Source organism: Apostichopus japonicus, chromosome 11 (assembly GCF_037975245.1).
Source record: "Apostichopus japonicus isolate 1M-3 chromosome 11, ASM3797524v1, whole genome shotgun sequence".
NCBI lineage: Eukaryota > Metazoa > Echinodermata > Holothuroidea > Aspidochirotida > Stichopodidae > Apostichopus > Apostichopus japonicus.
Window position 1 is genome coordinate 10,907,359 of NC_092571.1, and position 144,179 is coordinate 11,051,537.

At 37.2% G+C, this 144,179-nt stretch overlaps 6 protein-coding genes and 1 long non-coding RNA gene across 11 annotated transcripts; 2 read left to right on the forward strand and 5 right to left on the reverse strand.

Annotated features, from left to right (window-relative positions):
* Positions 1-13,038: 13,038 nt before the first annotated feature.
* LOC139975863 (uncharacterized) lies at positions 13,039-18,877 on the reverse strand. 2 transcript variants are annotated; one of them, XM_071984125.1, is made up of 4 exons: positions 18,736-18,877; positions 17,574-17,632; positions 16,574-16,631; positions 13,039-13,286 (listed from the first exon to the last, which is right to left on the reverse strand). In XM_071984125.1, exons 1-4 carry the CDS (start codon positions 18,762-18,764, stop codon positions 13,112-13,114), a joined length of 321 nt encoding a protein of 106 aa, XP_071840226.1. In that variant the 5' UTR covers positions 18,765-18,877; the 3' UTR covers positions 13,039-13,111. The 2 variants fall into 2 exon arrangements, 1 of the variants encoding a protein (XP_071840226.1); XR_011795931.1 differs by lacking the exon at positions 13,039-13,286 and adding an exon at positions 15,999-16,169.
* A 4,736-nt stretch (positions 18,878-23,613) lies between these two features.
* Positions 23,614-28,476, reverse strand: LOC139976098 (uncharacterized). Its single transcript, XM_071984538.1, has 3 exons — positions 28,018-28,476; positions 27,375-27,626; positions 23,614-25,547 (listed from the first exon to the last, which is right to left on the reverse strand). The coding sequence occupies exons 1-3, from the start codon at positions 28,298-28,300 to the stop codon at positions 24,064-24,066; spliced, it is 2,019 nt and encodes a 672-aa protein (XP_071840639.1). The 5' UTR covers positions 28,301-28,476; the 3' UTR covers positions 23,614-24,063.
* A 4,721-nt stretch (positions 28,477-33,197) lies between these two features.
* On the reverse strand, positions 33,198-38,825 carry LOC139976099 (uncharacterized). Of its 2 annotated transcripts, none has more exons than XM_071984540.1 (2): positions 38,573-38,825; positions 33,198-37,707 (listed from the first exon to the last, which is right to left on the reverse strand). In XM_071984540.1, exon 2 carries the CDS (start codon positions 37,558-37,560, stop codon positions 36,631-36,633), a length of 930 nt encoding a protein of 309 aa, XP_071840641.1. In that variant the 5' UTR covers positions 37,561-37,707; positions 38,573-38,825; the 3' UTR covers positions 33,198-36,630. The 2 variants fall into 2 exon arrangements, with proteins under 2 accessions (XP_071840641.1, XP_071840640.1); XM_071984539.1 differs by having other exon boundaries at positions 38,527-38,825.
* A 2,805-nt stretch (positions 38,826-41,630) lies between these two features.
* Positions 41,631-42,512, forward strand: LOC139976389 (uncharacterized). The gene has a single exon (XM_071985095.1). It carries the CDS (start codon positions 41,631-41,633, stop codon positions 42,510-42,512), a length of 882 nt encoding a protein of 293 aa, XP_071841196.1.
* Positions 42,513-43,350: 838 nt separating this feature from the next.
* On the forward strand, positions 43,351-61,485 carry LOC139976111 (monocarboxylate transporter 2-like). The gene is made up of 4 exons (XM_071984551.1): positions 43,351-43,591; positions 45,623-45,766; positions 55,091-55,906; positions 56,670-61,485. The coding sequence occupies exons 1-4, from the start codon at positions 43,423-43,425 to the stop codon at positions 56,810-56,812; spliced, it is 1,272 nt and encodes a 423-aa protein (XP_071840652.1). The 5' UTR covers positions 43,351-43,422; the 3' UTR covers positions 56,813-61,485.
* Positions 61,486-65,813: 4,328 nt separating this feature from the next.
* LOC139976112 (uncharacterized) lies at positions 65,814-98,039 on the reverse strand. The gene is made up of 2 exons (XM_071984552.1): positions 96,268-98,039; positions 65,814-65,831 (listed from the first exon to the last, which is right to left on the reverse strand). Exon 1 carries the CDS (start codon positions 97,787-97,789, stop codon positions 96,614-96,616), a length of 1,176 nt encoding a protein of 391 aa, XP_071840653.1. The 5' UTR covers positions 97,790-98,039; the 3' UTR covers positions 65,814-65,831; positions 96,268-96,613.
* Positions 98,040-113,610: 15,571 nt separating this feature from the next.
* Positions 113,611-117,371, reverse strand: LOC139976300 (uncharacterized). Of its 3 annotated transcripts, none has more exons than XR_011796078.1 (3): positions 116,937-117,371; positions 115,269-115,483; positions 113,611-113,953 (listed from the first exon to the last, which is right to left on the reverse strand). It is a non-coding gene; the product is annotated as an uncharacterized lncRNA (long non-coding RNA). The 3 variants fall into 3 exon arrangements; XR_011796080.1 differs by lacking the exon at positions 116,937-117,371 and adding an exon at positions 116,285-116,920; XR_011796079.1 differs by lacking the exon at positions 116,937-117,371 and adding an exon at positions 116,285-116,918 and having other exon boundaries at positions 115,269-115,480.
* Positions 117,372-144,179: the final 26,808 nt, after the last annotated feature.

Sequence of the window (144,179 nt, forward strand, 5' to 3'; positions counted from 1 at the left end):
AATCAAATCCTATCTCGTCAAATTGTTTTTCTGTGAACTCATTGTTTTCTTCCGTTCGAGACATCTCCTGAAGAAGCATAAATACGGCATCAAGATATCCCAGTACCTTTCTATCGCGAGTCCCGATATAGTTTTACTATCGGAGGAAGCGGGCTCGTCACAATATTACAGTAGTAACCACCATCACGAAGGCGAACTTGTCCAACAGCTGAGAACAGATGGTACGTATGAAAATTCACTTATTCTTCGTTACTCAAATAACACAAATTGTAATTAGATGTTGCATAGAACGCTTTATACTATTGGTGAAATGACTTGCTGATATTACCATGTTTTATTCTGTTCAGTATTTCGTATCTTAGTCGTATCTAGGAGTGTACATAAGAGATCGCATGCTTAATCCATTTTGTCACTATCCCTTCCAGACCCATGAATTAAGACTCATAACAACTGTAGTTGAATAACGTATGTGATCCCTTTAGTTGCTGATACAATAGAATTATACTTTTGGTAGCAGTAACATTATACACACCAATTGTGTTTTCTATACATCTATTGCTATACTAGTGCCATCAAGTTATTACTTATCTTGTTCTTACCCTTCCTCTTCTCATATGAATTATTGTATGAATTACTAAGTGGGCGGACAGCTTGACATGTTATTCATGTTTGTAGTGAAACAAAACTCGGGGAGAGACGTGATACCAGCACGAGCAAGCAATGACTAGTGCTTGTTTTTAGAGACAGATAATAAAAGTTTGATTAACGCTGCAACATTACTTTTGATGACACCATTTGATTTCGAACGTTAGGGTGAGACAGGTCCGTTCTGGGGAGGGGTATTGCGTCCATGGTCTAGTGGTTAGGGTGTCCACATATAAAGCGTGTCTGTATGTGCGCGTGCCCTTGCGCATGCGTACTTGTGTGTGCGTGTTGAAATCAGTTTTCTCTTGTTCTCGTTATAGTTTCCCGAATAACATACATCAGCACAAACGCCAATTATCCATCTTCATGGAGACAACTAACAGGTGATATATATTTTACGTAGTTATTCTCCTACCATACCCGTGTGGACGATACGATCACCTTCATTGTAAGATTTGAATGGTCAATACATTTTTCTCTCAGAATAGTATTTGCATGTGCATATGGTCTGAAAGTGATTCTGTGCGTTTCGTAAAAGGAAATGCATATACTATTTATTTATATAAAAAAATAGAACATATTTTAAGCTGCTTATATGACGAAGCGTGAAAAATGAGGTTTCACCAAGCTAAGTTTGCCCAAAAAAGTTTAATTAATTAAGACAGTAGTGATCAGAAGTATCAATAAATGTATCCGCTGAAGACAAATTTCATTCCCATATTCTGTTACGCCATGCCTAGTGGTTTAAACAAGCGAATGGGAAACGCATTGTAATGCATATTTAGAACCTACGAAGCTCTCCTATAAAAACAAAATGTCTCTAACTAGGCTACTAATAGTACACTATAAGACTTGCACTTCTTCCTCTAGTCCTTGTACGCCTACCAACAGTAACAGATCAATTTCTAACTGACGGTCGACGAAACTGATCGAAGGTACAATTTCTCATCTTTATAAGGAAATAATTTGTAAGGAAATAATAGCTAGTTACTGACTAAAACTAAATTATACCTGTATGTAATTACTATATATATATTGAACATTTAATTTGTACTTATATCTATGTATGCATTCATACACATAAATATATATTTTGTTTTTTCTTTTCTTTTCTTTCTTCAGGGAGTCTTCCACATTGTTAAGCTTTTAAGCTTTATGGAAGACTTCCGCCCACTTTGTACCTTTGTGGCAAACAAATAAACAAATATTTACTATTTACTATTTATTGTATATTCACTTCAGCAATAATCTCGCTTCTAAAGTCATATGATATAAAAATAGTTGTCCTGTGATAAAACCTAACGCAGAGTAAGAATTGAGTCGAGGAGAATACAACAGCCTCCCACTATCTAACCAGTGGCGGAGCTAGGAGTATTGGTCAGGGGGACGAGAATGGTCTGTAGGGGCGCTTTCGACCCTATCTTAGCGGAGCGCCAGCACAGGTTGGCGCGGAGCGTACAGAAATGTTTACATACTCCCTAGATCGCCGGAAATGGCCCTTGCTAAATTGCAGATAATGTGACAAATGTCAATAGGTAGATGAGAGCGCAATAAAAATTCAATAATCGCGAATAAGTAAAAAGTGGTATTTTCACCACTGAAAAGGGCGCCAGCAGTCCATTTGAGTCCGTCAGGGGGGGGGGGGGCATCCGCCCCTGACTGTATGGACGCTCCGTCACTGTATCTAACAGGATTAGCGTATTTGCAGTATGCAGTATACAGAACGGAATATTGCTGACGGAGATAAATAAAAACACGAGGCAGTTAGTTTTATGACCATGAATGTGGGAGAAGCCGACAAAGGCGTATAGATTACAACATGTCAGGTGGCTATCAAGTGTACATATTAAGTCGAATGTGGAATATGAAACTAAAACATGAATATTTTGCATGTGATATACCGGTGACACCGACGCTGTTTCGTGTTACATAATTCATTACTAACTTCACATCTTGCTATTATAATGCGAACCGTTTTTACGCCTTTTCCGTTAGTTTTAACAACTATCACTGACACTTTCCAGTCATTAAATGACACATTTCATTCACAAATAACACCCTTGGTACATTGAAACATAAAGAAAAACACTAATAACTAAATTAACTGTAATGTGGCTATTTGGTGTCGTTTGTAGCCAAACTGAACACGCAGACAATCGTTTTGTAATGTTGGTGCCTTAATGTGTCAGTGAAATGAATACGCATAATGAACGAAAAAGATAACACAAAATATAAAACACTATATACCTTCCTATATCAAGGTACCAAAGCACATCTCACTTCATAAAGATTACTGGAGGATCATATAGCCTACATTGTGAGCATGGCAGGTTTGGTACTAAAGCCAACAAATTATATACAGTAAAACGTCTTTGGTGGTTCAACACTGAGACACACCAGAATATATTCCATGCCTTAACGGCCGGACAACGAGGATTCCACTTACTACACTTTATCATAACGCATGCACTAGATTAGCCTAAGCTCTTTGATATTCGATCTGCTTTTGAGAATAGGCTAAATCATACACTTAGTAACCAGACGGTATTGATCGAGAAACTGGTGGAAAGTGATATATGATTATACAAAGCTGCGATTTCCCTTAGGGCTATTACTTTTCATATTAATGTGGTGAAACCTTTCCAAACACTCTCCGTAAGCTAGAAAGCAAAAAATAATCATTTAAAAATTAAGGAAGTATGTGTCACCTTGGTCAGATACGACATCACCACTCAATATAAGTATTCCACATAATATAAACGATACACTTCTCATGATATCCATGATGACGGAATAAATATAACGTTTTTATATGTATATATATATATATATATATATATATAATTTTTGTCATGAATATGCGTATTGTGTAAAGTTCGCTTCCCATTTGCGCGTGAACCTTTCGTCGACAATTAAGGTGCGACTAGTGCATTTTGTATTATTCTATAGAACTTTAACCTACACTCCCTATTGCACGGCGGAATCGATCAATGGTCTTGTATATGCCGTGAAAAGATTGAATTTTGTATAAAGACAAAAGTATGACGTGTTTGAACTGCGTTAGCAATTAAGTCCCACTATACTTTCAAAACATAATCAGAAATCCAGGGTAGCTTGCATTATAATAGCTGTTAATGTTCTTCATACGTGCATGAACGATGAAAGGTGAGAATAGATATATACGGTCATATACATAAATAAATACATTGAAAGACCAACAACACTGCTAAGGTTAGAAATGTGTGATCCAATCAAGTGTGCAGCCTTCCCTTTAAGCAGTAATAATATAATAAATGTTAGTTGGAAATTTAGCATTATGATTAGCACCGCATATGGATTTAGAGATAAAGTTATCCACTATATATATATATATATATATATATATATATATATGTATGTGTGTGTGTTCATATATATATATTTATAAATTAAAACGTGATATTCATTTATATATATATATATATATATAGAGAGAGAGAGAGAGAGAGAGAGAGAGAGGTGGAGGTGGAGAGAGGTGGAGAGAGAGGTGGGTGGGGAGATGGAGAGAGAGGTGCATGGATATAGATATAGATATAGATATAGATATATATATATATATATATATATATATATATATATATATATATATATATATATATATATATATATATATATATATAACATATATAACACTTTCACAAAAATAGACCCTAAATGTATTCTCAAGCTCAAACTTATTAACAATAACTCAATCGTTAAGGCTAGACGAAAGTTTTGGTCGAATAGTAAGGATTTTGTTATATATAACTCTCTTAAGTTGTAAAAAATGTCTCCTTAACGTTTTTTTTTACTAGGGACTACGTACTGTACATACGTAAACTGTTATGGATGTACACACGTTATTTACATAAATACATACTGAAAAAAGTGTATTGTACTGTACATACGGTTCAATACACTATATACACTAAGATTGTATCCTCGTACTCGACGATTTTTTCCACGGAGACGGAACACGTCTTTCAAAGAGAGGAACAATATTTTAAGCAGGGGTGGTGAAAATGGGAATATATGGGGTCGTGGTTTAGTTGTGTATGACGGAGGGGTATACTAAGTCACTTCGCGATTTCCTTTCGAAGAAAGGTGTATATTAAGCTCAATTACGAAAGGTAACAATATAATATAATATAATATATACAATATAAAATAATAATAATAACAAAACTTAAAAAGAGTAAAATTATATAAGGAATACCCGCCTTCCTATGCAGACGCCCTTTCATATGCCTTACAAAAGGCCCATCTGCAGTCTAGAATCAACCTGTATCGTTTCTCACAATGCATTAGTACTTGCACAAGGTTATTAAATTGTGTGTAAGATTGGCACACCCCTTCCTCTTAACCCCCCCCCCCCCCCACCCACACACCTATTGAGGTGAATCGCACACACAAATTTGGCGGCAATGTGCGGATATTTTGAAAGGTAGTTATAATTATTCATGTAACAAAGCAAGAAATATGTACCAATATAAACTCACACGTCAAGTGTCACTGGGGCTAGTGACTGAGAAGATTTAATGCTATAAAAATCGATTTGAAAATAATGGCCTAATGGGAAACTTACGACATGTAGTATGGAAATATAGCATATCTTGAAACAAGTACATATAAAAATTACTAACACAAGATAGGGGTTGAAAACGGCAGTTCTGACTGATTGGTCAATAATGAAGCAATGTCACAAATTGAGTAGAAGATTCATATCAACATTAGGTTCAGAATGTAATAAACCTATACGAAAAAAAGGAGAACAAATCAAACAACGAAGAACACATCTGTCACTTACAAGAGCAGGGTACAATTTCGCGAGTTCGAATGTAGGCTATCCTACCAATATGAAGACACAGTACAAGAACTTCAACAACACATTCAAGTATAAGCTTGATAATAAATGTAATTCTTCAAAGTTACACAAAGTTTCGTCTTCCTTTAATTAATAAGTGGATATAATGCTAAACTATCAATATTAACCAGGTAAAAGCATTTAGCTCAGGTACTACGCAACGTTGAAACCATTTGCGCGAGATTAACAAATGTTGGGTGTGTTTCTATGTTGATTTGTTAGTATTTTGATAGTAAGATCACCTAGACATTGAGCAATTCTATGGCATGCTGAATCTACATGTATACCTGTCTATGAAGGGCTGGCACATCCCTACTACATAGCCACCATCACTGTACTAGATCTGAATAGTTCCCTGGATAACAAAGGCTCGTTTACTCACACAAAAGATGGCCCAGGTAACTATCACCATAGTAAAATACAATGGCCTATCAACTCTTATGTGACAACATCTCTGCTCCTCTTCCAATGGCACACAAACACTCTACACTGAGAAATAAGAAAGTGCCTATTCAAACAATAATACATATCTAGATTTGTCTTGAGAATATTATGTTCACACGCCCCCTCAATGTCTTCAAGAAATGAATAAACTGATTCAAGCAATTTAACTTCATGTGTCATGTTGCAACTTTCATTTGTTCTATTAGCACTCATTGCTCATCGTTCATTAACTTCATCCTTCCTGTGCACCCTTTCTTCCGCTACTCTCGTTCATTACATTGGTGTGCACATACAGATTAATAAACATTATTATGTAGCTTTTAAACCTTTTAAACTGTTCTCTGTATTTCCCAAACTTCTTCTGAGAGAGAAGTCTTCGTTCCTTTCCAGATACTTAACGAATTATCTAGTAGATATAATCTTGTGTGGGAAGCATTAGGTCTTCTTTCTTATTGCATGATAATAACCCATTTACATGCTGGCAGCTTTTGTGGTTTGTTTAAGGCATTTATTCAAATATTGCCAAGTATGAATCAAATAACATAACAATTTCTATGAGAGTCAGAGAGTTTTCAAGCAGTGATGAAGTTTCATATCGACCTATATTGTCTATGAAGGGACATACAAGAAGCAAATTTAACTATGCATGGCATTTAATTTAACTGAACAGTTTTCAACACATCACCTAACACTTACTGTAACACTTACTTGGAATACTCTTTGTTGTCTGGTCAGTTATCATACTGTGAAATTGTTTCTCCACTAAGTTTTCGTCACTTTTTGTCCACTTGGTATATGTTCACACTAACCCCCCCCCCCCCCCAAATAAAAGACAATATAAAAAACTTATCTAGCCTGTTTTATCTGTACTAAAATGAATTGGTTGGAAACAATGATTAATTGAGAGAAGAGAATGAACTCTGGAAGCAGTTTGGCGAAGTAAACCTTGTGAAGAACCAGGTAGAGCTAATGTTGAAAGTGAATTAATATTTTTGTTTGTTTGTAGCAATCCATTGATAAATACACTAACTGGATAGGAGAGTAAAAGTAGTGGAATGCTTTAAGCTACAGAGATGCCTAGATCCAAGTTAGTAGGCTAGCCTTTGTTTGACCAAACAGAACAGCGTAAGTGCTTAAACTTTAACTGTTATGCCAATAACCCTAGTTCTTATATATTACATCAACAGTTAAGTTAGGCCTAAGTGAGGTAAGACCTCAACTTAACAAGCTGATGATCTTACAATGCAACTACGGTTTGGTGTTCAGGACTATTGGTTTACTTTCCCGATTACTTTGCGCTCAATGAAGTAGGCTAGCAACTACAAGAGCTTACTAAAGTTCTGAGTGCACTGTGTATCTGTCGATAATCTTGTAATGTAGTACTGAAATAACATTTGGAATACTTCAATTCATGATATAAACTGCAAGACAAATGTAGGTTTCATGCAATGTTACCGACCATGAAAGTGAAAGATGGATGTTCCTATCTGCAAAATGAGTTGTTGAAAAAGGTAACTGCTGTTTACTGTTTATCTTTTAGGCTTCAATCGTCGACAAAAATAGATGGGACACCCCACTCCCCGTATCAATGTTGCAGTTTCTGAGCGCTTTTGGCTAAAACATTGAACGGGGGGAAGGGGGTGCGCTTAAGCCAATATCGCTCGTTGCTGCTCATACTGTCCCATCATTTTTGTCGAGGATTGTCTGAATGGCTGTACATTGGGGTATATATCGAGGTCTAAGCTGCCCCAAGCGTTGCGCGATAGCAATAGTTGTTAATATTTCCTCGTAAAATTATTATAACTCGCAATTGCTGATTTATTCGAGGAATTAGGTCGAACCGAATATTCAATAGGCATGCATCTTTCAGCGAATAAAGCGAATAACTTCACAAGAAAAACATAATATTTTCGATCCGTTTCTTTCATTTATTTCGTATGTATCTTATATTGGTTTCTTACTGATGTATCACATTATATGTCATAATATATACATATTACACTTAATTCCGTGTGAGAGGAAAATAGTAAATAAATGATAGCATGATTTTAACAGAAATTCTTGAGTTTTTCTTTATAAACTCTCAGGATAAGAACAAGAATAATGTTAATTAGTGTCCGGTGTAAATGTTATTGTGGGGTGTGGGCTGGGTGGGTGGGGGGGGGGGGCGCTTCAGGCAAGAAGGGTTTCACAATTTCAATGTGCTGCAATACAATAGCCCCAGAAAATTATGTCACAAAGTTTAGTTGTATATATAGGTTGTCAGGGCAACCCTGGGCAGGAAGCAACTTGTGGATGTACAATGACGGATTTCTAAATTGAGGTGTCAATAGTATTGTTTAGCTCCTAAACAACGGAAAGCCGCCCATTGTATGATGCATGTAAGCCTTTAATACATCGTTTAGTGGTGTAAGAATTCTCCAAAGTGTTAGTTTATAGACATACAGCCTCATTGCTACACACGAAACATCTACAACAACGACACCATTTCACGAATGGCTTCTTATTCTCTCATTTCACCGGAGAGTAAGGCATATGCGCGCCTATTGCGCGAAAGAGAAAACCTTTCAGTTCGTCAAGTTGCCAAGTTAACAGGAATTTTGAAGACTTCGGTATCAAGGATTTGCAGTAAACGTTTATTGCGGGGCGAGGCTCGACCAAGTACTCATGGAGAGGGACCGGTTCGAAAGAGGGGGCGGCCACCCAAGTTGAGCGTTCGTCAAAAGCGTGCTATTTTGAAGGAACTTAGAAAAAACAAGGAGTGAGGGACAGTTTTCTGTGAGAACTCTCAGGACAAAGTGTGAGTTACATACAGTGTCGGAGAGAACAATATCTCGATTTCTCAACAAGAGTGGTTATAAGTACTATCAAGCCAGAAAGAAGGGTCTCCTATTTCCCAAGGACCTGCATCAACGTTGGAAATTCGCCAGAGGAATTAAACGGTCTCGAGGTGAGGCATTCTGGACTAAAGATATATCTTTTTATTTTGATGCCACCGCATTTCATTATAAGAGCCACCCACGACAGCACGCAAACACTTTAAGTAGGCGTGTTTGGCGTAAGAAAAGTGAGGGGTTATCATTCGGTTGCACGGCCAAAGGGAGTAAGGTCGGGAGTGGCGGAAAAGTTGTAAGGGTGTATGCCGCCATCTCATATGGAAACGCGTGGTGTTAGCTAAACCTACCGCAAGTTAGCTGGCAAGCGTTTTTCGAAATTTATGAAAAAGGAATTCCCGGCAGTCTTCCAAAAATGTGAAGCAACCCATAACACTCCACGGGTTTTTCTTCAAGATGGCGACCCTTCTCAGAACTCAAAGAAAGCTATCAAAACACTAAGTCGCATGGATGCAACCATTTTTAAGATCCCTCCTAGGAGCCCCGACTTAAATCCAATAGAAAATATCTTCAAACTTTTGGGGCATCAACTGAAGTACAATGCCATCGAGAACAATATTGAATTTGAGACATTACGAGCTTTCAGAAGTCGAGTTGTTACAACTCTCCTCCAGATGCCGCGTGCTATCATTGACAAAACAATCGCTTCAATGGGTAAACGAATTGATGAAATCATTCGAAGAAAAGGAGAGAGACTGAAATATTAGTATTTTGACTGTAATGTGCTATCCATGCTATGCTTTCCAGGCGCGTATCCAGGATATTCAAACCCGGGGGGCGCGAATTACTATCTAAGCGGAGCGCCACCATCGGTTGGCGCGCAGCGTACAAGAAAATTTCTGGTTTTGATACCCCCCAGATCACCGGAAACGGCACTTCTGAGGGCTTGAAATGACCAACCAGATGTACACTTTTTGCCTGAGAACCAAGTATATCCTAATAGTTTTTTTTTCCATCCATAACCTTTTTGAAGATTGTCAACCCGGCACACATCATGTTCGACCTGATCGCATCTCCTGTGGGTCTTTGCTTTTGTAGGTGATTCTACGTCGCGGCCCACAATACCCGTCAGCCCCACTTTTCAAGGTTTTAAGCCCCATATTTGTTCAGAATTTGAAAATTTACATTTCTCGTGAATAAACTCACTTGAAAACATACCCGTAATGTTGTACAAAATTTCATCTATGGACAACCAATATAGAAAAACTTCCTTGAACCCCTAACAGACCGGTCAAAATTGCACGAGTAGAGGGAAGTGTGATGCAGAATGTTGGTGAGAAATTTTCTAAAATTCAGACACAGTTAATTTATTGGTGTAGAAATATTAAAACCTCTTATAACGGCTATTATAAAACTTGGTTGAAGGAAATGAAAAAATAGTAGATATTTCCGAAACCGAACACTATACACATAGGCGTAGGAGGCGCGGCGGAAGTGGCGGAGCTAGGGGTATTGGTCAGGAGGGGCGAGAATGGTCTGTAGGGGCGCTTTCAACACTATCTAAGCGGAGCGCCACCACTGGTTGGCGCGTAGCGTACAGAAAATTTTTGAGTAAAGATACTCCCTAGATCGCCGGAAATGAGCCTTCCGGGCCTGGCTAATTTGCAGATAAACGAAGAATAAATAGGTGTCATCTCCAAATTACACAAACAAAATGTGACAAATGTCAATAAGTAGATGAGAGCGCAATAAAAAAAGTCAATAATCACGAATAAGTAAAAAGTGGTAAAGAGCTGAAAAAGTCCATTTGAGTCCGTCAGGGGGGGGGGACATGCGCCCCCTGACCGTATGGACGCTCCGCCACTGCGCGGCGGGGGTGCAGCCCCTAATTCGCCATTACTATGTAAAAAAGAGTTTTGACATAATTGGACCTCCATGCTTTGTATACATCTACATGAGACATGTCGTTGTTTACATTAGCATCCCGCGGTATACTGCGCAATTTGAACGGACCGTACGGTACATGATGGCATGCGATGTAATAACCGTTCAATGCTTATATGATATCGACATTGACACGTTGAACGTGAAAATTTTTGGTTATTTTTTCAGGCAAGTTGGACAGTTTTGAGGCTTTTCATCCTGGAACGCCATTTTCATGCTCACTGACATGATGTGATATCTGCTGTTTGCGTTACAAATTCGAACAGGCGCGTAGCGAGGAATTTGCCAAGGGAGGGGCGAAGCCTGTAGGCAAATTATCTCAGAGTAGCGCCACCATGAGTTGGCGCGAAGCGTACAAGCAAATTTTGGCCGAAAATGTCTCCCAGATCGCTGGAAATGACACTTCCCAGGCCTTGTAAGTTTCATCTAAGCACTTTCTATTTTGAAATTACTTAGCGATATCATTTAAAACAATGCTGAATGTGGGTGGGCGGGCGGTCGCCCCCATCCCAAAAATCGTCATGTTCCCCGACGACACGGTCGAGTTCGAGACCAGCCACAGTTAGTTTCATAGCACAATTCTACACACGCTTTATGATAGACCATATATAGTATATATTTAGATCATTAGTGAGAGAGGAAAATGGAAACGTCAAAAAATGGAGTTGTCGGTGTAAGGGGTAGGGTGAGTCACACTTTTACGAAATCATTGATCCGTCACTGGCTACCCTTCAGCGCTGTAATGATGTCACTGTTCCTCTTTCTCTTCCCGTTGTCTTCGCGTTTTTCTTTTACTCCCTCCTTTTCTCCCTTTTCTCTCTTTCTTCTTTTTCTTTTCTCTTCCTTCCTCTCCTCCTCTTCTTTTTTCCCCTCTTTTTTCCTTTTTTCTTCTCTTTTTTTCTCTCCTCTTTTTCTTACCCGGGGGGCGCGCGCCCCCAACGCCCCCCCCCTGGATACGCACCTGCTTTCATATTATGATCTGCCACATGAGGGCGGTAATCTCCCGAACTGTTGGTGAACATTGTACGATTTACCAACGATGGACCCCATATTTTTCGCAAATTTCAGCTCCAGAATACCAATATTCCGATGTTGGAGCACACTCAGTTACAGTTCAAGTTTCTTTAAATCATCACGTTCGTGAAAATTGGACAAACATATACAAAATCGCCGATATACGACGGTTAACCATTTATTGACGATAAAAGGCTTTGGTGAACTTATGCTTTTTTACTATTTCAACGGTTGACCATCCATCCACATTGAAATACTGTGTAGGTCAATGGTATACCGTGCTCGGGTCAAGTGTGTATCGTGGCGGTCTTTCACTAGGATGTCAGTCGAACTTAATATTCAATAGGCACGCAATAGTTGTTAATATTTCCTCGTAAAATTATTATAACTCGCAATTGCTGATTCATTCGAGGAATTAGGTCGAACCGAATATTCAATAGGCACGCATCTTTCAGCGAATAAAGCGAATAATTTCACAAGAAAAACATAATATTTTCGATCCGTTTCTTTCATTTATTTCGTATGTATCTTATACTGTTTTCTTACTGATGTATCACATTATATGTCCTAATATATATACATATTACACTTAATTCCGTGTGAGAGGAAATTAGTAATAAATGATAGCATGATTTTAACAGAAATTCTTGAGTTTTTCTTTATAAACTCTCAGTTTAGTGATGGTGGAACCCCTCCCCCTCCCCTCCCCTCCCGGAACCCCTCCCCCTCCCCTCCCCTCCCCTTCCTATCCCCATCCCTTTCCCTCTCCCACCCCTCCCTCAACTCATTCCCCTCCCACACCTCTCACTCCCTGTCACTACCACACCCCTCCCAACGCTACTCGACGACGTAGTTTGAATAATAGTGTAACCAAATATGGAGGGTTGGATTAAGTTAGAATAAACTTGGCAAAACATGGTCCACATGGGGGACATCAACCTGTTCGTTGGCTTGGATTTGCGAGCGGAAGGTAAATTATCGCCATCGAATCGTCATCATCTCCGTTTCTCTTTCTTCAATTTGGGCCCCCTTTATGTATATCAGTGGATTCTTGCCAGTTGCGAACACTGGTGTTGAACCACTAAGGACAAAATCTTGGGAGAAGTGTGTTTTTGGATCGGGTAGATGTACCATTTGACCTTCTAATAGAAGCAGGAGATCATGCCACGGCATGATCTGCGGACTCCATCTGAAGTCATTTAGGAAAATGACTTCAGCTTTCTTAGCACCAACCCACGCGAAGCTCGTTGAAGCGGGATTGGAAAATACTTTAAAGATTTGGGCCAGAGGCGCCAGAATAAACGTTTTGCCGCAATTCGCGGGACCAGTTATAAAAAATTATAAAAATTTACCCGGCCCTTCTCGAGGACGTCGACAACAGCCCGTTGAAATGTACTGGCGGGAATATCATTCCGACGCAAAATGTCTTCCGCGATTTTGGACCATAGCCCGTTGCAGCTTTCGGGACGAGATTTCTTTCCTCGCTCCAGCTTACTCTCGGCGTCGTGTAGTTCCCACGCGACCTATCGAAAAAGACCTTTATATAGTGACAAATATAGTGAATTCGAGGAATTAGGTCGAACCTAATATTCAATAGGCACGCAATAGTTGCGTGCCCTCCCCCTCCCCTTCCCCTCCCCCTCCCCTCCCCTCCCCTTCCTATCCCCACCGGTTTCCCTCTCCCACCCCTCCCTCAACTCATTCCTCTCCCACACCTCCCACTCCCTGTCACTACCACACCCCTCCAAACGCTACTCTACCACGATCCTAACCCACAACTTCATCACGCACGACCCCCCACCACCAGACCATGGCATGGTGAATGATTTATACCGTATATTCAAAATGTTGGGAAAATGTACTTATGAATTATTGGAAAATGGATTGGCGTACCTCGATCGCTTTCGCGACACACTTTTGTCCCCGATTCACCACAAATTCAGCCAAGTCGGTATTCCCCTCTCGTTTCTGCATTTCGGCCAAAGCCAGCAGTTCTGTCCGGGTCTTTATGTTCCGCTTAACTACCATCTGGGACACATCGAACGCGCTAAGCCGTTTGCGCTTTTTTTTTAGTGGCGCACGTGCTGATTGTTCCCCTGATGCCTGCAGGACCCTAGAGGTACTGGCCGATGTTGTGGCTGGTGGGCTGGCCCCCAGGTCCGGGTGACCTGGGCTTTGCAGGACGCCAGCGTCCTCTTTAACGACATACTGCCATGCCGTGTAATAATTAGCATGGGTTGAGGAGAAAAGCACCACATTTCCATGCTGGTTTTCTAACAGGCTCTTAACTGTTAACCATCGACGTGGCCGATCAAGCTTTACCGCCATGTGATAGTGTTTGCCGCCATCTTGGTGGGTTTCTTGACCACATACCCATTGGATGATATGTGCCCCTACCGACTCGAACGAACCTCGTACCTGTTCTGCGAAATTTTCACGCGAAGCGCATAGAGTTTCATCGGCTGGGCTATATGTTATCAAATATACCATCCGAACTTGACGTACTCCTATTTTATGAGTTCTATATTAGCCTATATCTATACATATATATGTGTGTATATAAGACTTGCTGATATCATGTGGTGATCTGTATATGTCTGGTTGGATTTACACATGACGTGTTAATCTGTCTAATAGCTAACAATTGGCCCTGAAACACATTTACCAAATTTGGGTAATTACTGACGTGTTATACTGTCAGTGGCTGGATTATAGGTTTGAAGGTGTAAGATCTTCCTGTTGTGATGAAACGGCTGATGATGCAAGCTTATAAAAGCATTCTATGAACCCTATATAACAATGTAAATGTCCAATTCATTGCTATGATATATATATTTAAAACCATGTGTACTATTCCTACAATGTCTAATGCCCAGTAGTAAATCCTTATGCTACTATACTTATATACTACTTTTTTTTTTTTTAAAAACGTCATTTAAAAAGGCTTCATGTTGAACTCACACTGTCTACAAGATGATTCAAACAAGATGATTGCTTAAGAAAATGCATAACGCCCGCCAGCCAGCCAGCCAGCCAGCCAGCCGTCTATCTATCTATCTATCTATCTATCTATCTATCTATCTATCTATCTATCTATCTATCTATCTATCTATCTATCTATCTATCTATCTATCTATCTATCTATCTATCTATCTATCTATCTATCTATCTATCTATCTATCTATCTATCTATCTATCTATCTATCTATCTATCTATCTATCTATCTATCTATCTATCTATCTATCTATCTATCTATCTATCTATCTATCTATCTATCTATCTATCTATCTATCTATCTATCTATCTATCTATCTATCTATCTATCTATCTATCTATCTATCTATCTATCTATCTATCTATCTATCTATCTATCTATCTATCTATCTATCTATCTATCTATCTATCTATCTATCTATCTATCTATCTATCTATCTATCTATCTATCTATCTATCTATCTATCTATCTATCTATCTATCTATCTATCTATCTATCTATCTATCTATCTATCTATCTATCTATCTATCTATCTATCTATCTATCTATCTATCTATCTATCTATCTATCTATCTATCTATCTATCTATCTATCTATCTATCTATCTATCTATCTATCTATCTATCTATCTATCTATCTATCTATCTATCTATCTATCTATCTATCTATCTATCTATCTATCTATCTATCTATCTATCTATCTATCTATCTATCTATCTATCTATCTATCTATCTATCTATCTATCTATCTATCTATCTATCTATCTATCTATCTATCTATCTATCTATCTATCTATCTATCTATCTATCTATCTATCTATCTATCTATCTATCTATCTATCTATCTATCTATCTATCTATCTATCTATCTATCTATCTATCTATCTATCTATCTATCTATCTATCTATCTATCTATCTATCTATCTATCTATCTATCTATCTATCTATCTATCTATCTATCTATCTATCTATCTATCTATCTATCTATCTATCTATCTATCTATCTATCTATCTATCTATCTATCTATCTATCTATCTATCTATCTATCTATCTATCTATCTATCTATCTATCTATCTATCTATCTATCTATCTATCTATCTATCTATCTATCTATCTATCTATCTATCTATCTATCTATCTATCTATCTATCTATCTATCTATCTATCTATCTATCTATCTATCTATCTATCTATCTATCTATCTATCTATCTATCTATCTATCTATCTATCTATCTATCTATCTATCTATCTATACCACTTGTGAATATAGTAAGCACACTGTAGCCACAAATCATTGCAGTACGCTGGGAAGTTCTTTGATGGAAAACTGAGTCAGCTCCAATTTCTACAGCTTACCTCAAATGCAAATGCAAGCAGCTCTGGTGCTGAAAACAACAACCTTCTCACTAACACAAGTGAGTGAGAAGAAAACTGGCATTAAAATTCAATTTCAGTTAGCCAACATGGCCCTTCTAACGACTATATTATGACAATGTAGCGTAAAGTAGCAACTAAGTTATCAACAACAGTTAGCCAGATACCATACCTAGTTCTTATTTTAGAAAGAGCACTGTACATTAGCCTTAAGTTAAATTCATGCTATCCTGCCCCCACTCCACTCCCTCCTCAGCTGGTATTGCATTTACTAACCATTATTCACCTATTGTCTTCCTATCACAGAAACCATGGTCTTTCAAAGACGAGTACTGCTGGTCACATGAATTTATGGTCTTTAATTTGTAACATGCTCACATGTCATGATAATCTTCTGTGTACTGTAAAGTGTCCTTAAAAATAATTTCATACAAACCGACTGTTCTGTGGAAGCTTCTTGACGAACTTAAGTTTCTTTCCATCTGTATGTGCTCCTGGAAAGAGATGCAGAGTTTTATAGTAAATTCTGGTCTAATTTGTGAGATAAAAACATAGTATTTGAATACACCATTACAAAAAAAGTGCAGTTTTACCCTACAGATATCAGTGCACAGTACAAAAAGTTTCATAGCATGTTTCATTTTATGTACATGTATATCTATTTCCAATATAAGTGTCATTTCCTACTTTAAATTAACAACTTTTCCAAAATAGCAACTAGGTTATGCAAGCAGCAATTCTGAAAACCAGTTCGATTCTATGTCTCCCTTATTTACCTAGCCTAATTTTCTTACATATACTGGGATTTGTACAGCACCAGTACAATATATTCCTATGTCTCTCAAATATATCAAGTTATCGCATACATATGTTACATGTGCTATATAGAAAATGCCAAATGTAAGCAATGTTCCAAAAGAAATTGAAATCAGGTTGATGAAGTGTGCAGCAAGTGTAATCTGCCAAAGTTTCCAGACATACAGTAACGAAACTGTTAGAGAAATCTGACTATATCTACATGACAGCTAACTTCCACTAGATATTGAACATCTCAATATACTGCTTTGATTGCATGTCTACAAATTTTGACTTTTGGAAGTGAGTGTACATTAATATTGCAGATTGTACAGTAAGATGACATAGTTCAGGTTAAGCAATCTGGCCAGATACCTTGACTAGAACTAAGTTAGCAAGAGCATTGAACAGTAGCCATAATTTTAATTGATGCTTCCCCTCCCACCAGCCCCCCCCCCCTCCCCCCCGCTATTAATCATTAATGACCTATTGTCCTCCTACCACAGAAGCCGTGGTCTTTTCAAAGAAGATAACTGCTGGTCACACTGATTGACGGTCTTTAATTTGTAACATACTTACATGTCATGAATATCTTCTGTACATTTTAAAGTGTCCTTACAAATAATGTATTTCATACATACCGACTGTTCCGTGGAAGCTTCTTGACGAACTTAAGTTTCTTTCCATCTGTGTCATGCTCCTGGAAAGGGATGCAGAGTTTGAGATAAAAACTTAGTATTTGAATACACCATTACAAAATAGTGCAGTTTTACCTTACAGATATCAGTGCACAGTACACAAAGTTCCATAACAATGTTTCATTTAAATGAACCTGTAGATATATATTCCACTAGATATGTGAACATCTCAAAATATCGGTGTGATTGCATGTCTACAAAATGTGCCTTTTGGAAGTGAGTGTACATAAATACTGTAGGTTGTACAGTCAAACGACACAGTTCAGTTTGGACAATCTGGCCAGAAACCTTAACTACTACTCAGTTTAGCAAGAGCACTGCACAGTAGTCCTGTATATACATTAATGTACACTATGGTTAATTTCACTCCTTCATATGTATATATCTATGTTTAATACTTACATTCGAAATGTATGCTGATATCAGTGCAGTTTCATTACAATGGTCCATTTCAATGAATATCAAAAGCTCCACTATAAGTATTATTGTCTAGCTAAATGATCTCCCAAGTATATGTAATTATCACAGACATATAAATGCATTAATGTTATATATAAATTCCAGACAAACAGTAAAGAAACGGATTCAGCTTTGTCACTATATTAAATGTGGCAGGAAAATTTCACTAGCTATTGAACATCTCAATATTTTGCGTCGATTTCACGTCTACCAAATGTACCTCACAATAATTGTCTGTCCCAATGAAACATCTCTGTTAAGGAGCTTCATTCTGCCATTGTTTATTAATATAGCTTGGAGCTCCAGAATTTCTTTGGAGACTGTTAACATTCGCAGTTAGTCCATACGTAAACGTGAAACTATGTGGCTTTTGTTAACCTAATTACCCTCTACATTCCTGTTCTGTTATACCTCTGCATCGTCTTAGAATGGACTCTTCTTTCAATGTATTCATTAACTATGAAACAATTGTACATGTTTGCATACCATTTCGTATGCAATGTAATGTCTTCTACTATAGTATAGGCTTCGATGCCTTTCCGTTGGTTCTGTGTTACCTGAGTGCAGAACGTGTACACGACAGTCAGTGCAGACAACAAGAAAGAAACAAAAACCTCAGACATAACAAAAGAGTTTTATAGCTCACCCATTCTTTAATATCCCAAACGAAAGCATGGCCAGGTTAGTGAAACAACATCATGCGGTCAAGCGTCACCGAATTAAAAATACTCAAACACAAAAACGAGTAAAACAACACGAGCTATATAAATATACAGGCTTCTCGAATCAAGCGCCCTCAGTTAAAGTTATTTTAGAATGGTAACAATTGCCCAAAATTAATAATGACATGTCACTTCGCAGTAGTTGAAATTTACTTGTTTCTCGCGGTTTTTAATAGAAAGTTAAGTATTGTGTTTCATGATATATGAGAGATTTCACGTGAAAATACATGCTGTGTAAACCCCGTTTAATTAATGAACGCGCCGAATGTAGTATGAATTGTGATGTAACCCGAATCGCTTTTTAAGTGAGTTAAACATATTATATGCCGGATAATCTGTTATTTGTTAATGTGTGTCATCTAAGATTTCAAAAATTTCTAGAAAATGTAGTGAAGAAACCTTTGCATATAATCTAATTAACCATGATGCTAAAAGTTTTATTTATGAAGCTACTTTTGTGGTAACTACGAACAGTAATTTGTTACGTGACTAAAGTATAAAGGTACTGGTAGGTTACGGTTTGTATGCTAATGGGTGTATGGTCATAGAGAGGGAGGAAATGGCGGAGAATGGGGGTGAACCCTGACCTTCGCCATGACTCTCGCCATGACCCTCGAAGACGAGAGGAGGACGACGACGAGAGGGCGACGACGACGAGAGGAGGACGACGACGAGAGGACGACGACGAGAGGGACGACGATGAGAGGACGATGAGAGGACGACGATGACAATAAGGAGAGGGACAAAGACGAGGACGCCGATAACGAGACGACGACGTCGAGAGAACGACGAGGACAACGACGAGAGGACGACGGGATGAGAGGGACAAAGGCGAGAAGACGAAGACCACGACGAGAGGACGCCGACGATGAGAGGACGTCGACACCAAGGACGCCGACACCGAGGACGCCGACAACAAGAGAGGACAAAGACGACGACGACGAGAGGGCTACGACGACGAGAGGGACGACGATGAGATGACAACGATGACGACAAGGAGAGGGACAAAGACGACGACGACGAGAGGGCTACGACGACGACGAGCGGACTCAAGCTTGTTTCGTGAATTTTCAATCGTCAGGTGCTAGTGTGCGACTGTTTCAAAGTGTGTTATTTGTATTTTTTGTGTTAGTGCGTTTGGTATGCAGCAAGTATTTTCTTGAATGACTGGAATGCGACACCAATTCAGAGGGGTTGTTTAAAGCTGATTGAAAGGGTCTATAGATGAGGAAATATTTTCGCCGTAGGCATAGATTGCAACGTTTTGTGGTGTTGCTGTATATATATATATATGGTTTGGCGTGCTTCACTAGTTTCCATTAAATATCAAAATTGATTTGTCTGTCCTTGAGTAACCAGATCTGTTTGCTAAGTTCAGTTTCGTTCCTTTTGTGGTGTGTGAATGAGCTTTTGTGGTTGTTTTTTACCGTCTCGTTAATTCAGTAGCACAAAGCCCAACGTATATGTTTGTGTATCACCGATGTCTTGTGCTGTGATACTTGCCCATGTATATAGTAACGGTAATGAGTTCAAAATCCAGAACAGTGAAAAACGTTCAGCCTCCACCGGAATTGGAAACCGGCCTCCCGATTTTATATGCTGGCACCCTAACCAACTAGCACATGGAACTGATTGTATGGCCAGTGGTTTCAAATCAGTGAAGGACGTAGTCATTCCATTGTACGCTTTTATATACACATAGGAAACACATTTGTATATACTTATACATATATATGTGTAAATTAAAGTCAAAGATGTCAAGAATTTGATTCACTTCGTCCACAAAACGTCGTCTCTCTATATCAATAGGGTTGTGACCTTTAATGAGATTTAACAGGGTTTATCAAACATCACAAAACTCGGACCTTCCTTTATGTCCACGGAACGTCTGGTCATATTAGTATTCATGAGTAAGGGTTTGGGGAGAACCTTCACACTGGTATTGGACTTTATGTAAACAATTAGCAACTTACGAAGACGAACCATATCTTGCAATCTTCACGGAATTAATATTAAAGTAAATTTCATCATCCGTTATATTGTTGGCTAACCTTTCTTCCAGACAGATTGGTGGGTCATTGTGTATCCCTAGATTAGCAATCAATATCCCTTCGTCCACTTCCCAAGCTCTAGGTTTCTATTTTGAGAGAATCACACTCAAAGAATGGTAATTTATATGTGATGTGTTTGCTTAAGTATTTTTTACTTCACATTTCGACCGTGACATCGGGCAGATTTACTCGGCACAAATGTTGCGACATTGACCTAAAATAAAAACTCCCACATTGAACTTAAAAGTTAAACCAAGGAGTTGTTATGGATCCATGACATCTACCTGGTTACATCGAGGTACATAGAGACCTCAATAGCACCAACTTAGAATGATTGTAACTCTTTCTTACTAAAAATGCATGGTGACATCTTTGCCCCAAGTACAAAGATGGTTAGACCACTGTAAATTGCCACATGAAATTTGTTTAATATTCCTTTGCTAGGTTAGTTAGTTAGTTAGGTAAGAATACATTTGCAAATCACACGTAGTACTCATGTACTCCGCATTGCGTCGGCGATTCTCGTCGATCAATAAATTAGCTTTATTTGCGGTTAAGTATAATCTGTAAACTCCAACGGTCAAAGTACCGTTACAAAATGATTTATCGCATTCATACAAATCGCCAATGGCAAAATAGAAAAGCCGTAGTTCATTCTGCAAATTCAGTTGTTAAGGCAAGACGTATATACCAATAGCACAAGAGGAGAGAAATATCGGGGACTCAGAGAAGGCAAAAAAAAAATTATGTTTATTGTATTGGCCCCGACTATATGAATACATTGAGTCCCATGCACAAGTATCATATTTAGTTTTTATTCTGATTTAATTTTAGTGTCAATTGAAATTGAAAAAGTTTGTAGATCATGATGTCGATGTTTTATACAGTGTTGTGAAGACGGTTAAGCGTCTCGGGTGGACATCTAACTTCACGGCAGGGGGGTAAGGGCCGAGGGGGGGGGGGGGGACGTGTTTCCCCCACACTTTTTTTCAAAATAGCAAATATGCCCTCATGGCAAATAAAATGTGCCCCTTCAATGAAGAACTTTTGGATATCTTAAGCCTTTGTTAATTCTAAATAGAGTCACGTGCACCATAATAGTATTGATAGCATACTAACACATATATATATATTTAAGTGATATGGCTGGCGTGTATCGGTTTATAGCATAACGAGTGGTGTTTGTGGAATGATAAAGTGCCCTTCTGTTGTTCTACCCTCCCCCCCCCCCATTTTTGGAAGCTTCCTACCACCCTGCTTCACGGACAGTGATTATAATTTTCCCACGTCTCCAGCAGCATATACTATATTTCGAAAGGCAGTCGCTTCTTTCAGATATTTTCTCCTACATGTTGCCTTACAGTTTTAATTAGTTATGGAATCAATAGTACTACGCAGTATCAATGCACTGCTCAGCTGTTTCAATCGTCTCCGAAAGACCGTGCAATAAAAGCTAGTCAACGTTTTTGTGTTACATTTGTACAGCACTTTGTAGAATAAATTATATATAAAGTTATTTAAAAACTGGCTGCATTTTTCACAAAAATATTTGGTACTTTGAATAATTGTATAGCCAAAAATTCACCCAACTGATTATACGCATTCAAGCAGAACGTTACACCTCAATAGTCTCAAAAACAAAACCGCCAACGTAAGCATTTTGTAATTCTGTAAAGGAAAATCGTAAATATAGTTAAACTTGAGGATAACAAACAGGTTTTGATCGCAGATTGAACACTGCGACTCGATTTTGAGGAAACAAACAAAATACCTTTAACGTTTTGGCGAAGTTTCGATTAACCCCCACTATGGATTATAATTGGGTAGCAACACGTATTTTGCTTGTGACAACTTCAACCATTCCCATTTGTTTTGTAAAAAAACATTGCGGATAGACTCATTCATTTCTCCCCCACACACTATCGTATTGAGTTGTAAGTTGCAAAAAGCTGTTAGGATTAGATGTTTCTCTTCAAAATGAATGCGTTTCTTTCACGTCAGAAAGAAGAAAGTCTCTTGTTACTTTTAGTTGACAAAAGGTCACAAATTGTTGGTTGTCTTTACATTGGTTTTAATGTCTTAAGTAGAAACTAATTAGTTACGTCTGATAGCATTACAGTTTGTTAATCAGCTTTATGCGACCACGGTAATTGACTCCATCGTTATTTTGCCTACACTTTGAAGCTTTGATACTACTAATTAAGTGTAAGTAACCCGGATAAGGTAGGACACATATGGTTCTGGTCAATAAAAGGACTTGTTAGAGCGAAATCGTTCGAAATATAACTGCTATTAAACTGATAACAGAGAAAATATTACTTGGCATGGTTTTCTATTAAAGTAAGCTATATTTATTAATAGTGACCCAACCGGACACTAAATCCTTAGATTTAGAGTCTACAGTCTCAATTCCGCAATAATCGAACTGGAATAAAACTAACATTTGCATAATCCTTCAACACACCTATCTGTCATCGTCTTCTGGAATGGGGGGGGGGGGCGTATTAGTAAATTGAAAGAGGAGGGATTGAAACTGGTTTTCAAATGGAGAGAAACAGAGGGCGCATATGATAATGTCGTGTGTCTTGTGTCAATGAAAGTGAAAGTGAAACGCAAGTATACAATGATTGATAACAGGATGTCAAACTTTCGGTGATTTATTCAATCTTCCTCAACCAAAATAAATTTGGACTCAAGATAAATAACTTGCATGTGGTGATAAGTAACAGTTATTCTATTGTACGTTGTATATATATATATATATATATATATATATATATATATATATATATATGTGTGTGTGTGTGTATATATTTAAATATATACCTATTTCTGAGTGAGGGAAGTTAAATTAATGAAAAGATACATACGGAAAACTCTAACACTCTTTTATATATTGTACCAATGAAAATGGCGTACTTTGAAAGAAATTAACTTATGCAACGGATCGTAAGTAATAGGTTATATGCAAATGGTTGCAATCTTTACTAGGGATTAATTAAGCCTAAAGTAGTACGCCAATCTTGAGGTGGTAATTTCCCTGGCAGGGAGAAAAAGCAAAGTTTATGTCACACGCTTAACCAATTGAAAGTAAAAAAACCCATGTTGAAGAGTATTGTTTCCAGCATTTTGTCTATACTGTGTTGTGTTGGACAATGATCAGTATTTCGAACATCATCTGTTGGATATCATGAACTTTCTTTACGGTGGAAGTCTGAAGTTGACTACGTCACCATTAGAAAAGCAAATAAGCGCCTTTTCTCGATATCGGCATACTCCAACAGGTACACTACCAGAAGGACACTGCCCTTCCCAACACGAAGTGAAAGTTCCTTCTTCATCCATATCGAACGTACCGACGTTGAGAGAGATAGGTTGGTCTGTTGCAGCGATGGTTTGCCATATTAGCAACCACTTCTTACTGCTCGAGTAAACGACAAGGGGCTGCATACCTTTGGGATGAATTAAGCTCTTCACTTTCTTCAAACGAATCGGATTTGGAGAAAAAATCCTGCTGGCTTGATCATTTTTAAGCAGCGTCACTGTTTGGGTTTGAGAATCGATCACTATAAACATTGCTTCTCTGTAGGCAATGTCAAGAAAGCCGCTTACACAATTGCCAAGCTCACCACCACAGTCCAATGTGCGACGGGGCTTAGTTTCATCAATCTGGTATTCATACAGCATGTGGCAGTTACTAAACGAGACCAGGTATTCACTGCAACATTCATCGTATGGCCGATGGGCATTAATTCCTATGATATGTGAGTCATCTCGTGGACATTCAATATTGATTGTTTTGTGCGATTTGACTCCTTCTTGAGGTTGTCCAGCACAGTTCATTTTGCTCATTATCAACTCAATCATGATTATCTTCTTTCCCGACGCCATTAGCATATACTTGCGTCCGTCTATGGGTATGCATCGGTGCGACATGACCAGCTTGGTGGAGGAACTGTCCGTTATTGAATAGTCCCAAAAAAATGTGTCCAATTGTTTGGGATCAGTGCAAATCAAGCGGATACGGCCATAACTTTGTCTTTCGTCGAATACACGAACAAATTGGTCAGGAGCTTGTCGTATCCAGTTAGCACCCACAGCCCAACCTTTTATCATTCTACCAATGGTGAAAGATGATGCTTCCGATGTCGAAATGAATAATAGTTTCTTGTATTCTGCAGAAACTGTGGGTTCTTCGGTCAAACTGTTAATTCTTTGTTTTAAACTGTTCAAAGTATTCCATACCTCGGAGCTTTTTCCGGCATAAACATAAATCGAATCAAGTTTTTCCTTGAGATCGACTGCCTTGCCTTTCAAAACGTTGCTGGTGCGATCCATTTTGTCTTTCTCTGCCAACCGATGTTGGTCTATCACCCTTAAATTCGCCAACAGATCGTTTGTTATCTTCCCACATATCTTGTTGTAACTTTGGACTACTTCCTCCTGTAGTTTATTGTAATAGTTGTCCATGTCTTTACACCTATCGCTTTCTGCCACGATGTTGTCGATTTGTTTTCCCAATTCTTTTGCGTGACTCTTGTATTCGGAACATTCGATGGTACCATGTCCTTTGTGAGCGTCCGCAAGACATCTTAGGCATATGCATTCAGCACAGTCTTTACAGAAAAATTCAATTTGATGTGCTTCATGTCTCTTACATACTTCTGTGTAGTCACATGGACCATCTGTCAAAGATAAATCAATGTATGAATCTTAAGCCATTTCATAATTCCATGGATGACTAAAGATTGTGAAATATAACTGCAGACGATAGTATCATAGTAACCATCGAAAAAAAAGCAACTGCTGGAACAGACTGCAAGGTACGCTTACTAAAACACCAAACTGGGATGATCCCAAAAGGGTGGTTGCTCCCAAGCAAGATTGAACTAAAGAGGTGCCATTGAAAAGCCATTGAATACCCCTGTATAATAGATTACAGCTATCCCGAATGAAATATAGTAGTGTAAAAGATTCTTTCACTGTTATTTGCAAAATGAATGGCATATTGATTGTTCAGTTGCATGCCCTGTGGGATATCATGATTAGGCAATCTTGTGTTTGTTTGAAATTCAGGTATTCTTTCATGCTCGTATCAAAGCAGGAGCCTTTTCCCTTCGTAGGTTTTAATTTTTGTTGAATTTTGTCTGTTATGACCGGGTCAAGCTTCGCCTTCTACGTTAATTTTATTTTTACTCAGTTTTCTTATTTTTCATTGTGTCTGTCCTTACGTCAAATTAAAGCCAGATACGGGGCTTACAGAATCACTTATAAGTGAGGGCATGTATATGGAGATTCTTGTTTTGATACATAGCTCCACTCTTATACAACAGTACAGTTATGGGAGTTTTATTTCATTCTCATCATAACATGGGAGGATCAAGTTCATGTCATAAAAATCGCAAATGACTCTTTTATTTAATGGGTATTCACATGGCGTTTCCTAGAAAAGCAATACGTCCAATTTGTATCCGTGTATAACGTAACATTCACTGCCAACTTGCAAATTGTTACTCTGCAAATCCCGTGCAATTATCACAAAACTATTTGTCATTAGGTAAGATATTCAAAGGCAAAACACATAGGCGGGATGAACTATAGCAGTTATTAATTTTAAAACAAGAGGAAATGTATAGAGACTTGCTATGGACAGATGCCATCCAAAACTAATGTCTTGAGTTATATTTGCATTATTAATGCTGGGGTGTTTGGCTTGATAATTACATATGTGCTAACAAGATCGACGAAAATATAACTTAGTGATAATGAATCTTTCTGTGTTAGGAATATTGAGTCTTGGTTAAGACATTAGCAATGTACAATACAAACGGTTTCGGGACGTATCGGCAAAAAACAGTAAACAACTATTGCAGGACAACACCATTCTCTTAAGACCTGTTGATGATGTTTGTTTAAGACTTATTAAAGAAACTTTAAGCTATGAAGTAATAAATTATTAAGATTTGCAATTTTCACTTCGCAATGTAATACCTCATTTATCTCATGTAACATGCAGCGGGCTTTCGTTGATTTGTTATTGCCAACCGCTTGTCTTACCAACAAAATCACCTCGACTTTTGAAACTCTTATGATAAAACTTGATAACATTATGCCAGAAATTAAGGTTACTAAGTCTGCAAAAAAGTCCCAATTGTGTTAATTGTATGCACATGCCATGGCTTTCACATAAATCACATGAAACTTCGGTTCAATACTCGAGTAATAACACTAGTTTACCAACACTATTTGCGGATTCTTATGAAATTCATAATGTATAAGAGAATCGGTTTAAGATTTAATCGATGTCCCATTTTTGTCTTGTTTGTGAAACTTGCAGAACATTGTCTGATCAAGGTTGAACAATTTCGGTCAAGTAGGTCATCGGAAGCAGCATCTTCTATTCAGAGACAAACTTCCAACTTTGAAGACTACATTTATTTCATATGTTTACACAAAACTATATACAAACAATTCATCAGCCAATAAGGAACAAAAAACAAATTCATGGTTACCTGGTTTCGTTGATGTCGAATCATTATCTACACACGGAAAGTTTTTCGCCGCCGCGATGTTCTTGGTATCGTCGATATTTTTGCGCAATGCTTTGACGTGACTCGGATGTCTGGAACATTCGATGGTGTCATGTCCTTTGTGAACCTCTGCAAGACATTGTAGACATATGCATTCAGCACAAACTTTACAGAAGAGGTCGATGGGATTTGTTTCATGTGTCTTACATACTTCTGTGTAGTCACATGCACCATCTGTCAAAGAGAAATCAATGTATGAATCTTAAGCCATTTCATAGTTCCACTAAAATACTAAACTGTTTGGTTGGTTGGTTGCTCCAAAGCAAGATTTCAACTAAAGTATAGTGCCTATGCAAACGCTATTGACTACCCCGTTTAACAGGGAACAGCTATCCCGAAAGTAAAATAGTAGGGTCAAAGATTGTTTTACTTTTATTATGCAAGTGAATTGCATATTGAGTGTTCAGTTGCATGCTCTGAGGGATATCATGGCTAAGCAATCTTGTATTTGTTTGATATGCTGCAGGCATTCTTGCTTTCTTTATTTATTCCATGTGTGTACACAAAAAAAGAGACAAACACTTCATCAACGAATAAGAAACAAAATAAATTTATGTCAGGTTACCTGTTTTTGTTGATGTCGAATAATTATCTCGATAGGCGATCAATAGGTTAGCAGGTTTCGTCCATTTATGGTCTGTTAGCAAATCGATCAACAGTTTCATGGTTTGTTTTTCCTGTTTCATTATAGTGTCGTGTCCAGTCTTTACACCTTTTTCAGTAAATCTCTCGATTCTCCGAACCAATTGCTCAACATCTGCATTCGAAAGTTCCTCGTTCTTCTGTACAAGAGACTGAATATACTCATAGATGGCACGAAGCTCACTATAGTTAGATGACGTGGCCATTTTCTGGAAGGAAAATTAATATTTATTAACTAGAGTATGAATACAGTGCCCATATTTTCCAAAAAAAATCATTAAACAAGTAGTAGAGACCGATGTCGATTCTGATTGGCTACTTGCGACGATCTAACTATAGTTAAGACCGACTGTAGTGAACTACGGGTTCCCTGTTATTATCATTCCTGAGTTGAAAGTCACCCCCCCCCCCCCCCACCGCGCCCTCCTGCCACCCTGGCGATGACCAGGCACGGAAACATGTTTGCAAATAACTGCATTATTTTCATATATATCGTCTAGATTTCAGAAAGGGGAAGTTAGGCAACTTGGAAGGTTCTAGCAAGTTATTGGGCAATCAACTTGATGTTATAGCGCAATAGGCTGAGTAAGCAGTTCATTTTACTGTAAGTAACACGTAAAATGAAAATGTACCTATCCAAGCCGAAAACCTAACTAAAAAATGCTTCCATGTGTCCCTGGATACTTGTATTGCTACTGTTTTACATGGAATGCTATGGGAGTTTGTACATAAAGTTACAGTATGCACAAGTATTGTTGAATAAAATGTAAGACACTTTAAACTTAACTAATTTTGACATAACCGAACCCTGTAGTTGTTGCAACTAAAACTCTGGTGGGACAGAATGTTGCATGCAATCATGTGAATCTTTTGCCTTTATCGGACCTAACCACATATAGTCAAATAAAATTCTATTTCAGCTACATATAGTCAAAGTATGACTCTGTTCTTATTACTGTATACTGGTTTATTTGGATAACACACTGTTTATATGCACGCAAAAAAATGGAGTGTTGAATTTTAACACTTTCCAGGTGTAACCGTTCACCCTACACCTGAAGGGTTACTCTGACCCTGAGTAGGGTTACATAATTTATGTAGCGTGGATTTTTTAACACCTGCAGAAGTGTACTTTCAGTTCGAGCATTCTGATTGGTCAAACCTCCCGTCAGCTGGATTCTTAGTACCGTGAACACCCATTTACCGTACCTAGCAATACCTGTACCAGTTTGTCGACATTTATCGTTACTAAATGTACTATAGTAACCACAGCCATATATACGTTCAAGCCACAAAACGTTACGTACTCAGTGTGCGATAACGAGCTACAATGGCATGAAAATGACGTTATAGGAGACTGGGGCCTGGAAGAATTGATTGAAAAATTCGAAGGTATGTTTTGATATTATGTAAGTGTACGTGACAATTACGAGATATGCTTAGAGACCCACGACTAAGCTGGGTAGACGAATGCATTTGAATCGCTTGCGTTACGTAGACCTAACGTTAAAGTCATACTATAAGTTAATATAATAGGCTAGCTGCTGTTTGTCATAGTCAACTCATAATTGTCAACGAATCAGTGTAGCCTACATACAAGTAAACATTAAACGGAATTGCCTTCGGACGGACGGAGGACTTTGGTCTAGGCCTTTATTGTAATCTAGTGCATTCTATTCCTTTTTGTGCGTTAACCGTAACTTCGTATACCCTGCGAGTCACTTTTTTAAGTAGTACTACTACTAGGCCTAGGCCTAGTACTAGTAGTAGGGTATACTTAGGCTATTTCAAGACAATGCATTTTAAATAGCATCAGGCATGGGCCTATAGTTACGCTGGTACTATGTTCAATAAGGGATAAACATATATTCATGTAATGCAATATATAATTACCACTAATTGCCATTTTAGCTTGTAAGTTGTAGCAAGTAGGCCGAAGCTGATGTGGATTGGTGATACTTTTAGACCTAGGCCTAGGCCCAACTATAATTTAGATATCTTATGGAAGTGATCTAGCTGTTATAATTCATTATCAATCTACACAATTGCATACAGTGGGAGTGAGCATTGTTTTAAGCATTGTTAACATGATGCATTTGTTATAAAAGTTGCCTACCTTGTCTGATGAAAGTTTAATGCAAGTTCCTGTTTTGACAAGTAATCACTATAGGCCATCTGGCTTTCTAGATTCAAACGTACTTGAAGAAGTTAGAATCACAACTGATTAAATTGTGTGCATTTTCTTTAGGAATGTTCATGTTTTGTGAGGGGTACATGTAAAAAACTGCTTATGCTCCAAGGTTTTAACACAACTTCATTATGATGGGAATTTTCTTTTCTTTTCTTTGTTGTTACTTAGGAAGCATCAACTTGGAATTCTATTTGCAAAAGATTTCAGAAAGACCTCAGCAATATGTGTTACTTCTTGGAGGAAGCAAAATACACCCAAGCAGTCATTTGTGATCATCCAGAGACATGCCCTACCCCAGAGGACATTTATGAAGCCATTGATGTTTGCTTCAAATTATTCTACGTGTTAAATCTGAATTATACCAAATTGCAAGTCTCGGTGCCTGGGAATTTTTCCAAAAAGTTGTCTACAAGTTGCCTGGTGGTGTGAAACGCAACCAGATTCGAGATTTTTATGCTCACCGTGCCGACAAAAAAAAACAACGTTACTGCAGTTTAGCAGTTGTCATAGACAGAATTCCATGTTTCCTCATCTCACGGATCAGAATGTATGTAAAGTTGATGCTTATTTGGAATTGTCTTTGGGAAGAGTTGTTTCTTTGTCTTTAATCTAGAAACCAAAAGGCATGTGCAAAAAAATAATGTCGAGAACAAACTTAAAGACTATATATATAACCATGAACAATCTACATATCTCAACTATCTATTTCTATAACCATGAACAATCTATATATCGCAACTTTCTATTTCTATAATATACCTCTTTAACTATACTTTGTAAATATTATTGCTATGGAGATGGAATTCTTGGGCGTGAGCCAGTGAAAGTCCGAAAGTTGGTGCTTATGTAGGTCAGGCAGGATGAAGGAGAGATAAGGGGAGATGGGGGTCAAGAGGGGTTAGAGATGTGTGTGTGTGTGTGTTTCTACAGTGTATGCTATGTACAGACTACTTATGATATTGTGTGAGAGGAAGGGAGTTCACTGTTCACTTTGACTTTGACTTGGAATATTGGCCTTGTGTGTTGTTGTGCTGGCTGTTGGGAAAATGAAGGGTGTGGCTGAGTGAAGTGACTGCAAACTGATGAAGACCTGAGAGATTGAGTGAAGGAGTAGTGAAGGAATAAAAGTCACAGAACATTATAAATATTCTCTATTCTTATCTTTGGAATTCCACGCTTCCGCATGAAACTTTGCAGCTTTGTCGGGACTAAACTAACATCGATCCTCTACTCGACAAATAAAGACCAAGTAACTGCACTGTAGCATTTGAAAATGTTGGCACTTTTAAGTTGACTTAATTCCACAAGACAATACTTTTATAGCCTAAATTGTTCGTTTTACATTTAATGGGATATAATAAATGGACCTCTGGAATAGGAAGGTAGTAGGGTGTTTAATTGCTGAAAATCCCACATTCTGAATTGTTTGTGTTGTCATTGCTTTTTGCTCTCTCTTAAATGTAACTTTCTGCTGTGAGCGATTCAAACATGCATCCATATTGTTTACCTAATTACTAGGTAATAATTAACCTAAAACCTGTATAAAATATTTACTAAAAGGGTGCGATGTAAACTTTTCTGGCAAAATTTTACATAACAGTATTGTATTTGCGTTACATAATAAACATGTAAAACTTTACAAACCAGCAGTTAAATATACATCCAGAAGTATAAACGAGAGAGCACTATTGTGTGTTGAGAGTCCATTAAGTATCATCTTGACACAGATGACAAATGAATACTATATGGTGGTAATTCTACTCACTGAAGCAGAACTTTGACACCCAGAAGGCCAAAAAATGTGCACTAGAGTGTTAATTATACTCCCAGAAGTGCAATTTTGACACCCAGAAGTGCTAACAAATGAACACTTTATGGTGTTAATTTTACTTCCTGAAGTGTCATGTTGACACCCAGAAGTTTTAACAAATGAACACTTTATTGTGTTAATTTTACTCCCTGTAGTGTACCTTCAACACCAGGAAGTGTTATTTTGACACTTGTATGGGTGTTGTTAAGGCAACACTCGCAAAGTGTTATATTATGTTACACTTCTGAAGTGTTAATTTAACCCGGTGGGTGTTGTCCCTAATCCAAACAGGGTGGGGTGTTAAATTCAACACTTTACGATTCAAATTTAACACTTCATTTTTTTGAGTGTGATCACGTTACACTTTGTGTTCAAAGTATTCCATATAACTGTTAGTGAATATTATCACTCACCTCTTACGACTCACGTAGTGGATTGATGTCGAATTACCTCTTTCCAACTCTGAGCCAGTCACCTGGAATTGGCATCAAATATATCTGAATATAGTGTAAAAAGATTCTCGTAATCCTTTGACACTACGAAGAGCTTTGGTTGTTTTCGTGCACTGTACAACGTAATCTGATGGCAAAAGTTGTATGTTCCTGTTCTTATATGCTGGTGGTTTGTTGTAGTAATATGGAGGGTATTGTAGTATGGGGAATACTGTTGATATCGTAATATTTCGGGATTTTCTTTAGACGCATAGCGTTACTCTATATATATATATATATATATATATATATATAAGGAAATTCTTTGTTCCTGTGTTGAAACCTATCGAACCGTGTTCGCCAATGCAAGCACTCAATGAAATCGTATAACCGCTAACAAATCCGTTCATATCGGTCTACAAGTGCAAGTTCAAATAGTGTTTCCCATATGATGTATGGTGTAATTAATAAAACTGAGGAATGATGGCATATGTTGGACACTAGGGAAAATAATGCTGTATAACCAGGGTGATGTTATGGAACATAACAACTCTATGGTTTAACACAACAAGTGACCAGTTAGTGTGAAAAGAAGAGAAAAAATAGTGACTTTATTCACGATAACACACTAGAAAAAGATGCTGTTTAATAAAGTAAGCGACCAGTTGATGTTAAAAGAAGAGAAAAAATGGGTTCACTTTATTCACGATAACACACACAAATATAAGTATATACACATCATATGTTTATATAACAGGTATTGGTATTGCTATACTGTCGAATTATGAATCAGCATAGTGGTTAGTCTTTTGTGAAAAGCTTGCAAACGATTATTTGATTTAAAATGTGGAAGGACGTTTGTGCCAGATGTTAAAACAAATTGTTATTAAAGCTGTGATTTACCATGTACAGTTTAATGGCGGGTAAACATGGAAAATAACGTGATTTGTTGTTACACAAATGGATAGCATCAGCTAACACACTAGGTAGCATTGTCATTACAATACTTGAATACAATCCCAGCAATGTTGTACTAGTGAATATCTGTAATCTTTAACAGGTTATATTGCAGGTTTAACTGATTTGTTGAAAACCTTCTAGGTTTCATTGAAATTAGTTTGATCAATACATTCTGTAAAATTTGAAGAGGATTTAAGAAACTTTGCATGATGTACCATCAATTTCAATTGCAGATAAGATAGTTGAGAATAAACAAATGAAATTTAGAGTAAATTTGAATTGCTTTTTTCATTTGGAAGGGTGTGTCTAATATGATCGTAGAGAAAATCAATGTACTTAAATTAACGTTGACATAGATCATTAATACGTTGCTTCGATGATAAATTTTCATCAATAATCAATCCTAAGTATTTTGTCAAATGTAATTTAAAAATTACAATACCGTCAAATTAAAAACTATAGTAACATGAATGACATCTTAAGCGCATGAACAATTGTCTAGCTAGTTTTGCTAATGTGTAAAGTTAATTAGCTTGCATCAAACCAATCCTTAAGTTGCCTCAGAGCCAAGTTGACCTTCTTAATTCAACCGGCACAACATATTTGTATCATCAGCAAAATGGCGAGTGGAACATGTGATATAATAAAAGTACATAAAGTCTCATGTGAATAATAATAATAATAATTATAACCAGCAGTTATTTTTACGACGTTAAATTAAGGGACCATAAATGGCTTATGGATTACAACTTACTCGTCGGGTGGTTTCCAATTCAATATTTTATCCCAAATTTGGAATCTTTCCAATTTACGAAGTCATTTCAGAAGGGAAAACCTTATTGAATGTTCACTGTATCAAAGGCTTTGAATTCTTTCAATTCCAGGTATAATCATAAAACACTATTACCCTTCTCCAACGTATACTGTAAATTTTAATAATTTATAATAAAGCAAGGCTGGTTGAGTGACCCTCCCTAAATCCAGACAAAACACTTAGAAATACAAAACATCATTTGTGTTTAAAAAAATGTTTACAACCTTTTCTCTATGTCACTTTCAAGAAGCTTATGAATGAAAGGAAGCCCACTTGTAAATTTGAAACTTTCCGGCAAAGTTGTTTAACCCCTTCTGAACAAATGGAATAACTTTTGATAATGTGAGAACATTATGATTAATCTAAGATAAAAAGAATCTTTGAAGATATGGACCAATACAGGGGCTATAGCACATGGGAGACGGAATTGTAATAAACTTAACAGGAATACCGTCAAAACCTGGAGCCTTTCCACGTTTTAATCCATCAATAAGCTTGATTATTTTTTGTATGGGTGATGATAACTTTAAACTGTTGCCTTGTCCATTGTACTGTTTTAGGATTGTTTGTGAATATCTTTATAATTTTACATTTTTAACTATTTTGTATACAGTTTACTGTTTGCGAAAATTCAAACATTATCCTTAAATAAACTTTTTAACAGCTCAAATCAACAAATAAATATTCTTGCTTGTGGTCAATGTTGTCTTCTAATTGCTCTATATTATATTTATATACTTATATAAGTACTTAAGCAAATCATTAACATCATTACAAACAAAATGTTTAATGCGCCTATAAGTCGCATTAAAACAACAGAAAATCCATGGTTTTAAACAGCAGCTGTTAATACTGGACTTGCAGGGCAAGGCTGTCATTGCGCACGAATGTGATTTGGCTTGTGATCGAATAACGTCACGCTGCGCGCGCGTGTCTAAAAGTTTCCGCTGCGATATGATTATGACTGTTGTGTTAATGTTGTAGAAATACACTAAATTTATTAGTTACCTATATCGTATGCATGTACACGTATATAGCTTGATATGGACACATACAAGTCTGGAATGCCTGGTCATACTATTATTACGACAAGGAAACAATCACTCGTTTACTCGTGATGTCAATAACCAAAAGGATAGCTGCCTTTGGCGCTCATGATTGTTCAAATCCGGTAGGTTATGGCTTGTGTTAGTTTAACATTGTCATTTTGGGTTGGTGGTTTCACTAGTCACATTACATATTTCAATCATTTTGAGGAATGTCAGTGCGTTATGAAGTGTACATAATTATACTTATAAATCGAAGAATCGTTGTGTATTAATGATAAAGATAAAATAGTAGCTTCAGAGAGTTTAACAAGTCCCTATGTAAATTTGTTCAAATTTGACCACCCCCCTCCCCCAAATATCCAAAAATATCGAAGAAGGCATATTCACACACCCCTTTTATTGGTTAAACTTTATTTCGCTTTCCTTGCACAGTGCGTTAAGTTAAGACCAGTTTAAGCATTGGTTACTACACAGTTCATGCACGGAGATTAATTCACACATAACTATAATCTACAATAAATATCTTGTTTGCATAGTTTGTGAATGTGAACTCATTATAGGTTATTTGTATTAAAGTAAATTTAAATACCTATTTATTGTTTTGAATCACGTTCCATCTCATCGTATTTATGATATTACTACTTCACATTCTATCTCATCATGTTTATGATATTACTACCTATTATGATGATTTTACACCAAAGACAGAAGTAATAATAAGAGTATAGTAAAACGATGATCGTTTCTAGTTAGAACGAATGCAGGGGATCATGTATAAAAAACATAAGGATGACTAACAACCCAATCAATTCATATTTATAATAACGTTGGAAGTTTACTGTCATTGGTATATCAGTATGTGTATTTATGTTCTGTTTTGTATAATTCTAAATGTTTTTATTACAAGAAGAAAAAATAATCCGCGTTCAAGGAAACGTTTATTAAGATGCCTTTTCTTAATCGTCTATTAAGATCTCGATTCTAACATGCACACGTGAGTTCAACCAAGCATAACCCAAGACGATTGCCTCGATTGCCTTGATCTTCCAAGCTATGCTCATGGTAAAAGAACAATCCTACATATTGGAAGTCAATGGCATATATATATAGCCGTGTATCATTTTCAGTCCAGACATTTCCGAGTTTTGCCTATATATTGAAATCGAAGGTTGTATCAAAGTTGTTCTTCTTCGGACGTTGTCATACTCGATAAATTTTAAAAACCGAATCTCTTAAGTGACACATGAAAGCACATCACTGCCAAAATATTCACATAGATCTCTAAAACTGAAACAATTTGATTGAATGGTTTTTGAAGCTGACAAAACCAGTGTTACCGAATCGTGCAAGACTTATTGGCTCGTCGCCATCACTGAATTGAAAAGAAGATACGGATAATTTAATAAGTTCCCCTGTCTGTTTGTACGTAGAAATCATCCAAGCTTTTGATCTTTCCTGACCAACCCATAGAACCATCCACATCGATCCTGTCCAAATCACTGAAACAGGGCGTTGACGGGACTTATGTTTAACAGGTTTGAGCGATCCACATGCTTTGGTGGTGATATCGGATACCAACAGTCTGACGTGATCAAATTCGCGGTGGATAATGGCAATGACATCGCCGGACGATGCAATGGACGTGACGAGTGATAGTTCCTCCCGCGGTTTGATTTCCTTGACCACTTCTCCCGTTACCAAGCAACCTCTTATTTCATTCTGAACGCCGATAGAAATCAACAGGTCAAATTTTAACTTGCTGCCGGAAGAGTAATGCGCGTTGATACAAGAAATCCAAGAACCTGTAATAACGTCGTCGACCTTCAAGGAGGAAATTGACTCAACGGAGTCATACATATGACCCCGAAAATGGAACCTCACCAAGAAGACTCTCCTTCCGACGGCAAATGCTACAACGTTGGTCTCCTTGTCTCGTATTGTCACATTTGCCATAACCACGGGAGCCGTTTTATCGTAGGTTCTCACCAGGTATTGCCAAAGCATTCCATTCAAGTCTTGAGGGTCCTTACAAACAAGACGAACACATCCGTTCTCGATCCTTTCGTCATAAATATGGATCAACTGATTCGGCAGGATCATGACACTGCCAATCAGTTTGTTTATATTAACAGGTTGTCCTTTACTTTGGACAGAATGCGTAAGACCCGGGTTCTTTCTCTGTACGACTGGTTCAGATGTCTGTTTTTCCATGTTGGAATAATAATCTATGTTGATTGTTGGGCGTCAGTTCTAATCTTTGTTGGAAACTCTCTCTCTTGTAGTCCGAATAATCGTATTGCTGATACAGTGCAGGCGCATCTGGCGTCATATAGAACATATGTTCATGCATTAACGACTCTATATAAAACAGAATAGAACGCAAAAGAAACGATCAAGCGTATCAATGCAACCCTACGATTTACAGAGGTAAAATATTCGTGATTTGATAATTATTCCCCTGAGAGATTGTAGGATAAAATCATTTGAAAAAAATAAACACTTAAGATTTCACTTGCATGAAACCACGTTTTCAAAATACAGTTTGGAACTTGCTCTTAATTTAAGGACAAATATTAGGTAATGAAAGAATCCCAAAATTAAAGAAATCGTGTGGTTTAGAAAGAATGATTAATGAAAAGTTAACATGTTTACTCTATGTAATATTATTCAATACTTTATGATTAATTTTAGCTAGGATATTAAAATATTGGAGTTTAAGTTAATACTACAAAAATATGTTATAATTACTCCAGGGAACACTATAGAGTGAGAGGGTCTAGCACAGGGTTTCCCTAACTTTATCCCCCCACGAACCCCCTGTGGATGTCAGAGTTGTCCACGAACCCCCAACTTTTCGAGACACGATATGAGCCAGTATAATTCTATGATACGTATAACAGTGCTTCGTAAAAGATCAAGTTCATAGTGTAATATTGCAATGGAAAATACAAAGAGAGTTTGTCCATATAAGTACGACTTTTGTACATCACTAAATTAAATGATATGTCATATTTAAGTACAAAAAGTTTGTTTTGACTTTCAGAAACGTCTCAAGAACCCACTGGGATGGACTCGTGCACCCCCTGGGGGTTAATGCACCCCAGTTAGGGAACCCCTGGTCTAGAGTAGAACGTTTTACATACAACACTGCATTATATTCTACTTTGGTTACATTACCTCAGAAAATACTTTCACTTAACGTGCAAATGTCACCACTGCTCACCATGCATCTGTGTGTGGTGTCCTAAGAAGCTGTAACGGTACATCTCGTCCATTACTTCTTCGACACGAAAACGAAACAACCGATATTTGTCCAGTTATCGAGCTGGTTACACAATGTTCCAACCACAACACACAATGCTTTAATGTATATCGTGATAATATGCCGTCTTTGCACACCAGAAGCAAAACTGTTTACGTTGATTTTCCATTCAACATCGCAGAGGCAAAGGGCAATGACAAATATATGGTGTGTGCTTAACACTCCATCACTCGCTTTGCTTTACGGGTTATGGCGTTGTATCAACAAAGTGCTTCAGTTATGATAAAATTGCTCCGTGTCATAAAGATGTACGAATGCAGACATCAAAACAGAAGAAAATTTATGATTCTGCGTTAAAGGAGAATGTACACATTTTGATATGTCAATATCAACCGGTTTCGGAAAACAATTTTTATGTTAACTCCCTCATCGGAAAACGTTGCATTTGCTATTCCGTACTATCAGGCGGGCGTTTAAGTACGTGATACAATGTGTGATTTCAATTAAATTTAATAAACATTGTATGTGATTATTGCACAAAATGAATTATCTTAATAACATAAAACTTAAAACGGCTACCCCCCCCAAAAAAAAAAAAACTGCTTATGAACATGGCACTTAACACTACCTTTAATTGTTGCAACGCTACATGTATATTTCTAGGACCAGTTGTGCTGTGTTCAACGCGGGAATTTTGGATAGTTCACATAATTTACCGTAAAATATAACTAGAGTGGAGGTGCAATAACTATGAGACGATTGTCGGATGCAATGCATAGACCGAGATGAATTTCTCTTTCGTTTATTCAAGAAGTTAGGACATACACACAGGATCAACCATATTGTTGGCCTTACTCTTTCTCGAGAGTTGTTGGGACGAACAAGTGTTAGTATGTAAAAGTCCTTTAAAATTCCCAAACTTTTCATTATCAAGCAATCGAAAAAGTGATAAGCTTCATTTCCTCCTAAGATTATGTGTAACCTCTGAGAGAATTAGTCAGATCAGCATCAGTGGGGTTACGAAATTGGTTGAACTTTAGGACGTAGCAACGTAACTCCGTATAGAATATGAGCAGTGGCGTAACCAGGGGCGGGATCCTCCATTCAAATATCTTGCCCCATCCTGCTCCCCTCCCCTCTCACAGTGACATTGGTAGACGAAAAATAATAACTGTTATATAGGGCGTTTTACCCAAGTATTATTATTGTACAGAGTGCACCCCTGGTGCTTTGAATCTGACAATTTACACATAATAACCACTCTTTATAGTCAATCATAACATTTGGGTAATATGCCCTCAATAACAGTTATTGAAAGCCAATTTATACGCATTCACACACCAGTAGAATCAACGAGGTCGAGTGGTACGGACTTTGGTTCGTGACACAAGATCCGGGGTTTGATTCCTACTTTTGCCCGATGAGTCCAAAGAGGACGAAACCGGGCGTGAAGTGGAATTTTTCTGGTGTGTTGTTCTTTATTTTATTATTATTATTTTGTGTGCACTACCCCTCAGTGGACTAATTCCTGCTAAAGGACCATTAAGCCTTGTGTGGTTTGGGTCACACTTAGGTTACTCTTAGGTTACGCTTAGTAAGTGATAATTAATATGTTATTCCCAATACTAACATACCAGGCTTTGTTTTATTCTCCCTTAAGTGTAGTGAGTTATGTCACACTCTCTGTAATCTCTGGTGGAATAAGTTAAAGATGTGGGAAGACAGTTTGTCTACCTCCTGGAGGATTGGTATCCTAGTCTAGTTGTACTTAGTTTTCCTTATTAGAGCTATGTTTAGATCACATGATGCAATGCTACACTATTACTAGTTGCCATGGTTATAGGATTAGCCGAATTTCTGCAAACCTTTATGTTTGAAGAGAGTTGTAGCAATATGTTAGTATTCATATTGACTATTTTGTGAATCCAGACACTATTGTTGTTGTTTTCTTAGAATATTTGGGTAGTACCATGTATTTAGCCCTATGAGTCACCCTTCACTGGTACAGACTCCATCTGACCAGATATATACAGCAGATGGGCTAGGTTACATAGTCTCCGTTTTATAGCCTGCTCTTAGTCCCAAGGGACGCTTAGGTACCTGCAGCCTAACAAGAGGTGTCAGTTCCCATAGCAACCTGTGGTCTAAGTCAGTAGGGATTCATGGGTTGAATTACATAGTTAGTATGCTACTGTTGTTACTATTATTACTAGCTGAGGGATTTTCCCAGTAGTACATTATTTATACTTGTAGACTCCATGTAAGTCATAGAGGGTGTACAGATTTTAGAGTTTATCACTCGCCTCTATTAGGATATGTTCGTAGTGGAAATAGTGCAACCAGTTTCTAGTTAAATATATATTAGACTACGACACATAAGATTACACTGCTATGCCAGATAGGGATAGGCAGTTTCACTTACTTTTGGAGCACTGTGTCATTGCTGTATGAGTAATATAGGCAGGTAGATGTATATTTAGCATCCAGTTGTTGTCTCGGAAGGTTCACTTGATTTTAATACTTAATAGTTTACTTGTTGTCATGCCAACCCGGTATGATGAGATACACCATATGTTTTACTTTGTATGAGATGATCAGGTTGACATTTGTTTATAATATTTTACTATTGTTGTTTCACCCTTACTGATTATCTTTGTTGTATATTATTGCATATTTTCATGCTTATTTTAATTCCTTATTAATTTGTTGATTACTGTGAGAGATCGTGAACCCCTTGCCCCTTGTTTAGCTCATTTGTAATGTGTTGGCAATGCATGGTGACAATTCACCAAGACACTCCAAGCTGCCATACACAGTCAACCACCAGCTGTTATTGGACATTCTCGAGAAGTGCTTTGGAGTTCACGGGTAAGCTAGAAAATGGGTATCGTCGTATTTATCTGAGAGACAATTCGCTGTTTGTATCAACAAATCACTTTCTACGCCGATGTAGGTCAATTTCTCCGTACTACAGGGTAGTATAAATAGACCAGTATATTTCACCTGCTATACTAGCAAAATGAACACGTGTTTCAGTGATGACCAATTCCTCATTGGCTACGACGATGACCACAGTATCTACTCCAGTTTTAAACCCGGAGATGTTTCTTCGGAATTGGAGTCAATCAGGGGTCTTTCATCAACTCTAGAAAATGTGAAACTCTGGATGCAATTTAACCGTCTTAAGATGAATGATGAAAAATCGGAGTTTATCGTTTTCGGAAGCAATCGCCAAAGTGCAATACAGACGTTTTATCCATTGTGGACACTCCCGTCTGTCACTGATAGTGTGAAGCTACTAGATGTTTACATGGATGAAACCCTCAATCTCAAACATCATATTTCCTTGAAAGTTCGTGCATCAGCCCTCGCCATGTTTAATCTGAAGAAGATCCGGGAATATTTGGACAAGTCGACATGTCGCAAAATTGCAAATGCCATGATTTTCTCCCATATGGATTTTTGCAATGGTCTTTTTATCAACCTCCCGGGCTCCACACTTCATCCTCTACAAAGGATCCAAAATTACACGGCTAAAATTATTCTCGGCAGATCAAAATATGACAGTGCCTCCGCAGCATTGAAGGAGCTGCATATCCTCCTCGTCAATGGCCGTGTCGAGTACAAGATCCTCCTCCTCGTTTATAAGTGTATACATAATTCAGCACCAGCTTATCTGTCTGAGTTGCTGGATATTAAGACACCCGTTCGTTCAACACGCTCGTCAAAGGGCATCCTTCTCAAGGTTCCTTTCACACGCCGCCAATGTTTCGCAGGCCGCTCTTTTAGCGTCGCTGGCCCCAGACTTTGGAACGCTCTCCCCGTCGACACAAGAAATTCGAAGACCAGAACTTTTAAAGTTGCTTTGAAGACTCACTTATGTAAGAAATCGTTTTTATAATTGTATTGTTGTTCAGCGCCATTGAGTGTTTTGTCAGTAATGTGCGCTTTACCAAGAGTTACCACCTTAACATTAACCTTAACACCTGCAGTGGAAACAGACTGTGCCAGTTTCATTAATTATATTAATTTCTACACAGTATGTACAGATATTGATGTAGTTTTCAACCTATCGAGAGACCGTACGTGCCTATAGATGTTCCTCATAGATGTTCCTTAGACGGTAGTTTAGACGCCGGAACCCCTCACTCCTAGTCCGGATAACCAAGGAATGCATGATGTACCCCCACTAGCGACGCCATTTGTGGACCGAGGGACCAATCATTGTATTAGACGAGATGGGCGTGACTCCCGAGTTATTAGATTAGAAGGCCATTAGTGTTAGGCCATGATGACTGTCATGTGTTAATTATGTTTTAACTTTATTAGTATTTTATATATTTTCAATAATTTTGCATATCGTAATTCACTTTTACCGTTATGGTGAATAAATAACATTTACCCTGCGGATTACGATAGAACATGGTGTTTGTACTCATTTAAATATACTGTGTCATATATCTTCACAAAGTCAGGCGACTCGCAGAATTGAAACCCGCTTCCCTTGATCTAACAGTATGTCTCTCGTGGTTGCGTTACCAGCACATACTTAGTCCTAACGCTAACTGTTACAAATGCTAATACTTTCTCATTTCTATTGTTCACTATATAGTGACAAGCCACGCATCAGTGCATTCTTGATCTTTATCAAGCATAAATTTAACTAAAAATTATCAACAAGGCTATATCAAAGTGGCAGGTACAGTGAACATATGTAAAAGTATGTTGTTATGTTCACTCTAATACAAAACGAGCATCACACAAATAGGGGACTTCGTCTTCGTAGATTTGGACTTTTCGAAGACCGCAAAATGGATAAATATATCTACCTTGTAACCATGTGCATCAAGATGTTAATTTTCAGTGGTTCATTGAAAGCCAATGGCATTTTACTCGACGAGATAGTCATCTTCCTGAATACCACACACTCGAGGGTAGCCTGGGCTATGTCGTTCCAGAATGGCTTGGCATATATGATTGGTAAATACAGCAGCCGTCTATAATTTTAATTTTTTTTTTTAAATAAAACAAATTTTGAATATTCTCTGTTAGTTAAATCAAACAACTAATCTCAATTATTTAGGCCTTAAGGTAATATACGGTGGGAAAACGTTATTTTTTTGTTGTAAAAATATTCGCATTTTGATAACTCCTTTGCACGTGGTTAACAGAGATGTTACGAGTCGTCGAGTCAAGTCGTTGCTAGTGATTATCCTGACAAGGGTCCCTATAATATCTCTATATGTGGAACACAATTGACGTCGTGTGGGATTAAGTAATGGAGTCACGCCTAAGAATAATACGGCGAATAACTCTATACTGAAACGTATAACTTATCTTAACATCTTTCGAACAATTGAAGAGGATGCAGCAGTACAGAGATGAAGTTTCATGTGAGAAATCCACACTGATAAGCTGTTTACTACTCGTTAGAAGAAATTTCTTTGTCTCTGCCGAAGAGTGGGCTAAGATATTCATGTAGACTGATTTTCAACTAAGCTTATCCCTAGAGTTTAATACGAGATAAAAAATATTGAGAGGATCAATACATCGGCAATCGAAATTCTTAACGTATTCCTTCAAAGAGGATTAAATTGAATTGATAAGCCCGTAATAACCTACTCTAAAATGTAGTAGTAGAAAATGTGAACGTACATCATAATTGAAAAATAATAAACTGAAAAGTAATCATCATTCAAAAATTAAGTCATTAATTCAATAAATGCTTTTCCTTCATCCAATGTCGGTAAAACACAGGATTTGTTTTTGTTTTATATCAATCGTCATCACACTATTGTTTCAAATACTTAAAGAAGAGTTAAAAGTATCGTTCATTTTCAGACCGCTATCTACACTCTAAAAAATATTTGTTTCAACATTTTCCTGATTAACTATATTATTGACACTATAGTCAGATTATTTTGTACGAGTCCTGCATGGTTAGCGAAGCCATAGCCGATAACAACTAGCTCCAGGTATACCTTCATCTATTGTATCAATGATACACTTTTGCTATAGTAACTTCGTATCCTTGTAAATTCTAGTATTGGCCCAAATATACTATGGACTATTTTGTGTCAGAGAAACTCGAAGAACGGAACCTTTCTTCATTGAAAAATATATTTATAGGTAATCCCTTGGATTCCATTCTTTGTCCAAAACTCGAGTTGGCCCACTTACACGGGAAAAGACAACTGGGCCTCACGTTAGACTAGTAACGTTAGGAAAATCGCCTTGCACGAAATAACGCTCAACGTCTATAAATATTGTTTACAAAAATTCAGTAAGGCCATGGCAGTTGTATGAATGAACCAACCATCGTCTTGTTTCTATGTACTGTTAAATTGAAGTTTGCTAAATATGCTAGATACGTACAAAAGGAGTACATGTCATTACTATTACTTATATAGGATAAACTCAGCTAAAATACGTAGCAGAATAATGTATACAGCTTTCCGAACGAACAGTCATCAACAAATATCGCCATCATCATGTTAAAATTTTATATAGGCCTACATCATAGAAAATTACTCGCATGTGTGATATGCATGTACCATGAAACAACACAGTATACTGTAGATACATAAGGTTATAACCTACCTGCTGGATTCTAACAATATACCAACATTAGGCCTACTTAGTTTCCAATATGGCCAGTTATGAATGATGAAAACTACGGAAATAACTATAGTGGCTTTCTTGTGTGTGTAATATAGTTGGGTTTTTGTCTCTAAGGATATTTGGAGATTGCTTCCGACGTTTTCACATTTCACTGAATTTGTAGAAATTTCTGACAAGAAATTATATGGAGGGCTTCAAATAGGCCTATATACCGAAATCCGTGCACACTCATTTATGCCGTAATATTGCACAACTTGCCGTGCAATGCAGAGTTGCACGGCTGGCTGGCTACTAAATACCTGGATCCGCGTGACTTATTGTTTTTCATGTTTTTTACAGCAGATAATATTGGTCCTATGTCTTATTATTGTATCTTGTTGCATTTCCCAGCACCTTTCACGATACCATTACTGGACGTCTACAGCAGTAGGTCGTTGTGTATTGTCGGGGGCGTGTTGAGCGGATTAGGTTATATTTACTGTGGACTGAGATTACAGTCAATTTGGCATTTGTTCATCGGTTACGGCATATCAGGTAAGTGATATTATAAAACAACAGTACATTTCGTCTGTTAGATGTACACAATTAGAAATGGAGCAAATGTATAAAAACATAGATTTAACTTGTTCTAATTATCTGAACAATATGCAATGGTTTATGCTTCTTTACAATACATAAGTTTTAAATTGGGCGTGACATTTCACATACAGCCACTCCAGAATGCTATTCCATTAAGAAAGAAAGGTTTTCGAATGGTGTCAAATAGTTTTGGTCAGTTTGAATGGAAATTTGAAATGGTTTCAAATTGAATTCGTCTGTATTGAAAATATGATTCTTTCATGAAACTAAATGGTTAATCAACAGAAATACATGGCAATTGTCGCTAAATACGCATGGGAAAAGAAGCATCAAGATTTACAAAGTGCGGGTGGATGATGGGTGTCAAGTGGGCAAGTGGAAGACAAGTAAACAGTTTAAAGGGCAATGCTTTGAATGCCTTAAGTAGGTAGTTTTGTTTACTGCCCCGACTGGGGGAGTGGGCGAGGGGAAAGTGTTATGAATGGAAACAAAATTGCCCCGTGTGGTCCAAACTTCCCAAAGAGAACATTGGAATATCATAGTATAGTAGTTAGGAAGTAAAAGCAGTGATACGATGTAAGGAAGAAGGTTTCCCCAGCACCCCCCCCCCATCCTCCCCTCACCCCCCTCTACACCAAAAATACATGTACGTGCAATACTGCAGTGATGCTTCACCACTACACTAACATTGTACACTTGTGTAAGTACATGTATTCACTGTGCATAGTTGCCCTTGAGTATGAGGAAAATCTCAGTGACAAAAACAAAACAAAAACGGAACACTTTTGTTTTCGATCTCTACATTTTATTGAACTTCATCCTCTTTACTCTGTAAGCATGGTGATATATAAAGCAAACAGAACATTGTCTCTAAAACGGATATATTTAATGAAGCATTTCATATGTAATATTTACTGCTTGATTGAGCTTGAACTTGATTATAAAATATATAAGAAACTGAATCATTCCACCTTGTTTAATACAGCAGAACTAAACATCTGAACAGTGGTGTATTTTGCCAATAACTGATCCTACGGATGTTTAATTTCAAAAATTGCTTCAGTGTGTTAACTTACATAGCCCAAGTTATAAGCGTTTAGGATTTGCCCTGTGAGGCTGTACTCCAAATCGCTTTGTACAGTAACTTTGATTTTGGACTGATTTAAACCTTTACAATGTTCGCATTTTTGCTTGTGGAATACAGTAATTTGATCGTGTATCGTGCACTATAACATCTGGACATTATTCTTGAAATAAGTAAAATTTTCCGCAACGGTACTGGCCTATATCGGTTATGATAGGCTAGCCTATCGCCTGACTGTATGTGTATAATGCGGGCACCGTATTGTAACACTACATATTGAAGCAAACAAGGAGAAGCAGTTTGTGATCGGTCAACCCAATTGGCTAAAGCCAACGTACAGTAATTGGCTCCATTGTATCCAGTATGGCAGCCATTAACAATGACACTAGCGTATTGCCGGTTGTTTCTGCTTTCCTTAGAGCCTTTCAGGAAAAAGAAACTTAGCAAAGGCTCTCAGAAAAACTTAAAATCAACCGTTCTCGAGATGTGCCAAGCACCAGGAAGGAACAAAAGTGGGTAGAAATTTAATCCAGACTATATCATCCATTGTCACCAGTGACCGCCACAAAGCAACCTCCGTATCTACGCAGACTGGTGTAAATAATAACAATCTGATCCCCTGATCTCTGGTCGGGGCAAATTTGCATATATCGCCAGCGAATCCAGCCAGCCGATTACCGAACTCGATTCCACAACTGGTGTAAGGTGTTTATGCTGTTTCCACGTGCATCCGTTCACGATACCACAAAGTCATACCAACTGCAAAAAACAGTTTAAGACATGATAACTTGTAAGAGATTAGGCGTGTATCTGGGTAATATGTCATTCTCATCAAACGACCTCTCCAAGTATGTTGCTTGAATCCCCAGGTCAGTTAAGAACAAAAAGCCTGTCTCTTGGGGAATACATTAGGACAAATTACTATGATTTGGTTGCACTTACAGAAAACTGGCTCGGTTCAACAGTCGACAAGAAATGCATTAGTGAATTCGTGCCCGCCAGCTACTCAATAAAACATGTCCCTCCTCCTGAAGGGAGACGCGGTGGAGGTTTGGCGCTGCTCTATAAATCAGCACTAGATGTCCGTCTGCTGAGCTCCAGTACCGGTGTGCACTATAAACTTGTAAAATGTGAACATAGCATCGAAAACCAAAGGGTTCGACTGGCTGTGGTGTACCGACCTCCACCATCTCAACAACATGGTCTGACAACGTCTGCGTTCCTAGACGAATGGTCTACATTCCTCACAGACTACGCCATTGACAGGAGAGAAGTCCTCGTCGTTGGTGATTTCAACTTTAACTTGGATGTAGATACTGACAGCCACGCCCAATGTTTTCTGGATGCACTGAAAGCATGCGGCTTTCAACAGCATGTTCGCGAACCCACTCATATCCATGGCCATACACTGGCCGTTGTCATCAGCAGGGACACGAATGATGTTGTATCGGATGCGACATTTACAGACCCTGTACTCTGTGATCAACTGGGGAAAGCATCACGTGACCATTTTGATGTTAGCTTCACCACTAACCTGCCAAAGCCTGTCCCTATTCGAAAACTGGTTTCTTATCGAAAGTTCAGCAAAATCGACATGGAGGCTTTCAGACAGGATATTACCAATTCACCACTGCTAGGTAGTACCTCTGGCTCCATGGACACACTTTTCAACGCATACAATGATGGAATATACAATGATGGAACTTCTTGACTAACACGCGCCGATCTGCGCCAAAACCATAACGATGAGGCCGACTTGTCTATGGTATTGCTACGTACTGCACGAAGCCAAACACACACGGCGCAAATTGGAACGAAAATGGCGGATAAGTCGTTCGATAATTGACCACCAGATTCATCGGGATTACTGTGTTAAAATGAATAAATTACTCACGCATGGCAAGGTGACTTATTACTCAGAGAAGATCGTTGCATGCGGACGTGACCAAAAAGGAACTTTAAATGTGGCCTGTTAGGCCACAACACAGAATCATGCATTCCGCAAAACTACTCCTCCAGTAAAGTCCCCTGTGTATTCAGAAGGTTCTTCACCAACAAGATCGACAAAATCCGCGATAATTTTGAGAACGACAGGCAATTAAGCACCAACCAGAGTGTTAATAGTGCAACAGGGTTAGTACCTCTTGATCAGCTTAAGCCAGCGAGTGAAGCGAGTGATCACCAAGTCACCTTAAAAGTCATGTAGACTCGACCCTTTACTAACCTGGTTGTTAAAGTCGTGCGTGGATCAGCTACTTCCTCTGATAACCGCCATTGTTAACGCCTCCCTCTCCAGCAGCTGCGTTCCTAATAATTTCTAATGTGCGCAGATCACGCCTCTTTTGAAAGAAATCAGGACTTGACCAGAACACCCTCAACAACTACAGGCCAACATCCACCATTCCATAATTCTCTAAATTAATGAAAAAAAAGTAGTAGATGCCCGTTTGGAACACCATCTTACGGACAACAACCTAACGAGACGATGCAGTCTGCATATCGTATATCACATTCAACAGAGACTACACTACTTAAAGTAAAGAGCGACCTCCTATCATTCCTGGACAAAGGATATGTAGCCGCGTTAATTATGCTCGATTTATCGGCAGCCTTTGACACTCTCGATCAAAAAACCATGCTGCAACGTTTCGAGAACATATTTGGTGTTACTGGAGATGCCTTGTCCTGATGTCATCATACCTCTGCGATCGCAAAAAAGTTGTGACTACCGGTGACCATCATTCTGAACCTGTCATCTTGAAGCAAGGCGTGCCTCAAGGTTCAGTTTTAGGTCATAAGATGTACAAAATGTATAGGGCACCGTTGGGCGAACTTATTCGACGTCATCGATTAAACTACCACTTTTATGCTGACGACACACACTTGTATGTGTCGTTTAAACCTAACGATGAGGATGCACAGAAGGAAATAATGAATCCAGTATCCGAATGCTTAGCTGATTTCGAGAATTGGATGCACAATAATAAGCTAAAGCTGAACCCTGCCAAAACGGAAGTGATGTATTTTCCACTAAGCGCAACAAAAAATGTGTCAAAAACATTTCATTAAATATCGGCGATTCTGTTATCACACCAACGCCAACGGTAAGAAATCTTGTTGTAATGTTTGACTCTCATCTGAACATGTCCCAACAAGTTAATAGTGTTTGTAGGTCTGGATAAGCGAGTCTTCAAAATATCGGTCACATGAGGGGTTTTTAAACTGACGATGCAACCAAATCACTCGTGACTGGCCTAGTAACCTCGCGTCTTGATTACTGCAACTCGATGCTTTTTGGTGCACCACAATCGACTTTGAATAGGCTGCAACGTGTCCAAAACACCGCGGCACGTATAATCACCAGAACTTCGCCTTTCTCACACGTCACACCTGTCTTAAGAGACCTTCACAAGCTGCCTGTTCGCCGTCGTGGTGGTGGTGAGTTCAAACTATTAGTACATGCATATAAATCAATTAAATTTCAAACACCTCAATATTTAAGTGATTCTAACTGTGTACACGCCTAACAGAACATTGAGATCGGCTAACTACTTTACACTAGTGGTCCCCAGAGAAAAGACTGCTACATACGGCGACCGACAATTTAACTTTGCTGCTAGCAAGCTATGAAATGCACTGCCAAATAATATCCGTGATGCCAAAACATTTAGCCTCTTTTAAGATATTACTTAAAACTCACTTTTTCTTTTTAGGATATTCACTGTAAATCTGTACTGCTTTTTAAATTTCATATATATATATATATATATATATATATATATATATATATATATATATATATATATATATTTATACACCCTCCCACCCGAATAAAAACTAATATTATCAGATAATTTCGAAAACCCCTTATCCAACTCCACTTGTATTGACCCCCTATGAAGGAACTTCACAAGCCAAGGAATCAGCAATGATTCATTGATAAAGTGAGATATTGACACAATGTCATTGACTAATGACTGCACACACACTTTTCAAGACACATCCTTATTGTACGCATATACATATATATATATATGTATATATATATATATGTATATACATATATATATTTATATGTATATATATATATATTTATATATATATATATATATATATATATATATATATATATATATATATATATATATATATATATATATATATATATATACATCACATATTATAGCGGCCAATATTCACAAAAAGTTCTCTATACCAAGGCAGAGCTAGAATATCACCAAGTATACTTAACTAAAATACCATCATAATGCTACTCGGAGTTTCACGGGTACGGCTTGCGCATCGATCATCAGGCAACTGAACTGATCAACACGGATTATCTCTGCTTCAGGCGTGTGTTTTTACTGTTGCCATGGCGACAGCGCGATAACAGCTCTGATCTTTTGTTAATGCATCTGTCCATCGACTGTATTATTGCTAGCTTCTCTTCCATGCATAGATTCCATGCTCCTGATTCGCGTTGGTGTGTGTCGGATTGCTTCATTATGTTCCATTCAATTAAATAATCGCTACCCTTATACTTTTCACTGCCCAGATATGCTTAGATAGTTCTGTCTCCTTTCCATATTTCCTGTTGCGAAACGACTTTGTGTGGTTGCGGTACCTAGATTTAAAATTGCCCGCGGTGAGCCATCCCGGAGAATATAACCCAGAAATACAAGATCGCGGACAGCAAAACAGTCCGAGATATTGAAAAAGAGGCTCAAAGGGGCTCATGATGGTGCAGAAATATTTAATGATAGGCCTCTACATATACTACACCAACTAGAAGCGGAGCTAGAGGTGGCCAGCGTTAGTCTTTACAGAGATGACGGCCTTGCCGTCATGCGAGGCTACTCTGGAAGACAGGCAGACCGCACCCGCAAAGAGCTGGTCAAGATTTTTCAGACGCATGGACTTAACATCACGGCCCAGACGAACCTAAAGTCGACCAACTTCCTTGAAACAACCCTGGACCTAGAATCTGGAACTCACAAACCATACAAGAAGCGCAACGATAGGCCGCTCTATACACGTCAAATCTTACCACCCACCCACCATCACCAAACACATTCCTACGGCAATTGAAAAGAGGATTTGGGAACTCTCGTCGAACGAGGGAGTCTAAAGCATAGCAGCATCGCCCTACAACGCAGCGCTAAAGAAAAGCAGGTACGAACGTACCATCTCATACGACAACGAGGTCGACGGGGGCGCATCAACAACATCCAAGAAAAAACGAAAGAACCGCCTGAGGAAAATCACGTGGTTCAACCCACCATATATAGTAGGAACGTGGAAACCAACGTGGGTTTCTCAAACTCATAGATAAGCACTTTCCACGTTGGAGCAAGCTGTGGAAAATCTTCAACAGAAACATAATAAAAGTGAGCTGCAGTTGTATGAAAAACATGGATTCTATCATTAAGTCCCACAATGCCAGAAAAATGCGGGCAAACAACCCAACAGCAAATGCCACGAAAACTTGCAACTATAGAGATAAAAGAGCCTGCCCTCTGCTTGGAGAGTGCTTAGCCGATTCAATTTTATATAAAGCCATCGTCACATCCGGTCCCGATTCGTGGTCATACGTTGGGATCACCGGGACTATTTTAAATCTAGGTACCGCAACCACCATATAGTATATATATATATATATATATATATATATATATATTGATATATATAGGCCTATATATATATATATATATATATATATATATTACTATTTACACTGCGGCCATTTTAATTTTCATATTCATATTTTAAGGGTTTTGTAATTTTGTTGTCATTGTAAAGCACTCTTGAACATGCTTAAGCATGACAAGAGCGCTATATAAGTCTGGCAAATAAATAAAATCCTTTAAATTTAAACAAGTCTATCCAGTGGACCACAACGTAGCACAAAAGGCAATAATAAAGACATAATTAAATAGCGAAGAAGCGAAACAATATATTAAAAATACGCAAAAGTAAAAGTAAGAGCACCCTACTTGGTAGTATTAAAATGCTCCTGTAACAAACAAAACAGACAGCAGTCATATGCCCCTTATGAACAACAACAAACAAGTTACGATCAACTTTACCCACCTAAACGTTAGCCTAAAAAGGCAGCTTTTACCCCAGTGCTCAGACTAAGCTATCTCTTCATCCCCGACAAAAACTGAAATAGCGCCGACGATTTTTAAAAGTATACTTATGCAGGCGCTACTAAACGAGCAGTTAATCCCATGGCCTTCATCCACCGCCCTGCAGAATCTGATTGTGAGTTGATGACAAACCTAACTAACATGCACTGTAGCTAGTTCTTGCTCTACCCCTACACCAACCATCTGTACATTAAACACATCCTAGGTTTAATTATATACCACTTTACTAATAACCAATAGGAAGACTCACCGTTCACGGCAGCTTCACTCGGTGGGCTTTTCGCTGTGTGCAGGCCGACAGTACACGAGGAAACAGAACATTCTCGTCTTGCATTAACCTTGTAACATTCAAAAGGCACGGCAAATCAATAACAACGTTTACTCCGGAAATCATTATCTGAAACTCCCAACAACACACACTAAATGAACATTCGAGCATTCGAGACTTAAAGAGTCGACAGCCGACATAATCCCTATGTTACATCATATATCATATTCACAGAATAAGCCTGTCGGTGTACAATGATCTAGAGAGGAAAACCCACAGAACTATAATCTGCTACCATGTTTGGCCTTCTTATAACCCCAAGTTGCAATCCTGTGTTACAATTTGATATGACAAACATTTTCTTAGTTTTCTGGTGGTATAACTATGTCTCATTCATTCTCATTCACACCGGTGGCCAGTTTGGATATTTCCCCCAAGAAGATGTTAACTTATATAGGTACTACAGTGTTTCAAATTGAATAGAGAAAATAAAATCTCAACAACTTCATATCAATCTTCGTTTTTTTAACTCCACATTTTTTCGACTATTTGTTTGAATACTTTCCATATGAAAAGTGGACACTTCGATAATAAAGAGTCGATATTTGACTTGTTATAACATTTTTATAGTGTTCATATGAAAATTTGACTATAACTTTTCTAAATACCGTTTAAGATATTTGTTTGTATTGAAATATCAACTGCCGTGTATGTGAACAATTTGCCGTCTCTCATCACACTCGACAATTTCATCTCAAAACGTCCGCTATATTCACACCTATTTAACTTTTCTGGCCCTTAAGGATCAGATTCGTAACAAATATGGTGGGGTTGGTAATACAAATGGGCAGGGGGGGGGGCGCGTTCTTCTTCGCCAGAATAACATGAAATGTGCGTCAGCAGTCCCCCGACAGACACGATACTTTAAGAAATCTTAATGTATGTAAATAAACGTGTTTAACCGGTACAATCTAAAAACATGTTTTTAAACATTTTAACGTTGCTTACCACTATTTCACAAAGAGGAGGGCACTGATTAGTAATATGTTCACAATGAAAATTTGTCTGGAATATATGGCATATTTTGATAATGATAATAAAATGTGTCAAAGCGTAAAATATACCTTTCATGTTAAAATGTATCAAACATCATCAATGGAGCTAAAAGAACTTGATTCAAACGGTGATAGCTTTACAGGTACAGAATATGATGAACTTCGTTACACAGAAGATCGATTTGAAGTCTTCGTTCAGCTTATTTCTGATGATCTTGGCGATATTGTTAGCTTCAGGGTTTGTTTCTGTTATCTCTGAGCAAAACAATTACAGGATAATAAGTAAATCAATCTTGACAAGTTTTAAACTAACCTGTCACATGTAGGACTTTTAAGACAAAATCTTCCTCATGGTGCGTTTAAAAACATGTTCGCAAGGAACATGAACATTTTGAACTTTTCCTCTGTTTATGGCAAACACAGTATTTATATATATATATATATATATATATATATATATATATATATATATATATTATATACATACATATATATATATATATATATATATGTTTATGTTTATGTATATATATATATATATATGTTTATGTTTATGTATATATATATATATATATCTTCTATATATATCTTCTCTGGAATGTCCTTCGTCTTACCTTGGCGAACCGGCACATTTCAACTATTATAGTTATATTTTACTGAAATTACAATTGTTATTCTTTTCTTTTAAATCCGAGATTCTTTTATTTTATCGTTTATACACAGGAATTGGGCTTGGTATATCTGTTCTGCCTTCGGTGATGTTGCTGCTAAAGTTTTTTGGGCCGAACGAATTTCCAATTGCTATGTCAGTATTCGTAATGTTTGAAAACGTAGGAATCTCAATTCTACCAGCAGTGTTGCAAATCTTACGAAACCAATACGGTCTACAAAACTCTCTGATTGTTTTTGGGGCTGTTGTGTGGAACACAGTGGTCATGGGAGTAGCTGCTAAAGAGCCGCACATTGCTACTAACTACGTTACCGATGAAGCCGTCTCAGATGCAGAGGGAGAGGATACTCCGTCTTCAAAGAAAAATCAAGAAGCAGAGAACATGTTTCAGAAAGTGAGATTAGAGATGTCTTCCTTTCTCAAACATAAACATGCCCTAATAATAATTGTGATTGAGAGTGTTAGTCTTTATCTATTTGTTTCCTGGGCTCTTTTTCTTGTCCCAGTTGGTAAAACGTTTGGCTTTTCCGATTTTGAAGCTGTCAGCCTCTCTTCGTTTGGTGGTATCGGTGGGTTGATTGGCAGAGTAGTGGCGACATTAATGTTTTACTTCCAAAAAATGAATGCTGTTACATCGAGTTTCGTCCCTCTCCTCGCTACTGGAGTGACTCTCCTTTTGACCGTGATGTTTCGCAGTTATTACCTCGTCTCGGGTGTTGTCTTTATATGTGGTATGAGTCAAGCGGTGGTTTCCTCCGGTATGTACGGATTGATAAGCACTATGGTTTGTCCTCGACATTATAAAGCCGCTCTGGCTGCGGAATGTTTCCTTGGTGGTTTTGCCATGCAACTATCTGGTCTGATTTCAGGTATGTAACAAAGTAAAAAAATATGAGATCAATAGAGCTTCACATCAATATTTAACCATATGTATATATTCATTAGATTTTTGTTTGTCTATTTGAAATATTCTCGGCGTAAAGATTGAAATTGCAATCTTTAAATTCGAATTATTTTGATGAATATGATCATGCAGTTCATCTAGTGGTAACACTCCTGTACCAATGAATCCTATTCAAGAAATGTATATCGTGTTACTTGTAAAAAAAATTGCTAATGAAGGAACTTAGTTCGTTTGTGATTAAACTTACTGTATGTTAGAGTTGATGGGTTACTGTAGTTAAATGACTCTTTTGAAATGAACTGTGTAGTTGGTTGTCAATTATGGAGGGATAGATTATGGGAAATGGTTTATTCGGCCACATCATAGTGAGGAATATTTCATATCTCTGTGCTTTTCGGTGCAGTAGTCATGAAAGCCTCCTTGAAACAGCTGTTTCATCTAATTATATTTCCTTTGGAGCTATGTCAGATACATCCCTTTAGCTCATGCACGATGTTTGAAGTATGACTTTAATGGTTGCATGCGTGACCAATTAACTGACAACTGTCTCAATTTGCTGGTAAACTTGTTTTACTGTCGTTTACAAGGTTTTTTTATTGTTTAAGTTTGATAAGTATACCTTGGAAAGCTTGTTTCCTGTAAGCTGTTTGGCGCTCCAATTATCAGCATTGCATTTATTTATTTTATCCAAAGGCTAAACTCAGTCTTATACCTTTTCCTCTTCATAGGATATATTCGAGACCTCACGGGATCAGGAATATACGTCTTCGTAGTGAATGGTGCCATTAGTGTGTCGTTAACTCCTGTTGCAATATTATGGGCATTCAACAGCAACCCTAACTTGAACTGTGAAATACCTAACCGACAGTGATAACTGCCATGATCATTTCCATCTCACCAAAGCAAAGCTAAATATCAAAAGATCACTGGTCATCACTCTCCGTATGTCCTTCCGCAACTTAAGCATGCATGTTACAAGACATTCTTACCGTTACCATGGAGATATGACACGGTTATTACTCCGATATATTATCGATATTAAGTGAATGTGCGTTTCGTCAAATGAATAATAGAGAACTATTGCACCAGTGACGTGCACATGATTTAGGTATAGGGGCATGAACATTTATGTTAAGTGCAGCGGTTTGTTAAGGATTTAATAAATGAAGTGGTTAGGCCTTGGTGTCGTTGAAGTTAGCAAGTAAGGTTGAAAGGGGCGGATAAATTGTCTAAGTCTTCCCTACTGAATGTAAAATACCCCTCCCCGACCGATACTAATCACGATAGCCTAAAGACGCCAAAGCAATAAAAGAAGTGCACCAACTTTTCGGCAGATATTATGCTGCAAAAAAGGCTTCAATAAAATTTCTATTTCTATATTGGCTTTATTAAAATATTTCCCAATGATTCAGTCAAAATCTTCATTGAGTATTCGCACTGGGCCGCTAAAATACTCATCCTCGTACTCGATTGAAAGGATTTGGTAATCGATCAAGGCGAGTATTTTATGTAAAAAAGAAAAACAATTGACTTTAAATCCGGGTGCTTTATTGTTTTTCGATCCTATTCGCATTCCACTGTACTCTATAATAGTCATGTTTTCTACTTCAGCGGTATATATCAGTACCATGTACATATAGGCAGTTCGAAGATGAAGAAGGTATGCATGCATGCATGTGAATAGATATCATAAATAACAACTCGCAGCCTTATTTCATTACCACTGTTAGTCGGTGTGCACACCAGAAAGTTGTTTGCAACTGTCACATCGTCATTTCGATATTTGACACATTTTATTTGCTTTCTATGATCATCAGGTAGCAGTTGTAAGCATCAGGTTCTAGTAAATGTAATAAATCAAAAGTATTTGGATGGACAAGTACCCATGATCGGTTCTCGGAATGCCACTGTGAAGAGCTGTATACTTATAGACAGTGGTACTCGGAACTCGGATCCTAGAAAGCAGTACTCGGACTATGGCTCTTGATACTCAGAACCTCAAGTACTCAGGAGATCTTGGTACTCAAATAAAAATACTTGACTGCAACACTGTTAATAAATTCGTCTAAACTAACTACATTTCATCGTGTCCTTCCAATCTGATTGTTGGACTCGCCAGGTGCAGATTTTCTAAGACATAAGAGGTAAATTTCTGTACCCATTTTAACTACCAAATTGTGCCAGAACGGTACCTATATCTTGTATTGGCCTATTCTATGCAATAGTATGTTGTGGTGACTTTATTATTCCTACTGTCATACGAAGTCACTTTTTGAGAATGGTGAATCTTTCTTAATTCTGTGTTAAATAACCTTTGAACAAGAGCTATTGCTTTAATTTTTCCCTACAGGATATAGTTAAGTATTTCTTTGCCAAGATTGACTGAAGGAAAGATCTAATTTAGTATGTTGTAATTAAATATTGACATACTGATGTGGTAATTTGGCAGTGTGACAGTTTACATTAAGTGAGCGTCGGCCTGAAAAGTTAACTGTCTGGAAATAGTCCAAATTTACCTACTGAAGTGACTTTTATGAGTCATAATCATGTTTATGTTTGGTTGTTGAAGAGTATTAAATCAATTACTGATGGTCTAAAATCTGGAGGATTGAAGCATTATAGACAGGAAACGAAAATGTTTAGTGGTTATGCTGCCTATGCATATTCATGGTGTGGTAAGCCATACATGTTAATTTACATGAACGTGCACTTGTGCACACCAAAATAAAGAGGAATATCTACTGACTAATGCAGCAACATTTAAAGAAAGGTATCAGAAATCAGCTACCATGCTGACAAAGCATCAACCGTTTAATTCACGCGTAAAAAATTTAATGTATAGAATTGTTATATTAATTCCTATGTGAAATATACTGTAGATACATATTATGTGACTAAAAGGAAATTTTCTGTTACCAATTTTGAGTATGCAAATCCCTTTAAGATTGTTATTCTAAACTGAGAGCTCTACACGACATTGTTTATAATGCACTGGGAAATACTTTGACTATCTTAAAGTCATCTGGTATAAATATGGTACAGGCCTGAAGTTCTCGTCACTTCTTCTCTTCAACCTCTTTACAGAATACAGTTTTCGTATGCTGCTCATGGGAAGCCTAAATTGGTCTCAAATTAACCATATGATCATGCTCTTCAACATAAAAGCCACAAAATACCAGATCCTGATTGATAACGTGTTAAAAAAGTTGTTCTCCTGCTGCTCTTTAAAACTTTTCCTGAACACACGAGAGAATAATCGAGCGGCTTGATATAGAATATCATAGGAGTATGCTACCCTATCACGAGTTTAGATAGAATAACAATAACGCAGAGAGCTCGCTCCTATAGGATTCAAACGACGTGTAGCAGTCTAATGTGAAACTACGGTTACCGTTCATAAATATATGTGTTTTATATACGCTAACAGTTTCATTGTTAGCCCATATATGAGTGCCCCAAATGTCAAATCCCAAACTCAGATCTCCCCCCTACCCCCCCCCCCCCCCCAGTAGGTCATTTTTGGCATGTAAGACAAGTAATGATAACAAAAACCTCACAATTATTATACACCTTAATTCCTCATATGGCTTCCATATTTATAGGCAACGTCCACCATCATAATGCTCTACCGTGCTTGCGTATCTTCAATAACCTATGTAATATAATGTTTAATCAGAGCTTATCAAGTAACGTAAATTCCTAGTTTTTCCATAGAAAGAGATTTTACCATATTGTTGTTTTCTAATTTCTTAGTGTAAATTCTTAAACATGAGAGCTCAAACTTAAGAATGTTTTTAAGAATGCAACTTACAAGGCCTGGGAAGTGTCGTTTCCGGTATTCTGAGAGGCATTTTTTGGCGAAACAATTCTTGCTGTTATACTCGTCAAGTGATGGTGGCGCTCCGCTTAGATAGTGTCATGATGCTTTCTATATAATATCTCTCGATGCTCCTCAACTGCTTTCTAGATATTCTACCTAGGTTACGACCCTGAAGTATCTTTAGTTTTTATGATTCCGATAAAGTGAATATGCCCAGTCTATCTTAATTTAAGTCAAACATTTGTCAGATTTGACTTATGTGAAAATATATTTATGACCGACATATCAATTCAGGGACTGAACAGAAGCAAACTTGAAGATTTCTAGATTTGAGTCCGCCCAGCCGGGCCTTCGCCCGAGCCCCCCTTCTCCCCTTCAGGGGCTCTAAGGCGAGCTCCTGGACCCATCGCGATAAATGCTTTGCGCCAAGAAACTTGCGAACTCCTTCAGCTTATCGCTCAGTCGTTAATGTCCCCCACATTTCAATTCTGATGGACGCCCCGGATTATGTTCTTTAGTTTCATTTTATTTATATAGGTTTACTATTTTCGAGGGAGAAACATGGGGAAAAAACACTCTAATTGATAACAGAATACAAAATGACGGAACGGTATTACTATCCGGATAACAATTAAAAGTTGACCTTTTATTTGCAATGAGTCCGTAATGACATTCCTGACCTGCGTAGAGTACTTTATGCTTACAAGTTGAATATTAAGATATCTCCGGTCTCCCTTGCTATATTGTAATTAAGGGTTATTATTAATTAACTAATGTAAGTAATAATTTACCCGGTGTTTGCCATCAACTATCTCCAATTATTTGCTGACATCAACGTATTAGAAGGAACTAAGTCACATTTGGACTCAAAAAAAAAATACACACATACACATCTACACATCTACACACAAACTGTTGGATTAGGCTAAAAACTATACATGATGGAAAATATCAATACATGATCTCACAAGAATTTACAAGATACGTCCAAATGTGACCCATTTCCTTAGTTTAACAAGTAATTGACAATACATTTATTTACATGCCACTTTCTATAATGCTATTCAAATTGCTTGTTACATTTAATACTGAACCGATACAGTGATCAGCTTGCGCTACATTCCCACGAGTTCGGGCATTCACTATCGATCACAGTGTTTCATTTAACTAAGGGAGGTTAACTTGCAAACTGGAAAGTGAAATCTTCGAAAGTATGATCAATACCTGTTTTAAAGCAATCAAGTTATTCTAATGAACTAAAACAAAATGGTTGATCATGAATCAAATTTAACGAGATCTTATATTACCCTAGGCTACTCCTTTAGAGTGATCAGACATATATGGAATATCGCAAGACATTCCCATAATATACTCTCCTTGCACATCTATTTGTTTTTGTTGTTGTTGTTTTGGGTGGGGATAAATTTCAGAAAACTGTAATCTATTGATCAACGTAGATTCTCCTATCATAGATGTCCTTCTCGTCGACGTATATTCTTTTGTCGTATGTGTTAACAACTTTGATGTGTTCTTTCGACTCCTTTTGGCCTTTCTGTTTTCAAATTTACACCAATCTAATTGTAATAAAGCGGCTGATTGAATGTATTCTGTATTTTCCTATTTCAAACATCATCGGACTAAATCAAATGAAATTCAATGAACTTTGCACTTATTGTCAAGTATGTCAATCGAAACCTCAACCATCCAACAGAAACTCTGAAAATGACAAATACAATACAAAATTATAGGTATATTATTCTATCTGACATCAACATTTGTTACTTACACGTTTCCTAATATTCACGATCTTATACCTTTCACTTTGGTGTTATAAAATATGTTTGCCCTCAAAAAGTTCTACGACTGAGTCTCGTACACTGAATTGTGTACGAGTACAGAATCATTTTCTGAGAGTTGCATCTCAATCTTCTCATTCACGTAAATTCTTCCACCAATTCCATCAATGTCTTCCTTTTCTATTCTTTCTGCGTCACATGTGAGCCTTTTGCTGTGCAAAGTTACATAAATGACTCCAAATATAACCACTAAAGTGAGTATAAATGGTATAATAATGATTATTATTTTGCGATATTCTGTTTCAATGGTTTGGTGAATGGTGACTATCTTAGTTATATTCTTTGATCCTGCGATTACTCTGCATTTGATCGAATATTGATCTGCCACTTTTGTTTCATTTTTAAAGCTAATGGTAAGTTGCATCGATTCATACCCGTTAATTGAGTGAGACACGTTGGCATTGGAAATGATATTTCGGCTTCCAGATAAATCCCATACGATTGATGCTTGGATTCGAGGAAATATAAGGCATGTTAGAGTTATTTTTCCTCCTTCAATAACATTTACAGTCTGAGGCTCTACCGTTACTTGTAAATCTTCGTATACAGTAATATTTGGAGTTGAGATGCAGTAGTCCTTGTCACTGCTATTTCTATTACACACTAATCTGCTGTTGTTATACAGTGTAGATACATTGTGTATACGTGTCAACGCTACGTTCTCGTTAGTATCTTTACATTTGGGCTGCACGGTGATATTTTCATTTTCATTTGCAATGTATAGGTCAATAGCAATGTCTTTAGGACAGTATAAATCAAAGTTCTCTCCTGCAAAAAAGATGCCGTCAAATCCATTTATTAGAACACATTCTTTCATCTGAGGGTTCACCACTTGCAGACGTGCTTGTGTTTCATCGTTCCAAAGCACCAATTTAATAAGACTATACCAAGGGAAATGCCAAGTACATGTATATACAGCTGAATCCGATGTATTAAGATCTAGAATCAATAACTTATACTCTTCCTTGGAGGATAAAACTTGATAGCGTTCGTCGCTTGCTCGTAGGTTACCACCTTGTAGTAACAACTGAGTGTGTGGATCTTGCCCTTTCAGTATCTTAACATTCTTAGCTCCATCATAAGGGTTGCATGTCAGAACAACGGCATCCCCGGTGTACGCAAAGAATCTTCGTTCCATATCAGAATGACTGGTATTGAAACACAGGGTTCCTTCTCCATAGACAGGCAGAGTCGAAAAGCTCAGTAATAAAATGACTGAGAGAAAACGTTCCATGGCGAAATACACTCAATCAGTACAAATATTTTGACCTTGTGCCAAACCTCCCAACACTCTTTTCAGTTCCTGTATAAATGTTCCTTGATAAAGGTGGGAATCTTTACTGTGTAGATGAAATGATTGTTCTCATGTATAATGCATGAGTTTCGATTTGTGGATAATCTAAGCTGTTGAAAAGAAATTTCACTTTCAGTTTATCCCAGTATAAATTCAAACTATGTATGAACAGCATACGATTTATTTAAGTGCACATAAGTCCCATCACGCACTCACGTATCGTTTTCGAGATCTCTAGAGTAAGGCAGAATATGTCATCAAAACGGAACGAGCATTGCTGGATACGTGCGGCAAATGCCTACACTAGAATTACGACCTTACTGTTTTCGAACCTCTGGACTACGGAATGCCATACGTATCTAAAGTGTCCAAAGCAATATAATATAATATAAAAGTCTCCAGTGTAACTGCGCACTAAAACTTTGTATACAGTGAACATTTAGGACTATAAAGTCACACCATGTGGTCCAAATATCGAGCTTTTCTATTGGTATGTCGAAAACAAATTCAGCTTAACAATACCTTCTTGGCGTTACGTTGCATTAACTGAGAACATGCTTACCATTGTGACATTATTTTATTACAACAGTCTTCTGTTTTGTGAAGTAAACAATTTACAATATGTTAATACAGGACAATTACCGAAAGTTTTTCTTTTAACATCCCTACGTAAATTGAGTGGTCTCTCCCTGTCCAGAGGTGTTGAAAATATTCATATATTGACGAGTGGGCAAATAAGTTTACGTACGAAAGTATGTACAATATGCACATGCACTTAGTATATAGTTATCACACATGGGTTCTTTGACAGTGTAAATAAAGTACCATACTGCGTAACTTTTTTAACGGAGAATTGTAACACTTAATTACAATTACCAGGCTTGCTGCATAACAAGAATGAGTTTTGACCCTAGCCCAGGTTATAGTAAGCCTAGGCTAGGGGGTATCCCACGTGTAATCTTCCCTCTCACCTTTTAACTAAATTTCAAGATGGAATAGTAGAAAGAAGCCGCCAACGACATATCGTGAAATACAACCGCGTGTTGGACACATTGCAAAATATGTAGGAATCAGAAACATTTATAAGGCGAAACCTACAGTTTACCCCTTCAAACTCTTTAAGTGCGTCATAATCGAGGCAAATACCATGCTTCTACAAGTGATGTATGAACAAAGTAGATTTCATATACATCTTCTGTTTACAATGATTACTTCATCTACCTTCCTTAATGCTCATCCTATGAAATATTGATTCCCTTACGTCTTGACTAATTGGAGTAAGATGGCATATGCTAATGCTCTGTTTCAGAATTTGACTCCCGGAAGTTTCGGGTAGATGATACGGATGAAGGATCTTGCCCTTGGTGTTGGTTACGGGTTAGTCTTCGATGGTTATACATTACACAGATTCGACCATTAAAAAATAGACGATAAATGTACCAAATGGTTTCTGTCGATTTATTCACTTCTTTTCTCAAATTAATCACGGCGATGAAAATAATGATTATGAGACTCTTTACACTCGAATGCCTGTCGGTATCTAAAAGGAGCGTAAAATATTAAAAATATTCCTTAGTATTGTATGTCGTAACTTCAATGTCCTCGTGCCAATTCTATTCTCTTCCTTTTAATGATAGATTTGAATTGCCTCATCTCCAGTTTCATCTACCACTCACGTTTCTACACTGATTCAACCGCTAACTTCGTGTTATATGATAGAGATATTTTTGATGAAAAACAACAAAGGTAAATCTTGCTTTGTTTGGGAGATATCCTACTAGCCTGGTGGGTCACGCTTTAAACTCAAGTTTTAAACTCTGTCAATATGAAGACTGCTCGTACAAAAGTCAATTTAAAGCGGATTTTCAGCATAAGAAATCCGAGGACAGCTCATAAAATGCTATATTCTGTGTTACGTTATTAATTTTTTTTATAGCATGCATTGTTATTACACACAATATGTATGTTTAAATTAACTGTTACTTTAAAGTTGAAAATTGTGCTACAAACATTAAAATGATCTTAAGTCCATTACGTGAATGCATTGAGAAAGGCATGTGTCATAGTAAGTGATTAAATACAGTCGTGTATAATTAGAACCTATCTGACAGATTATACTCCATATGTTACATATCTATATCGTTACCGTAATAAGACCATGCTAGAATATTGCTTCTTTAAAGTTTCAATTAAGATTCTACTGATAAGTTGGGTGTATAAGTATAGTGGTTTCCTAATTTACATAACAAAACGATAGCTACCAAAAGACATGGTGTGCGTATATATGTTTAGTTTTAATACCCTAGCTATTGCTGTCATCATATGCTACACACACTCAGGCTGAGTTACATTATTGTCCAGGAAAGACAAGCACCCTGCCCGGCTATATCCCTCATATTATTTTAATGTATATATTTTAGAGACCCAAGGATAAGGAAGCCTTACAGTACCTTATTTGAGACCCTTTTAATGTTAGATCGTTGACGACATATTGAATGTGCTATGTAGTTCTTCCTTGTTTCATTTTTAACCATTGCATATATCTCCATGACATTACTTTCAAGTGCTAAGCTCGTCTTAAAACGATGGGAAAGTTGAATGGAGGTCGTTTACTTCACGCCAAGTGAATAACTAATTGTAAATTTTGAATGTATTATAAAGTACTTCCTTGTTTCATTTTCTACCATTGTATATTTCTCCGTAACAATTAGTTTAGAACACTAAGCACATATTGGTAAGGATGGGGACGCCGAATAGATCCCGTGTACTTCACGTCGTGTAAACATCTAATTACATTAAAAATGTCACCTGACGATTGCCAGTGCTTCTATCACAACTATACGATTCATTACTTAGTGGCAACTCTTCGTATTAGTAGCACAATTGGTCCTTCCTTTCGCGTCTTGTTACAGTAACACTTCTGATGGAGAACATAAATTAAGTAGAATACGTATTACCAGAAAATGTAAATGAATGCATGAGTATATGTATCTTAGATCATCCTGCAAATAGGAACTCGCGAAGAAGCCTCATTGGCTTATCAAAGCCGCAAGCTGACCGAAGTCAGTCTCTTAGATTCATAGTTAACGTCCATGATTATGAATTGTCAACAACTCTCTAACTGACCGCTGACCTAACTAATGTGTCTCGTTACGATTAGAGATATGCAACAACAACAAAAAAGCGTTTGTCTGTGTGCAAAGTATAGCAGGGACGTCAAAGATATAGAATACCGTAATATGCGAGAATATTTCAAAGTTCGCTCGCCGAAATTCAACAGTGTCAACACACTGTGAGTAACCATAAATGAATGGAACATTCGCGTTAAGCTCCCTGGTTTATTGAAAGGTTGCATCTGGGAGAGATATTTTTCTTTAATCTAATAGCTTAGTTTAGAGACCAAAGGATCAGGAAGCCTTACAGTAGCTTATTTGGACCCTATCCGTGTTAGATCGTGGATGACACCGGCTTATTTCAAGTCTTCTCTTTTCGATAAGTGTTCTGAGGATACGAGGCAGGGGTGTGAATTTGTCCCCGTTACCTGCTCCCGGGACCGCCATTTACCGTCCCCATGCGACAGATGAGAGTGTATGCCCCAGCATCTGACCACTTTCTTAAATTACTCGACCTTACTGCAGTGTAGTCATGATGAACAAAGTTGTTTCGAAAACAAGTGAAGAACAGAAACAAACCCCTTTACCCAAGTTCACAAACCAGAAATACCAAATCCACGGAAGACTCCGCCCATCACCACTGCACTGCAGAAATGTTTGAATAGGTCAAGAGAATCTTGCTCCTGGCGGAATTTTGAACCTGCAACCTAACGGTTGTTGAAGCGAACACTCTCACCGATACAAGATAATCATAAACCAAGCTTTTGACATGAAATTATTGTTGTATTGTATTTTAAAGTTTCTAAGGGAAGGAAGTCTGAAGAGCTGCTTTCCTCGCTCAGCTGGATGACATGAGAGCTCCACATCGATGATGTGATATGCATGACGTAAGCCTCATTGCGTGTGCAATCCGTCTACCTTGTCTGCAGTTACATTGCCGAGCAGAGGAATAATTAGATAGTAAACTTCCTTTCCAAGTTACGATTAAAGGGGAATACACAAGATTTATCGATATGTGACATTCTGATAGCACCTTTATTGGCCATTGAATAACATTACAGCATATATACTTTTACCCTGGTCCACAACAATGATATTACGAACCATGAGATCAGACTAACCTAATAATCAAGTAGATGTCCAATTCATATTGCATTACATTAGTGGAACACGATGTAAGGGATGTCGAAATGAAAGTATCAGAGCTGTAATGTGTCAACCTCGCGTCCGAATAAGCTAGGTCTGAGTCGAGTCCGAGTCTGGTAAATAATTAACGTAATTCAATACATTGTTTAATGAGTTACAGGCATGCCGGATTGGGGCAATGCAAACTAGGGTAACATTTTGAGCAGAGATATAGCCTGTGAAGAAATGAAAACTGTTTTTAACATTGCATTACAAATATTATCGTGAGTCAATACTCAGTTTGGTTGACACTGATTATACCAGCCACTCTTCTTTTAAATCAGTAGGAGTTTAAACTCTGCGTGGTCAATATAAAGACTGCTCCTACTAAAGTCAATTTTAAGCGGATTTTCAACATAATAAAACCGAGGACAGCTCATAAAATGCTATATTCTGTGTTACATTATTCCTTTTTTTATATCATGCATTGTCATTACACAACAGTATGTTTGTTTAAAATAACTATTACTTTAAAGTTCAAATTGTACTACAAGCATTAAATTGATCTTAAGTCCATTAAGTGAGTGCATTGAGAGAGGTATGCGTCATAGTAAGTGATTTAATACAATCGAATCTAATTAAAACCTAACTGACAGAGCATTATCAGATGATAATAAAAATACTTTACGACATATGCTAAACATCACTGATTGGAATATGTTTAAAGATTATTCAAACGATATAAATTAGTATACGGGGGTAGTATCATGCTATATTAAGTTTAATAGCGACTTCTGTGTTCCCGAGAAAGAAACACCCGTAGTACAGATGATGAGGCGACTTCCAGCAGATGACGTCAAAAAACAGTTACAAAAATAATGAAACAAGCAATATAAGCAGGTGACAGAACTAAGCGAAACAAACTTCAAAGGGATATCAACAAACGAGTCCATACCAACAGAAACAACGTTTTGGAGACATTGATAAAAAATCCAATACCCTTTGGGACCTACTGAGAACAAAACGCAATCCGGAAAAACGAACAATATTATAGATAAAGAATGAGGAAATAAATTAAGTGAACATTTTGGACGATTCAATAATGCTGTTATATAAGATAAAGAATTAAGTTTGCCAAATAGTAAAGGGGAAGTGAATATAATTCAACAAAGCCATGTTGAGAAAGTCAAGAAAGGCGTTGCATGTGGGTTTGATTATCTACCATGGTGGATTTGTAAGCTTTGTAGCAATGAATTATCATCTACTTTTACATTAATTTTTAATGAATGTCTATCTAAATCTACAATACCATGTACTTGGAAAAACGCAATCAACTTCCCCTATTCCGAAGAGAAAGAATCCGATATCAGAGATTGATTATAGACCAATCGACTTGGCCAGCATAAGCTTCAATAGTATGCAAAAACTAATTACACCATTTATAACACGTTCCATCGAATTATACGGTGAAAAGTGCCAATTTGCTCATAGGAAAGGTTTTCTTGTACAGATGCTATACTTACTTTGCCACATAACGTGGTTTTGGGGTTAAATGTAAATGACACAACTATAGTAAAGGTCTTATTTCTAGATTTCTCAAGTGCTTTTAACACCGTTCTCCCTAATTACTTAAAACATGACCTTTGTAAGTTCACCAACGAGCAATGGTTGACACACTGGATATATGATTTCATGAAAGGTTGGTCAAGGCAAATTCAGTTAACCAATGGATTATCTGAACCATCAGATATTAAAGTTGGCGTTCCCCAAGGAAGCCCTTTATCTGCACTCTTATTTACTATATATATATATATATACAGACGAAATACGATCTAGATCAAATTGTAATGTTTTAATATGCAGACGATACTGCTATTTCAGGTATTATAACAAAACATACGCATATGACCAATTCAATTATCAAAAATTGTTTCAAGTACAGTTGCACTATTTGATAGAAAAAATTGTTACTAAATTCGAAGAAATACAACAAAAAAATGGTATTTGCTAATGTCAATATAAAGAATAAAGGTCTGCTAACATCAAAGATGACAAAACTTGTAATTCATGAAACAAAAGAAGAGCACACATCCCAAACTGTATATCTAGGACTTTGCACAGATGATAAATACAATTTTACAAATCATATTTCCAGAATTCTAAAAAGACTTTAATTTTATATTACTCCGTACTTGGCTAGAGAGGTAAGGGATAAGGTTTTCACTGCCAATAACTATATTGCCACATTTTGTTTACGCTGTTCCTGCTTGGTATCACTTCCTGCTTGGTACCACTACACAATGAATTGACATCTCTGTTAAAAACGACTAACTATAATCTAAGAAACAAGTCAATAACTCCCAAATACAGAATTTGTGCTTACAAAAATGTATTTGTACACCAAGCTGCAATATATATTCAAAATGACAAAGTTAAACATTTATTGTTATTTTAATATTCAGTACATGTGTTTAAATATTTAATTTTCTATACTAATATTCATATTTTAATTTACGTGACGATTATGTGACGATTATGTGACGATTTTATGATGACGATAAAGCTGTTCGGCTATGATGTAGGATATAACCTTATTATGTTTTTACTGACAGAAACACTCCTCTAATTGTTGTGCAATACATTAAAATCGACATGAATAACGCTTTCATATAGATTTTCAATGACCTTACTTTCTGTTCTTCTTGCTTCTCCGTTTCGTCTTTTTGTGTACAAAAAAATAAATAACTATCAGAGTAACCATAACTAATAGGCCTGCAATAACGGTTGTCACTGTGAAGTCAGTGGTTGAGTTACGCTTTTGCTGAATGGTTATAGTCTTAGTTATATTATTTGATCCTGTGGTGACTCTGCATTTGATCGAATATTGATCTTCTACCTGTGTTTCATTTTGAAAGCTAATGGTAAGTTGCATCGATTCATATCCGTTAGATGAGTGAGACACGTTGGCATTGGAAATGATATTTCGGCTTTCAGATAAATCCCATGCGATTGATGCTTGGATTCGAGGAAATATAATTCATGTTAGAGTTATGTTTCCTCCTTCCATAACATTTACAGTCTGATGCTCTACCGTTACTTGTAAATCTTCGTATACGGTAATATTTGGATTAGCGATGCAGTAGTCCTTGTCACTGCTACTCGTATTACACACTAATCTGCTGTTGTTATAAAGTGTAGATATATTGTGTATACGTCTCAACACTACGTTCTCGTTAGTATTTACACATTTGGGCTGCACGGTAATATTTTTATTTTCAATTGCAATGTATATGACAATAGCAATATCTTTAGGACAGTATAAATCAAAGTTCTCTCCTGCAAAAACAATGCCGTCAAATACATTTAAAAGAACACATCCATTCAACGGACGGTTCACCACTTGAAAACGTGCTCGTAGTTCATAGTTCCAAAACACCGATTTAATAAGACTATACCAAGGGAATTGCCAAATACATGTATATATATATATATATATATATATATATATATATATAGCTGAATCCGATGTTTTAAGATCTATAATCAATAACTTATACTCTTCCTTGGAGGATAAAACTTAATAGCGTTCGTTGCGTGCACTTAGGTTTCTTCTTTGGGGTAACAACTGAGTGTGTGGATCTCGCCCTTTCAGTATCTCAACACTCTGGGCCCCATCAGTAGGATTGCATGTCAGAACAACGGAATCACCAGTGTTAACAAAGAAAGATTGTTTGCTTTCAGAATAACTGTTAACACAGGGTTCCTTCTGCTTAGACAGACAGAATCGACAAGCTCAGTAATAAATTGACCGAGAAAAAACGTTCCGTGGCGAAATACACTCAATCAGTACAAAACAATTACACATATTTTGACCTTGCGCCAAACCTTCCAACACCTTTTTCAGTTCCTGCATAAATTTTCGTTCATAAACTTGGAATCTTCACTGTGTAGAGGACATGATTGTTCTCATTTAAAAATGTCATGAGAGTTTCGATTTGTGGATATTCTAACTTTTAAAAAGAAATTTTATTTCCAGTTTATCCTAGTAAAAATTCAAGCTATGTATAAACAGAAAGCATTACAGCATACGACTTAGATAAGTACACACACGTTCCGCACGCACACAAGTATCATTTTCGAAGTCTCTGGTGTAAGGCAAAATATGTCACCAAAACAGAACTAGGATTGTTCGATACATGCGGAAAAGCGGTTTCGAACCTATGGACTACGGAATGACATTTAATAACGTTTAAAAACTGTCCAAAGCAATATACTATAATATAATAAATAAGTCTCCATTGTAACTGCGCACTTCAACTTTGTACAGTGAACATTTAGTACTATACGGTCACGCCATGTGGTCAAAATATCGAACTTTTCTATTGGTATGTCGATACAAAATTCAGCCTGTCAATTCCTTCTTTGGAGTTACTCTGTATCATCTAACACCATGCTTACCATTGTGACATTATATCGTTGCAACAGTCTTCTGTTTCAGATGATGTTAATACAATACCATTACCTAAAGTTTTTCATTTAACATCCCTTCGTAATTTGAGTGGTTTCGCCCTGCCTTAAAATAATCATATATTGACGAGTGGGCAAATAACTTTACGTACGAAAGTATGTACAATATGCACATGCACTTACGACTTCCTAACTAGTAAATAGTTATCACACATAAGTTCTTTGACAGTGAAAATAAACTACCATACAGCGTAACTTTCTTTTACGGAGAATTGTAACACTTATCTACAATTATCAGTTTTGCTGCATAACAAGAATGAGGTATGACACTAAGCCCAGGTTAAAGTAAGCCTAGTCTAGGGATATCCCACGTGTAATCTTCCCTCTCACCTTCAACTAACTTTCAAGATGGAATAGTAGAAAGAAGGCGCCAACTACAGATCAGTGGTATACAACCGCGTGTTGGACACATTGCAAAATATGTAGGAATCAGAAACATTTATAAGGCGAAACCTACAGTTTACCGCTTCAAACTCTTAAGTGCGTCATAATCGAGGCAAGTACCATGCTTCTACAAGTGATGTATGAACAAAGTAAATGTCATATACATCTTCTGTTTACATTGATTACTTCATCTACCTTCCTTAATGCTCATCCTATGAAATATTGATTCCCTTACGTCTTGTCTTGTCTAATTGGAGTAAGATGGCATATGCTAATGCTCTATTTCAGAATTTGACTCCCGGAAGTTTCGGGTAGATGATACGGATGAAGGATCTTGCCCTTGGTGTTGGTTACGGGTTAGTCTTCGATGGTTATACATTACACAGATTCGACCACTCAAAAATAGACGATAAATGTACCAACTGGTTTCTGTCGATTTATTCACTTCTTTTCTCAAATTAATCACGGCGATGAAAATAATGATTATGAGACTCTTTACATTCGAATGCCTGTCGGTATCTAAAAGGAGCGTAAAATATTAAAAATATTCCTTAGTATTGTAAGTCGTGACTTCAATGTCCTCGTGCCACTTCTTTTCTCTTCCTTTTAATGATAGATTTGAATTGCCTCATCACCAGTTTCATCTACCACTCACGTTTCTACACTGAGTCAACCGCAAATTTCGGGGTACATGATAGAGATATTTTTGATGAAAAAATACAAACAAAGGTAAATTTTGCTTTGTTTGGGAGATATCCTTCTAGCCTGGTGGCTCACGCTTTAAACTCAAGTTTTAAACTCTGCGGGGTCAATATGAAGACTGCTCCTACAAAAGTCAATTTAAAGCGGATTTTCAACATAATAAAACCGAGGGCAGCTCATAAAATGCTATATTCTGTGTAACGTTATTAATTTTTTTATAGCATGCATTGTGATTACACACAATATGTATGTTTAAATTTAATGTTACTTTAAAGTTGAAAATTGTGCTACAAACATTAAAATGGTCTTAAGTTCATTAAGTGAGTGCATTGAGAGAGGTATGTGTCATAGTAAGTGATTAAATACAGTCGTGTATAATTAAAACCTAACTGACAGATTATACTCCATATGTTACATATCTATATCGTTACTACAGTAATAAGACCATGCTAGAATATTGCTTCTTTAAAGTTTCAATTAAGATTCTACTGATAAGTTGGGTGTATAAGTATAGTGGTTTCCTCATTTACATAACAAAAACGATAGTTACCAATGGACATGGTGTGCATATATCCGTATAGTTTTAATACCGAAAGACGAGCACCCTGCCCGGCTATATCCCTCATATTATTTAAAGTATCTAGTTTAGAGACCCAAGGATAAGGAATCCTTACAGTAGCTTATTTGAGACCCTTTCAATGTTAGATCGTGGACAAAATATTGAATATGCTATGTAGTTCTTCCTTGTTTCATTTTAAACCTTTGCATATATCTCCACGATATTTCATTTCAAATGCTAAGCACGTCTTTAAGCGATGGGAAAGTTGAATGGAGGTCGTGTTCTTCACGTCAAGTGAATATCTAATTATACATTTGTATGTGTACTATAATGTATAATGTATTGTATATGTATTATAAAGTGCTTCCTTGTTTCATTTTTTACCATTTGTATATATCTCCCTGACAATTATTTTAGAATGCTAAGCACATATTCGTAAGGATGGGGACGCCGAATGGATCCCGTGTATTTCACGTAGAGTAAACATCTAATTAACTTAAAATGCCACCTGACGATTGCCAGTGCTTCTATCATAACTGTACGATTCATTACTTAGTGGCAACCCTTCGTATTAGTAGCACCATTGGTCCTTCCTTTTGCGTCTTGTTACAGTAATACTTCTGATAGAGAACATAAATTAAGTAGCATACGTAATACCAGAAGATGTATATGAATGTATGAATGTATGTATTTTAGATCCTCCTGAAAGTAGGAACTCGCGAAGAAGCCTCATCAATTGGCTTATCAAAGCCGCAAGCTGACCGAAGTCGGTCTCTTAGATTCATATTTAACGTCCATGATTATAAATAGTCAACAACACTGTAAAAAGACGACATACATTAATCTTGGAGTAACTCGAACCGGAGACCTTATGATTGGAAGGCACCGGCGTTAACCACTGAGCTAACTAATGCATATCGTTACGATTACGCGTACTGCAACAACAAAAAACGTTTGTCTGTGTGCAAAGTATAGCATAAACGTAAAAGATCTAGAATACCCTAATATGCGAGAATATTCCAACATTGCATCCAACGCAAGCCGAAATTTAACAGTTTCAACACAGTGTGAGTAATCATAAATAAATGAACGTTAATGTTAAGCTCCCATTTTTATTAATAGGTTGCATCTTGGAGAGATTTGTTCTTTAATCTCTAAAATCTAGTTTAGAGACAAAGGATCAGGGAGCCTTACAATAGCTTAAGTGAGACCCTATCCGTGATAGATCGTCACTGAATGAACACCGGCTAATTTTAAGTCTTCTCTTTTCGATAAGTGTCCAGAGGATAACGAGGCAGGGTGTGAATTTACTCCCGTTTCTGCTCCCGGGACCGTCATTTAACGTCCTCATCCGACGAACGAGAGTGTATGCCTAGAATCTGATCACTTTCTTAAATTGCTAGACCTTACTGCAGTGCAGTCATGATGAACAAAGTTGTTTCGAAACCAAGTGAAGAACGGAAACATAACCCTTTTCCCAAGTTCACAAACCAGAAATACCAAATCCACGGAAGACTCCGCACATCACCACTGCCTGCAGCAATGTTTGAATAGGTGAAGAGAACCTGGCTCCCGGCGGAATTTTGATCCTGTAACCTAACGATCTGAACCAAGCCTTTGACTTGTATATAGCATAGAGGTGGATGAAGGATTTCATAAAGGAGAGAGTAATGCTCCAGTGTTGTTGAAGCATACCTCCTTAAGGGGATGTATGTGTCCTTCCCCCCATTCTGAGGCTTATATAAAAAGGTTACAACTTATGAGTTCATATCAATGATGACGAGAGAGCTGTTCGGCGATGATGTAGGATATAATCTTATTATGCTTTTACTAACAGAGGCACTACTCTAATTGTTGTGCGATACATTCAAATCGACATGAATTACGCTTTCATATAGATTTTATATTCAAAGAATAGAAAATTTTTATGAGAGAAGACTTCTTCCTTCTCCGTTTCGTCTTTTTATGTACAAAAAATAAATAACTATCAGAGTGACCATAACTAATAGACCTACAATAACGGTTGTCACTGTGAAGTCAGTGGTTAAGTTACGCTTTTGCTGAATGGTTATCGCCTTAGTGATATTATTTGATCCTGCGATTACTCGGCATTTTATCGAATATTGATCTTTCAATTTCGTTTCATTTTGAAAGCTGATGGTAAGAATTATCGACTCATATCCGTTAGATGAATGAGACAAGTTGGCATTGGAAATGATATTTCGGCTTTCAGATAAATCCCTTTCGATTGATGCTTGTATTCGAGGAAAGCTACTGCATGGTAGATTTAAGTTCTCTCCTTCAATAACATTTACAGTCCGAGGCTCTACCGTTACTTGTAAATCTTCGTAAACAGTAATATTTGGAGTTGAGATGCAGTAGTCCTTGTCACTGTCATTCTTATGACAACACTAATCTGCTGTTATTATACAGTGTAGATACATAGTGTATACGTCTCAGCACTATGTTCTCGTTAGTATCTATACATATACACGCAAAAAAATGGAGTGTTGAATTTGAACACTTTCCAGGTGTAACCGTTCACCCTACACCTGAAGGGTTACTCTGACCCTGAGTAGGGTTACATAATTCATGTAGCGTGTATTTTTTACACCTGCAGAAAGTGTACTTTCAGTTCGAGCATTCCGATTGGTCAAACCTCCCATCAGCTGGATTCTTAGTGCAAGTTCAGGGTTTAAACCACTGACAACATTTATCGTTACTAAATGTACTATAGTAACCACGGCCATATATACGTGCAAGCCACATAACGTTACGTACTCAGTGTGCGATAACGAGCTACAATGGCATGGAAAATGACGTTATAGGAGACTGGGACCTGGAAGAATTGATTGAAAAATTCGGAGGTATGTTTTGATATTATGTAAGTGAACGTGAAAAGAACGAGATATGCTTATAGAGACCCACGACTAAGTTGGGTAGACGAATGCATTTGAATCGCTTGCGTTACGTAGACCTAACGTTAAAGTCATACGATAAGTTAATATAATAGGCTAGGTTCTATTTGTCATAGTCCACTGATAATTGTCAACGAATCTGTGTAACCTACATACAAGTAAAATTAAACGGAATTGCCTACGGACGGACGGAGAGGACTTTGATCTAGGCCTTTTATGTAACCTAGTGCATTCTATTCCTTTTGGGCGTTAACCGTAACTTCGTATACCCTGCGAGTCACTTTTTTAAGTAGTAGTAGTACTAGTAGGATATACTTAAGCTATTTCAAGGCAATGCATTTTTAATAGCATCGGGCATGGGCCTATAGTTACGCTGGTACTATGTAACATACATATGTAAACATATATTCATGTAATGCAATATATAATTACTACTAATTGCCATTTTAGCTTGTAAGTTGTGGCAAGTAGGCCGGAGCTGATGTGGATCGGTGATACTTTTAGACCTAGGCCCAACTATAATTTAGCGATATTATGGAAGTGATCTAGCTGTTATAGTTCATAGCCATCTACACAATTGCATACAATGGGAGTGAGCATTGTTTTAAGCATTGTTAACATGATGCATTGGTTGTAAAAGTTGCCTACATTGTCTGATGAAAGTTTAATGCAAGTTCCTGTTTGACAAGGAATCACTATAGGCCATCTGGCTTTCTAGTTTCAAACGTGCTTGAAGAAGACAAACCACAACTAATTAAATTGTGTGCATTTTCTTTAGGAATGTCAATGTTTTGTGAGGGGTACATGTAAATAACTGCTTATGCTCCAAGAAGGTTTTATCACAACTTCATTATGATGGGAATTTTCTTTTCTTTTCTTTGTTACTTAGGTAGCATCAACTTGGAATTCTATTTGCAAAAGATTTTAGAAAGACCTCAGCAATATGTGTTACTTCTTGGAGGAAGCAAAATACATCCTCAGCAGTCATTTGTGATCATCGAGGGACATGCCCTACCCCAGAGGACATTTATGAAGCCATTGATGTTGCTTCAAATGATTCTACGCGTTAAATCTGAATTATACCAAATTGCAAGTTTCGGTGCCTGGGAATTTTTCCAAAAAGTTGTCTACCAGTTGCCTGGTGGTGTGAAGCGCAACCAGATTCGATATTGTTATGCTTACCGTGCCAACAAAAAAGACAAAGTAACTGCAGTTTAGCAGTTGTCATAGACAGCACTCCACGTTTCCTCATCTCACGGATCAGAATGTATGTAAAGTTGTTGCTTATTTGGAATTGTCTTTGGGAAGAGTTGTTTCTTTGTGTTTAATTTGGAATACAAAGGGCACGAGCCAACAACAAAGGCAAAGTAACTGCAGTGTAGCAGTCATCAGAGACAGCACTCTACGTTTTCTCATCCCACGGATCAGCATATATCTAAAGTTGTTGCCTATTTGAAATTGACTTTGGGAAGAGTTGTTTCTTGTGTTAAATCTTGAATACCAAAAGGCATTTGCCAACAACAAATACATAGTCACTGTAGTGTAGCAGTCATCATACACAGCACTCCATGTTTTCTCATCCCATGGATCAGAATTTCTCTAAACTTGTTGCATATTTGAAATTGACTTTGGGAAGAATTGTTTCTTTGTGTTTAATCTGGAATACCAAAAGGCATGCGCAAACAATAAAGACCAAGTAACTGAACTGTAGCAATTGAAAATGTTGGCACTTTTAAGTTGACTTCATTCCACAATACAGTACTTTTATAGCCTAAATTGTTTATTTTACATTTAATGGGATATAATATATGGACCTCTGGAATAGGAAGGTAGTAGGGTGTTTAATTGCTGAAAATCGCACATTCTGAATTGTTTGTGTTGTCATTGCTTTTTGCTCTCTCTTAAATGTACCTCTCTGCTGTGAGCGATTCAAACATGCATCCATATATTGTTTACCTAATTACTAGGTAATAATTAACCTGAAACCTGTATAAAATATTTACTAAATGGGTGCTATGTAAACTTCTCTGGCAAAATTTTACATAACAGTGTTGTATTTGCGTTACATAATAAACATGTAAAACTGTACAAACCAGCAGTTAAGTAATTTTTACTTAAATGTTTAAGTGTTCTTATTTCACATGCAAGTTAAGTATAATTTTACTTAACCTGTGTATCACGTTTTTTGAGTGTAAGTGTTATATTTATGGGATTTGGGGTTTGCAATTTCACCTGCAATTGTCAATTGAACATCAGTAAGGTGTTGGCTATATTCGACACGCAAAAAGTGTAAGAATAGCCAGACATGTGGTGTTACTACAGCTCTCCCATCAACTGAGTAATAAACACCTTTGAAGAGCTAAATTTAGGGGATTGGGTGTGACAATGACACCTGCAAGTGTTGATAAATTTAACACCAGCGAGGTGTTAGATTTTCAACACTCGGAAAGGGTAAAATTAGCAAGGAGGGTGTTGTCCCTGTACGAGCTAGGCTGAAGTGTTTGATATAACACTTATCGATTACTTTTCAACACTTCATTTTTTTGAGTGTAGGCTGCACAGTGATATTTTCATTTTCATTTACAATATATATGTCAATAGCAATGTCATTAGGACAGTATAAAGCAAAGTTCTCTCCTGCAAAAAAGATGCCGTCAAATCCATTTAATAGGACACATTCTTTCACCTCACGGTTCACCACTTGAAGACGTGCGTGTAGTTCATACTTCCAAAACACCGATTTAATAAGACTAAACCAAGGGAAATGCCAAGTACATGTATATATATATATAGGTGAATCCGATGTATTAAGATCTAGAATCAATAACTTATACTCTTCCTTGGAGGATAAAACTTGATAGCGTTCGTCGATCGCACCTAGGTTACCACCTTGAGGTAACAACTGAGTATTATGGATCTTGCCCTTTCAGTATCTTTATATTCTTAGCCCCTTCAGGAAGATTGTATTTCAGAACAACGGTATCAGCGGTGTATGCAAAGAATATTCGTTCCGTATCAGAATATGTAGTATTGAACGTCATTCCCCCTCCGTTAACAGATCAAGCATCCAGTTTAGTAACACAAAGCAGGTGCGTATCCAGGGCGGGGGCGTTGGGGGCGCGCGCCCCCCGGGTAAGAAAAAGAGGAGAGAAAAAAAAGAGAAGAAAAAAGGAAAAAAGAGGGGAAAAAAGAGGAGGAGGAGAGGAAGGAAGGGAAAAGAAAAAGAAGAAAGAGAGAAAAAGGAGAAAAGGAGGGAGTAAAAGAAAAACGCGAAGACACCGGGGAGAGAAAGAGGAACAGTGACATCATTACAGCGCTGAAGGGTAGCCAGTGACGGATCAATGATTTCGTAAAAGTGTGACTCACCCTACCCCTTACACCGACAACTCCATTTTTTGACGTTTCCATTTTCCTCTCTCACTAATGATCTATATATGTACTATATATGGTCTATCATAACGCGTGTGTAGAATTGTGCTATGAAACCAACTGTGGCTGGTCTCAAACTCGACCGTGCCGTCGGGGAACATGACGCATTTTGGGATGGGGGCGACCGCCCGCCCCCCCCCCATTCAGCATTTTTTTAAATGATATCGCTAAGTAATTTCAAAATAGAAAGTGCTTAGAGGCAACTTACAAGGCCTGGGAAGTGTCATTTCCAGCGATCTGGGAGACATTTTCGGCCAAAATTTGCTTGTACGCTTCGCGCTAACAAATGGTCCTGGGTAGTGCCATTTCCAGCGATCTGGGAGGCATTTTCGGCCAAAATTTTCTTGTACGCTTCGCGCCAACCTATGGTGGCGCTACGCTTAGATAATTTGCCTACAGGCTTCGCCCCTCCCTTGGCAAATTCCTCGCTACGCGCCTGTTCGAATTTGTAACGCAAACAGCAGATATCACATCATATCAGTGAGCATGAAAATGGCGTTCTAGGATGAAAAGCCTCAAAACTGTCCGACTTGCCTGAAAAAATAACCAAAAATTTTCGCGCGAGAAGCGCGCGTTCAACGTGTTCATGTCAATATCATATAAGCAAGCATAGGTTATTACATCGCATGCCATCATGTACCGTACGGTCCGTTAAAATTGCGCAGTATTTCGCGGGATGCTAATGTAAACAACGACATGTCTCATGTAGATGTATAAAAAGCATGGAGGTCCAATTATGTCAAAACTCTCTTTTACATTAGTAATGGCGAATTAGGGGCTGCACCCCCGCCGCGCAGTGGCGGAGCGTCCATACGGTCGGGGGGTGGATGCCCCCCCCCCCCTGACGGACTCAAATGGACTGCTGGCGCCTTTTTCAGCTCTTTACCACTTTTTACTTATTCTAGATTATTAACTTTTTTATTGCGCTCTCATCTACTTATTGACATTTGTCACATTTTGTTGGTGTAATTTGGCGATGACACCTTATTCTTCGTTTATCTGCAAATTAGCCAGGCCCGGAAAGGGTCATTTCCGGCGATCTAGGGAGTATCTTTATTCAAAAATTTTCTGTACGCTACGCGCCAACCAGTGGTGGCGCTCCTCTTAGATAGTGTAGAAAGCGCTCCTACAGACCATTCTCGCCACTCCTGACCAATACCCCTAGCTCCGCCACTGCCGCCGCGCCTCCTACGCCTATGTGTGTAGTGTTCGGTTTCGGAAATATCTGCTATTTTTTCATTTCCTTCAACCAAGTTTTATAATAGCCGTTATAAGAGGTTTTAATGTTTGTACACCAATAAATTAACTGTGTCTGAATTTTCCAAAATTTCTGACCAACATTCTGCATCACACTTCCCTCTACTCGTGCAATTTTGACCGGTCTGTTAGGGGTTCAAGGAAGTTTTTCTATATTGGTTGTCCATAGATGAAATTTTGTACAACATTATGGGTATGTTTTGAAGTGAGTTTATTCACGAGAAATGTGAATTTTCAAATTCTGAACAAATATGGGGCTTGAAAAGTGGGACTGACGGGTATTGTGGGCCGCGACGTAGAATCACCTACAAAAGCAAAGACCCACAGGAGATGCCATCAGGTCGAACATGATGTGTGCCGGGTTGACAAACTTCAAAAAGGTAAGGATGGAAAAAAAAACTATTAGGAAATACCTGGTTCTCAGGCAAAAAGTGTACATCTGGTTGGTCATTTCAAGCCCGAGAAGTGCCGTTTCCGGTGATCTGGGGGGGTTTCAAAACAAGAAATTTTCTTGTACGCTGCGCGCCAACCGATGGTGGCGCTCCGCTTAGATAGTAATTCGCGCCCCCCGGGTTTGAAAATCCTGGATACGCGCCTGCAAAGCATACGAGAAAGTGCTCCATAACGAACTATATTCAATTCATATAAAAAAAACACATATTTTGACCTTGTGCCAAACATTCCAACACCCTTCTCAGTTGCTGCATAAATTTTCGTTGATAAACGTGGGAATCTTTACTGTGTAGATGAAATGATTGTTTTCATTTAGAATGCATAAATTTCGATTTGTGGATAGTCTAGCTGTTGAAAAGAAATTTCACTTTCAGTTTATCCCAGTATAAATTCAAGCTATGCATGAACAGCATACGATTTATATAAGTGCACGACCCCGCACGCACTGATGCACATTCACGTATCGTTTTCGAGATTTCTAGAGTAAGGCAGAATATGTCATCAAAACGGAACTAGCATTGTTGGATATATGCGGCAAATGCGTACACCAGTAATCCGACCTTAATGTTTTCGAACCTCTGGATTACGGAATGCCATAAAATGTCCAACGCAATATAATATAATATAAAAGTCTCCTGTGTAACTGCGCACTACAACTTTGTACAGTGACCATTTAGGAGTATGAAGTCACGCCATGTGTTCCAAATATCGAACTTTTCTATTGGTATGTCGAAAACAAATTCAGCTTATCAATACCTTCTCTGGCGTTACTCTTTATCAACTGACACCATGCTTACCAATGTGACAATTTATTATTACAACAGTCTTCTGTTTTGTGAAGCAAACATTTTAGACAGACAAGACCATAACCTAAAGTTTTTCGTTTAACATCCCTTCCTATGTTGAGTGGTTTCGCCCTATCCAGAGGTGTTGAAAATATTCATATATTGACGGGTAGGCAAATAAGTTTACGTACGAAAGTAGGTACAATATTTACATGATCTTACGACTTACTAACTAGTATACAGGCCCCCCCAAAAAATGGAGTGTTGAATTTGAACACTTTCCAGGTGTAACCGTTCACCCTACACCTGAAGGGTTACTCTGACCCTGAGTAGGGTTGCGTAATTTATGTAGCGTGTATTTTTTAACACCTGCAGAAAGTGTACTTTCAGTTCGAGCATTCCGATTGGTCAAACCTCCCGTCAGCTGTATTCTAAGTGCAGGTTAAGTGTTTAAACGGTACCACCGTACCGTGAACACCCATTTATCGTACCTAGCAATACTTGTACCAGTTTGTCGGCATTTATCGTTACTAAACGTACTATAGTAACCACGGCCATATATACGTTCATGCCACAAAACGTTACGTACTCAGTGTGCGATAACGAGCTACAATGGCATGAAAATAACGTTATAGGAGACTGGGGCCTGGAAGAATTGATTGAAAAATTCGAAGGTGTGTTTTGATATTATTTAAGTGAACGTGACAAGAACGAGATATGCTTAGAGACCCACGACTAAGCTGGGTGGACGAATGCATTTGAATCGCTTGCGTTACGTAGACCTAACGTTAAAGTCATACAATAAGTTAATATAATAGGCTAGCTGCTGTTTGTCATAGTCAACTCATAATTGTCAACGAATCAGTGTAGCCTATACATACAAATAAACATTAAATGGAATTGCCTACGGACGGACGGAGGACTTTGGTCTAGGCCTTTATTATAATCTAGTGCATTCTATTCCTTTTTGTGCGTTAACTGTAACTTCGTATACCCTGCGAGTCACTTTTTTAAGTAGTAGTACTACTACTACTACTATTACTACTACTACTACTACTAATAGGCCTAGTACTAGTAGGGTATACTTAGGCTATTTCAAGACAATGCATTTTAAATAGCATCGGGCATGGGCCTATATTTACGCTAGTACTATGTTTAATAAGGGATAAACATATATTCATGTAATGCAATATATAATTACCACTAATTGCCAATTCAGCTTGTAAGTTGTGGCAAGTAGGCCGGAGCTGATGTGGGTTGGTGATACTTTTAGACCTAGGCCCAACTATAATTTAGCTATATTATGGAAGTGATCTAGCTGTTATAATTCATAGCAATCTACACAATTGCATACAGTGGGAGTGAGCATTGTTTTAAGCATTGTTAACATGATGCATTGGTTGTAATAGTTGCCTACATTGTCTGATGAAAGTTTAATGCAAGTTCCTGTTTTGACAAGAATCACTGTAGGCCATCTGGCTTTCTAGATTCAAACGTACTCTAAGAAGTTAGAATCACAACTGATTAAATTGTGGGCATTTTCTTTAGGAATGTTCATGTTTTTTGAGGGGTACATGTAAATAACTGCTTATGCTCCAAGAAGGTTTTAACACAACTTCATTATGATGGGAATTTTCTTTTCTTTTCTTTGTTGTTACTTAGGAAGCATCAACTTGGAGTTCTATTTGCACAAGATTTCAGAAAGACCTCAGCAATATGTGTTACTTCTTGGAGGAAGCAAAATACACCCCAAGCAGTCATTTGTGATCATCCAGAGACATGCCCTACCCCAGAGGACATTTATGAAGATATTGATGTTTTCTTCAAATTATTCTACGTGTTAAATCTGAATTATACCAAATTGCAAGTCTCGGTGCCTGGGAACTTTTCCAAAAAGTTGTCTACAAGTTTCCTGGTGGTGTGAAACACAACCAGATTTAAGATTTTTATGCTCACCGTGCCGACAAAAAAGACAAAGTTACTGCAGTTTAGCAGTTGTCATAGACAGAACTCCATGGTTCCTCATCCCATGGATCAGAATGTATGTAAAGTTGTTGCTTATTTGAAATTGACTTTGGGAAGAGTTGTTTCTTTGTGTTTAATCTGGAATACCAAAAGGCATGTGCAAAAAAATATAGACCAAGTAACTGCACTGTAGCAATTGAAAATGTTGGCACTTTTAAGTTGACTTAATTCCACAAGACAATACTTTTATAGCCTAAATTGTTCGTTTTACATTTAATGGGATATAATAAATGGACCTCTGGAATAGGAAGGTAGTAGGGTGTTTAATTGCTGAAAGTCGCACATTCTGAATTGTTTGTGTTGTCATTGCTTTTTGCTGTCTCTTAAATGTAACTATCTGATGTGGGCGATTCAAACATGCATCCATATTGTTTACCTAATTACTAGGTAATAATTAACCTAAAACCTGTATAAAATATTTACTAAACTGGTGCGATGTAAACTTTTCTGGCAAATTTTTACATAACAGTATTGTATTTGCGTTACATAATAAACATGTAAAACTTTACAAACCAGCAATTAAATATACATCCAGAAGTATTAACGAGAGAGCACTATTGGGTGTTGAGAGTCCATTAAGTATCATCTTGACACAGATAACAAATAAACACTATATGGTGGTAATTCTACTCACTGAAGCAGAACTTTGACACCCAGAAGTCAAAAAATGAGCACTAAAGTGTTAATTATACTCCCTGAAGTGCAATTTTGACACCCAGAAGTGCTAACAAATGAACACTCTATGGTGTTAATTTTACTTATTGAAGTGTCATGTTGACACCCAGAAGTTCTAACAAATGAAGACTTTATGGTGTTAATTTTACTCCCTGTAGTGTACCTTCAACACCAGGAAGTGTTATTTTGACACTCAAAAAAAAGTTTAACATGTTTGGGTGTTGTTAAGGCAACACTCGCAAAGTGTTATATTATGTTACACTTCTGAAGTGTTAATTTAACCCGGTGGGTGTAATCCCTAATCCAAACAGGGTGGGGTGTTAAATTCAACACTTTACGATTCAAATTTAACACTTCATTCTTTTGAGTGTATAGTTATCACACATGAGAACGATGACCCTGCAAATAAAGTACCATACTGAGTAACTTTTTTAACTGAGAATTGTAACGCTTAATTACAATTACCATGCTTGCTGTGTAACAAGTTTGAGGTATGACAATAGCCCAGGTTATGGTAAGCCTAGGCTAGGGGTATCCCACGTGTTATCTTCAATCTCACCTTTTAACTATAGCTTTCAAGATGGAATAGTAGAAAGAAGCCGCCAATCACAGATCGTAGTATAAAACCGGGTGTTGGACACGTTGCAAAATATGTAGGAATCAGAAACATCTATAAGGCGAAACCTACAATTTACCGGTTCAAAGTCTTTATGATTGGTTCAGTTGTCATACATGTTTATGTTATATGAAAGAAGACAATAAAAGAAACACAATGGTGAAAAAAACTGTTCAAATTTCTTTTTCTGTTAAAGAAATGTTCAAGTGTAAAGTTTTATCAGATTGTGTAGAAACTGCTGAAATCTGACAAGCTGTGATGTCACATCCTCACATTCCTGAAAAGTTTTGGGTTTTTTCTATAAATATATTGTGAGATTTCATGACTTTCACCCAAAAGATATGTCAGGAGATCTCATATTTGTCAAAGTAAGTATTTGAGATTAAACATCTGAAGAATTTTTGATAATATTATTTTCAAATTTGTTAAAAAATGTAAATAATTTTGAAAGAAATATATTCACAAATGTTAAGAAAGTGAGGATGTGACGTCACACCCTCACGGTAAGTCTTTCTACACCAGTCGTTTTCAAAAAAAATTTGATCTCTTTAAAGTGTCATATGTCCTTAACAGAGCATGCTATCATGGTAGTTTCTTTCACTGTTCATTTTGTCTTTTTGTGCACTTTCATACAAAACAGACATTGCAAACACCTGAACCAATCCTTGAAGTGCGTCATCATCGAGGCAAGTATCGTGCTTCTACAAGTGATGTATGAACAAAGTAGATTTCATATACATCTTCTGTTAACAATGATAACTTCATCTACCTCCCTTAATGCTCATCCTATGAAATATTGATTCCCTTTCGTCTTGTCTAATTTGAGCAAGATGGCATATGTTAATGCCCTGTTTCAGAATTTGACTCATGGAAGCCTCGGGTGCGGTTGAAGGGTCATGCCCTTGGTGTTGGTTACCGGTTAGTCTACGATGGTTATACATTACACAGATTCCACCACTCAAAAATAGACGATAAATTTACCAACTGGTTTCTGTCGATTTATTCACTTCTTTTCTCAAATTAATCACGGCGATGAAAGTAATTTTTATGAGACTCTTTACATTCGAATGCCTGTCGGTATCTTAAAGGAGCGTAAAATATTTAAATATATTCCTTACTATTGTAAGGACTTCAATATCCTCGCGCCACTTCCAACGGTTCTCTTCCTTTTAATGAGAGATTTTATTTGCCTCATCGCCAGTTTCATCTACCACTCACATTTCTACACGGAGTCAACCGCTAACTTATATGATAGAGATATTTGATGGAAAACAACAATAAAGGTAAATCTTGCTTTGTTTGGGAGATATCCTACTAGCCTGGTGTCTCACGCTTTAAACTCAAGTTTAAACTCTGCAGGGTCAGTTGATACTGCTCCTACAAAAGTCAAATTAAAGCGGATTTTCAACATAAGAAAACGTAGAACAGCTCATAAAATGCAATATTCTATATGCTAGAATATTGCTTATTTAAAGCTTTCAACTAAGATTCTACTGATACGTTGTGTGTATAAGTATAGTGGTGTCCCCATTTACATAACACAAACGATAGCTACCAAAGGACATGGTGTGCAAATATCCGTATAGTTTTAAGACCGAAAGACGAGCACCCTGCCCGGCTATTCCCTCATATTATTTAATGTATATAGTTTAGAGATCCAAGGATCAGGAAGCCTTACAGTAGCTTATTTGAGACCCTTCCAATGCTAGATCGTGGACGAAATATTGAATGTGCTATGTAGTTCTTCCTTGTTTCATTTTTAACCATTGCATATATCTCCACGATATTTGTTTTCAAGTGCTAAGCACGTCTTCATAACGATGGGAAAGTTGAATGGAGGTCGTGTTCTTCACGTCAAGTGAATATCTAATTATAAATTTGTATGTGTATTATGATGTATTATGTATTGCATATGTATTATAAAGTACTTCCTTGTTTCATTTTTACCATTGTATATATCTCCGTGACAATTACTTAAGAATGCTAAGCACATATTCGTAAGGATGGGGACGCCGAATGGATCCTGTGTACTTCACGTCGAGTAAACATCTAATTAACATAAAATGTCACCTGACGATTGCCAGTGCTTCTATCATAACTGTACGATTCATTACTTAGTGGCAACTCTTCGTATTAGTAGCACCATTGGTCCTTCCTTTTACGTCTTGTTACAGTGCTACTTCTGATGGAGAACATAAATTAAGTAGCATACGTAATACCAGAAGGTGTATATGAATGTATGTATTTTAGATCCTCCTGCAAGTAGGAACTCGCGAAGAAGCCTCATCAATTGGCTTATCAAAGCCGCAAGCTGACCGAAGTCGGTCTCTTAGATTCATATTTAACGTCCATGATTATAAATAGTCAACAACACTGTAACTGGACGACATACATTAATCTTGGAGTAACTCGAACCGGAGACCTTATGATTGGAAGGCACCGGCGATAACCACAGAGCTAACTAATGCATATCGTTACGATTACGCGTAATGGAACAACAAAAAACGTTTGTCTGTGTGCAAAGTATAGCATAAACGTAAAAGATCTAGAATACCCTAATATGCGAGAATATTCCAACATTGTATCCAACGCAAGCCGAAATTTAACAGTTTCAACACAGTGTGAGTAATCATAAATAAATGAACGTTCTCGTTAAGCTCCCATTTTTATTAATAGGTTGCATCTTGGAAGGATTTGTTCTTTAATCTCTAAAATCTAGTTTAGAGACAAAGGATCAGGGAGCCTTACAATAGCTAATGTGAGACCCTATCCGTGATAGATCGTCACTGGATGAACACCGGCTAATTTTAAGTCTTCTCTTTTTCGATAAGTGTCCAGAGGATAACGAGGCAGGGTGTGAATTTACTCCCGTTTCTGCTCCCGGGACCGTCATTTAACGTCCCCATCCGACGAACAAGAGTGTATGCCCTAGAATCTGATCACTTTCTTAAATTGCTAGACCTTACTGCAGTGCAGTCATGATGAACAAAGTTGTTTCGAAACCAAGTGAAGAACGGAAACATAACCCTTTTCCCAAGTTCACAAACCAGAAATACCAAATCCACGGAAGACTCCGCACATCACCACTGCCTGCAGCAATGTTTGAATAGGTCAAGAGAACCTGGCTCCCGGCGGAATTTTGATCCTGTAACCTAACGATCTGAACCAAGCCTTTGACTTATATATATATAGCATAAAGGTGGATGAAGGATTTCATAAAGGAGAGAGTAATGCTCCAGTGTTGTTGAAGCATACCTCCTTTAGGGGATGTATGTGTCCTTCCCCCCATTCTGAGGCTTATATAAAAAGGTTACAACTTATGAGTTCATATCAATGATGACGAGAGAGCTGTTCGGCGATGATGTAGGATATAATCTTATTATGTTTTTACTAACAGAGGCACTACTCTAATTGTTGTGCGATACATTCAAATCGACATGAATTACGCTTTCATATAGATTTTATATTCAAAGAATAGAAAATCTTTATGAGAGAAGACTTCTTCCTTCTCCGTTTCGTCTTTTTATGTACAAAAAATAAATAACTGTCAGAGTGACCATAACTAATAGACCTACAATAACGGTTGTCACTGTGAAGTCAGTGGCTAAGTTACGCTTTTGCTGAATGGTTATCGCCTTAGTGATATTATTTGATCCTGCGATTACTCGGCATTTTATCGAATATTGATCTTTCAATTTCGTTTCATTTTGAAAGCTCATGGTAAGAATTATCGACTCATATCCGTTAGATGAATGAGACAAGTTGGCATTGGAAATGATATTTCGGCTTCCAGATAAATCCCTTTCGATTGATGCTTGTATTCGAGGAAAGCTACTGCATGTTAGATTTAAGTTCTCTCCTTCAATAACATTTACAGTCTGAGGCTCTACCGTTACTTGTAAATCTTCGTAAACAGTAATATTTGGAGTTGAGATGCAGTAGTCATTGTCACTGTTATTCTTATTACACACAAATTTGCTGTTATTATACAGTGTAGATACATAGTGTATACGTCTCAGCACTATGTTCTCGTTAGTATCTATACATATACAAGCAAAAAAATGGAGTGTTGAATTTGAACACTTTCCAGGTGTAACCGTTCACCCTACACCTGAAGGGTTACTCTGACCCTGAGTAGGGTTACATAATTCATGTAGCGTGTATTTTTTACACCTGCAGAAAGTGTACTTTCAGTTCGAGCATTCCGATTGGTCAAACCTCCAATCAGCTGGATTCTTAGTGCAAGTTAAGGGTTTAAACCACTGACAACATTTATCGTTACTAAATGTACTATAGTAACCACGGCCATATATACGTGCAAGCCACATAACGTTACGTACTCAGTGTGCGATAACGAGCTACAATGGCATGAAAATGACGTTATAGGAGACTGGGGCCTGGAAGAATTGATTGAAAAATTCGAAGGTATGTTTTGATATTATTTAAGTGAACGTGACAAGAACGAGATACGCTTAGAGACCCACGACTAAGCTGGGTAGACGAATGCATTTGAATCGCTTGCGTTACGTAGACCTAACGTTAAAGTCATACAATAAGTTAAATAATAGGCTAGCTGCTGTTTGTCATAGTCAACTCATAATTGTCAACGAATCAGTGTAGCCTATACATACAAATAAACATTAAATGGAATTGCCTACGGACGGACGGAGGACTTTGGTCTAGGCCTTTATTATAATCTAGTGCATTCTATTCCTTTTTGTGCGTTAACCGTAACTTCGTATACCCTGCGAGTCACTTTTTTAAGTAGTAGTAGTAGTACTACTACTACTACTACTACTACTACTACTACTACTACTAGGCCTAGTACTAGTAGGGTATACTTAGGCTATTTCAAGACAATGCATTTTAAATAGCATCGGGCATGGGCCTATATTTACGCTAGTACTATGTTTAATAAGGGATAAACATATATTCATGTAATGCAATATATAATTACCACTAATTGCCAATTCAGCTTGTAAGTTGTAGCAAGTAGGCCGGAGCTGATGTGGGTTGGTGATACTTTTAGACCTAGGCCCAACTATAATTTAGCTATATTATGGAAGTGATCTAGCTGTTATAATTCATAGCAATCTACACAATTGCATACAGTGGGAGTGAGCATTGTTTTAAGCATTGTTAACATGATGCATTGGTTGTAAAAGTTGCCTACATTGTCTGATGAAAGTTTAATGCAAGTTCCTGTTTTAACAAGAATCACTATAGGCCATCTGGCTTTCTAGATTCAAACGTACTCTAAGAAGTTAGAATCACAACTGATTAAATTGTGGGCATTTTCTTTAGGAATGTTCATGTTTTTTGAGGGGTACATGTAAATAACTGCTTATGCTCCAAGAAGGTTTTAACACAGTTCATTATGATGGGAAATTTCTTTTCTTTTCTTTGTTGTTACTTAGGAAGCATCAACTTGGAGTTCTATTTGCAAAAGATTTCAGAAAGACCTCAGCAATATGTGTTACTTCTTGGAGGAAGCAAAATACACCCCAAGCAGTCATTTGTGATCATCCAGAGACATGCCCTACCCCAGAGGACATTTATGAAGACATTGATGTTTTCTTCAAATTATTCTACGTGTTAAATCTGAATTATACCAAATTGCAAGTATCGGTGCCTGGGAACTTTTCCAAAAAGTTGTCTACAAGTTGCCTGGTGATGTGAAACACAACCAGATTTAAGATTGTTATGCTCACCGTGCCGACAAAAAAGACAAAGTTACTGCAGTTTAGCAGTTGTCATAGACAGAACTCCATGTTTCCTCATCCCATGGATCAGAATGTATGTAAAGTTGTTGCTTATTTGAAATTGACTTTGGGAAGAGTTGTTTCTTTGTGTTTAATCTGGAATACCAAAAGGCATGTGCAAAAAAATATAGACCAAGTAACTGCACTGTAGCAATTGAAAATGTTGGCACTTTTAAGTTGACTTAATTCCACAAGACAATACTTTTATAGCCTAAATTGTTCGTTTTACATTTAATGGGATATAATAAATGGACCTCTGGAATAGGAAGGTAGTAGGGTGTTTAATTGCTGAAAGTCGCACATTCTGAATTGTTTGTGTTGTCATTGCTTTTTGCTGTCTCTTAAATGTAACTATCTGATGTGGGCGATTCAAACATGCATCCATATTGTTTACCTAATTACTAGGTAATAATTAACCTAAAACCTGTATAAAATATTTACTAAACTGGTGCGATGTAAACTTTTCTGGCAAATTTTTACATAACAGTATTGTATTTGCGTTACATAATCAACATGTAAAACTTTACAAACCAGCAATTAAATATACATCCAGAAGTATTAACGAGAGAGCACTATTGGGTGTTGAGAGTCCATTAAGTATCATCTTGACACAGATAACAAATGAACACTATATGGTGGTAATTCTACTCACTGAAGCAGAACTTTGACACCCAGAAGTCAAAAAATGAGCACTAAAGTGTTAATTATACTCCCTGAAGTGCAATTTTGACACCCAGAAGTGCTAACAAATGAACACTTTATGGTGTTAATTTTACTTCCTGAAGTGTCATGTTGACACCCAGAAGTTCTAACAAATGAAGACTTTATGGTGTTAATTTTACTCCCTGTAGTGTACCTTCAACACCAGGAAGTGTTATTTTGACACTCAAAAAAAAGTTTAACAGGTTTGGGTGTTGTTAAGGCAACACTCGCAAAGTGTTATATTATGTTACACTTCTGAAGTGTTAATTTAACCCGGTGGGTGTAATCCCTAATCCAAACAGGGTGGGGTGTTAAATTCAACACTTTACGATTCAAATTTAACACTTCATTTTTTTGAGTGTATAGGTATCACACATGAGAACGATGACCCTGCAAATAAAGTACCATACTGAGTAACTTTTTTAACTGAGAATTGTAACGCTTAATTACAATTACCATGCTTGCTGTGTAACAAGTTTGAGGTATGACAATAGCCCAGGTTATGGTAAGCCTAGGCTAGGGGTATCCCACGTGTTATCTTCAATCTCACCTTTTAATTTCAAGATGGAATAGTAGAAAGAAGCCGCCAATTACAGATCGTAGTATAAAACCGGGTGTTGGACACGTTGCAAAATATGTAGGAATCAGAAACATCTATAAGGCGAAACCTACAATTTACCGGTTCAAAGTCTTTATGATTGGTTCAGTTGTCATACATGTTTATGTTATATGAAAGAGGACAATAAAAGAAACACAATGGTGAAAAAAACTGTTCAAATTTCTTTTTCTGTTAAAGAAATGTTCAAAGTAAAGTTTAATCAGATTGTGTAGAAACTGCTGAAATCTGACAAGCTGTGATGTCACATCCTCACATTCCTGAAAAGTTTTTGTTTTTTTCTATAAATATATTGTGAGATTTCATGACTTTCACCCAAAAGAGATCTCATATTTGTCAAAGGAAGTATTTGAGATTAAACATCTGAAGAATTTTTGATAATATTATTTTCAAATTTGTTAAAAAATGTAAATAATTTTGAAAGAAATATATTCACAAATGTTAAGAAAGTGAGGATGTGACGTCACACCCTCACGGTAAGTCTTTCTACACCAGTCGTTTTCGAAGAAATTTTGATATCTTTAAAGTGTCATATGTCCTTAACAGAGCATGCTATCATGGTAGTTTCTTTCACTGTTCATTTTGTCTTTTTGTGCACTTTCATACAAAACAGACATTGCAAACACCTGAACCAATCCTTTAAGTGCGTCATCATCGAGGCAAGTACCGTGCTTCTACAAGTGATGTATGAACAAAGTAGATTTCATATACATCTTCTGTTAACAATGATAACTTCATCTACCTTCCTTAATGCTCATCCTATGAAATATTGATTCCCTTTCGTCTTGTCTAATTTGAGTAAGATGGCATATGTTAATGCCCTGTTTCAGAATTTGACTCATGGAAGCCTCGGGTGCGGTTGAAGGGTCATGCCCTTGGTGTTGGTTACCGGTTAGTCTACGATGGTTATACATTACACAGATTCCACCACTCAAAAATAGACGATAAATTTACCAAATGGTTTCTGTCGATTTATTCACTTCTTTTCTCAAATTAATCACGGCGATGAAAGTAATTTTTATGAGACTCTTTACATTCGAATGCCTGTCGGTATCTTAAAGGAGCGTCAAATATTAACTATATTCCTTACTATTGTAAGGACTTCAATGTCCTCGCGCCACTTCCAACGGTTCTCTTCCTTTTAATGAGAGATTTTATTTGCCTCATCGCCAGTTTCATGTACCACTCACATTTCTACACTGAGTCAACCGCTAACTTATATGATAGAGATATTTGATGGAAAACAACAATAAAGGTAAATCTTGCTTTGTTTGGGAGATATCCTACTAGCCTGGTGTCTCACGCTTTAAACTCAAGTTTAAACTCTGCAGGGTCAGTTGATACTGCTCCTACAAAAGTCAAATTAAAGCGGATTTTCAACATAAGAAAACGTAGAACAGCTCATAAAATGCAATATTCTATATGCTAGAATATTGCTTATTTAAAGCTTTCAACTAAGATTCTACTGATACGTTGTGTGTATACGTATAGTGGTGTCCCCATTTACATAACACAAACGATAGCTACCAAAGGACATGGTGTGCATATATCCGTATAGGTTTAAGACCGAAAGACGAGCACCCTGCCGGCTATTCCCTCATATTATTTAATGTATAGAGTTTAGAGATCCAAGGATCAGGAAGCCCTACAGTAGCTTCTTTGAGACCCTTTCAATGTTAGATTGTGGACGAAATATTGAATGTGCTATGTAGTTCTTCCTTGTTTCATTTTTAACCATTGCATATGTCTCCACGACATTTCTTTCAAATGCTAAGCACGGTTTTAAACGATGGGAAAGTTGAATGGAGGTCGTCTTCTTCACGTCAAGTGAATAACTAACTGTAAATTTGTATGTGTATTATAATGTATTATGTATTGTATATTTATTATAAAGTGCTTCCTTGTTTCATTTTTTACCATTGTTTATATCTCCGTGACAATTATTTTGAATGCTAAGCACATATTCGTAAGGATGCGAGCGCCGAATGGAGCACGTGTACTTCAAGTCGAGTAAACATCAAATTAACATAAAATGTCACCTGATGATTGCCAGCACTTCTATCACAACTGTACGATTCATTAGTGGCAACTCTTCGTATTAGTAGCACTATTGGTCCTTCCTTTTGCGTCTTGTTTCAGTAACACTTCTGATGAAGAACATAACTTAAGTAGCATACGTAATACCAGAAGATGTATATGAATATATGAATGTATGTATTTTAGATCCTCCTGCAAGTAGTAACTCGCGAAGAAGCCTCATTGTCTTATCAAAGCCGTTAGCTGACCGAAGTCGGTCTCTTAGATTCATATTTAACGTCCATGGTTATGAATTGTCAACAACTCTGTAACTGGTCGACATACATTAATCTTGGAGTGACTTGAACCGGGGACCTTATGATTGGAAGGCACCACTGAGCTAACTAATGTATCTCTTTACGATTATGCGTATTGGAGATAACAACAACAACAAAAGCGTTTTTCCGTGTGCAAAGTAAAGCATAACTAAAAAGATATAGAATACCGTTATATGCGAGAATATATCAACATTGCATTCTAACGCTCGCCGAAATTCAACAGTGTCAATGCATTTGAATATTAACCATAAATGAATGTAACATTCGCGTTAAGCTCCCTGGTGTATTGAAAAGTTGCATCTGGGAGAGATTTATTCTTTAATCTATATAATTTAGTTTAGAGATAAAAAGATCAGGAAGCCTTACAGTGGCTTATTTGAGACCATGTTCGTGTTAGATCGTGGATGAACATCGGCTCATTTCAAGTCTTCTCTATTCGATAAGTGTTCAGAGGATAACGAGGCAGGGTGTGAATTTGCTCCCGTTCCTACTCCCGGGACCGTCATTTAACGTCCCTATCCGACGGATGAGAATGTATGCCTAAGCATCGGACCACTTTCTTAACTACTGAGGAAGGCAAATGTACCTCATTCGACATTACTGCAGTGCAGCCATGATGAACAAAGTTGTTTCGAAACCAAGTGAAGAACAGAAACAAACCTCTTTTCCCAAGTTCACAAACCAGAAATACCAAATCCATTTTTGAATATTTTTGAATATGTCAAGAAAATTTTTGAAAATTTTTGAATATGTCAAGAGAATCTGGCTCCTGGCGGAATTTTGACCCTGCAACCTAACGATTGTGAAGCGGACACTCTAACCGTTGAACCAAGCCTTTGCCTTGAAAATAGCTCAGGGGTGGATGCAGGATTTCACAAAGGAGAGAGTAATGCTCCAAGCTTGTTGAAGCAGAACTCCATGTAGAGAGGTATGTGTCCTTCCCCAATTCTTAGGCTTATATAGAAAAAAACAAGTTACAACCTAGGAGTACCTTCATATTAATGATGACGATGGAGCTGTTCGCTGATGCTGTATGATATAACCTTATTATGCTTTCACTAACAGAAAGACAAACACTCGTATCTATATCACGTCCTTCAGAACGGTCGCTTTGATCTTGAGAAAATATGATTATCATACTCCAAATATTTACCATGTGCTTAATATATTTTCTATGAACAATTTATTAAATAATGTGTATTTAGTACTAATCATAACCATTTTCTAAAAGTTGTAATCTAGTCATAAATGTGTCGCATCACAATTCATTTTCCCATTGACTTAAATAATGAACCCGTCACTTTCCAAAGCTTCTAGATAATAGAAAAAGGTCTTCAAACTTGGGTCTACCCACCATATGATAACTGATGCTTTGCAATGGCTTTCACAGCACATTCAACTTTTGCCACTGTATCGCTTAGACTTTGAGTTAGAAGAGCTCAAAGTTTACCATAGTGCTCCCCAACCCATCTGTCAGCTCTTGCTACGGAATCTTCTTACTTCACCAAAGATTTTCTAAAAGCTTTAATCACCTTCAGTCCTCCAAATCTTGAAACCAACAGTAGTTCATTTCGTCCTCATCAACATCCAAGTATCAAATAGAATGACGACGACTCAGAAAATGCCCCAAAAACCAGTACAGTAGGTTACGTTATAGCTATTTTCCGATGGTTAACCTTTGCAGGCGGACGTGCACTATTCTAATTGCTGTTCGATACCTTCAAATCGACATGAATTACGCTTTCATATAGATTACCAATGTCTTTACTTTCTGTTCTTCTTGCTTCTCCGTTTCGTCTTTTTGTGTACAAAAAGTAAATAACTATCAGAGTGACCATAACTAATAGGCCTATAATAACGGTTGTCACTGTGAAGTCAGTGGTTGAGTTACGCTTTTGCTGAATGGTTATCGTCTTAGTTATATTATTTGATCCTATGGTGACTCTGCATTTGATCGAATATTGATCTTTCAATTTTGTTTCATTTTGAAAGCTAAAGGTAAGCATTATCGACTCATATCCGTTAGATGAATGAGACAAGTTGGCATTGGAAATGATATTTCGGCTTCCAGATAAATCCCATTCGATTGATGCTTGTATTCGAGGAAAAGTACTACATGTAAGAGTTAAGTTCTCTCCTTCAATAACATTTACAGTATGAGGCTCTACCGTTACTTGTAAATCTTCGTATACGGTAATATTTGGAGTTGAGATGCAGTAGTCCTTGTCACTGCCATTCTTATTACACACTAATCTGCTGTTGTTATACCGTGTAGATACATTGTGTATACGTCTCAACACTACGTTCTTGTTAGTAACTATACATATGGTCTGCACAGTGATAACTTCATTTTCATTTGCAATGTATAGGTCAATAGCAATGTCTTTAGGACAGTATAAATCAAAGTTCTCTCCTGCAAAAAAGATGCCGTCAAATCCATTTAATAGAACACATTCATTCATCTGACGGTTCACCACTTGAAGACGTGCCTTTATTTCTTCGTTCCAAAACACCCATTTAATAGGACTATACCAAGGGAAGTCCCAAGTACATGTATATATAGCTGAATCCGATTTATTAAGATCTAGAATCAATAACTTATACTCTTCCTTGGAGGATAAAACTTGATAGCGTTTGTCGCTTGCACTTAGTTTTCTGCCTTGAAGTAAAAACTGAGTGTGTGGATGTTGCCCTTTCAGTATCACAACCCTCTTAGCTTCTTCAGGGGGATTGCATGTCAGAACAATGGCATCACCGGTGTATGCAAAGAATCTTCGTTCCATATCAGAATAAGTGGTATTGAACGTCATTCCCTCTCCGTTAACAGACCGAAGCATCCAGTTTAGTATCACAATACATAATAGAAAGTGCTCCATAACGAATTATATTTACCAAACGCAAAGAATTGTCAGATTTTTCAACATTGAGCCAAGACTTTCCTTGTTATGTCTTGGCGGAAGGTTCCAAGTTGATGAATGTGCCAAACGTTTAGGTTATATTTTTAAATATTACATAAGTATTGTTACTATTAATACATCGAAAAGGTATTAACCTTTAAAAGTTGTTCCTCTCATGTAAAATAAAAAGTGAACTGTTATAAACATCATCATTACTGCTAACAGGAACTTCAATCTGACCATGTGAAAATCTGACTGAAAACAAACCCCTAGAGTCTAGGGCCTAGGCTGTAGAATACAGTATAAGATCATATAGTCAAACTAAGTACTGCCATACATCTCTGTTTCAATTTCATTTTCATACACAAACACACCCTTACACACACACACACACACATATATATATATATATATTTATACTGTTTTTGTTATTACTACGGTAAGTCGTAAATACTGCTGCTAAAGCTGGATGTGAAGAAAAATCAACAATTATGAAAATATTCACTATATATCCTGCACTAAAGGGCCTTTTATTAAAAGCCGATGGGCATTTAAGTAGTCATTGTTCAAACAGAAACAGTCGAACATTTGTCGAGACGATTTTTGGTAGCGTAAGCTTTTTTTTCCACTGTATTTATTTACAATACCGTAACACATAATACAAAAGAATCAGCAAAAAGACTTACATAAGAAGCTTACATAAAGAAATCATAGAAGTCGTTAAGGTTACACAAATTGTTGTTTTGCTTAGAAATGAAATAGTGCAGGTCAAGTTGAAAGCGAAACTTAAAATAAAATTCGTGCACATGTGGGATTTTGTTATCCAACCTACAAGTATAAATGTACTTTTTAGCATGTAAAATTAAAAAGTTCACAGGATTATCTATATCACCAAAATCACCAAAACAAATGTTGGTCAAATTAAAAGAATAATTAGTTTTAATGCAATTCACTGCCTCCCAGAATCGCTCAACGTGACTACAATTATAAAACAAATGTATAAGCGTTTCATCGGCATTCTTGCAAAATGAACAAAGTGGAGAATTAACCATTTTCATTTCATAAAGCAAGCTATTTATGCCTAAAATACGATGTAGAAAACGCAATTGTAAATATGATACTTTGGGGTCATTCACAGCCGTATAAGGCAGCCTAAAAATCTTATTCCAAACTATTTTCACTGGAAAATTCATAGCTTGCCACTTCATAATAGACGACGGGGGCGTGTAGAGACCGGTAATTAGCTTATTATAAACATTTTTGTTTGTTTTATGTGTGCGCATGCACATATTAAAGTTTTTATTTTCACTCATTGAGAGCAAAACAGAATCATGGTACCCCCTCCATTAACTAGGAATGGCGTGAATAATCCCAAAGTACGAAGTTAAAGGAAAATTTCTAATATATTTTTTCGCTTGAAACGTGTTATATGGAATTACCGAGCCATCATTTTTAATGAAATCTTTCACATATATTGTTCTGTGATTTAAAAGATTATACTGGAAAATTATTTTATTGTTAACCAATATTTGACTGTTGTTTAAAATGATTTCATTACCATAATTACTGTCTGGATGATCAAAATTAAACTCAGCCCAAGCCTCACACTCTTCTCTGCAAAAAAATATTAGAAATACAAGAAACTGCCTCCTTATTGAAATTACATTTAAAAAGAAAAGCAACACCGAACTGTTTTAGGTATAAATCAAAAAATATTTTCCAGTTTCCTTTCTGAGGGGCTAAATACCGTTTTACCCAGCTACAGTTTAGACTTTTAATAAAAGATTCAATATCTGTCATATCAAAGCCACCATTAACTTTCTTATTAATAAGGGAACTCCGTTTAATCTTATAAGGTTAATGTTCCAAATAAAATTATACAAAATTTTATTAACCTCTTTAATGAAACTAAGAGGAGGATTTGGTAGAACACTAAAAAGAAAAACAAGTTGCGAATTGGCCAAACTCTTAATTATAGTTATTTTACCAGTTGGTGTTAAGTCACGTTTTGACCACATCCCAAGTAACTGTTTGAGCCTGGATAATTTGGGAAGATAATTCAACGAAAAGAAATCTTCATTCTTTGAAGTAAATGTGACATCAAGATATTTCACGGGACCAGGATTAACATTAAAACCATACTCATGAAAATACCAGGGAACCCTTGAAACCATAGCACCCAATGGAAAAAAGAATGATTTGCTGAAATTAACTTTTAAACCCGAAGCGGCAGAGAAATTATTAAGAATGTTTACAACCTCTACAAGAGAAGCGCGTGAACTATCTAAAAATAAAACAGTATCATCGGCATATTGTGAAATTTTAATTTCAGAGTTATTAATAGATATACCCTTAATACGACAGCTTGTTTTAACCATGAATGTGAAAAATGCTGAACATAAGATAAAGAGGTAAGGACTGAGTGGACAACCCTGTCTTACACCTCGAGAAATACTGAAATACTGAGAGAGATGACCATTGTTAATAACACAAGATGTGACGTTCCCATAATAAGTTCCAACCCACCTAATAAAATTTGGACCAAAATTGAAGAATTTTAAACTTTGATAAAGAAACTCCCAGTCCAAACAATCAAAAGCCTTTTCAAAATCTAGAAACAGAAGAGTACCTGAAATATTGTTGGAATTACAATGATCAATGAGGTCTAAAACTAGTCTAATGTTCTCACCGATGAAACGTCCTTATAAGATTCCAGTTTGCTCATCACTAATAATGTAATTTAAAACACGCTTCATACGGGTTGCCAAGCATTTGGCTCCAATCTTGTAGTCAGTATTTAAAATTGCTATAGGCCTCCAATTTTTCAAATACTGTAAATCGTTTGAAGGCTTTGGAATCAAAGAGATTATTGCCCTGCCCTGTTCATCGGCTAAGTGTGTACAACTGAAAGCAAAATTAAGAGAATTAACTACAAAGTTACCTAAAATGTACATAAAATTCAACTGATAATCCATCATAATCGGGGGTTTTATTCTTATGCATGGACCCAATAGCCTCTTAAATTCATTGATGGTAAAAAGACCCTCGCACAAATAACTCTGATCATCGGTAAGACTCTTGTGATTAGTACAAACATCATCAAAAAACGAGACAGGAGAAATATTAGGACACTTAGTATAAAGTTTACGATAAAAACTAACAGCTTCACTTAAAATATCCTGACAATTTGAAACAATATGACCATCTTCATTGCGAAGCTGTGATATGTTATTATTTACCTTGTTGTAACGCTCAAGATTAAGAAAATACTGTGAATTTTTCTCACCATATTCACACCATCTAGCCCTAAAGCGAATAACCATGCCCTGAAATTTATAATCATATAACATATCTAAATTGTTTCGCAGATCTGCTAAAGTGCTATTTAAACGTTCAGATGGGCAGATAGTGATTAAACTTTCCAACCTGGCAATCTCATTTACTAGATAGTATTCATATCTGTTGCGCTCTTTCGCACGAATGGAAGAATAACGCATACTAAAAGAACGGATGTTCACTTTAACAGCTTCCCAGAGAAGGGAATCATTCAAAGAGGAATCACACGAAGCAGTTATGTTAATAATATCAATAATAGAATCAGAATAGCACAATTCTTCTAAGAGTGAAACATTAAACTTCCAGTAGCCACGGCCCCTTGGCTCAATCTTACAATTAATAGTAAGAGTAACGCTAGAATGGTCGGACCTAAATATAGAAACAATGTCAGCTGCACTCACAGTTTGAACAATGTGTCTAGAACACCAAAAGAAATCAAGTCGACAGTGAATAGAATTATCAGAAGAATGCCAGCTGAAAAGCCGGGCGTTAGGATTACGATCACGCCAAACATCAACGAGATCAAGATTTTCTGCTATCTGAAGCATAATTTGGCGGGCATTAAAATTAGTTCTTTGCAACCCTCCAAATTTATCATGAGTTAAATTACCTACAAAATTAAAATCACCGCCCCAAATAATCGATGTACAATCAAATGCTGTCAAATGTTGTGCAATATTACTAAAGAAAAATGGGTCATCCTTGTTTGGACCATAAACATTAATTACAGTATAAATCTGATCGTAAACATTGAAATCAATAATAATATACCATCCATTTTCATCGACCCTAGATCGTATAATAGTGATATTTGAGTTTCGGGTTGAAAAATAAACCAACACCTCTACTGTTATTATCCCCATGGGAAAGAAAAAGATTACCACCCCATTCTTTTGACCAAGAGTTCACATCACAAGGAACAGAGTCTCTTGTAGTAAAATAACGTCAAAACGACGATTACGCAAATAAATAAATAACTTTCTTCTATTCATATAGTTACGTAACCCACGAGCATTAAACGAAACAAATTTTACTTTAATCATTATGTACTTCTATACTTATAGGATAAAGTTTTTTCATTTTGCTGGCCAAAAATATATAAAGTTACGATAGATACAGTGGTATAAAGCAAACAGAAAGAGAAAGAAGAGTTCTAAACCTCAAACAGCCATCAGAAAAGGCTGACCTTGAGAGATAGGCAGTCTTGGAGCAGGGGCGGGTCAACGTCGAAAACCAGCAGAGTACTACGATTATCAGGAAGATACATCGGGCCCAAAGCGCTGGAGTAACTAGACGACAACATCCTGGCAATTAGGAGAAGTTAAATGGTTTACCATTTTGATCACGCCATTGGCCTGACAAAAAACGCAGTTTAATGCCTTCCGAGTATTCCGAGAAACACGATCACTCCATTTCCGCTTCTCCAGTAAATCAGCATGGGTGAGATCGTCTGTGATAAAATAGTCTATATCGATGAGCGAGGTTTGCTGCTTCCGTAGAATACTAAGTTTGTCTTGGAATGTGGAAAGTCGCACCAAAATGTGTCTAGGTCGTTGCTGGTTAGGGCGGGAAGCACCATCACGATGAGCTCTAAGAACTTCAGCATCTTGAAGGCCGACTGTACAAAACACTCCCTTGGAAATAGCAACACAATCCTCACCCTCAGAATGTGGATAACCAACTAAGCGAAGGTTACACTTTCGAGAAAAGCGCTCTTGTTTATTCACAGCTGCCAATAAATTTTCGTTAGATTTCTCAAAATTGCAAACTTTAGTTTCCAAGGCAGAGATATGTCGTTGAGTTTCTGCATCTTTTGTCTCGAGCACTTGAACTCGGGTGGTAATCAAAGCCAAAGCTCTATTGAAATCCCGATCGATACGATTCAGGTCATCCTTAATGCGATGCATGGATTCCTGAATGGACTTGCCCAAGTCGTCTACCTGCTCCTGGTTATGGTCCTCGTCGGAGGAGTTGTATAGGCTATCTCGCCTAACAAAATCTAACGTACGTTGTGAAGGCGTTGTCTGCTGATTCTTGTTTTTAGCCATTTTAGTTGCTCTTCTAGTACGGGAGGAGGGACTCATGGTGACAAACAGTTGAGAATAGTGAATATGATTATCTCACCAGATATAAGTAGTATGTAGATGTCCCGATGTCGTTAATAAGAATGAATTCCGCGGAGCCCAAATAACGTGGAGCACTCTACTACACCGCCATTTTGGTTTTTTTAAGCTTTAAGCTTTTTAATTCTGTATTTAGCTTTTACAATCTTTTGTCAACACTACTATACTATGTTAACGTATATATATATATATATATATATATATATATATATATATATATATATATATATATGTACGTATATATATATATTATATAAAACATATTTTACCTTACTCTAGAGATCATATATATATATATATATATATATATATATATATATATATATATATATATACATATATATATAATATCAGATAATTCCGAAAACCCCTTATCCAACTCTACTTTTGTATTGACCGCCTATGTAGGAAATTTAAAAGCCAAGGAATCAGCCATGATTCATTGATAAAGTGAGATATTGACACAATGTCATTGACTAATGACTGCACACACTTTTCAAGACACATCCTTATTGTACGCAAACTAACGATTTTCCCCAGTTTTGCAAACATTATCCATTACACGAGGTAGTGAAAACTTCTGCAAATTGTTAATATTAATACTTGCTGTGAATTGGTCTAGAGGCAATCATACCTTGGGGAAATTTAATTTTTGGAATTGAAGAAGTCAGGGCAGTTTTCCACAGATTGGCATATCACTATTTTCGAATGGTTTAATTGGGGCTAATCTATAAGAAACATACTTAAATGCCCATCAATGACTTTTACTGTCTTCATTTGCCTACTTACATCATTAACGTTAATAATGTGAAATATTGTTACTGACCTCGTGAGGTGTACGTTCAATAATACGATTTAATCATTGACAATTTTCTTTTCTAACTATCTAACATTTGACCTTTAGTTAACACTTTTACCTTCTGACCCTGGACCCTATGAAGTCAAAACCAACAGAGGCTCAACTGCGGTAACCTTCACCAAGTTTGAAATCTATCAGGCTTAGGATTCAAGAGAATCGACATACATTTTCGCTGAACTGAATTTGATTAATCGTTTGTAAAATAATACAAGCTAGACATGTTAACAATACTGTCTGATTTGCTACTCAATGACTGGCGTGCACCCACCAAGTCACACTATCGCAGTAACGTATAGAAGAAGTTTCACCGTGGATGACATTTTACGGCTTGACTATTCAGACCGGGACGCGATTTTTTTTCCCAAACAGGTTTGCAAGTGTGCGTAAATAGTCGTTCATGATTAGTCAGAAAAGTTACGTCATCACCATAGAAACCTTCACTTCGAGGTTCTTCATCCATTTGTTGCAACGATCAAGATATACCCGTTCAAAATTACCCGTAGCTTTTCGTACATATATTTAGATATGTTTGTAATTGGTTTAGACATATTTAGCACACTAGTATTGTATGATCTACTTTGATCGAAGTTTTCTGTGAAGGCATTAATCGATAACATCGCACAATGAAAGTTTCGTACAGGGTGCATCACACATGCGCTGTAGGCCTATATGTATTATAACTCTGTACACAGTGCAGTGACGGAAATAAATCAACCTATACACTATACTGTTTTGCGTTAATTCACTCAAGACTCGTGAACTCGCGTCGTGAAGTTGCTTTTAGTGTAGGCCTACCCATTCCACGAAACGAATTCTGATTTCAATAGAACGGCTCACGAATCGTGGATAACGTAAACACGAACCAAATAGAATGTATCATAAGTAAGGTCAACATGTAATCCAAGCATTAAAAGTAAAGTTAGGGCGTTTGAAGGGAAACCCCTTAACTAGACTCAATCAAGTGTCAGTGTGTAACTCCGTATATGTCTTCGAACTTCAAAGCGATGGTCATTATTGATGCTGACGTCACGAGCAATCTGATTGGCTGAAAACTCCGTACTTGCAATCCTGTTTGGGAAAAAATTCGCGACCGGGACAGACAGTCGCGCCCAATTAGCTCCAATCCCGCGAAATATCAACTTAAAAAAGTTACTTGTGCAGGACATATGCATAGGAACTGCACTGTTTTGTTCTTAAAAACGTGCTTTATTTCGGACCATTACAATTAAGTATTACTGTAAAATAAGATGTCCTTCGATCGGAGTAGATTTCCAGACGCCGCGGTTGATAGGATCAAACCCCTCTCTTCTTTATAACAATTCAGGTTGGCTAATTGTAAAGATGGCGATCGATCGATGTACCCCCCATAAGACGATTTCCAATTAACCCCCCCCCCCCCCACCCTTATAACGGTCATCCCTCTAAGTGTTTGAAATATGACATTTTCAATACTGTTCTATATCGTTTTAACCAATGAAGCAGAATTTAGGACAAATGCAACTTACAACCAAAATGAATTCATTATGTCAATTTAGACCAAACTATTCCTCCTGATCCGACTTCCCGCAAGTCGATAAATCCTCAACATTGGTCAATGAAAACTCTAAATACATGCTATGATGGTTGTTCTTAGATTATTCAATTTTGTTATTTCATTGCTGGGATAAAATTTACATTATCACCATAAGGTATATATATTTCCTGGTATTAAGGTCGATACGAATATTGTAAATATTGAATGTGCTATGTAGTTCTTCCTTGTTTCATTTTTAACCATTGCATATTATCTTCATGACATTTATTTTCAAATGCTAAGCACGTCTTTAAACTATGGGAAAGTTGAATGGAGGTCGTGTTCTTCACGTCAAGTGAATATCTTATGTAAATATTAAATGTATTATATAGTACTTCCTTGTTTCATTTTTAACCGTTGTATAATATAAATCCCTTACAATTATTTTCGATTGCTAAGCACATATTCGTAAGGATGGGGACACCGAATGGAGCCCGTGTACTTCACGTCGAGTGAACATCTAACTTAACAAGAAATGTCACCTGATGATTGCCAGCACTTCTATCACAACTGTATACGATTCATTACATAGTGGCAACTCTTCGTATAAGTAGCTTGTTACAGTAACCCTTCTGTTGGAAAACGGACAGTAGCGTACGTAATGCCAAAAGATGTATAGGAATGTATCTCGTTACGATTAGGCGTATCGGAGGTATGCAACAACAACAAAAAGTTTGTTTGTGTGCAAAGTATATTGCATAAACGTATAAGGTATAGAGTACCGTGATATACGAGAATATTCCAACATTGTCTTCTAACGCTCGCCGAAATCCAACAGTGTCAACACAATGTGAGTACGCCATAAATAAATGTAACGTGCTCCTTAAGCTCGTCGGTTTATTGAATGGGAAAGTCAGGGATAAAGTATTACAGTTGTTTGAACATTGATGTTAATGCAATATGTTAGTTTAGAGTTTTGGTATAACACAAGAGCCACCATTTTTAAGATGTTTATGGATGCAGCGTTTGCTGATACTTCAGAACAGTGTATAGCTAAAAGGTTACCAAGGCCACAGCTGCAACAGGGGTCATTGTGAGGTACGTCACAATTGATGTTGCCAATAGGGGATTTCCCCGAACTGAATCGCCCGCTACAGTTTGGATTGCTAGTGCATATAGTCAAATTTTGTTATTCTGATTTTCTGTAAGACCGCAGTGAAGTTAATGTATCTAATATGTTTGGACCCGACTGCACAGTTAATATGGTCTAGTAAGACGTGTACCCCATTAGCGTGGGCAGGCAAATACGCCATGAATGAACAGATCGAAAGACTTATTCAGAATAATAAGAATAGCAGACTGCCCTGCTTAATAGGCCATCAGCTGAAGCTCAAAATGTGGCTGTAAAATCAGTTTCGTTCCAGCAACACCGGGTCTAGACTTTTAATGCATTTTTGGGTAGTTTAATGCATCACAAACATTATATCAAAAGTTCTCCAAAAAATTTCCTGCAGTATTTTTGTAACGCACCCTTGAAATTGGGTATGTTATGTAGACATTACGTGCTACGATACATAGCACTCTTTTCTTATATGTTTAATTACGACTGATATATTTTTTTTTTGTATAATAGTTGGGTCAGGGTTACAAGAATGGTGGAAGAGGATTCTGGTCTAAGGGTCAGTGAGGGTTGTTTTCAGGCATTACCCCCCCCCCCTCCCTCCATTTTCGCCAAAATGGTAAAAAATCACATTTTCAACTTTGAAATATGAAATACAATTTTTGCACATTATAACTTAAGGGTATTAATTATAAAAATGTACCACTTTTAATAAACTCAGATATAATGCTTTGTAATAAATCAAATATTTTTAGATTTCCCCCCTATGTTATGAATGCATTTCGTCTGTGCATGTATGCGTCAATATACACATATAATGAAAAGTTCCTCTCCATAATTGTTACACTCCCCATCCAAACTGTTTTACACATGTGACCCCCTCCCCCTCTACTTTACATGTAGCTAAATCCCTAGTTACAGTGAGATGTGCCAATGCCCCAAGACCAGTGAGTTATTTCTTTTGTATAAATCAATATATAAGTTGGCACACTAAGACATCATGGCATATCGTAGATGTGAAATAAAGTTAGTCGGTATATATCCGTTACCTTAGTACTCTTTCTACAGTCTTCTGCAAAACTAGGTACTTTCTCCATGTTACGGAAACGACATGTTTATAATTCGTATTCCTGCAAAAAGTGTTTCCAAGGGAGTTAACGTATAAAAGAAAAGATCGACAAGGTTTCGAATGGTATTTTGAATAATAATAGTTCTATATTCTACAAATAATATGAATAATAAAGGTGAATGGTACAAATAAGTGAATAACGAAGACAGTTAACTTAAGCCCCAGATAGAAATTTAGAAATAATGTATCTATTAAGACTGGGTCGATACACTCAATGGTGTAGTAGAGCTGGGCCTTTGCGATGATTCAAGATACAGGTTCTTCATCAAAAGGCGCGGCGAGGAATTAATAAGTGATTAAAAGTTCATCGAAGGACAGTTGTACTAGTTATAACAGGATCCACTTCAATTCACTGCATGGAAGTCAGATATGGTATGGAAAAGGGAAAGTCCATTCCGTAGTAGAGGTGAAGATAATTAGATGAAATAAAAGTCACTAAAGACTTGAATATCCTTCAGTCAAAACTTGAACAGATGCACAAAACGTGTTAACAATATGAATAAAACAGGTAACGAAATGTTACGGCAAAACAATAAAGAACCGTGATATTGGAACATGGTCAGGGGCGATGGTTCCCCAACAACAGTATATAAACCTCTGACTGGTTTCAGGACGCGGTATTTGCGTCATCGTCATCAGTAAATGTAGTTGTGAATATGCAAGAGGTAAAGCATGCCCATAACACCCTCCTCCCCCTCCCCCCCTCCCCTCTCAGCAAAAAAGTGTGATTTGAAGAAAATGTGGATATTTATCATAAGGTGTCTGGTAGGTAGGGTAATCTACGTAAAACTACTAATAGCTAAAATGAATATATGAATAAGATCATGTTTTCTGGTTGCTTTAAACTCTGGGGAACAAAATAATGACAACATGACTTTGAAAAAGTTAACCCTCTTCACAAACTTCAAACTTAATTAAAATTTCAGACTAAGATATCAAGATTTAACACCATCACAGTTCATCCTCCAAATCATCTTCCCCTACATCAACAATCTCAACATCTTCTTGGAAGTTGCTGCAATTTCTATATTTACATAGGTCTGTACACGGTAGTTGTGCATTCATTCAGGAACATCTTCCTTTAAGACATTTGCCGACTCTACAGCTACTGCTGACACACTGAAGCAAAACATCTGGGTCAGGTGGCTTCGTCATCCAAGTGATTATAAGGTCATCATTTTCAAGTTTCCATCCATGTCCCTCTGGTGAGAGTGCATCAATCCTTTGCTGCAATGCCCTACTGTGAATAGCAGCCTGGTTGGTGCAGCGCTTAACATGCTGGATCAGAGCATCTTTTGTTGGTGGTAAACTCTGCTCTGAGGAGGAGATGAACAGAACACCTTGTACCATGAAATTGGATATTTTTGAGTCTCACATTTTATGATGGGTACCAATATCATTACAATTCAGCTAGATATATGTTGCAAATTACTTTAATAATTTCAATGGAAAGATTAACCTGATATTGCATCTCAAAGCGTTTAGAGAATTTTTTAATTTTCCTTGGGGGAGGACCCCCATATTCCAAAAGTCCTAGATCCACCCCTGAACACTCAATGAACCACACATTGAAGAGAGTACTTTACCTTTCAAGATCTGTATGTCTTCCTTGTCAAGAATTGTATCTAGTTTCTTCAACATAGAGAGTGGTACCTAACTTCAATGGCAACACGGTCTTTTCCTCTAATATTCATAAAATTTGGGCTCATCTTTATTCCGCTCTGCTGCTTGTCGAAGCAATATTACTTTAATAAAATGAAATAAAAAAAGCAAATTGTTTTGCATTTTCTGTTGATCAAAATGTAAGTTTGAACAAATAAGAACTAAGACAATTTTATTTATATACCATGTGATCTGCTCATCTTCTATGGACAAACAAAGACACATTCAAATTTTGCAAACCAGTGTCATGCAAAAAAGAATTAAAACAGGCTTTTCTGACAGTACAGTACATTATCTCTTATTGTAATGGTTTAAATTATACAATGGTAGATTATATCTGTTACTAATAATAAAGGAGACAGATACTTGTTCATTTTGGTAAAGCTAGACAGGCTGACCATAAGACCTTGCAAACCTAACCTCATTGCACTTTTGTTACACTTATTTTTCTAACTAATATAATATCTCTATCATTCAAATAAAGGGCCACAGTAAGAAAACTATGAAGCCTGTATTTAGCACTTAGGCTAGTGCCCCAGATGGAGAATTTGAAACAAATTTCCGTTCCTACCACCTTATAACAAAACAAATCAGATGACCATGCCACTAATTATATTATGTTCAGGTCCAACACTGTGCCCTTTGACTTGGATTCTATCCCTCAAGAGCTACTGATCTTGCATTATGCAACTTCTCTTAACACTTCAACTATGCCACAGAAGTACAAGTAGAGTCGTGTAGTATGCTTAGGCTTACCTCCATCGAAAGTCTCTGCCTGCTGCAGCTTGTCCTGCACCCGTTTGAAACGCCGAGTAATGTTTTGTTTCTTTTCCCACATAAAATAAATTGAACAGGCAATACAACAGAGCTTCTGCTTGGTTTCCTCGATCTTTTCCGTCAATTCTTCGTTTAAAATCATATGGGGTATCCTCTGGAACTGTCCGTTTTCTTGCAGCAATGTGCTTGCTATCAATAAACCGCCTGTAACACTTATCGTGGAACCCAATCATACTATGCTGTTGAACACACGCTTGATCGTAGTAGGCCATGAAGTAATCAGTAGTACGGCGATATCACTGTCTCCGCCGTTGAGATTAAGCCAATCTTTAGCGCAGGAAGTAACTTTAGTCCATCGTTTATTCGTCAGTGCCTTGACTGCTTCAAATTTTACAGATTCAATGTGCACCGAGCACTGTCGATTTCCGTGTGTCGGAGACTGACTAGCGCCAGTGGGAGCCGCCATGTTTGTTGTTTTCTACAAAGATTGCACACAGAACTCATGGCTCATTGGACAATTCATATCACATGGTACAGATATCTCACTGGCGCACAACTTTTGAACGTAAAACGGCAGGTTTCTTAACATACGCTATAAAAAATATAGTTCGATCTTTCGAGCGGAATTGCAAAAAACTGCAGGAAAGTACATGGAGAACTTTTGGATCATTAATCTTAGTTAATTTATGTATTCAATGCTGTAGAGATATTTTAGACCCGCAGTTGCTGGAACGAAACAAGCGAATTTCGACCTTCAGCTGATGGCCTATAAACGAAGGTCGGTGTGATCATGTTCGTAAACTAACTGTAAGAACAATTGATTATACTAAAATTTGTACTACGTAAAATAAGGTACTACATTCATCTTACAATAGTAAACAGTGAATGCACTGAACAGTGATATTCACTTCGACAATGACCATAACTTACTTCATTTAATCTATAATGAATCCCTCTTATTTTAAGAGCTAAATATTGTCTCTTGATATATCAAGTATTCCATATTCAAACCACCAGAGATCGACTCGAAATAGAAACGCAACTATTACCACGAAAGAACTTATGAAACAAAATTTTTCAGTGTCAGCACATCCTAACACCCTAACGTATGCTACAACTTTTCCTTTTTATACTGAGCGTGAACAACCTAACTAACATTTACCTTGTTAATCTCTACGAGTACCACTCCTACGATCAGAAATATGGGCTTATTAAAATACTATTCTGAAATACACCAGTAGTTTAAATGCTGTGTAGTGAGTTGTATGGTTATATCTCATAAAATTAATTCTTTAAAGTTAGCGGGAATTGACTTTACTTACTCTAACAAAATGGCCTCCCGACTTACACTTTTATCACATCCTCTCGACACGAGGTAAAGAAACTGCACGTACGCAGGGAAGACCGGATGTCGAGGACACTTCATGTTCAAACATGATTGGACTGTTTGATGAGCGCAGAGAATATAAAAAGATGCCACAGCAGCGGATTCCCAGCAATACTAAGTATTATAACAACAAAAAACGAGTAAAAGAACGAAACGAGAAACATATTTTTCGTTACAGTATTTTGGAGCGGAATATTACAATGTATGATATGGTAATATATGTGATTAAAGGTTAGCACCTATTATGACTAAATAGTTTGTACATGCCACTTCTCCATAACTTGCACGAGGAAGTTTGGCTAAATTGTTTGATTATTCCACATTTTAAACTGCTTACCAGAGCCCAAATCGAATATTTGATGCGAACCAAAGCGGCAGAAACGATACACAAAGTTTAAAGGAAAACTCATTCACACATACTGTGATAATAAGAGGCGGGATTAATGCTACAAATAGTATAAACCAGCCTCGACAACTTTGTGTTAACTTTGAATCACAACTAGTTTTAGATGTAAGGGAACGTTTTTTTGAAGAAAAAAAAACCGTTCAAGTAATGTGAGAATACCTCTCATAAAGGTATTGACATTCCGTCGATCCTGTATCAATTTCAACAAAATTCATCAGTTGGGGTGTCATTAATTTGTCCTTGCTTTGATTCGTGATATATAGCAGTGTAGGTTTTGCAGCGAGATTTTGGAGGATTAAACCAGGTACACCGATGTCCAACTTCAAGCACAGCATCAATATAAGCTGGCATCAAACATTTCTCACATGCAGTTTATGTATATCCCCAGCAGTTCAAGCTTTCAAATTTATGTGATGAATTATTGACATGCATTTTAAAAAAGGGCACACATACACATTTCCTGTTTACTACCACTTCAATTTTGTAAAGTCCACCCCGTAGTATTGTGCGATTGTACGGTCTCCGACTTCCCCGCTTCACCATCATGCACTAGGGCACCTACAAAGTTGAGCACTGTGCCTATCAGTTAATAAATATAACTGGATAGATTGCATTTATTTCATGCAGGTACCCGATATAGCTATTATATCTATCATTGGCTTAATCATCATCGTGTTTGCTATTATGTCCACCAAACCTATATATGGTAGGCATTGCTGTCCCTACTCCGACAATAGTTTTGCCCTATCCGTCTGCTCACTTATTTACCTATGTATCTGTTCAGAGGACTCCCATTGTTTTAGTTCTTTTTCAACCAAAAGCAGTATTGTTGTGCCATTATTGTTTGTGGCAAATACGCCCAACGCGGCAAACTCATTCAAAGTGGCAAAACGACCTTTTTGAGGAAACCTATGAACCTCTCGGCTTCCGTACAGCTGACTGTCGGTAGCAAACGAGCTTCTTTGCATCTGTAGGGATGCTATGGTTCAAGTTATTCCCGGTCAAACTAAATATATCAAGCAGTTAGAGGTGTTCAGACGTAGCCCTATTGGTGTGTACTGGAGGAAATACACTGAAAACTTAAATTGGTTCACCGACTAACATAACGTTAGTCCATCTGGTGCCTCTCCCGACTAACATAGCCTTAGTCAGTTGCTATACCGACTAATTTATTCCTTAGTCAGTCGGATTTCTTAGTGGGTCATCTTAGTCCGTCAACTTAGTCGATCAACAATTTCTTAGTCGGTAAATGTATATTAGTCAGTTACATTAGTTGGTGACATTAGTCGGTCTTTACCGACTAATTTATATGAGCCACCGACTAGTTTATAGCAGGTTTTACATTAGTCAGGATGGTGCCTCTCCCGACTAACCTTTCTTAGTCGGTATCGACTGACTAGTTGCACTGACTAGAATCACTGAAAGAATTAAACCCGACTAGTTTCACTGACTAGCATCACTGAAAGAAAACAGAGCAGAAGAAACACAATAATGTGTACGTTGGCAGTATTTATTTCTGATAAAACTTCTGATGTCTACAAAGGCTGACTTTCGACAGATAGGGAAGAAATCACTGTAAACAAAAATCTGAAAATATGATTTTATTCCAACAAAGTTAAGACAAGTTAATGGATCAAACATGAATCGCAAAAGTATAGCACTGCACAATAATGCAAAGTTGAATCTTGGGCAAGGGTTCCTCATGACTTTCGTTTTAAAGTGGTACCCCAAATCGACACCAGTTAAGTCTTCACGAACAAAGAGTGTTTCTCCTAACTACAAATGGCCTCCCACTTGTCTTCAGGAAGCCAAAATCTGCACCATAATTGACCTGTGAACAGAAAATATGATATACGTGTAAGCACAGATACAGATATAGCACATGATAACTCACATTATCATAAACATACATTTACATTAAAATTTTATAACATATTGGGAAGTATACATTTAAATCTAGGTCCCTCAAATTATAAGCCAGGAATAGCAGCTTTACCAAATAATTATTAGCTTTGCACAGCATAACACCAAGTTATTTTTCAAAGCTTAATAATTATGTTAATCATGTTAATAATGATCCCAATAGACCGGGAGCCCAGAGGGTTTGGTTAGCTGGGAAGGTAACCAATTGCCTTGTACATCACAATGTTCACAGTGCATTCCTGTATATGAAACCAGACGACTTGCAAACCGACTGTGGTGGGTGTGGCTGGGAGAGCAATTTTAAAGTCACCTGATAGCTAACCTAGATCAGTTTTCATGGTAACACATCAAAGTAAGTACAATGTGTCAGGTATGGCCCCAAGAGCAACAAATGGCCATTGCCAGTAATTATTGGTGGTGGGGTACCCCTGCCAGTGATCTATAATTGACCCCTCAAGGCTGACCTAGGTCAGCTCATGAGGAAACCACTTGAAACCTACTGGAAAATGTTGGTTAGGACTTCAGATACAACTGATGGGCATTGCCAGTAATTTTTATTGGTGGGGTACCCCTGCCAGTAGACCCCCAAAATGCCCATCCCCCATTGACCTAGATGAGCTCATGATGTATCCAGTTGAAAACTACTGGAAAATGGTATCACTTCATATGTAAGGGATGGGCATTTCCAGTATTTTATATTAGTGGGGTACCCCTGCCAGTAGACCCCCAAAATGCCCCCCCCCCCCCCTCATTGATCTAGGTCAGCTCATGATTTAACCAGTTGAAAACTACTGGAAAATGATTGACAGGATTCTATATGTAAGGGATGGGCGGACTCTGGCAGTGGTGGCCCACCAATATAAAATACTGGAAATGCCCATCCTTACATATGAAGTGATACCTATCATTTTCCTGTAGGTTTCAACTGGTCAAATCATGAGCTCACCTAGGTCAATGAGGGGATGGGCATATTAAATATATATATATATATATATATATATGGGCAATTTAAAATTGCTCTCCCAGCCACATCCACCACAGTCGGTTTGCCAGTCGTCAGGTTTCATATACAGGAATGCATTGTGAACATTGTGATGTACCAGGCAATTGGTTGAATTGAAGCTTGCACGTAAATGATATACTAGACCTGTTTTTTTTTTAAAACAGGTTATGAAAAGTATCTTTAATATCATTAAACAGTTGGGTACAATAGTTAAACTCACTCTTCCATCTTTTTTCTCTATGGTACTTGTTCCTTTGCTTTTTGGACTCTTGGATAAACTCTTTTGTTCTGCGAAGGGTACCAATATATCATCTTAAAACATGTCTTTAAGCCATATATAACACAGTTCTCCTCTTCTGTTGTTGCCTCCACACTGGTGTCGTACATCACAGGAAACCTCACCCTTGACTTAGATATTTGGCTTTTCAATTCCTGCTGGAAAAACGAAACAGCAAAGTATTCATCATTTGAAAAAATAAATAAATAAAGTTGTCACCACAAAGTTATGTGAGATTTGCTTCCACTATAGTCTCAAAAAACAATCCCAAAGTTTGAAGCAGACTGTATAAAGCTGAAAATTTGAACGAGAGTGTCATCACCATTGCAACCAGAATCAAATGCCCAGAATACAGAGATAATAAAACATGGGCTAAATCTTTGTTTGTTTTTATGATCTTTAAAAATATAAAATTTTAGAAACAGAAATGCACTGAGCCAACTTATTTATAGGCCTAATCGTTTTTAGTTGTTATTTTGCTTGCTCACATAACAAGCCTGTTTAGACCTAGGCTAGAGGAGAATCAATACTTTGTTACACTAAGTTTGTCTTTCGGTCGTTTTGATTTAGTCTTACTAGTAGTACTAAAGTATATAATGGACCGGCGAAGACTAGAGAATACCCAGAGTTTTAGCAACTGCGTTAAACTGTATCATCTGATCTATTATTTACGTCAATGAGTTTCATTCAATCTAGGATCAAAAAGAGAAAACTAATTAATCTTAACCTTTAAACTTTGCTACTAAACAGATATGCTTGAATTACAAATAAATGTCAAAAAACATCATAATCTACGAATCGATGCATATACATATACATAAACAGAATAATTTGAATTCGCGCAAGTGAACCCTGCACTACATTGGACAGAAAAAAAACGTGCAGTTATAGACCAAACTAAACATACTAAATTTTCCGTTACTTCTACATAAAATATCAATACAAATACAACAACTTACTCTTTTGGCAGTATACTAAAAGCACATGTTATAATAACTTCAGACTATCAAGCTTTCCTGAGAAAAAACGGTTAATACTTCTTACAGTAAACAAGTCGACCGTGAAGGAATGTCGCAATTGTTTCATGAGCGTGACCGGAAATTAAATACTAAAAAATGATAAATGAAAAGGTTAAATAGAACTGAAGCGTGCATCCTGACTGCTCGCAACATATAATACCGTTGACTAGCCAACATAATTTGTTCAGCCTACTGTGACTGTACGTTTGAAGGTCTAGCCTTGCTTATTCAATATCACAAAGCCTACCCATTTAGATTCACATGGGATATTACAGGAAATCTTTACCAAATGAGTGTAGACTTCAAATAAACTATTGAGACTTATAGTTCCAGCATTTGTTTGGGAATAAATTAGAAGATTATGTGCCACTGTTCAGTCTAGCCCAATACACACATAACACATTTTTAATTGGTGTTTAGAATGCACACTTTAGTGTTGAGAATGCACTGCAGTACCCAGTAGAAGCCTATAGGCTACTCACTGTCATTGCACTTGTGTATTGCGAAAAGCCAGCGTGACAACGGTAGCGTTACACTAACCATAATACATGAGTACTAGTGCCAGTGGCCTAACAATTAACTTTAATTTTACCTTCAAGTTAAAGGAATAACAGGTAGGCCGATGATGGCAGTTAATACCTCCATTCTTCTAAAGACCTTCTTGGGTGATTTACGGTTGAAAGTTGCTTAGAGTGATCGTATGAAACTATGCCAAGTCCAGCAAGCTGCCGTTGCCTCTCGGTTTCCAAATTGAAGTGAATCGAATTGGGTTAAAATACATTAGTCCGTCGACCGACCGACTAAGCTACGATTATGGCGTAAATCGGGTGTCCGTATCGTTCTTAGTCCATGGGTTAAAATACCTTAGTCCGTCGCCATCGACTAAGCTGCGATTATATTTTCCTTAGTCAGTGTAAACTGACTAAGAAGCAGCGATGAAACGAAGATTTTTGCTAGTTCGTGTGCATTGACTAACGTTACAAACTAATTTAACGTTAGTCCGTGGCAATATTGACTAGTTTATTTTTTTCAGTGTACTACTATAAATTACATTTCCCTTGAATACTGATTGAAGTAAAAGCATGGTAAAAAGAACGTAGATCTGCACATGTAGACCGAATTCCCCCAGTTTTCCTGGGAGAGGAAAATATTCCACGGTGTCACGTAGCCACATGGAATTCAGTCATGTCGTATGCAAACAACTTTGTCGGGTTGTTCAAGGGCTAGGGAATGCCTGGTAATCTGGACTAAGCGGATTAAATTTGCGTAAACTCAATTAACTTTCATTCAGTGTGTTTGGATGGAATGTTTGCATGAGATGCCGAGGGCTAGTATAAAAATAGTAGCGGCAGTTGGGGTGGCTCATTATTATTATTATTATTATTATTATTGTTAGTCGGTGCAAGAGTGACGACGCACTCTTCCGTACCATGCAGGTGTTTCCTCCCAAATTGAGTCAATGGTAGCTACTGCGTGTTCCTGCCAACTTTTATGTATTGTAAGTCGGGTTACTGAGTGTTCCAGCATGTGGCTACATGGTAACTTCGTGTTCCCACGTGTTTAGCTGTCAGTGAAGAACCCGGAGTTGCTTATACAACGGTCCCGTAAGTAATTGCATAATTGTCATTACGTTTAGTTTAGAATCCAATTAATTTAATACCGTAGTTTTTTGTGTTAAGAGTTGCTTTAAATCATATCCAGTGGACTATAATGGAATTCTCGCAATTGTAGAAAGGAAATATTAAGTTAATTTGTTGTATAAATGTAACTTTGTCAGTCCGATATGTTATAATATCAAAATATTAATGTGTAAGGGTTTATGATGTTGTGTGGACACTCTAACATATTGAGAACATGCTAACATTTCCTCGCACTATTATTCCTCTTGCAGGGATTTCGTTTTATCTTATAATAAATTAGAAACTTTACCACCGTGCCATCGTTGTTTTATTTCCACCACCCTAGGCAACCCGTGACACACGGATAGAGACGGATAAAAAGATTACAGACATTGGAAGTTTTGGATATCACAATTCATGTTCAACCTTCTAGACCTAATTTAAAGACTGTTGAAAAAAAGCCAAACAATTCCCGGCAGCTTGCAGATTAGCTACCTATCCATAATCAGTTCTTCCAGTGAAACTTTATAGCATCCGAGTACAGATAAAAGTTTTCAAAAGATGACACAATTTTTGCAAAACTTGCAATTGTAACTTTTTTTTAGAAGTAATTTCACAATGGTTATAAGTAATACAAAAAGGTCAATGGTATGTGTTAAATGTACCATAATCCACCGCATCACTTACAGTTTTTGCCAGTGAATAACATGACTCTTCTCATTTACCCGGCAAACGGATAATATTTCCCCTTAGTCGGTTAGTGAATAGGTATGGCAATTAACAATTACGTCAATGACACTTTGAATATTGAATTACAGTAATAAACAATGTCTTCATCTTTGATCTGTTAGTATATCTTTTAAGTATTGCGGGCTATGATTGGAACCTCTTTCGGAGAATATTGTATATCAACATGTGATGGCAACATTTATTGCAACAAATAGTTCGATCCCAGATTAATTCCTTGTTGCAATAGGAAACAACTTGCATTGTTTTGCGTTCTGAGGTAAATGAAATGTAAAGCTATGCCAATGTACATTATTAACATTAAAATGAACATACGCTAATACGTACACTTGAATGAATTCATGATTATACCTTGCAACTTAAGCATCATCAGTAGTTAGCAGTAAATCCAACATCAGGTGATAGGGACTATGATCTAAGACAAATGTTTCTTTAAAGTTATCTATAATTATATATATGTATACATCTTTGTCCCACCATTTCATTTTAGACTGTTCTTATCCTCTATGTTTCTCGATTTTTTTTAGTTCAAGTTCAAAGTCTACTGCGCTGTCAATATTTACTTTCTGTACAATGTATAAAGTCCATTTCTGCAGGAATCATGTATCAGATCCAGTTGTTGCCGTTATGTGATTTGTACTTGTATGTAATACTAGTGTAGTAACCACACTAAGTTGCAGTGATCTATGATAACAGTATCAGAGCAACTGGTTAATACTAAGATCGACAATGATGGGCGAAAACTAGCTTTCATGTGTCATTCATCTTGAAGTTTTACATTACCCGTGGTAGCTTCCATATACCACAGAATAGTGCGTCAGGTCTATCGACAATTAGAATTCTATAAAATGTAAGTTATAATGCATTTAATATTCGTAACCAATTTGCTCATATAAAATGGAAATTTGACATAAATATTATTGGAAAAAAATTATATTTTTTCCAATTTGAATTTGTTGGGTATTACAGGCATTGTAGCATCTTCTGAACATTCCCATTCCAACTAGAGTATATCAGAGATGTATATAACCCTCATTCACATTTTAAAACCAGTAAATGCTTTACTAACTGTATAAAATAGAAGGTGTGGGTTGCGTAACGAATTGATAGTACATGGACAACTATACACCAACAATTTTTCATCGTATACATTTAACTCAACCATTGATATGCGTGGTGTTAGGATAGGAGCAATGGAACCTATTTTTATGGTCTAACCCCGGCCGCCTAACATAAGGTGTGGTTTATCCAGGAGGAAGAAGCTATGCGGTTGTGTGTATATCTGCTTGAAAAAAAATGTACCGGTCTTCGTGTCATTTTCTTCTTTTCGAAGATTTGATTTTATGATTTATTTGTTTATTTTCTTTCTTCGATGTTTTTGCTATTCAGAACTATTCACTGCATGACAAAATTGATACTAAAACAGCTTCTCGGCTGAATTCGTAAGTGTTATAAATTATTCCATGTCTGCTGTTTATTTTAAACAATGTTGTGCGGGAAAATCATTACCCTTACATGGATATGGAGGTATTACAGGACAAAAACTACAAGAAAATCACATAATTTCTGTGCACGATTATGGCAAAATGGCATGATCTTAAAACAATAGAGAACAGTGTTGTTTTATGTGAATAGTTGTCGGCCTACGTAAATATTTACGTACATGCACTTTCGATGTATTTAACTTTTGCCTATATGTGTTTGAATTTAATAAACTATGTGGGAACTAAGAAAACTTACCCAGTGCATATAAACTAAAATGACAATTTTATTTGGGGGGGGGGGGGGCGCGGAGGAGGTAGGGGCCGGGCCACTGAAATATCCAGAAAACTTTGGTCAATTATTTTACTGTTTGTGTTGTAGGCTAGCTAAAAAAATACAGACAACAATAATCAATGGTTGTGTTAGAGTTAGGTCCTGGTTGTGCCCCTATTTTTTCATATTGGGTTAAAGTGTAAGGAATATATATATATATATATATATGTGTGTGTGTGTGTGTGTATATATATATATATATAATTAGGAATTTTAGGAATTTCATTGTAAAATTTATATTGTTTTTAAAATTATTCCTTAGAATATATATATATATATAAAATAAATAAATAAATAAACTCCTTTAAATTTAAACAAGTCTATCCAGTGGTCATAACTTAGCACAAAATGCAATAATAAAGACTTAATTAAATAGCGAAGAAGCGAAACCATATATGACAAATACGCAAAAGTAAAAGTAAGAGCACTCTACTTGGTAGTATTAAAATGCTCCTGTAACAAACAAAAGGCAGGATTTACCCAGTGCTCAGACTAAGCTATCTCTTCACCCCCGAAACAAACTAAAATAGCGCCGACGATTTCTAAAAGTACACACAACCAGACGCTTCTAAACGAGCAGTTAATCCCGTGCCCTTCATCTACCGCCCTGCAGTATCTGTTTGTAATTGATGACTGACCTACCTTACATGCACTGTAGCTAGTTCTTGCTCTACCTCTACACCAACCATCTGTACATAATACACATCCTAGGTTTAATTATATACCACTTTACTAATAACCAACAACACACACTAAATGAACATTCGAGCATTCGAGACTTTAAGAGTCGACAGCCGACATAATCCCTATGTTACATCATATCATATTCACAGAATAAGCCTGTCGGTGCACAATGATCTAGAGAGGAAAACCTACAGAACTATAATCTGCTACCATGTTTGGCCTTCTTATAACCCCAAGTTGCAATCCTGTGTTACAATTTGATATGACAAACATTTTCTTAGTTTTCTGGTGGTTTAATTATGTATCATTCATTCTCATTCACACCGGTGGCCACTTTGGGTATTTCCCCCAAGAAGGTGTTAACTTATATAGGTACTACAGTGTTCCAAATTGAATAGAGAAAATAAAATCTTAACAACTTCATCTCAATCTTCGTATTTTTCACTCCACATTTTTCGACTATTTGTTTGAATACTTTCCATATGAAAAGTGGACACTTCGATAAAAAAGAGTCGATATTTGACTTGTTATAACATTTTTATAGTGTTCATATGAAAATTTGACTATAATATTTCTAAATACCGTTTAAGATTTTTGTTTGAATTGAAATATCAACTGCCGTGTATCTGAACAATTTGCCGTCTCTCATCACACTCGACAATTTCATCTCAAAACGTCCACTATATTCACACCTATTTAACTTTTATGGCCCTTAAGGATCAGATTCGTAACAAATATGGTGGGGTTGGTAATACAAATGGGAAGGGGGGGGCGCGTTCTTCTTCGCCAGAATTAAATGAAATGTGCGTCATCACTCCACCGACAGACACGATACTTTAAGAAATCTTAATGTATGTTAATAAGCGTGTTTAACCGGTACAATCTAAAAACATGTTTTTTAACATTTTTCAACGCTGCTTACCACTATTATACATACAACGGTTACCGTTGATAAATATATGTACGTCTATGTGTTTTATATACGCTAACAGTTTCATTGTTAGCCCATATATGAGTGCCTCAAATGTCAAATCCCAAACTCAGATCTCCTCCCTACCCCCCCCCCCCCCAGTAGGTTTTTGGCATGTAAGACAAGTAATGATAACAAAAACCTCACAATTATTATACACCTAAATTCCTCATATGGCTTCCATATTTTTAGGCAACGTCCACCATCATAATGTTCTACCGTGCTTGCGTATCTTCAATAACCTATGTAATATAATGTTTAATCAGAGCTTATAAAGTAACGTAAATTCCTATTTTTTTCCATAGAAAGAGATTTTACCAAATTGTTGTTTTCTAATTTCTTAGTGTAAATTCTTAAACATGAGAGCTCAAACTTAAGAATGTTTAGAAGCAACTTACAAGGCCTGGGAAGTGTCGTTTCCGGTAATCTGAGTGGCATTTTTGGCAAAACATTTCTTGCTGCTATACTCGCAAAGGGATGGTAGCGCTCCGCTTAGATAGTGTCATGATGCTCTTTATATGATATCTCTCGATGTTCCTCAACTGCTCCCGAGATATTCTACCTAGGTTACGACTCTGAAGTATCTTAAGTTTTTATGATTCCGATAAAGAGAATATGCCCAGTCTTCCTTAATTTAAGTCAAACATTTGTCATGACTGACATATCAATTCAGGGACTAAACAGAAGCGAACTTGAAAATGTCTAGATTTGAATCCACCCCGCCGGGCCTTCGCCCCAGCCCCCCTCCCCCAGGGGCTATAAGGCGAGCCCCTGGACCCACCGCGATAAATGCTTTGCGCCAAGAAACTTGCGAACTCCTTCAGCTTTTCGCTCAGTCGTTAATGTCCCCCACATTTCAATTCTGATGGACGCCCCGGATTATGTTCTTTAGTTTCATTTTATTTATATTGGTTTACTATTTTCGAGGGAGAAACATGGGGAGAAAAACACTCCAATCGATGACAGAATACAAGATGACGGAACGATATTACTATAGCCCGGAAAACAGTTGCAAGTTGACTTTTTATTTGAAATGAGTCCGTATGACATTCCTAACCTGCGTAGAGTACTTTATGCTTACAAGTTGAATATTAAGATATCTCCGGTCTCCCTTGCTATATTGTAATTAAGGGTTATTATTAATTAAATAATGTAAGTAATAATTTACCCGGTGTTTGCCATCAACTATCTCCAAATTATTTGTTGACATCAACGTATTAGAAGGAACTAAGTCATATTTGGACTCCAAAAAAAAAAAAAACACACACATACACATACACATCTACACATCTACACACAAACTGTTGGATTAGGCTAAAAACTATACATGATGGAAAATATCAATACATGATCTCACAAGAATTTACAAGATACGTCCATATGTGACCCATCTCCTTAGTTTAACAAGTAATTGACAATACATGTATTTACATGCCACTTTCTATAATGCTATTCAAATTGCTTGTTACATTTAATACTGAACCGATACAGTGATCAGCTTGCGCTACATTCCCACGAGAACAGGCATTCACTATCGATCACAGTGTTTCATTTAACTAAGGGAGGTTAACTTGCAAACTGGAAAGTGAAATCATCGAAAGTATGATCAATACCTGTTTTAAAGCAATCAAGTTATTCTAATGAACTAAAACAAAATGGTTGATCATGAATCAAATTTAACGAGATCTTATATTACCCTAGGCTACTCCTTTAGAGTGATCAGACATATATGGAATATCGCAGGACATTCCCATAATATACTCTCCTTGCACATCTATTTGTTTCTGTTGTTGTTGTTTTGGGTGGGGATAAATTTCAGAAAACTGTAATCTATTGATCAACGTAGATTCTCCTATCATAGATGTCCTTCTCGTCGACGTATATTCTTCTGTCGTATGTGTTAACAACTTTTATGTGTTCTTGCGACTCCTTTTGGCCTTTCTATTTTCAAATTTACACCAATCTAATTGTAATAAAGCTGCTGATGGAATGTATTCTGTATTTTCCTATTTCAAACATCATCGGACTAAATCAAATGAAATTCAATGAACTTTGCACTTATTGTCAAGTATGTCAATCGAAACATCAACCATCTAACAGAAACTCTGAAAATGACAAATACAATACACAATTATAGGCATATTATTCTAACCAACATCAACATTTGTTACTTACACGTTTCCTAATATTCACGATCTTATACCTTTCACTTTGGTGTTATAAAATATGTTTGCCCTCAAAAAGTTCTACGACTGAGTCTCGTACAGTAAATTGTTTACGAGTACAGAATCATTTTTTGAGAGTTGCATCTCAATCGTCTCATAAATTCTTCCATCAATTCCATCAATGTCTTCAATTTCTGCGTCACATGTGAGCCTTTTACTGTGCAAAAGTACATAAATGACTCCAAATATAACCACTAAAGTGAGTATAAATGGTATAATAACGGTTAATATTTTACGATATTCTTCTTCAATGGTTCGGTGAATGGTGACCATCTTAGTTATATTCTTTGATCCTGCGATTACTCTGCATTTGATCGAATATTGATCTGCCACTTTTGTTTCATTTTGAAAGCTCATGGTAAGCACTATCGACCCATATCCGTTAGATGAGTGAGAAAAGTTGGCATTGGAAATGATATTTCGGCTTTCAGATAAATCCCATTCGATTGATGCTTGTATTCGAGGAAAAGTACTGCATGTAAGACTTAAGCTCTCTCCTTCAATAACATGGACAGTCTGAGGCTCTACCGTTACTTGTAAATCTTCGTATACAGTGATATTTGGAATTGAGATACAGTAGTCCTTGTCACTGCCATTCTTATTACACACTAATCTGCTGTTATTATACAGTGTAGATACATTGTGTATACGTCTCAACACTACGTTCTCGTTAGAATCTATACATATGGGCTGCACGGTGATATTTTCATTTTCATTTGCAATATATATGTCAATAGCAATTTCTTTAGGACAGTATAAATCAAAGTTCTCTCCTGCAAAAAAGATGCCGTCAAATCCATTTAATAGAACACATTCATTCATCTGACGGTTCACCACTTGAAGACGTGCGTGTAGTTCATACTTCCAAAACACCAATTTAATAAGACTATACCAAGGGAATTGCCAAGTACACGTATACACAGCTGAATCCGTTGTATTAAGATCTAGAATCAATAACTTATACTCTTCCTTGGAGGATAAAACTTGATAGCGTTCGTCGCTTGCACGTAGGTTTCTGCCTTGAAGTAACATCTGAGTGTGTGGATGTTGCCCTTTCAGTATCTCGACACTGTGAGCCCCTTTAGGAGGATTACATGTCAGAACAACGGCATCACCAGTGTTAGCAAAGAAAGATTTTTTACTTTCACAATGACTTGTATTGAAACACAGGTTTTCTCCATAGACAGACAGAGTCGACCAGCTCAGTAATAAAATGACTGAGAGAAAACGTTCCATGGCTAAATACATTCAATCAGTACAAAACAATTCCAAATATTTTGACCTTGTACTAAAGCTTCCAGCACGCTTTTCAGTTCCTGCATAAATGTTCGTTGATAAAGGTGGGAATCTTTACTGTGTAGATGAAATGATTGTTCTCATTTAGAATGCATGAGTTTCGGTTTGTGGATAGTCTAGCTGTTGAAAAGAAATTTCACTTTCAGTTTATCCCAGTATAAATTCAAGCTATGTATGAACAGCATACGATTTATATAAGTGCACATGCGTCCCCGCACGCACACACTCACACTCACGTATCGTTTTCGAGATTTCTAGAGTAAGGCAGAATATGTCATCAAAACGGAACTAGCATATGCCTACACTAGAATTCCGACCTTACTGTTTTCGAACCTCTGGACTACGGAATGCCATACGTATATAAAATGTCCAAAGCAATATCATATAATGTAAAAGTCTCAAGTGTAACTGCGCACTACAACTTTGTACAGTGAACATTTAGGACTATGAAGTCACACCATGTGGTCCAAATATCGAGCTTTTCTATTGGTATGTCGAAAACAAATTCAGCTTAACAATACCTTCTTTGGCGTTACGTTGTATTAACTGACAACATGCTTACCATTGTGACATTATTTTATTACAACAGTCTTCTGTTTTGTGAAGTAAACAATTTACAATATGTTAATACAGGACAATTACCGAAAGTTTTTCTTTTAACATCCCTACGTAAATTGAGTGGTCTCGCCCTGTCCAGAGGTGTTGAAAATATTCATATATTGACGAGTGGGCAAATAAGTTTACGTACGAAAGTATGTACAATATTTACATGCACTTACTACTTACTAACTAGTATATAGTTATCAAACATGAGAACGATGACAGTGTAAATGAACTTCCATACAGCGTTACTTTTTTAACTGAGAATTGTAACGCTTAATTACAATTACCAGGCTTGCTGTATCACAAGAATGTGGTATGACACTAGCCCAGGTTATAGTAATTATGCATAGGCTATGAGTATCCCACGTGTTATCTTCACTCTCACCTTTTGACTAAATTTCAAGATGGAAAAGTAGAAAGAGGCCGCCAACTACAGATCAGTGGGATACAACCGCGTGTTGGACACATTGCAAAATATGTAGGAATCAGAAACATTTATAAGGCAAAACCTACAGTTTACCGCTTCAAACTCTTAAGCGTGTCATAACCGAGGCAAGTACCGTGCTTCTACAAGTGATGTATGAACAAAGTAGATTTCATATACATCTTCTGTTTACAATGATTACTTCATCTACCTTCCTTAATGCTCATCTTATGAAATATTGATTCCCTTACGTCTTGACTAATTGGAGTAAGATGGCATATGCTAATGCTCTGTTTCAGAATTTGACTCCCGGAAGTTTCGGGTAGATGACACGGATGAAGGATCTTGCCCTTGGTATTGGTTACGGGTTAGTCTTCGATGGTTATACATTACACAGATTCGACCATTAAAAAATAGACGATAAATGTACCAACTGGTTTCTGTCAATTTATTCACTTCTTTTCTCAAATTAATCACGGCGATGAAAATAATGATTATGAGACTCTTTACACTCGAATGCCTGTCGGTATCTAAAAGGAGCGTAAAATATTAAAAATATTCCTTAGTATTGTACGTCGTAACTTCAATGTCCTCGTGCCAATTCTTTTCTCTTCCTTTTAATAAGAGATTTGAATTGCCTCATCACCAGTTTCATCTACCACTCACGTTTCTACACTGATTCAACCGCTAACTTCGTGTTACATGGTAGAGATATTTTTGATGAAAAACAACAAAGGTAAATCTTGCTTTGTTTGGGAGATATCCTACTAGCCTGGTGACTCACGCTTTTAACTCAAGTTTTAAACTCTGCGGGGTCAATATGATACTGCTCCTACAAAAGTCAATTTAAAGCGCATTTTCAACATAAGAAAACCGAGGACAGCTCACAAAATGCTATATTCTGTGTTACATTATTCCTTTTTAATATCATGCATTGTGATTACACACAATATGTTTGTTTAAATTAACTGTTACTTTAAAGTTGAAAATTGTGCTACAAACATTAAAATAATCATAAGTCAATTACTTGAGTGCATTGAGAGAGGTATGCGTTATAGTTAGTGAATAAATACAGTCGATTATAATTAAAACCTAACTGACAGAGTATGTCCATATGTTACATATCTATATCATTACTACAGTAATAGACCATGCTAGAATATTGCTTCTTTAAAGTTTCAATTAAGATTCTACTGATAAGTTGGGTGTATAAGTATAGTGGTTTCCTCATTTACATAACACAAACGATAGCTACCAAAGGACATGGTGTGCATATATCCGTATAGTTTTAATACCGAAAGACGAGCACCCTGCTCGGCTATATCCCTCATATTATTTAATGTATCTAGTTTAGAGACCCTAAGATAAGGAAGCCTTACAGCAGCTTATTTGAGACCCTTTCAATGTTAGATCGTGGACGAAATATTGTATGTGCTATGTAGTTCTTCCTTGTTTCATTTTTAACCATTGCATATACCTCCACGACATGTTTTGTCAAATGCTGAGCACGTCTTCATAACGATGGGAAAGTTGAATGGAGGTCGTGTTCTTCACGTCAAGTGAATATCTAATTATAAATTTGTATGTGTACTATAATGTATAATGTATTGTATATGTATTATAAAGTACTTCCTTGTTTCATTTTTTACCATTTGTATATATCTCCCTGACAATTATTTTAGAATGCTAAGCACATTTTCGTAAGGATGGGGACGCCGAATGGATCCCGTTTACTTCACGTAGAGTAAACATCTAATTAACTTAAAATGCCACCTGACGATTACCAGTGCTTCTATCATAACTGTACGATTCATTACTTAGTGGCAACCCTTCGTATTAGTAGCACCATTGGTCCTTCCTTTTGCGTCTTGTTACAGTAATACTTCTGATAGAGAACATAAATTAAGTAGCATACGTAATACCAGAAGATGTATATGAATGTATGAATGTATGTATTTTAGATCCTCCTGAAAGTAGGAACTCGCGAAGAAGCCTCATCAATTGGCTTATCAAAGCCGCAAGCTGACCGAAGTCGGTCTCTTAGATTCATATTTAACGTCCATGATTATAAATAGTCAACAACTCTGTAACTGGACGACATACATTAATCTTGGAGTAACTCGAACCGGAGACCTTATGATTGGAAGGCACCGGCGTTAACCACTGAGCTAACTAATGCATATCGTTACGATTACGCGTATTGGAGATATGCAACAACAAAAAACGTTTGTCTGTGTGCAAAGTATAGCATAAACGTAAACGATCTAGAATACCCTAATATGCGAGAATATTCCAACATTGTATCCAACGCACGCCGAAATTTAACAGTGTTAACACAGTGTGAGTAATCATCAATAAATTGACGTTCTCGTTAAGCTCCCAATTTTGTTAATAGGTTGCATCTTGGAGAGATTAATTCTTTAATCTCTAAATTCTAGTTAAGAGACAAAGGATCAGGGAGCCTGACAAAAGCTAATGTGAGACCCTATCCGTGTAGATCGTGGATGAACACCGGCTCATTTCAAGTCTTCTCTTTTCGATAAGTGTCCAGAGGATAACGAGACAGGGTGTGAATTTGCTCCCGTTCCTGCTCCCGGGTCCGTCATTTAACGTCATCCGACGAACGAGAGTGTATGCCCTAGCATCGGACCATTTTCCTAAATTACTCGACCATACTGCAGTGCAGTCATGATGAACAAAGTTGTTTCGAAACCAAGCGAAGAACAGAAACAAAGCCCTTTTCCCAAGTTCACAAACCAGAAATACCTAATCCACGGAAGACTCCGCACATCACCACTGCACTGCAGCAATGTTTGAATAGGTCAAGAGAACCTGGCTCCTGGCGGAATTTTGATCCTGCAACCTAACGATTATGAGGCAGACACTCTTACCGCTGAACCAAGCCTTTGCCTTAATATAGCATAGGGGTGGATAAATGATTTCACAAAGGAGAGAGTAATGCTCCAGTGTTGTTGAAGCATACCTCCTTGTAGGGATGTATGTGTCCTTCCCCATTCTGAGGCTTATTTAAAAAGTTACAACTTATGAGTTCATATCAATGATGACGATACAGCTGTCCCGCGATGATGTAGGATATAACCTTATTATGTTTTTACTGACAGAAACACTTCTCTAATTGTTGTGCGATACATTAAAATCGAAATGAATAACGCTTTCATATAGATTTTCAATGACCTTACTTCCTGTTCTTCCTGCTTCTCCTTTTCGTCTTTTTGTGTACAAAAAATAAATAACTATAATCAAAGTGACTATAACTAATAGGCCTACAATAACGGTTGTCACTGTGAAGTCAGTGGTTGAGTTACGCTTTTGCTGAATGGTTATCGTCTTAGTTATATTCTTTGATCCTGCGATTACTCGGCATTTGATCGAATATTGATCTTCTAATTTCGTTTCATTTTTAAAGCTAATGGTAAGTTGCATCGATTCATATCCGTTAATTGAGTGAGACACGTTGGCATTGGAAATGATATTTCGGCTTTCAGATAAATCCCATTCGATTGATGCTTGGATTCGAGGAAATGTAAGGCATGTTAGAGTTATGTTTCCCCCTTCCATAACATTTACAGTCTGAGGCTCTACCGTTACTTGTAAATCTTCGTATACAGTAATATTTGGAGTTGAGATGCAGTAGTCCTTGTCAATGCCATTCTTATTACTACACACTAATCTGCTGTTATTATACAGTGTAGATACATTGTGTATACGTCTCAACACTACGTTCTCGCTAGTATCTATACATATGGGCTGCACGGTGATATGTTCATTTTCATTTGCAATGTATAGGTCAATTGCAATGTCTTTAGGACAGTATAAATCAAAGTTCTCTCCTGCAAAAAAGATGCCGTCAAATCCATTTATTAGAACACATTCATTCATCTGACGGTTCACCACTTGAAGACGTGCTTTTATTTCTTCGTCCCAAAACGCCCATTTAATAAGACTATACCAAGGGAAATCCCAAGTACATGAATATATAGCTGAATCCGACGTATGCAGATCTAGAATCAATAACTTATACTCTTCCTTGGAGGATAAAACTCGATAGCGTTCGTCGTTAGCCTTTAGGTTACCACCTTGAAGTAACAACTGAGTATGTGGATCTTGCCCTTTCAGTATCTTAACATTCTTAGCCCCTTCAGGAGGATTGCATTTTAGAACAACGGTATCAGCGGTGTACGCAAAGAATCTTCGTTCCATATCAGAATATGTGGTATTGAACGTCATTCCTTCTCCGTTAACAGACCGAAGCATCCAGTTTAGTAACACAACAGATAAGAGAAAGTGCTCCATAACGAATTATATTTACCAAACACAAAGAATTGTCAGATTTTTTAACATTTAGCCAAAACTTTCCTTGTTATGTCTTGTCGGAAGGTTCCAAGTTGATTAATGTGCCAAACGTTTAGGTTATATTTTTAAAATATTACATAAGTATTGTTACTAATAACACATCGAAAAGGTAGTAACCTTTAAAAGTTGTTCCTCTCATGTAAAATAAAAAGTGAACTGTAATAAACATCATCATTACTTTTAACAGGAACTTCAATCTGACCATGTGAAAATCTGATTGAAAACAAACCCCTAGAGTCTAGGGCCTAGACTGAAGAATACAGTTTTAGATCATATAGTCAAACTAAGTACTGCCATACATCTCTGTTTCAATTTCATTTTCACACACACACACACATAACAGCTTAACAGCTTCATTGTAAGATGCCTTTGCACCTTTGTATTACACGGCTCAATAAAAGCTTATGGCGTTATTCTTCAATCGTTTATAACAGATTACAACACGACTCATTTCATTCTGGGATGTTCTTTTGCTCTGCAGCTGAGTGTTTGTAATTTATCATGTAACTTTCATTCCCAACTTAGTTAGCACGTTATACGTAGTATATGTATATATACGTGTACACACACACACACACACGCATATACATATATATATATATATATACATATATATATATATATATATATATATATATATATTTATATATATATATATATATATATATCTAGAGTAAGGTAAAATATATCTAGAGTAAGGTAAAATATGTCACCAAAAACAGAACTAGTATTGTTCGATACAGGTGACAAACGCCTACAGTGGAATTACGACCTTCCTTACCGGTTTCGAACCGCTGGACATACAATCGGCGTCCATAGCCTAGTGGTTAGGGTGTCCGCGTACAGAGCTGAAGGCCCGGGTTCGAATCCCGGTGGAGGCTGGAAGTTTTTTCACTGTTCTTGATTTTCCAACTCATTACGATTTTCATTTATATATATATATATATATATATATATATATATATATATATATTCATACTGTTTTTGTTATTACTACGGTAAGTCGTAAATACTGATGCTAAAGCCGGATGTTAAGAAAAATCAACAATTATGGAAATATTCACTATGTATCCTGCACTAAAGGGCCTTTTATTAAAAGCCGATGGGCATTTGCGTAGTCATTGTTCAAACAGAAACAGTCGAACATTTGTCGAGACGATTTTTGGTAGCGTAAGCTTTTTAACTCTGTATTTAGCTTTTACAATCATATGTCAACGCTCATATACGCTAATATACTATGTTAACGCTAATATATATGTATGTATATATATATATATATATATATATATATATATATATATATATATATATATATATATATATAAATATATATATATATATATAAATATATATATGTATATATATATAAATATATATATATAAATATATATATATATATATATAAATATATATATATATATATATGTATATATATATATATATATATATAATATCAGATAATTCCGAAAACCCCTTATCCAACTCTACTTGTATTGACCGCCTATGTAGGAACTTTACAAGCCAAGGAATCAGCCATGATTCATTGATAAAGCGAGATATTGACACAATGTCATTGACTAATGACTGCACACACTTTTCAAGACACATCCTTATTGTACGCAAACTAACGATTTTCCCCAGTTTTGCAAACATTACACGAGGTAGTGAAACTTCTGCAAATTGTTAATATTAATACTTGCTGTGTGAATTGGTCTAGAGGCAATCATACTTTGGGGAAATTGAATTTTTGGAATTGGAGAAGTCAGGGCAGTTTCCACAGATTGGCATATCACTATGTTCGAATGGTGTAATTGGGGCTAATCTATAAGAAACATATTTAAATGCCCACCGATGACTTTTACTGTATTCATTTGCCTACTTACATCATTAACGTTAATGCAACGGGACGTGTATCCTCATTCACACCAGGACATAACAGTGAAATATTTTTACTGACCTCGTGAGGTGTACGTTCAATAATACGATTTAAACATTGACAATTTTTCTTTACTAACTATCTAACATTTGACCTTTAGTTAACACTTTTAACTTCTGACCCTGGACCCTATGAAGTCAAAACCAACAGAGGCTCAACTGCGGTAACCTTCACCAAGTTTGAAATCTATCAGGCTTAGGATTCAAGAGAATCGACATACATTTTCGCTGAACTGAATTTGATTAATCGTTTGTAAAATAATACAAGCTAGACATGTAAACAATTCTGTCTGATTTGCTACGCAATGACTAGCGTGCACCCACCAAGTCACACTATCGCAGTAACGTATAGAAGAAGTTTCACCGTGGTTGACATTTTACGGCTCTACTATTCAGACCGGGACGCGATTTGTTTTTCCCGAACAGGTTTGCAAGTGTGCGTAAATAGTCGTTCATGATTGGTCGGAAAAGTTACGTCATCACCATAGAAACCTTAACTTCGAGGTTCTGCATCCATTTGTTGCAACGAAGATATACCCGTTCAAAATTACCCGTAGCTTTTCGTATATATATTCAGATATGTTTGTAAATGGTTTAGACATATTTAGCACACTAGTATTGTATGATCTACTTTGATCGAAGTTTTCTGTGAAGGCATTAATCGATAACATCGCACAGTGAAAGTTTCGTACAGGGTGCATCACACAAGCGCTGTAGGTCTATATGTATTATCACTCTGTACATAGTGCAATGACGGAAAAAAATCAACCTATACACTATACTGTTTTGCGTATATTCACTCAAGACTCGTGAACTCGCGTCCTGAAGTTGCTTTTAGTGTAGGCCTACCCATTCCACGAAACGAATTCTGATTTCAATAGAACGGTTCACGAATCGTGGATAACGTAAACACGAACCAATTAGAATGTAGCGTATGTATCATAAGTGAGGTCAACATGTTATCCAAGCATTTAACTCTGTACACAGTGCAGTGACGGAAATATATCACACTATACACTATACTGTTTTGCGTATATTCACTCAAGACTCGTGAACTCGCGACGTTAAGTTGCTTTTAGTGTAGGCCTACCCATTCCACGAAACGAATTCTGATTTCAATAGAACGGCTCACGAATCGTGGATAACGTAAACACGAACCAAATAGAATGTATCATAAGTGAGGTCAACATGTAATCCAAGCATTAAAAGTAAAGTTAGGGCGTTTGAAGGGAAACCCCTTAACAAGACTCAATGGAGTGTCAGTGTGTAACTCGGTATATGTCTTCGAACTTCAAAGCGATGGTCATTATTGATGCTGACGTCACGAGCAATCTGATTGGCTGAAAACTCCGTAATTGCAAACCTGTTTGGGGAAAAATATCGCGACCGGGACAGACATTCGCGTCCAATTAACGTCAATCCCGCGAAATATCAACTTAGAAAAGTTACTTGTGCAGGACATATGCATAGGAACTGCACTATTTTGTTCTTAAAAACGTGCTTTATTTCGAACCATTACAATTAAGTATTACTGTAAAATAAGATGTCCTTCGATCGGAGTAGATTTCCAGACGACGCGGTTGATAGGATCAAACCTTTTCTTCTTTATAACATTTAAGATTGGCTAATTTTGAAGATGGCGATCGATCGATTTACCCCCCATAAGACGATTTCCAATTAACTGGCCCTTATAACGGTCATCTCTCTAAGTGTTTCAAGTACTAAATTTTGCAATTAATGTTCTATATCGTTTTAACCAGTTAAGCAGAAATTTAGCACAAATGCAACTTACAACCAAAACGAATTCATCATGTCATTTTAGACCAAATTATTCTTCCTGATTCGGTTTCACGGAAGTCGATAAATCCTCAACATTGGTCAATGAAAACTCTAAACACATGCTATGATGGTTTTTCTTGGATTTTTCAACTTTGTTATTTCATTGCTGGGATAAAATTTATATTATCATCATAAGGTATCTTTATTTCCTGGTATTAAGGTCAATACGAATATTGTTAATAATGAATGTGCTGTGTATATCTTCCTTGTTTCATTTTTAACCATTGCATATACCTCCACGACATGTTTTGTCAAATGCTGAGCACGTCTTCATAACGATGGGAAAGTTGAATGGAGGTCGTCTTCTTCACGTCAAGTGAATAACTATTTTAAATTTGTATGTGTGTTATAATGTATTATGTATTGTAAATGTATCGTAAAGTGCTTCATTGTTTTACTTTTTACCATTGTATATATCTCCCTGACAATTATTTTAGAATGCTAAGCACATATTCGTAAGGATGGGGACGCCGAATGGAGCCCGTGTACTTCACGTCGAGTAAACATCTAATTAACATAAAATGTCACCTGATGATTGCCAGCACTGCCATCAAAACTACATCATTAGTGGCAACTCTTCGTATAAGTAGCACCATTGGTCCTTCCTTTTGCGTCTTGTTACAGTAACACTTCTGATGGAGAACATAAATTAAGTAGCATACGTAATACCATAAGATGTATATGAATGCATGAGTATATGTATCTTAGATAATCCTGCAAGTAGTAACTCGCGAAGAAGCCTCATTGTCTTATCAAAACCGCAAGCTGACCGAAGTCAGTCTCTTAGATTCATAGTTAACGTCCATGATTATGAATTGTCAACAACTCTATAACTAACCACTGACCTAACAAATGTATCTCGTTACGATTAGGCGATTAGAGATATGCAACAACAAAAAAGCGTTTGTCTGTGTGCAAAGTATATCAGGGACGTCAAAGATAAAGAATACCGTAATATGCGAGAATATTTCAAAGTTCGCTCGCCGAAATTCAACAGTGTCAACACACTGTAAGTAACCGTAATAGACCGGCAGCCCAGTGCACTTTGATCAAACGAACGAGGTACCAATATCTGAGTATTGGAACATTTGTGGAAAAACCCAGTATATCCAAAAGTGGATGTCTGCCGTGGTCGCTCTGCTGCATGTGGCCCCTGGGGCCGGTTAAAGGGGGCCCAAAAATGCATCTGATCAAACGAACGAGGTACCACTTGAAACCAATGTCAACTTAATGCATGAATGCCACAAAGTACTGAATGGCCTATGCCAGACAAATTTTCTGCTGCAAAGGGCCCGCCAGACGCCCCCAAATATGGCCCAAATGCCCATTAGCGTAGCATTGACCCAGATTAAATATGCAAGGTACCACTCAAAATCGGTTTGGAATGTTCGGGTTGATCTTACAGACTATGGAAATCATCATGCCAGACAAATTTTCTGCTACAAAGGGCCCGCCAGACGCCCCAAAAGGGCCCATAAAAATGCATTTGATCAAACGAACGAGGTACCACTTGAAACCAATGTCAACTTAATGCATGAATGCCACAAAGTACTGAATGGCCCATGCCAGACAAATTTTCTGCTGCTAAGGGCCCGCCAGACGCCCCCAAATATGGCATTGACCCGGATTAAATATGCAAGGTACCACTCAAAACCGGTTTGGAACCACACAAAAACAAAATTAAATGCAAAGGTACATTTTTTTAGGGGCCCTTCTTGGGCGTCTGGCGGGCCCTTTGCAGCAGAAAATTTGTCTGGCATGGGCCATTCAGTACTATGTGGCATTCATGCATTAAGTTGACATTGGTTTCAAGTGGTACCTCATTCGTTTGATTAGATGCATTTTTGGGCCCCCTTTAACCGGCCCCAGGGGCCACATGCAGCAGAGCGACCACGGCAGACATCCACTTTTGGATATACTGGGTTTTTCCACAAATGTTCCAATACTCAGATATTGGTACCTCGTTCGTTTGATCAAAGTGCACTGGGCTGCCGGTCTATAAATGAATGGAACATTCGCGTTAAGCTCACTGGTTTATTGAAAGGTTGCATCTGGGAGAGATTTTTTCTTTAATCTATAAAGTTTAGTTTGGACCCTATCCGTGTTAGATCGTGGATGAACACCGGCTTATTTCAAGTCTTCTCTTTTCGATAAGTGTTCTGAGGATACGAGGCAGGGGTGTGAATTTGTCCCCATTACATGCTCCCGGGACCGCCATTTAACGTCCCCATGCGACAGATGAGAGTGTATGCCCCAGCATATGACCACTTTCTTAAATTACTCGACCTTACTGCAGTGCAGTCATGAGGAAAAAAGTTGTTTCGAAACCAAGTGAAGAACAGAAACAAACCCCTTTTCCCAAGTTCACACACCAGAAATACCAAATCCACTGAAGACTCCGCACATCACCACTGCACTGCAGAAATGTTTGAATAGGTCAAGAGAATCTTGCTCCTGGCGGAATTTTGAACCTTCAACCTAACGATTGTGAGGCGGACACTATTACCGCTGAACCAAGCAGTTGCATTGAATGTACACTGAAAAATTTAAATTGGTTCACCGACTAACATAACGTTAGTCCATCTGGTGCCTCTCCCGACTAACATAGCCATAGTCAGTTGCTATACCGACTAATTTATTCCTTAGTCAGTTGGATTTCTTAGTCGGTCAGCTTAGTCGATCAACAATTTCTTAGTCGGTAAATGTATATTAGTCAGTTACATTAGTTGGTGACATTAGTCGGTCTTTACCGACTAATTTATATGAGCCACCGACTAGTTTATAGCAGGTTTTACATTAGTCAGGATGGTGCCTCTCCCGACTAACCTTTCTTAGTCGGTATCGACTGACTAGTTGCACTGACTAGAATCACTGAAAGAATTAAACCCGACTAGTTTCACTGACTAGCATCACTGAAAGAAAAGAGAGCAGAAGAAACACAAATAATGTGTACGTTGGCAGTATTTATTTCTGATAAAACTTCTGATGTCTACAAAGGCTGACTATCGACAGATAGAGAAGAAATCACTGTAAACAAAAATCTGAAAATATGATTTTAGTCCAACAAAGTTAAGACAAGTTAATGGATCAAACATGAATCGCAAAAGTATAGCACTGCACAATAATGCAAAGTTGAATCTTGGGCAAGGGTTCCTCATGACTTTCGTTTTAAAGTGGTACCCCAAATCGACACCAGTTAAGTCTTCACGAACAAAGAGTGTTTCTCTTAACTACAAATGGCCTCCCACTTGTCTTCAGGAAGCCAAAATCTGCACCATTACTGACCTGTGAACAGAAAATATGATATACGTGTAAGTACAGATGCAGATATAGCTGATAACTCACATTATCCTAAACATACATTTACATTAATAAAATTTTATAACATATTGGGAGGTATACATTTAAATCTAGGTCCCTCAAATTATAAGCGAGGAATAGCAGCTTTACCAAATAATTATTAGCTTTGCACAGCATAACACCAAGTTATTTTTCAAAGTTTAATAATTATGTTAATCATGTTAATAATGATCCCAATAGACCGGGAGCCCAGAGGGTTTGGTTAGCTGGGAAGGTAACCAATTGCCTTGTACATCACAATGTTCACAGTGCATTCCTGTATATGAAACCAGACGACTGGCAAACCGACTGTGGTGGGTGTGGCTGGGAGAGCAATTTTAAAGTTACCTGATAGCTAACCTAGATCAGTTTTCATGGTAACACATCAAAGTAAGTACAATGTGTCAGGTATGGCCCCAAGAGCAACAAATTGCCATTGCCAGTAATTATTGGTGGTGGGGTACCCCTGCCAGTGATCTATAATTGACCTCTCCAGGCTGACCTAGGTCAGCTCATGAGGTAACCACTTGAAGCCTACTGGAAAATGTTGGTTAGGACTTCAGATACAACTGATGAGCATTGCCAGTAATTTTTATTGGTGGGGTACCCCTGCCAGTAGACCCCCAAAATGCCCATCCCCATTGACCTAGATGAGCTCATGATGTAACCAGTTGAAAACTACTGGAAAATGGTATCACTTCATATGTAAGGGATGGGCATTTCCAGTAATTTATATTGGGCGGGGGGGGGTACCCCTGCCAGTAGACCCCCAAAATGCCCATTCCCTCATTGACCTAGGTCAGCTCATGAGATAACCAGTTGAAAAATTACTGGAAAATGATAGGTATCACTTCATATGTAAGGGATGGGCATTTCCAGTCATTTACATTGGTGAGGTAACCTTGCCAGTAGACCCCCAAAATGCCCATCCCCCATTGACCTAGATTAGCTCATGAGGTAACCAGTTGAAAACTACTGTAAAATGATTGGCAGGACTCTATATGTAAGGGATGGGCATTTCCAGTAATTTATAAAAGTGGGGTACCCCTGCCAGTAGACCCCCAACATGCCCCCCCCCTCCCTCATTGATCTAGGTCAGCTCATGATTTAACCAGTTGAAAACTACTGGAAAATGATTGACAGGATTCTATATGTAAGGGATGGGCGGACTCTGGCAGTGGTGGCCCACCAATATAAAATACTGGAAATGCCCATCCTTACATATGAAGTGATACCTATCATTTTCCTGTAGGTTTCAACTGGTCAAATCATGAGCTCACCTAGGTCAATGAGGGGATGGGCATATTGGGGGTCTACTGGCAGGGGTACCCCACCAATAAAAATTACTGGCAATACCCATCCCTTGTATCTGAAGTCCTAACCAACATTTTCCAGTAGGTTTCAAGTGGTTACCTCATGAGCTGACCTAGGTCAGCCGTGAGGGGTCAATTGTTGATCACTGGCAGGGGTACCCCACCACCAATAATTACTGGCGATGGCCATTTGTTGCTCTTGGGGCCATACCTGACACATTGTTCTTACTTTGATGTGGTAACCATGAAAGCTGATCTAGGTTAGCTATTAGGTGACTTTAAACTTGCTCTCCCGGCCACATCCACCACAGTCGGTTTGCCAGTCGTCAGGTTTCATATACAGGAATGCATTGTGAACATTGTGATGTACCAGGCAATTGGTTACCTTCCCAGCTAACCAAACCCTCTGGACTCCCGCCCTACAGATCAGTGAAAATTTGACCAAACTTATGAAGCTTGCACGTAAATGATATACTAGACTGTTTTTGTTTTTAAACGGGTTATGAAAAGTATCTTTAATATCATTAAACAGTTGGGTACAATAGTTAAACTCACTCTTCCATCTTTTTTCTCTATGGTACTTGTTCCTTTGCTTTTTGACTCTTGGATAAACTCTTTTGTTCTGCGAAGGGTACCAATATATCATCTTAAAACATGTCTTTAAGCCATATATAACACAGTTCCCCTCTTCTGTTGTTGCCTCCACACTGGTGTCGTACATCACAGGAAACCTCACCCTTAACTTAGATATTTGGCTTTTCAATTCCTGCTGGAAAAAAGAAACAGCAAAGTATTCATCATTTGAAAAAAAATTAAATAAAGTTGTCACCACAAAGTTATGTGAGATTTGCTTCCACTATAGTCTCAAAAAACAATCCCAAAGTTTGAAGCAGACTGTATAAAGCTGAAATTTGAACGAGAGTGTCATCACCATTGCTACCAGAATCAAATGCCCAGAATACAGAGATAATAAAACATGGGCTAAATCTTCGTTTGTTTTTATGATCTTTAAAAATATAAAATTTTAGAAACAGAAATGCATTGAGCCAACTTATTTATAGGCCTAATCGTTTTTAGTTGTTATTTTGCTTGCTCACGTAACAAGCCCGTTAGACCTAGGCTAGAGGAGAATCAGTACTTTGTTACACTAAGTTTATCTTTCGGTCGTTTTGATTTAGTCTTACTAGTAGTACTAAAGTATATAATGGACCGGCGAAGACTAGAGAATACCCAGAGTTTTAGCAACTGCGTTAAACTGTATCATCTGATCTATTATTTACGTCAATGAGTTTCATTCAATCTAGGATCAAAATGAGAAAACTAATTAATCTTAACCTTTAAACTTTGCTACTAAACAGATATGCTTGAATTACAAATAAATGTCAAAAAAACATCATAATCTACGAATCGATGCATATACATATACATAAACAGAATAATTTGAATTCGCGCAATTGAACCCTGCACTACATTGGACAGAAAAAAAACGTGCAATTAGACCAAACTAAACATACTAAATTTTCCGTTACTTCTACATAAAATATCAATACAAATACAACAACTTACTCTTTTGGCAGTATACTAAAAGCACATGTTATAATAACTTCAGACCATCAAGCTTTCCTGAGAAAAAACGGTTAATACTTCTTGCAGTAAACAAGTCGACCGTGAAGGAATGTCGCAATTGTTTCCTGGGCGTGACCGGAAATTAAATACTAAAAAATGATAAATGAAAAGATTAAATAGAACTGAAGCGTGCATCCTGACTGCTCGCAACATATAATACCGTTGACTAGCCAACCTAATTTGTTCAGCCTACTGTGACTGTACGTTTGAAGGTCTAGCCTTGCTTATTCAATATCACAAAGCCTACCCATTTACATTCACATGGGAAATTACAGGAAATCTTTACCAAATGAGTGTAGACTTCAAATAAACTATTGAGACTTATAGCTCCAGCATTTGTTTGGGAATAAATTAGAAGATTATGTGCTACTGTTCAATCTAGCCCAATACACACATAACACATTGTTAATTGGTGTTTAGAATGCACACTTTAGTGTTGAGAGTGCACTGCAGGACCCAGTAGAAGCCTATAGGCTACTCACTGTCATTGCACTTGTGTATTGCGAAACGCCAGCGTGACAACGGTAGCGTTACACTAACCATAATACAGTACTATATAGTACCAGTGGCCTAACAATTAACTTTAATTTTACCTTCAAGTTAAAGGAATAACAGGTAGGCCGATGATGGCAGTTAATACCTCCATTCTTCTAAAGACCTTCTTGGGTGATTTACGGTTGAAAGTTGCTTAGAGTGATCGTATGACACTATGCCAAGTCCAGCAAGCTGCCGTTGCCTCTCGGTTTCCAAATTGAAGTGAATCAAATTGGGTTAAAATACATTAGTCCGTCGACACCGACTAAGCTACGATTATGGCGTAAATCGGGTGTCCGTATCGTTCTTATGGGTTACAATACCTTAGTCCGTCGCCACCGACTAAGCTGCGATTATATTTTCCTTAGTCAGTGTAAACTGACTAAGAAGCAGCGATGAAACGAAGATGTTTGCTAGTCCGTGTGCATTGACTAACGTTACAGACTAATTTAACGTTAGTCCGTGGCAATATTGACTAGTTTATTTTTTCAGTGTAGCTCAGGGGTGGATAAAAGATTTCACAAAGATTTCTAAGGGAAGGAAGTCTGAAGAGCTGCTTTCCTCGCTCAGCTGGATGACATGAGAGCTCCACAGCGATGATGTGATATGCATGACGTTAGCCTCATTGCGTGTGCAATCCGTCTACCTTGTCTGCAGTTACATTGCCGAGCAGAGCAATAATTAGATAGTAAACTTCCTTTCCGACTTACTATTAAAGGGGAATACACAAGATTTATCGATATGTGACATTCTGGTAGCACCTTTATTGGCCATTGAATAACATTACAGCATATATACTTTTCCCCTGGTCCACAACAATGATATTACGAACCATGAGATCAGACTAACCTAATAATCAAGTAGATATCCAATTCATATTGCATTACATTATTGGAAAACGATGTAAGGGATGTCGAAATGAAAGTATCAGAGCTGTAATGTGTCAACCTCGCGTCCGAATAAGCTAGGTCTGAGTCGAGTGGGTGTCTGGCAAATAATTAACGTAATTCAATACATTGTTTAATGAGTTACAGGCATGCCGGATTGGGGCAATGCAAACTAGGGTAACAGTTTGAGCAGAGATATAGCCTGTGAAGAAGTAAAACTGTTTTTAACATTGCATTACAAATATTATCGTAAGTCAATACTCAGTTTGGTTGACACTGATTATACCAGCCACTCTTTTTTTAAATCAGTAGGAGTTTAAACTCTGCGTGGTCAATATAAAAACTGCTCCTACAAAAGTCAATTTTAAGAGAATTTTCAACATAAGAAAACCGAGGACAGCTCATAAAATGCTATATTCTGTGTTACATTATTCCTTTTTTTTATATCATGCATTGTCATTACACAACAGTTTGTAAGTTTGAATTAACTGTTACTTTAAAGTTGAAACTTGTGCTACAAACATTAAAGTGATATTATTAAGTGCACTGAGAGAGGTATGCGTCATAGTAAGTGATTAAATACAGTCGATTCTAATAAAACCTAACTGACAGAGCATTGTCAGATGATTACAAAAAAATACTTTACGACATATGCTAAACATCACTGATTAGAATATGTTTAAAGAATATTCCAACGGTATAAATGAGTATACGGGGTAGTATCATGCTATATTAAGTTTAATGGCGACTTCTGCGTTCCAAAGAAAGAAACACCCTTAGTGCGGATGATGAGGCGACTTCCAGCAGATGACGTCATAAAACAGTTACAAAAAGAATGAAACAAGCAATAGAAGCAGGTGACATAACTAAGCGAAACAAACTCCAAAGGGATATGAACAAATTAGTCCATACCAACAGAAACAAAGTTTTTTGAGACATTGGTACAAATTACAATACCATTTGGGACCTACTGAGAACAAAACGCAATCCGGAAAAAACGAACAATATTATAGATGAAGAATTAGGAAATAAATTAAGTGAACATTTTGGACAATTCAATAATGCTGTTGTATAAGATAAAGAATTAAGTTTGACAAATAGTAAAGGGGAAATGTATATAATTATACAAAGCCATGTTGAGAAAGTCAAGAAAGGCGTTGCATGTGGGTCTGATTATCTAACATGGTGGATTTGTAAGTTTTGTAGCAATGAATTATCATCTACTTTTACATCAATTTTTGATTAATTTCTATCTAAATCTACAATACCATGTACTTGGAAAAACGCATTCAACTTCCCTTATTCCGAAGAGAAAGAATCCGATATCAGAGATTGATTATAGACCAATCGATTTGGCCAGCATAAGCTTCAATAGTATGCAAAAACTAATTACACCATTTATAACACGTTCCATCGAATAACACAGTGAAAAGTGCCAATTTGCCTATAGGAAAGGTTTTCTTGTACAGATGCTATACTTACTTTGCTACATAACGTGGTTTTGGGGTTAAATTTAAATGACACAACTAGAGTAAAGGTCTTATTTCTAGATTGCTCAAGTGCTTTTAACACCGTTCTCCCTAATTACTTAAAACATGTCCTTTG

Coding starts and splice junctions, on each gene's coding strand:
- LOC139975863 (XM_071984125.1), bottom strand. CDS start 18,764: ATGCTTTCGTTTGGGATATTAAAGAATGG. Junction 16,632..17,573: donor AAGCTTCCACGGAACAGTCG/GTATGTATGAAA, acceptor ATCTCTTTCCAG/GAGCACATACAGATGGAAAG. Junction 13,287..16,573: donor AAGCTTCCACAGAACAGTCG/GTTTGTATGAAA, acceptor CTTTTTCGATAG/GTCGCGTGGGAACTACACGA.
- LOC139976111 (XM_071984551.1), top strand. CDS start 43,423: ATGGATAAATATATCTACCTTGTAACCATGTGCATCAAGATGTTAATT. Junction 43,592..45,622: donor TGGCTTGGCATATATGATTG/GTAAATACAGCA, acceptor TGCATTTCCCAG/CACCTTTCACGATACCATTA. Junction 55,907..56,669: donor ACTATCTGGTCTGATTTCAG/GTATGTAACAAA, acceptor TCCTCTTCATAG/GATATATTCGAGACCTCACG.
- LOC139976389 (XM_071985095.1), top strand. CDS start 41,631: ATGAACACGTGTTTCAGTGATGACCAATTCCTCATTGGCTACGACGAT.
- LOC139976099 (XM_071984540.1), bottom strand. CDS start 37,560: ATGGAAAAACAGACATCTGAACCAGTCGTACAGAGAAAGAACCCGGGT.
- LOC139976112 (XM_071984552.1), bottom strand. CDS start 97,789: ATGGAGCACTTTCTATTATGTATTGTGATACTAAACTGGATGCTTCGG.
- LOC139976098 (XM_071984538.1), bottom strand. CDS start 28,300: ATGGCCACGTCATCTAACTATAGTGAGCTTCGTGCCATCTATGAGTAT. Junction 27,627..28,017: donor TTCGACATCAACAAAAACAG/GTAACCTGACAT, acceptor TCTCTTTGACAG/ATGGTGCATGTGACTACACA. Junction 25,548..27,374: donor TTCGACATCAACGAAACCAG/GTAACCATGAAT, acceptor TATCTTTGACAG/ATGGTCCATGTGACTACACA.